The following is a 120,905-nucleotide window of genomic DNA, read 5'->3' on the forward strand; positions in this document are numbered from 1 at the left end:
ATTTCAGGGGCGGCAGGTAGCCTAGTGGTTAGAGCGTTCGACTAGTAACTGAAAGGTTGCAAGATCGAATCCCCGAGTTGACAAGGTTAAAATCTGTCGCTCTGCCCCTGAACAAGGCAGTTAACCCACTGTTCCTAGGCTGTCATTGTAAATAAGAATTTGTTCTTAACTGACTTGCCTAGTTAAATAAAGGTAAAATAAATACAAATATCTAATGCAAAAAAAATGGGTAAAATTATTTTATACTAATACAATTGCTCAGAGAAAGATTTTGTTTAACAAGTAATACTTTTTCTCAAAGGTAGCTGTCAATTTTTTACACCCCTAAACATACTTATAAATAAAGTATTGAAAAGTTTTGTATTTGGCCCCATATTCCTAGCACACAATGACTACATCAAAGCTTGTGACTACAAACTTGTAGGATAGATTTGCAGTTCTTTTTTATTTTTATTTAACCTTTTATTTAACTTGGCAAGTCAGTTAACACATTCTTATTTACAATGACGGCCTACCAAAAGGCCTCCTGCGGGGATGGGGGCTGGGATAAAATAAATATAGGACAAAACACACATCATGACAAGAGACCACACTACATAAAGAAATACCTAAGACAACAACATAGCAAGGCAACAGCAACGTTTTAATTGTTTCAGATTATTTTGTTTCCAGTAGAATTGAATTGTCATTACATTATTTACCATCATGGATGACAAAGGGAAAACCAGCCACGTTGCGGACACAATCTTGCTTCCGGACTAGCTAAACACCACCTTCGACCGCTTTGAGGATAACACAGTGCCACCGATGCAGCCTGCTACCAAGGACTGTGGGCTCTCCTTCTCCGTGGCCGACATGAGTAAGACATTTAAGTGTGTTAACCCTCTCAAGGCTGCCGGCCCAGACAGCATCCTTAGCCGCGTCCTCGGAGCATGCGCAGACCAGCTGGCTGGAGTGTTTACGGACATATTCAATCTTCATATCCCAGTCTGCTGTCCCCCATTGTTCCTGTACCCAAGAAAGCAAAGGTAACTGAACTAAATGACTATCGCCCCGTAGCACTCACTTCTGTCATCATGAAGTGCTTTGAGAGGCTAGTTAAGGATCATATCACCGGTGCAACTGGGTCCTGTACTTCCTGACGGGCCGCCCCCAGGTGGTGAAGGTAGGAAACAACACCAACTTTGCTGATCCTCAACACAGGGGCCACACAAGGGTGCGTGCTCAGCCCCCTCCTGTACTCCCTGTTCCCCCATGACTGCGTAGCCACGCAAGCTTCCAACTCAATCATCAAGTTTGCAGACAACACAACAGTAGTAGGCCTGATTACTAACATTGACGAGACAGCCTACAGGGAGGAGGTGAGGGCCCTGGCGGAGTGGTGCCTCTCACTCAACGTCAACAAAACAAAGGAGCTGATCGTGGACTTCAGGAAACAACAGATGGAGCACGCCCCTATCCACATCGATAGGACCGCAGTGGAGAAGGTGGAAAGCTTCAAGTTCCTCTGCGTACACATCACAGACGATCTGAAATGGTCCACACAGACAGTGTGGTGAAGGCGCAGCAGCACCTCTTCAACCTCAGGAGGCTGAAGAAAGTTGGCTTGGCCCCTAAAACATTTACAGATGCACAATCGAGAGCATCCTGTCGGGTTGTATCACCGCCTGGTACGGCAACTGCACCGCACTCAACCGCAGGGCTCTCCAGAGGGTGGAGTCCGTCAGACATTTTAACAGTCCGTCAGACTGTTAAATAACCATCACTAGTCAGCTGCGACCTGGTTACGCAACCCTGCACCTTAGAGGCTGCTGCCCCATATACATAGACTTGGAATCACTGGCCACTTCAATAATGGAACACTAGTCACTTTAATAATGTTTAAAATACTGATTTACTCATCTCATATGTACACTACCATTCAAAAGTTTGGGGTCACTTAGAAATGTCCTTGTTTTTGAAAGAAAAGCACATTTTTCTGTCCATTTAAAATGACATAAAATTGATCAGAAATACAGTGTAGACATAGTTAATGTTGTAAATGACTATTGTAGCTGGAAACGGCAGATTTTTCTTTAAATGGAATATCTACATAGGCTTAGAGGCCCATTATCAGCAACCATCACTCCTGTGTTCCAATGGCACGTTTTGTTAGCTAATCCAAGTTTATAATTTTAAAAGGCTAATTGATCATTATAAAACCCTTTTGCAATTATGTTAGCACAGCTGAAAACTGTTGTGCTGATTTTAAAGAAGCAATAAAACTGGCCTTTTGACTAGTTGAGTATCTGGAGCATCATCATTTGTGGGTTTGATTACAGGCTCAAAATGGCTAGAAACAAAGAACTTTCTTCTGAAACTCGTCAGTCTATTCTTGTTCTGAAAAATGAAGGCTATTCCATGCGAGAAATTGCCAAGAAACTGAAGATCTCGTACAACGCTGTGTACAACGCTGTGTACAACGCTGTGTACAACGCTGTGTACAACGCTGTGTACAACGCTGTGTACAACGCTGTGTACAACGCTGTGTACAACGCTGTGTACAACGCTGTGTACAACGCTGTGTACAACGCTGTGTACTACTCCCTTCACAGAACAGCGCAAACTGGCTCTAACCAGAATAGAAAGAGGAGTGTGAGGCCCTGGTGCACAACTGAGCAAGAGGACAAGTACATTAGTGTCTAGTTTGAGAAACAGACGCCTCACAAGTCCTCAACTGGCAGCTTCATTAAATAGTACCCACAAAACACCAGTCTCAACGTGGACAGTGAAGAGGCGACTCCAGGATGCTGGAGTTGCAAAGAAAAAGCCATATCTCAGACTGGCCAATAAAAATACGATTTAAGATGGGCAAAAGATCACAGAAACTAGACTGAGGAACTCTGCCTAGAAGGCCAGCATCCCGGAGTCACCTCTTCACTTCACTGTAGCAACCTCATGATGGTTACAGGGAAACTTTCAAGTATCGTGTAGTAGCCTGAACCTACCAATATTACATTGAACTGAGTGAATAGAATAATGAATGACTGTCATCCAATATGTTGTAATAGAAATAAGGCCATGATCATAATTTTATCATCCTCTCATCTTAAATAGCACCGACCGCCACTGGCACAGACTTCAGTTCAATGTCTAGTTTTGATTTACATTTGATTGATTTGTCAACTAATGTGAAATCAACAAAACATTTCACCATGTCATTGATTTAGGTTAAAAGTTGGGTGAAAAATGACAATGCCCTTAAGTTGATTTACTTTTTTCAAATGTAGTTTGACTCACAGTGGAAATCTGTCATCACATGGGATGGCGTTGTTCAAGCAACACTTCTCAATCTTCCTTCTTTCCAAAGTGAGAAGGGTGTATTTCTACAAAAGAAACCAATATAAATTCTCTGCTTTTTTCAATGTGTGTTTTTAAAAGAGAGCTTATCTTCAATCAAAATCCCATGTACTTATAATGGGGAACTTGCTCAATTTGGACTCCCTTTAAATAAATCAGATTTGACCTTTCAGACACAAGTCACATGATTTGTATCTGATTTCAAATCACCTTTGTATGTGGCTTGAAATAGCCGATTCGAATTGGATATGCGAAAAAATAGGATTTGTGTCACTTCAAACTGCCAATGTGAACACGGCTTGAGTCGTTTGCGGAATGCCACCTGCATCCACATAAATTCAGTTGTAAAAGCCTAACGAATGATCAAATAAGCCTCACGTAATTCAACACTCTCTTAGACCGCCATACAAAAAAGGCTTATTTCGCGGACATATTTTGGAAGGAGTAAATCCTCTCGCTTTGCCTCTTCCTCTCTGTCCATACTCCGCATTCAGACGTAAAGTGAAAAGTATGCAAGCGTTTTATGATACTTCGATGTGCATGAGATTTGCATCCGGTCATGTAAAATTGTAATTATAGAGTGGCTATGACTGCAGAAAATAGTCAGCCAGATTCGTTCTCAATCAGTAGTTTAGCTAGCTAACCAGTTAAGCTTGTTTTATAAACCTCAACACACTGCGTCTGGTTTCGAATAGCGATTCATACAGTGTTATAGATGTGCAGTAGCAACAAGATCGTGTGAGATGGGCTTTAAAGAACATTATTTAACTTTGAATCAAATCTAAGTGAAAGACAAGCAGACAAAACGGATGTGTATACAATAGCACAGCAGACTTCGTTGGTTTTCAGCTTTTGGTTTTACCCGCACCCCTTTCGTTTGGTATACAAAACACAGAGAAAATGGCGGAATTTGAGGACGAAGCACTGCCCCAAACAATGCAGGAGAACCGAGATGAAGAGGAGCCCCAAGATACCGATGACTAAGCCAATCAAGATGCAATACAACCCAAGTTTCGAGGAAAAGCACATTGAAGAGGTAAGAAGGTACAAAAATAAGACTACTAATAGGAACGTCGAACGTTCAGGCTGCCCCATGCACACTGGTAGTAGTGGGGAGTCGACTCAAATAATCGATTATTCGGCTCCAATTTCTGCGTGTCAAGCATCGATTCCGCTAGGCATCACTCCTAAGATTCAGTATTTTTGCAACGCAGGAAGCGATTTTACTTATTCTACTATGAGAACAAACTCTCGCATCTTCCACAGCAAATAAATAAAGAGCAAGGCGGAGGGGCATAGGTCGACATGTTGGCCAGTCAACTGTGTATCGGCAATCAAAATATGTAGGCTATAGGCTATCGCAATGCTGTATTTCACCATTTCTTCGCTTGCAATGTCTCGCGCAAGTTCACCAACGTAGAGGCTATTATTGAGTATGCTGAGCTATTCTACACGCTACACGCTACAGACCGAAGACACAAACACACACTAGAGAGAGGATCCGGGCAGGCAGAGAGACAGTCAGAACCGTGCATATAGGCTATATCTTGGTAATATGTATCTAGCAATGCCTCGTAAATTCACCAAAAGTATATTAAAGTATACATTAGGCTATCAATGAGTACGGCTAAGCTATTCTTCATAGTGCCAGTTAATTGAAGTTGAACATTGCCAAATGCACCAGTTTAATTTGGTCTAAATGTGCAATAAAAAGTAGTGTATAAAGCTTATGAAATGAAACCTTGGCTGGTGGTTGATGCTCTAGGTCAGGGTTCTCCAACCCTGGAGAGTTACCTTCCTGTAGGATTTGTATTTATTTCACCTTTATTTAACCAGGTAGGCTAGTTGAGAACAAGTTCTCATTTGCAACTGTGACCTGGCCAAGATAAAGCAAAGCAATTCGACACATACAACAACAGAGTTACACATGGAATAAACAAAACATACAGTCAATAATACATTTAGAAAAAAGAAAACAAAAAGTTTATATACAGCATGTGCAAATCAGGTCAGGTAAGGGAGTTAAGGCAATAAATAGGCCATGGTGGCGAAGTAATTACAATATAGCAATTAAACACTGGAATGGTAGGTGTGCAGAAGATGAATGTGCAAGTAGAGATACTGGGGTGCAAAGGAGCAAGATAAATAAATAAATACAGTATGGGGATGAGGTAGATAGATGGGCTGTTTACAGATGAGCTATGTACAGGTGCAGTGATCTGTGAGCTGCTCTGACAGCTGGTGCTTAAAGCTAGTGAGGGAGATATGAGTCTCCAGCTTCAGTGATTTTTGCAGTTCGTTCCAGTCATTGGCAGCAGAGAACTGGAAGGAAAGGTGACCGAAGGAGGAATTGGCTTTGGGGGTGACCAGTGAGATATACCTGCTGGAGCGCGTGCTACGGGTGGGTGCTGCTATGGTGACCAGTGAGCTGAGATAAGGCGGGGCTTTACCTAGCAGAGACTTGTAGATAACCTGTAGCCAGTGTGTTTGGCGACGAGTATGAAGCGAGGGCCAACCAATGAGAGCGTACAGGTCGCAATAGTGGGTAGTGTATGGGGCTTTGGTGACAAAACGGATGACACTGTGATAGACTGCATCCAATTTGTTGAGTAGAGTGTTGGAGGCTATTTTATAGATGACATCACCGAAGTCGAGGATCGATAGGATGGTCAGTTTTACGAGGGTATGTTTGCCAGCATGAGTGAAGGATGCTTTGTTGCGATATAGGAAGCCGATTCTAGATTTAATTTTGGATTGATGATGCTTAATGTGAGTCTGGAAGGAGAGTTTACAGTCTAACCAGACACCTAGGTATTTGTAGTTGTCCACGTATTCTAAGTCAGAGCCGTCCAGAGTAGTGACCCCTTCAACCCCAGTTGTAATTAACCTGACTTCAGTTTATCAACCAGCTATACTGAACAAAAATACAAAAAGCAACATGCAACAATTTCAAAGATTTTGCTGAGTTAGTTCATATAAGGAAATCACTCAATTGAAATAAATAAATTAGACCCTAATCTATGGATTTTACCGGGGCACAGCCACGGGTGAGCCTGGGAGGGCATAGGCCCAATCACTTGGGAGCCAGGGCCAGCCAATGATAATTAGTTTTCCCCCACAAAAGGGCTTTATTACAGACAGAAATACTCCTCAACACCCTGCAACAACACTTATTGCAACAACACATCATCAGTAGGGTAAAACTAACCTGTCTCACGACGGTCTAAACACAGCTCACGTTCCCAATTAGTGGGTGAACACTACACTCAGACATTCCCGCAGGTGTCTGGCTAGACTGTAAACTCTCCTTCCAGACTCATATTAAACATTTCCAATCCAAAATGAAATCTAGAATTGGCTTCCTATTTCGCAACAAAGCCTCCTTCACGCTGCCAAACATACCCACGTAAAACTGACTATCCTACCGATCCTCGACTTCGGCGACGTCATTTACAAAATAGCCTCCAACACTCTACTCAGCAAACTGGATGCAGTCTATCACAGTGACATCCGTTTTGTCACCAAAGCCCATATACCACCCACCATCTATAAGTCTTTGCTAGGTAAAGCTCCGCCTTATCTCAGCTCACTGGTCACCATAGCAACACCCACCCGTAGCACGCGTTCCAGCAGGTATATCTCACTGGTCATCCCCAAAGCCAACACCTGCTTTGGCCGCCTTTCCTTCCAGTTGTCTGCTGCAAATGACTGGAACGAATTGCAAAAATTGCTGAAGTTGGAGACTTATATTTACCTCACAAACTTTAAGCATCAGCTATCTGAGCAGCTTACCGATCGCTGCAGCTGTATTCAGCCCATCTGTAAATAGCCCATCCAATCTACCTACCTCATCCCCATATTGTTTTTATTTACTTTTTTGCTCTTTTGCACACCGGTATTTCTACTTGCACATCTATCACTCCAGTGTTAATTTGATCAATTGTAATTACTTCTCCACTATTGGCCTATTTACTGCCTTACCTCCTTATGCCATTTGCACACTGTATATAGAAATTTTCTATTGTGTTATTGACTGTACGTTTGTTTATTCCATGTGTAACTCTGTTGTTGTTTGTGTCGCACTGCTTTGCTTTATCTTGGCACGGTCGCAGTTGTAAATGAGAACTTGTTCTCAACTGGCCTACCTGGTTAAATATAGGTGAAATAAAATAAAAGGTGAAGAAGCCGGATGTGGAGGTCCTGGGCTGGCGTGGTTCCACGTGGTCTGCGGTTGTTAGATTACTTGTTAGATATTACTGCACAGTTGGAACTAGAAGCACAAGCATTTTGCTACACTCGCGTTAACATCTGCTAACCATGTGTATGTGACCAATAAAATGTGATTTGATTTGATGCCGGTTGGACGGACTGCTACATTTTCTAAAATGAAGTTGGAGGTGGTTTATGGTCGAGAAATGAACATTGAATTCTCTAAACAGCTCTGGTGAACATTCCTGCAGTCATTTTCTCTCTCTGTGGGTCTAACCCTAAGAAGTTCTGGAAACCGGTTAAAGACCTGGAGAATAAACCCTCCTCCTCACAGCTGCCCATGTCCCTTAATGTTGATGATGTGGTTGTTACTGACAAGAAGCACATGGCTGAGCTCTTTAATCACCACTTCATTAAGTCATGATTCCTGTTTGACTCAGCCATGCCTCCTTGCCCGTCCAACATTCCTCATCTCCCATCCCTTCTAGTGTGACTATCCCCGATGCGTCTCCCTCTTTTTCCCCTGCTACAAAGTTTCTCCCTGCAGGCAGTCACTGAGTCTGAGGTGCTAAAAGAGCTCCTTAAACTTGACCACAAAAAAACATCTGGGTCAGACCCTTCTTTAAGGTTGCTGCCCCTATCATCACCAAGCCTATCTCTGACCTTTTTAACCTGTCTCTCCTTTCTGGAGAGGTTCCCATTGCTTGGAATACAGCCACGGTTCGTCCTTTATTTAAAGGGGGAGATCAAGCTGATCCTAACTGTTATAAGCCTATTCATATTTTGCCCTGTTTATCAAATGTGTTGGAAAAACCTGTCAATAATCAACTGACTGGTTTTCTTGACGTCTATAGTATTCTCTCTGGTATGTAATCTGGTTTCCGCTCAGGTTATGAATATGTCACTGCAACCTTAAAGGTCCTCAATGATGTCACCATTGCCCTTGATTCTAAGCAATGTTGTGGTGCTATTTTATTGACTTGGCCAAAGCTTTTAACATGGTAGACCATTCCATTCTTCTCGGTCGGCTAAGGAGTATTGGTGTCTCTGAGCGGTCTTTGGTCCTTTTTGTTAACTACCTATCTCAGAGTACAGTGTATAAAGACAGAACATCTGTTGTCTCAACCACTGCCAGTCACCAAGGGAGTACCCCAAAGCTCAATCCTAGGCCCCATGATCTTCTCAATTTACATCAACAACATAGCTCAGGCACTAAGAAGCTCTCTCATCCATTTATATGCAGATGATACAGTCTTATACTCAGCTGGCCCCTCTCTGGATTTTGTGTTAAATGCTCTACAACAAAGCTTTCTTAGTGTCCAACAAGCTTTCTCTACCCTTAACCTTGTTCTGAACACCTCCAAAACAAAGGTCATGTGGTTTGGTAAGAAGAATGCCCCTCTCCCCACAGGTGTGATTACTACCTCTGAGGGTTTAGGGCTTGAGGTAGTCACTGGAATGAGCTGCAACAAACACTCAAACTGGACAGTTTTATCTCAATCTCTTCATTCAAAGACTCAAACATGGACACTCTTACTGACAGTTGTGGCTGTTTTGCGTGATATATTGTTGTCTCTACCTTCTTGCCCTTTGTGCTGTTGTCTGTGCCCAATAATGTTTGTACCATGTTTTGTGCTGCTACCATGTTGTTGCTACCATGCTGTGTTGTCATGTGTAGCTGCCTTGCTATGTTTCCATATGTCTCTTTATATAGTGTTGTGTTGTCTCTTTTGTCATGTGTGTTTTGTCCTATATTTATATACACTGCTCAAAAAAATAAAGGGAACACTTAAACAACACAATGTAACTCCAAGTCAATCACACTTCTGTGAAATCAAACTGTCCACTTAGGAAGCAACACTGATTAATAATACATTTCACATGTTGTTGTGCAAATGGAATAGACAAAAGGTGGAAATTAGCAAGACACCCCCAATAAAGGAGTGATTCTGCAGGTGGTGACCACAGACCACTTCTCAGTTCCTATGCTTCCTGGCTGATGTTTTGGTCACTTTTGAATGCTGGCGGTGCTCTCACTCTAGTGGTAGCATGAGACGGAGTCTACAACCCACACAAGTGGCACAGGTAGTGCAGCTCATCCAGGATGGCACATCAATGCGAGCTGTGGCAAGAAGGTTTGCTGTGTCTGTGAGCGTAGTGTCCGGAGCATGGAGGCGCAAAAAAAAAATTGGCGGGATAATGCCACAAGGCTAGGATTGTCCAGGAATGGTTCCACGAACACAAGTGAATCAAGCTTACTGCAATGGCCTGCCCTGTCATCAGATCTCAATCCAATTGAGCATCTGTGGGATGAGATGGAACGAGCTATTCGGAGTAGAGATCCACAACCAGCCAACTTGACACAACTGTGGGAAGCATTGGAGTCAACACAGGCCAGCATCCCTGTAGAAAGCTTTTGACAACTTGTGGAGTCCATGCCCCAACGAATTGAGGCTGTTCTGAGGGCAAAAGTGCATGCAACTCAATATTAGGAAGGTGTTCCTAATGTTTTGTACCCAAAGTGTGTCTGTATACGATGGTGTAAAGACATAATGGAAAGTATATGAATAGATAAGGTGTTTACAGCAGTAGTTATAGAAGATGAGCCTTGGCTAGAATACGCATGCTATTGATTACAGTAGAACAAGCTAATCAATTCCAGTTTAGAGTGGCCGCTTGGTAAATGTTGTGTGCCGTTTTATAAGGTATTAATTTATCAAAATATTAGCAACCAAGAGGGTGCACAATGTCAAAACTCTTGGTTGCATCGAAGCCAGCAAAATATAAGTAATCTGAACACAAGTGTGACACGTATGTGGAGGGAGTTATTGTTATGTTTGGTCTTCAAAATATCACAACTTATTTCTGCATGTATTGATGATGATTTTGGACGTTTATAACCGGTGTTTTGACACTGGGCTATAAATCTAAAATTGATGTCAACCGTATCAATTTCAACTTGTGTTTTAGGAATATAAATGATCATTTTAACATTATTTTCAATATGATTCTACTTAATGATATAAAAACTACTGAATGAGCCCTACAACTTGCTTTGATTTATAGATTTCTATTATTTTTGTTGTGAAAATACGTTTGTCAACTTATACTGTCAATGAACCTTCTCTATCCTAGATCACTAGCCTATGGTGATCTCTAGGCCTAATGACAAAGAAATCATCATTATCATGTTGATACTGCTAGGTATTTCAAATGATTAGACCTAGCTACTACTGTAAAATAACCTAAGTTATTTGTTTAGCTATTTATTGTATATGCTATCTATTCTAATTTGGACTTTAACTGTATCAAAGTAGGCTATTTTATGTATTGCAAAATTAATGTTGTTTGAGAGAACAGAGATGATAGGCCTACTAGTAATTATGCAATTTTAAATGTTTTTCTAGGCAGAGGAGATGGACACCTCAGAAGACCTGCAAGATGACAACCTGATCAAGCAGGAACACTTCCACAGTTCTAATAATGAACAACAAGATGGACATTTGGCAGTTAGGAGGAATGTAATATTAGAACGAACAAAATTCAACCAAAGACAACAAGAAGCAGGAGAGACAGCTGATGATTTTATCACTGCACTTCATTGTTTGTCAGAACATTGTGGTTATGGAGCTCTGCTCAGTGAGATGATTAGAAATAGACTAGTCATGGGCTTACGTGACAGAAGACTGTCCGAGCAATTACAAATGGACCCAGAAATAACACTGGATAAAGCTGTCACACGCATTCGTCAAACTGAACTTGTGAAAAAGCTACAGGACCTGCCGGAGAATAACTTCAAAGTTGCCAGCAGTACAGCAAATGTAGACATTGTGCTTTCACATAGCAAACAGCAATGCCCAGCCAATACCCAGTGCCAATCAGAGAAGAAGCAAAACTCAGAAAGACCACAACCTCAAACAACGCAGGAGAATGGAGAGGAGCCCCTAGATACTGATGACTCTGATGAGTGGACCGAGGGTTTCAGTCCTGGAGGAGAGAAGCCACACTACTGCTCCGACTGCAGTAAGAGCTTTAGAAAAGTGAGGGATCTTATAAGACACCAGAGATCACATACTGGAGAGAAGCCTCACCACTGCCCTGTTTGCGACAGAAGTTTTGCTCGATTAGATAAGCTTAAATTACACAAAAAAATGCATATGAAAGAGAAACATGTCACACAGACAGAAGAAACTAAACTGAAGGTAGACCGTGTGCACACACAGCAAAGAACCGCCAGCAGAGGCAGGCAGAAGAGTAAAAGGCGTGCAGAAACGCCAGGAAAAATAGGCCAATCACAGCCAGGAAAAGAATTGTCTTGCAAAAGTTTAACTAGAAAGAATCAACACTCAGAAAAACTGCGACAACCCCAAACAATGCAGGAGAATGAAGAGGATCCTGAAGATACTTCTGATGACTGGACCGAGAGTTTCAGTACTGTAGAGAAGCCATACATCTGCTCCGACTGTGGTAAGAGCTTCAAACAAGAGAATCGTCTTATAAGACATCAACGAACACATACAGGAGAGAAGCCTTACGACTGCCCTGACTGTGACAAAAGTTTTGCTCGATTAGATAATCTTAAATTACACCAAAAAACACATATGAAGGAGGAATGTAATTTCCACTGCTCTGACTGTGTGAAAAGCTTTGTCCGACTGAAGCAGCTTGAAAAACATCAGCTAACACACAAGAAAAGTTTTGAAAGACACAGAATACATTTGAGCAAAAGAAAACAATTTCTCTGCACAATTTGCGGGAAGGAGTGTCGCAACATGAAAATACACATGCGAATACACACTGGAGAGACACCGTATCACTGCACTGAGTGTGGGAAGAGTTTTCCATATACAAAATCATACCAAAGACACATACTAACACATACCTCTGGAGAAAGAGCAACCTATCCTTGTTTGGAATGTGGAAAGTGTTTTACTCGCAGAGATGGCATGTTGAGACACGTGAGGAGGATTCATACTGGAGAGAGAAATCATCAGTGCAGAGACTGTGGAAAGAGATTCTTTCGAAAAGAGACACTGAAGAGACACATGCTAGTTCACACTGGAGAGAAACCATACCAATGCTCTATCTGTGGTCAACGCTTTTCCCAAGATGGAGACAGAAAACGCCACGAGAAGAGGCACTACTCTGGTGTCTCAAATTTCCTCGATTTATAATGCAGAAGTGGTGGAGGTACAGTAGCCTAGCGGTTAAGATCATTGGGTCAGTAACCGAAAGGTTGCTGGTTCAAATCCCCAAATTTACTAGGTGAAGAATCTGTCGGTGCCCTAGAGTTATGCACTTAATCCTAATTGCTCCTGTAAATCGCCTTGAATAAGAGTGCTAAATAAATGTCATGTAAAATGTGTTTGGCATTGCAGGAAGTGGGAACCTACCTAATCACTGTGACTTGATAATCTAATAATCTGTTAACTACAATGTTGGTGGCCTGGAATTGTCACCACAGATTGTTGAAGAGACTCACAAGACAGACTGTTGCTGATATATTACTGTCTTCATAGCAGTATTTATTGTTTTCAAAAGTTGGTTATTTTAAATCAAAGGTTGTAACCGGTTCAGGGAACCGGACTTAAAATATGGAAAATAACTACATTATTTGAGTAACACTAACCGAAATCTAAAGTGATCTATACTGTTCCGGAACAGAACCATTATTTTAAAAGCATGGGAACCGGTTAATAACATTATTTAAAGTTTTCCAGTCCCACATAAATCGTAAACCAAGCGCATATGCAAAGCCCTTACTCTGTCACTCAGAAACGTATTCCAGCATCTGCCTGCCAGTTGGAAGTCTTTGCCAGTAAGTGTGCGTGTGTTTTGGATACCTGCCCCTCCCCTCTGAAGCACAGGTTACTGTAGCCTACTGATGACAAAACAAGTGTAATTCAGAAAATAGGCAGAGCTGTTTAATAAAAATTATGGATTGACTTATTCAATTGGTCGGAACAGTGGAGAAAGAAAAAGTCATGTTCAGAACGAAATGATTGGAAAATAATTTCAGTTCCGACCCTTGTTTTTAAAAATATATATATATATTTTTTTTAAAGGTATTTGAATATTTTGTTTCAACAAAAGCATATTACAGTATACTACCAATAGCAGTCATTGTTGAACGTTGGTAATTCCCCATTGGTGGTTCAGTTAGTTCATATTGTATTAATGTTTATATTGTTTTGATTGTCAAGTGGGCCATAAGCTAGTTTAAAAACATGTCAATGAAAGGTTCACAGCTACAACCTTCAGTGAGTTTATACATTTGTCTGAAATTTGCTGAATTCAGGGTGTCGTCAGGCAGGCAACCCAATACCATCGTTAGACTTTTAAACGGACACTAGATGGGGTAGATGTTGTGGTGGAATTATTGTAATCAAAAGGAGGGACTTTTAGATTTCTTCAAAACAATCAAACTTTATTATTTAATTAGTGCAGTAATGGAGCTGGTCGGTAATTACCCCTGGAGGTTATCACTGAGAACTCAACGAGTTGGTTCGAGCCACAGCATTTTATAGCAAAGTCCATCCTCCTTCAGTTTACATGACACAACAGATGTATGGAATGGGTCACAAGGTTAAGATTTGTATGAAAAATACTTCGAGTTTTCAACAGTATCTGCTGTAACAGCATTGTGTAGAGACCAGTGTCTGGCCCCACAACTCCATACTGGAGCCATGTCTCCCTGGTACCGTATAGAACAGAAACATTAACTCATGCTCTGGAATGTGGTATCCCCAAAGACGACATAAATCTCCTGTCAGTGTTATCTCCCAGAGGCCCACTTTCAGTTCACACAGACACAATAGTTATAAGAACCCTCTATTCTGTTGCATAAAACAACCATTTGATGCAATAAAAGTATTATAACATAAGCTTGTAATTTCCACCATAATGTTCACATTTTGTATGTTTTTATTAAGGAGCCACTGAACACGCCGATTGGCACGTGTTTTTCTGTTGTGCATTAGAACATTTTGATTTTAGTCTTGGATGTGCGTTTCCTGACTGATTCCACGTTTGGATAATGTTTGTCTCCCATGATGCACTGTAGAAGCTTATTTCACTTCCTCAAAATCCCCAGAATGAATCGAAGTTAACTCCAGAAATCTGTAATTCATTTGAACATTTTTGCAGAGGATGTTTATTTGCTCAATTTTCCATCTAACTAAGGTGTTTGGTGCAGTATTTCTCAAGTTAAATGCGCGATGAGTTGTCTTATGAAAACTGTTTGGCAGGTCTGTCTCCCTGTCTATGCTATTGGTTAGAGAGCAATCACTGCAGCTATTTACACCATGTTAATGGGCAAATAGACATCCTCAAATCAAAACCCAACCTTCAGGTACCCGTTGTGATGCACGGAAGTTCCAAACTCCGTTTTAGACCAGACTGACTTCATGACCAAAACTATCTTAGTTACACTTTGTAGTCAATTTTGACAGTAGAATAACTTTCTGACTATGGATGCCACACAGACCGTTTTCAAAGGATTCATTGCTGTTTAAAGGCAGTCGCTCTTTAATGAACATCTACTGCATCTAGTGTCTGTTTTGAAAAGCCGAACTAACTATGGTATTGGGTATGCAATGAATTTTCTAAATTTGACATACTATAAAGCTTTTTTCTCGCATACACAAAATGCCTACTATTTAGAACGCAAGTACGGTTATTCGGACACTTCCAGTATTTTCAGTGGAAGGCCGACCAGGGTACTGCAGGCTGGTGGTAGCAACTAAATTATCCTCAATTTCTTTTGTGTGATTTTAAAAGAATCTGTTCAAGGACATAACGTTATGTCTGATATAATATAAGCCATTTTGGTACCATGATTACCATTTTCCCATTCACTATAATGGTGGATCCTGTTTTCTGGAAACAACAGCCTGCAGTAATGCCGTCGGCCTTGAACTTCGTGAGCAGGGTGCAATTGCGGCCTGCAATTCGGGGCGTTCGAACCCCTCTTTATACTTCTATTGGTACATTTTTAAGTTACGGGAGGCCGGGGCGCTCCAGTACAGTAGATGGCATTAATGCACAATAACGTTGGATGCCAGCCGCCGATAAACCCCACAGAAGAAGGGGAGGGGGCGACAAAGGTAGCCAGCTAACAATACACCGGTAGACAGTGTCCTTCGCCCCTTGCCAGTCGGGCACCTTTTTCTTCTAGTTCTGTTAACGACCGCGAGGGCAGATGTTCGGCAGGCTGGAGCAAAGGACACTGTGCTAGCTTAGCCAGCTTGTCATAAGGAGGACTTCAGTACACAGCAGGTGGGAGGCAGGGGCGATGCCGTGTGCTAGCTAACTATCAAGCTAGTTAGTACACGTGTCGCCCCAGCCACCCACTTGTTGTGCTAGCGGGAGGCGGGGATGACCGGTGGACAGTGTCCTTCGCCTCCACCTGTTCTGTTAACGACTGTACCAATCAGAGTTCTGTTAACGACGGTGAGGGCAGGCGGGAGCGAAGGACACCGTCTACCGGTGTCGCTAGCTAGCAAGCAGAACTCCGGTACACAGCAGGCCGCTAGCAAGCTAGCTGAGATGCATGGGCGACCGGTGCACTGTACTTCGCCCCAGCCTGTTGGGCACAGTTTTCCCGCAATTCTGTTAACGGCAATGAAGGCAGGCGGGAGCCAAGGACACTTTTGGACTTTCTATAGTCGGCATTCAGACAAAGTGAAAACGTCTGCCAGCACTTTATGACATTTCAACATGCATGTGATTTGCATATCCAATGTTTATTTTACCTTGGTCACCACCACACAGTTGCGCACACACACCATATAAGTATTTTTGTGCATAGGATGGACTTGTGGTTCTGAAAGGTATGAACAAATAATGTTGTAAGCTATGCAATAGGAATATCTACACAGGAAAGAATGGCATAGCATCTTTACAGGGATATTCACATAACAGCATACATGCATAAACATCTCGCAGAGAGCGAGATAACTAATTACTTAGACAGGCGAGATGTATGGCACTCTGGTGGAGCTCTGATCTGTGTCTGGTGCCACAGAGTAATACATTTTACTGTGCAGCGGGAGCGCTGAGGACAGTCTGAAAGTTCTAGAATCTCTGGCCATGACTTAACACTAGCGTGAACTATGAAAACGCAGTGGTAAAGTGCGCGTACAGGCTATAGGAATTGACCAACTCTAAACAATAACATCTAATGCAAAACACATGCAATCAATGAAATACAAGCACTTATAAACGACATGGAGTATCTGAAATGTACATAAGCTGCAGCAGTACTATACAGCTACAAATGTAACAATGTAATTACACAGGAGGTTGGTGGAACCTTAATTGGGGAGGACAGGCTTTTTGTAATGGCTGGAGTGGAATCAGTGGAATGGTATAAAATAAATCAAACACACGAGCTGTGTTCGAATACCCATACTAACATACTGCATACGTAATGAATATATACTACATACTATTAGTTTATTTTAGTATACTGTAAACAAACGGTATCGTTTTAGTTGAGTGTACTAGAACTTTGCCTGTATACCGGAAGTTGATGCAGTTGCTATGCAACCTCTTGCTTGCTTGTTAGCATAACAAATGACGAGCTAACATTTTAAGAATCCGAGTAGATAGCCAGAATGAACAATGTCCATCGACACGCATAACGACTATACTGCTTATCAAAGAATAATGGCAATAATCAAGTCAATAAACGTTGGGTAGTTAGTTAGTTAATATACTGCCTGGCAAGTTTGATGTATTAGTAGCCAACTAACGTTAGGTAGCTAGCTAACATACCGGTACATACTGCTGTAATCCTATGCGGTTCGTAAGGATAGCGTAGCTAACAAATTGTCATAATGTGTAATGTAACTTATTTGAAAAGTCATTACTTTATTACATTGCTCAACATTTTCTTAACATTTTTCATAATTAGATAAAGCAATGAATATGTATTTTGGCGTATTTAGTACCACATCCGGGAACTTTTGGCATACTAACTATGACCAATAAGCATACTATATACTCAATTCACGTCACAAATAGTATGGCTAGTGCAGTTAGTATGAGTATTCGAACACAGCTACGGTTTCCATGTGTTCGATGCCATTCCATTTTCTCCTTTGCAGACATTATTAAGAGTCGTCCTCCCCTCAGCAGCCTCCACCGAATTAGGCCTGAATTAATTGCTTTCAGTCAATCACCATAACATAGCATTAACCCTCTCTATACAATAAACCCCACAACTCACTTATTGGATGCACAAACAATCTTCCTCAAACACACTGATAACCCTACCGGCATCCAAACTTGCGTCTTCATCTGCCGACAATGATTCAGATGACCATCCTACCCATGCTAGATTATGGAGACGTAATTTATAGATCGGCAGGTAAGGGTGCTCTCGAGCGGCTAGATGTTCTTTACCATTCGGCCATCAGATTTGCTACTTATAGGACACATCACTGCACTCTATACTCTTCTGTAAACTGCTCATCTCTGTATACCCGTTGCAAGAGCCACTGGTGGTTGCTTATTTATAAAACCTTATCTGAGATATCTACTGCAGCTCCTCTACATACAACACCCGTTCTGCCAGTCACATTCTGTTCAAGGTCCCCAAAGCATACACATCCCTGGGTCGCTCCTCTTTTCAGTTTGCTGCAGCAAGCGATTGGAACGAGCTGCAACAAAGACTCAAACTGGACACTTTCATCTCAATCTCTTCATTCAAAGACTCAATCATGGACACTCTTACTGATAATTGTGGTTGCTTTGAGTGATGTATTGTTGTCTACCTTGCACTTTGTTGGGCACAGACAACAGCACAATGTTTGTACCCTGTTTTGTGCTGCTACCATGTTGTGTTGCTACCATGTTGTGTTGCTACCATGTTGTGTTCCTACCATGCTGTGTTGTCATGTGTTGCTGCATTGCTATGTTGTCGTCTTAGGTCTCTCATTATGTAGTGTTGTGTTGTCTCTTCTAGGGTTGCACATTTTGGGGAGTATTCAGAGGTGGAAACTTTCTGTGGGAATTAAGGGGAATATATGCAAAATAATATCATTTAAATGTAGATGTTTTTTTGCATTGGATATATTTACCATATCATATGGAGACAGAAACATAAACCTTTTACCTTATAAGTAGACACAATTGTAAATTATTAAATCCTTCCAATAGAAATTTTAAAAAACTATTTAGTTATGAACTTTAATTAAATGAGTTGACTCTTCACATGGGATGATTTCACTGAACAACAAAAGAAAGGGAATATTGAATGATCCCCAATGATCCATCGCATCTCCCAAAAACGTTTTCAACATATGTCTGTAAAATGATAGTCTAGAAACTAAAGCTTTGGTCGTCTTCCTCTCAGGCTTCCATGTCTTCTCCCTGGACCTCCTCAATGTCCACCTCTTGAACATCCGACTCTGAGGCCTCATCTTCACTGTCAATTTCCAACCTTTTTGAGGATGGCTCGTTGTCAGGCTCAAAAAGCCTCAAATTTGCCTGGATGGCCACCAATTTTTCAACCCTTGTATTGGTCAGCCTGTTGGGTGCTTTAATGTGTGTGTTGTGTCTCATTAGTGTGCAAGATCTTGAGAATCAGCTCTACATGTGATGGAGGAATGCACTGTGCATGCAGAGGGTTGCAATTCCATTGAATTGGGGATAGTTTAACCAAAATATGCCACAATACCCTTGAATTACCTTATGTATATCCCACAAAAAAGGTTCACTATTATAAGCTAACTTTTTTGATGAATTTAAGCAAAATTCCCCAAATTCCCGGGCTTAACTTCCCATTGGAAAATTACGGCAAAAGTTTCCGACCCTTTGCGACTCTACTCTCTTCTCATGATGTGTGTTTTGTCCTATATTTTAATTAATTTATATTTTGAATCCCAGCCCCCATCCCCACAGGAGGCCTTTTGCCTTTTTGGTAAACCGTCATTGTAAATAAGAATTTGTTCTTAACTGACTTGCCTAGTTAAAAAAAAAAAAAAGCCACTCCACAGACCGATATTTCACTGGATGTATAAATGTGAAGCATCTGCTTGGGTTTCCACTCACTACCAAATATGGTAGTGAGAGGAAGCCCAGTAGCCAGCAGTGGGAGAAGATGGAACGAGATGGATTTTGGCCGACATAATGTTAATTGTCGAATCGATTAAACATTTGATCTCAATACAATTTTATGTTCCCAAAACTAAAATATGTTACGAACAGAGTGTATTACGTTTTGTAGACTTTACCCTTTGCCAAAGTTTTAAAAAATAGCTTTGTTTAGGAGTGCAAAGGCAAATTGAATTATTGCACACGCACACTTCAGAGTAGGCGTTCCCTAACAGAAATATGCACATGAATGCTAGAACGCGCAAATAGGATTGTGCTTGGCTTTGCCCATCTCCATGCCTGTTCTGCCCACTATAACTAATTTGTTCTGTTTGAAACGACGGACTGTGATCCATCTTGGTTTAGTTATAAAAATCTTTGGCCACTCTGTCCTGGAGTGGGAGGGGTCAGAATCCAAATGTGCATTCGGGCACTCTGATTGGTGGAAACCAGGAAGCCAAGAGAAATCACCCTAACCGGACTGTGGGGAAAGTCACAGGCATGGGCTTTTTAAAAATGTTATTTCACTTCCAAGTACGGTAAGTACGGTATTCGGACACAACCAGTATTTCAAGATGATGGCCGACGGGATACTGCAAGCTGGTGGAGCAACTAAATTATCTTTATAACTTATTCTGTAATATGCGATGTTAAAATAATCGGTTCAAGGACATAACGTTGCATCTTGTGTAATAGAAGCAATTGTTGGTACCATGATTATCTTAAAAAAAAAAAACACGAATATTGACCATTTCCCCATTCACTATAATGGGATCCTGAGAGGATTCCTGTGAGTGGTCATAGACTAATAGAGAGTGACGGAAAGAATATGTGCTTCAGTAAGGTAGGTTTATTGTCATTCATACAGTAGCTATGCTTGTCAATTGTACTGCAGAAATGGATCGAAAGTCCCAGAAAATAGAGGTTGTGGTGGCAGCGGCAGATAAATACTTGGGATTGCGAGGTTTTACTGCAGACCAGTTGCAGGGGGTGTTGAGTGGTAGTGTTCTGTCCTCCCAGGCCGTTGGTAGGGTAATACAACAACAACAAAAAGAGTTGGCAGAGTAATTTTTACTCTCCCCAAATTGTATAGGACCAAATCACAAATTATTTAATGTAGGTAGGCCGTGAATGGCCTCAAACTCCAGTACAGTAGGTGGCGGTGTATGCATCTTAAATTGGATGCGATCCGCTAACACAATCCCGAAGAAGTGGCATTTTGACGTTTCAACATGCATGTGATTTGTATATCCGTTCTAGTCGTCTAGATTCGTTTTCAATCGGTAGTTTAGCTTTCTGTGTTTGTCTTGTTCTTTCTAAACGTCATCACGCTGCGTCTGGTGTGGAGAGAGGACTACCTAACCAGCCAGTGGGATAGATATGCAGTAGCAACAACAAGGATCGTGTGAGATGATGGGCTTTTTATTTTGTTTCACTACGAATCAAATCTAACCAAAAGCTTAAATTGTTACAAGAAAAAGTAGACAGCTGTTGTGTATAGAATAGCACAGCAGACTTCGTTTGCAGCTTGTGGTTTTACCCACACCCCTCTGATCAGATACAAAACGCACATCAAGGAAAATGGCGGACTTTGAGAAGCCCGAAGGACTGCCCCAAACAATGCAGGAGAACCAAGATGACGAGGAGCCTTACGCTAAGCCAAGCAAGACGCAAGACGACGCAAGTTTGGAGGAAAGGGTAATTGAGGAGGTCAGAAGGTACAACAATTTGTACAACACCTCATTGAAAGACTATAAAGACTTCACCATGACCAACAACAGCTGGAAGGAGATAGCCAAAACTCTCAGAGTAGAAGAACAGATTTGCAGGACGAAATGGAAGAACTTGAGAGACAGATATGTTCGACTGAGGAGGAAAATGAAGGGGAAGAGTGGGGATGCAGCATCAGAAATACAACCACAAATACTCACCACACTGTCCTGGCTGTCTGGCTATATAAAACACAAGGAGACGAAGGTAAAGACTACTACTGTCAATGAACCTTCTCTTGCCTAGATCACTAGCCTATGGTGATCTCTAGGCCTAATGACAAACAAATCATCATTATCATGTTGACACTGCTAGGTATTTCAAATGATTAGACCTAGCTACTACTGTACAAATGTAAGTTATTTGTTTAGGTATTTATTGTATGCTATCTATTCTAATTTGGACTTTAAATGTATTGAAAAGTAGACTATATTATGTATTACAAAACTAATGTTTTAGAGAACAGAGACGGAAGGCACACTAGTAATTATGCTATTTTAAATCTATTTCCAGGCAGAGGAGATGGACACGCCAGAAGACCTGCAAGATGACAACCTGATCAAGCAGGAACACTTCCACAGTTCTAATAATGAGCAGCAAGATGGACATTTTCTAGTTAGGAGTAAAATACGAGCTACAGCTCCAAGAAAGAGAACACCAACACATAGCAAAACAATGCAGGAGAAGGAAGAGGAGCCCCTAGATACTGATGACTCTGATGATTGGATCGAGGGTTTCAGTCCTGGAGGAGAGAAGCCACACTACTGCTCCGACTGCAGTAAGAGCTTTAGAAAAGTGAGGGATCTTATAAGACACCAGCGATCACATACTGGAGAGAAGCCTCACCACTACCCTGTTTGTGACAAAAGTTTTGCTCAATTAGATAAGCCTAAATTACACACAAAAAGACATATGAAAGAGGAACATGTCACACGGATCGAACAGGCTGAACTGAATGTAGACCGTGTGCACACACCGCAGAGAACAGCCAGCAGAGGTAGGCAGAAGAGTAAAATTCAAGCTAGTGCACCAGGGGGGAAAATGGTCCAGTCACAGGCAGGCGAAGACTCGCCTTGCAAAAGTTCTGTTAGGAAGAATCAACACTTAGTTAAAGGACAACAACCCCAAACAACACAGGATAATGAAGAGGATGCTGAAGATACTCCTGATGACTGGACTGAGAGTTTCAGAACTGTAGAGAAGCCCTACGTTTGCTCCGACTGTGGTAAGAGCTTCAAACAAGAGAATCGTCTTATAAGACATCAGCGAACACATACAGGAGAGAAGCCTTACGACTGCCCTGACTGTGACAAAAGTTTTGCTCGATTAGATAATCTTAAATTACACCAAAAAACACACATGAAGGAGGAACGTAATTTCCACTGCTCTGACTGTGTGAAAAGCTTTGTCCTATTGGAGCAGCTTGAAAAACATAAGCTAACACACAAGAAAAGTTACAGCTGTTCAAAGTGTGAGGAAAGGTTTTCAGACCTGGTTGACTGGAAAGCACACTTTTTAGTACACAGAGAGATCCTCCACTGTCCTGACTGCGATAAGCAGTTCTTGTACAAGGGACTTTTTGAAAGACACAGAAGAACACATTTGAGTAAAATAGAAACATTTCTCTGCACAATATGTGGGAAGGAGTATCGCAACATCAAAATACACATGCGAGTACACACTGGAGAGACACCGTATCACTGCACTGAGTGTGGGAAGAGTTTTCCATACATAAAATCGTACCAAAGACACATACTAACACATACCTCTGGAGAAAGAGCAACCTATCCTTGTTTGGAATGCGGAAAGACATTTACTCGCAAAGATGGCATGGTGATGCACGTGAGGAGGGTTCATACTGGAGAGAGAAATCATCAGTGCAGATACTGTGGGAAACGATTCTTTCGAAAAGAGAAACTTAAGGTACACAGTCTAGTTCACACTGGAGAGAAACCATACCAATGCTCTGTCTGTGGGCAACGCTTCTCCCAAGATGGCGACAGAAAACACCACGAGAAGAGGCACTACTCTGGTGTCTCAGATTTCCTCGATCTATAATGCATAAGTGGTGTTTGGCATTGCAGGAAGTGGGAACCTACCTAAACACTGACATAATCTGTTAACTAAAATGTTAACAGATTATTAGGATTTACAAAACCCTATTGTTGTACCTTCTGACCTCTTCAATTACCTTTTCCTCCAAACTTGTGTCGTCTTGCGTAAGATTTACAAAACCCTATTGTAATGGGAATTTTAATGTTTGTGCTTTTCTTATAACTAATTTCTGTGTTCTATTTATGTGCTGTTCTAGAAACCAATTTCTGTGTTCAACCAATTTCAAGTGGTTGACTGAACAAATCCTCTTATCAGTAACTGCAATTTGGCAGTACACCCAGACCTTGTTTTGAGAACAAACAAAAGATGTCTCCGTTTAGAGAGAAGCCTCGTGAGGTGTTAGTCTGTCACATGTTATGAACCACTATTGGTCGTCACATGAATGAAACAAAACAGCAATGATTAATTAATTATGCTAAATCATGCAAATATAACTTGTCTGTGTAGAGCCATATATAAGACAACTGCTGAGACTGCCCAGGGAGAGCTCCTGATTAACATATGTACTATGGTGCATTGAGTTAGTTGGAACCTCTCCAGTGTGCTGACAAATAAACAAGGATTCATTTAAGATTGACTTTGAGTCCCTGTGTAAGAATTTCCACAAATAATTAGTTGCACCTGAATTTGACCCTGAAAATAGTACTATTATATATTTTCCCCAAAAGCTTTTCAGCAATTAACAATGTGTGCAGTAATTTAGATTGGAGTCTTTGCCTCACTAGCAGTAATAGATATCTGCATGCAGGCAGCCTTCTTGCTGGAGTGCATCGTCAACATTCCATACAGCAGTTGGGACAGAGCGCAGGTAGTCTACACAACAAAACAGCTGGAAAACAAAGACTGTTTCTCAAAATGTACACAAAAAAAGCTAAGAAAAGATTTGACTGCTGTGGTAGTCCCTGTTCTCTTGCAATCTTGTTTTACATTTGTAAGTAAAGCAGCGGCATGTTTGGAGAAGAACATCAAGGAAAGATGTTCTAAACAGATATCAAAATTGATTATGGTCATTGTAGTTATTTACCACGTTTGAGTTAAACTAGGTTGAATATTTTCTTAATAAAAACTACAACTCTGCGTCCCACAGATCCTGACTTGATTTCTGACTTGAATGGTTAGAGAAACAGTGCGTTAGGCTCACATACACAAAACAAACGAAATGCAATTCAAGTAATTGAAGCGTCATCGGTTAATTAGTTGTTTAATAATAAAACAAAACGAAATTTCGGTTAATCGCCCAACACTAGTAGATTCTGACTTACATATTTTACTGTGAGTTACTGTTCTGTTGTGTCCGGCATGCCCACATTATGCCAATAGTTAATTTATTTTCTATGCTGACAGTAATTGTCATGAAAACTCAGGAGGTTGGTGTGTTGCGGGCCCTCTGGAAAGTCCTCAAATATGCCCCTGCCATAGTGGTGGAAAAGGATGCAAAGTATGAGCAAGTTGCTCTTTTTTGAAGACATCTCTATATGTGGTTACACGGTTTACGTGCGTGCATGTTCGTGGGTGGAGTCGTTTTGGGGGGCAGCGGACTCTTGCGTTACGCCCAGAGAGGAAGTCCGCCTTGTGTAGTGTATATCCATTAGGTGGCTTGAGGAGCCACATTAGTTTACCAAGCAAAACGGGACGGGGCACTATTTCTTTTACTCTAGCTAGCGACGAAATTCGAACTTCCGGATCCGGTGTTAGATGCCCTTTTTTATACAACGGGTGGTTCTAATCCTGAATGCTGATTGGTTAAAACCGCATTCCAGCCAGTGTCTATTCCACAAAATGATTCTCTTCACTGCAGATCTGACCCATCACATGACTCTACGCTCCAGTTCACCTTCTGTGCTCAGAGGTCCTTGATGACGATCTACCCCATCACACCACTCCTATTAATCAACTAAAACAATGGGCCGTTATATACTGTGTTCCAGTATTTCTATGCATGTAATGTCTGTGGGTGAATTATGAAACAATTACTGCAGATGTGCAAAAAACTGTGACATGGATTTGTTTTTGCCATTGCTTGATCTATTTTAAATGTAAGAATATGTTGCAGATTATGGTGGTTATGGAAACAAATATAAATTTAATGAACAATGTTTTCAATATCCAACTTTATCCTCTGCAATACTTTTTACAGTACACTCGTAGAAAAAAAGGTGTCATCTAGACCCTAAAGGGGTTATTCGGCTGTCCCCATAGGAGAAACCTTTGAAGAACCCTTTTTGGTCCCAGGTAGAACCCTTTCCACAGATGGTTCTACATGGAACACAAAAGGGTTGTATGTGGAACCAAAAAGGGTTCTCTAATGGGGACAGCCAAAGAACCCTTTTTTCTAAGAATGTTGATAATCAGCTGTAGTCAGGTGGTCATTACCAGGTTATGATGAGGTCTTAACTATGACCAGTAGGCTACATAATATAGCACATAATATAGTGGTCAGAATTATGACCAGCTGGTAAGATAGGTCACAATTATGGTGGTCGTAAAAAAAGAATAATAATAAAAATAATATACTTTTCAACCAGTTTGCGACCAGAATAAGACTTCATAAAAATACATCATACTGAGGTCTTTTCAACCAGGTTTATCAACTGGGGTCGGTCTCCCTAGTTTTCTCTTCTGCACACTTTTTGGGTTGCCACTAGTTACCACAGCCACAAAGTCAAAAGTGTCCAGAGTAAAAAATCAGATAAACAAAAAAACTTTTTGGTGCTAATTTAAGGTTAGACAAAAGGTTAAGAGTGTGGTTACGGTTAAGGTTAGGTTTAAAATCAGATTTTAAAAATATAAATGTTTTAAATAGGCGGGGTTTAGACATTTTTACTTTGTGGCTGTGGTAACTAGTGATGACCCCACTTATTGGCCCTTTGGACTTTCCATACTCTGCATTGAGAAGTAAAGTGAAACGTCTGCATGCATTTTACGACATTTCGCCGTGCATGTGATTTGCATATCGGATCATGTAAAATGCCAACTCTCAAGTGCCAATGATTGCAGAAAATAGTTAGCTAGATTCGTTATCAATCGGTAGTTTAGGTTGCTGTGTTTGTCTAGTTCTTTCTAAACCTGACCACACTGCGTCTGGTGTGGAGAGAGGAATAGCATACCGTAGACAGTAGGATAGATATGCAGTAGCAACAACAAGCCTTGGATCGTGTGAGATGATGATAGGATTTTTATTTTCTTTGAATCAAATCTAACCAAAGCTTCAATTGCTACCTGCAGAAGCAGACAAAAATGTTGTTTATAGAATAGCACACCAGACTTCGTTGGTTTGCAGCCTCTGGTTTTATTCGCACTCTTTCTGTTCGGATATATAACACATCAGAGAAAATGGCGGAACTTGAGAAGGAAGGACTGAACCAAACAATGCATGAGAACCAAGATGAAGATGAGCCCCATTATACTGATGACACTAAGACAAGCAAGATGCAAGACGACGCAAGTTTCGAGGAAAAGCTAATTGAAGAGGTCAGAAGGTACAACAATTTGTACAACACCTCATTGAAAGACTATAAAGACTTCACAATAACCAGTAACAGCTGGAAGGAGATAGCCCAAACTCTGAGAGTAGAAGAACAGATTTGCAGGACGAAATGGAAGAAATTGAGAGACAGATATGTCAGACTGAGGAGGAAAATTAAGGGGAAGAGTGGGGATGCAGCATCAGGAATACAAACACAAATACTCACCACACTGTCCTGGCTGTCTGGCTATATAAAACACAAGGAGACGAAGTCAGACTATCCACAGGTAAAGATACTTCTACTGTCAATTAACCTTCTCTAACCTAGATCACTACCCAGTGGGCAAAACCTGGTTGAAAAGACGTCACTGTTTGAATGTGTTTTTTTTGTTACGCCTTTTTACTGACCAGGGTATGACGTATTTTACTGACCACCATAGGACCATTTGGTCATAATTCTGTCCACTATATTATGTACTGGTCATATTTAAGACCATCATAACCTGGTGATGACCACTTGACTACAGTTTATTACATACTGTAAAAAGTATTTCATTGGAGAAAGTTGGATAGTGAAAGTTGGATTGTTCATTATATTTCTATTTGTTTCCATAGGCACCAGTTAGTTTAATTCTGCAACATATTCTTACATTTAAAATAGATCAAGAAATGGAAAAAACAAATCAATTTTTTTGCATATCTGCGTACAGTAATTGTTTCATAATACAGACCAATATCTATCCTACCCTGCCTTTCTAAGGTCTTCGAAAGCCAAGTTAACAAACAGATTACCAACCATTTCGAATCCCACCGTACTTTCTCCACTATGCAATCTGGTTTCAGAGCTGGTCATGGGTGCACCTCAGCCACGCTCAAGGTCCTAAACGATATCATAAACGCCATCGATAAGAGACATTAATGTGCAGCCGTATTCATCGACCTGGCCAAGGCTTTCGACTCTGTCAATCACCACATTCTTATTGGCAGACTCAACAGCCTTGGTTTCTCAAATGATTGCCTCGCCTGGTACACCAACTACTTCTCAGACAGAGTTCAGTGTGTCAAATCGGAGGGCCTGTTGTCCGGACCTCTGGCAGTCTCTATGGGGGTGCCACAGTGTTCAATTCTCGGGCCGACTCTTCTCTGTATACATCAAGGATGTCGCTCTTGCTGCTGGTGATTCTCTGATCCATCTCTACGCAGACGACACCATTCTGCATACTTCTGGCCCTTCTTTGGACACTGTTAACTAACCTCCAGACGAGCTTCAATGCCATACAACTCTCCTTCCGTGGCCTCCAACTGCTCTTAAATGCAAGTAAAACTAAATGCATGCTCTTCAACCGATCACTGCCCGCACCTGACCGCCCGTCCAGCAGCACTACTCTGGACGGTTCTGACTTAGAATATGTGGACAACTACAAATACCTAGGTGTCTGGTTAGACTGTAAACTCTCCTTCCAGACTCACATTAAGCATCTCCAATCCAAAATTAACTCTAGAATTGGCTTCCTATTCTGCAAAAAAGCATCCTTCACTCATGCTGCCAAATATACCCTCGTAAATCTGACCATCCTACCGATCCTCGACTTCAGCGATGTCATTTATAAAATAACCTCCAACACTCTACTCAACAAATTGGATGCAGTCTATCACAGTGCCATCAGTTTTGTCACCAAAGCCCCATATACTACGCACCACTGCAACCTGTACGCTCTCGTTGGCTGGCCCTCGCTTCATACCCGTCGCCAAACCCACTGGCTCCAGGTCATCTACAACTCTTTGCTAGGTAAAGCCCTGCCTTATCTCAGCTCAATGGTCACCATAGCAGCACCCACCCGTAGCACGCGCTCCAGCAGGTATATCTCACTGGTCACCCCCAAAGCCTATTCCTCCTTCGCCCGCCTTTCCTTCCAGTTTTCTGCTGCTAATGACTGGAACGCACTGCAAAAATCACTGAAGCTGGAGACTCATATCTCCCTCGCTAGCTTTAAGCACCAGCTGTCACAGCAGATCTCAGATCACTGCACCTGTACATAGCCCATCTGTAAATAGCCCTTCCAACTACCTCATCCCCATACTGTATTTATTCATTTATCTTGCTCTTTGGCACCCCAGTATCTCTACTTGCACATTCATCTTCTGCACATCTACCATTACAGTGTTTAATTGCTATATTGTAATTACTTTGCCACCATGACCTATTTATTGCCTTACCTCCCTTATCTTACCTCATTTGCACTCACTGTATATAGACTTTTCTTTTGTTCTATTGTATTATTTACTGCATGTTTGTTTATTTCATGTGTAACTCTGTTGTTGTATGTGTCGAACTGCTGTGCTTTATCTTGGCTAGGTCGCAGTTGTAAATGAGAACTTGTTCTGAACTAGCCTACCTGGTTAAATAAAGGTTAAATAAAATTAAAATTATTCACCCACAGACATGCATAGAAAGACTGGGACACAGGGTATATAAAGGCCCATTGTTTTATTTTATTAATGATTAATAAGAGTTGTGTTAAGGGGTAGGATCCTCAAGAACCTCTGAGCACAGAAGGTGATCTGGAGCATAGTGGTGTGATGTCTCAGATCTGCAGTGAAGAGAATCAGCGCATTACAACTTTATCAATTTGAACTAGAAAAGTACCTTCCTGAATAAACTTTGTAGACTCAGCTGGCTAAAACTATTTCCATGGTACTAAACTCAGCAAAAAAAGAAACGTCCTCTCACTGCGTTTATTTTCAGCAAACTTAACGTGTAAAATTAGAGGTCGACCGATTTTATAATTTTTCAATGCCGATACGATACCGATTTTATTGGAGGACCAGAAAAAAGCCAATACCGATTAATCGGCTGATTTGTGTGTATGTATGTGTAATAATGACAATTACAACAATACTGAATGAACAATGAACACTATATTTGAATTTAATATAATACATAAATAAAATCCATTTAGTTTCAAATAAATAATGGAACCTGTTCAATTTGGTTTAAATAATGCAAAAACACAGTGTTGGAAAAAAGTGCAATATATGCCATGTAAAAAAGCTAACGTTTAAGTTCCTTGCTCAGAACATGAGAACATATGAAAGCTGGTGGTTCCTTTTAACACGAGTCTTCAATATTCCCAGGTAAGAAGTTTTAGGTTGTTATTATAGGACTATTTCTCTTTATACCATTTGTATTTCATAGACCTTTGACTATTGAATGTTCTTATAGGCACTATAGTATTGCCAGCCTAATCTCGGGAGTTGATAGGCTTGAAGTCATAAACAGCGCTGTGCTTCAAGCATTGCGAAGAGCTGCTGGCAAACGCAGGAAAGTGCTCTATGAATGAATGCTTACGAGCTTGCTGCCACCGCTCAGTCAGACTGCTCTATCAAATCATAATTATAATATAATAAACACACAGAAATACGAGCCTTAGTTCATTAATATGGTCAAATCCGGAAACTATCATTTCGAAAACAAAACGTTTATTCTTTCAGTGAAATACAGAACCGTTCCGTATTTTATCGAACGGGTGGCAACCCTAAGTCTAAATATTGCTGTTACATTGCACAACATTCAATGTTATGTCATAATTATGTAAAATTCCGGCAAATTAATTACGGTCTATCTTAGGAAGAAATGTTCTTCACACAGTTCGCAACAATCCAGGCGGCCCAAACTGCTGCATATACCCTGACTCTGCTTACACCGAACGCAAGAGAAGTGACCCAATTTCAGGCACCACATTGATTATATGCAATGCAGGACAAGCTAGATAAACTAGTAATATCATCAACCATGTGTAGTTAACTAGTGATTATGTTAAGATTGATTGTTTTTTATAAGATAAGTTTAATGCTAGCTAGCAACTTACCATGGCTCCTTGCTGCCTGCACTCACGTAACAGATGGTCAGCATGCCACGCAGTCTCCTCGTCGATTGCAATATAATCGGCGTTCAAAAATGCAAATTACCGATTGTTATGAAAACTTGAAATCAGCCCTAATTAGTCGGCCATTCCGATTTAATCGGTTGACCTCTAGTGTAAATATTTGTCTCGTTGTCTATGTCTAAATAAACCTGTCTCGTTGTCTATGTCATGTCTCAACTGCTCACATTTTCTTACCAACTACAGTCGTGGCCAAAAGTTTTGAGAATGACACGCATATTCATTTTCACAAAGTCTGCTGCCTCAGTTTGCATGATGGCAATTTGTATATACTCCGGAATGTTATGAAGAGTGATCAGATGACTCGCAATTAATTGCAAAGTCCCTCTTTGTCATGCAAATGAACTGAATCCCCCAAAAACATTTCCACTGCATTTCAGCCCTGCCACAAAAAGACCAGCTGACATCATGTCAGTGATTCTCTCGTTAACACAGGTGTGAGTGTTGACAAGGACAAGGCTGGAGATCACTCTGTCATGCTGATTGAGTTCGAATAACAGACTGGAAGCTTCAAAAGGAGGGTGGTGCTTGGAATCTTTGTTCTTCCTCTGTCAACCATGGTTACCTGCAAGGAAACACATGCCGTCACCATTGCTTTGCACAAAAAGGGCTTCACAGGCAAGGATATTGCTGCCAGTAAGATTGCACCTAAATCAACCATTTCTCGGATCATCAAGAACTTCAAGGAGAGCGGTTCAATTGTTGTGAAGAAGGCTTCAGGGCGCCCAAGGAAGTCCAGCAAGCGCCAGGACCGTCTCCTAAAGTTGATTCAGCTGCGGGATCGGGGCACCACCAGTACATAGCTTGCTCAGGAATGGCAGCAGGCAGGTGTGAGTGCATCTGCATGCACAGTGAGGCGAATAATTTTGGAGGATGGCCTGGTGTCAAGAAGGGCAGCAAAGAAGCCACTTCTCTCCAGGAAAAACATCAGGGACAGACTGATATTCTGCAAAAGGTACAGGGATTGGACTGCTGAGGACTGGGGTAAAGTCATTTTCTCTGATGAAGCCCCTTTCCGATTGTTTGAGGCATCTGGAAAAAAGCTTGTCCGGAGAAGACGATGTGAGCTCTACCATCAGTCCTGTGTCATGCCAACAGTAAAGCATCCTAAGACCATTCATGTGTGGGGTTGCTTCTCAGCCAAGGGAGTGGGCTCACTCACAATTTTGCCTAAGAACACAGCCATGAATAAAGAATGGTACCACCACATCCTCCGAGAGCAACTTCTCCCAACCATCCAGGAACAGTTTGGTGATGAACAATGCCGTTTCCAGCATGATGGAGCACCCTGCCATAAGGCAAAAGTGATAACTAAGTGGCTCGGGGAACAAAACATTGATATTTTGGGTCCATGGCCAGGAAACTCCCCAGACATTAATCCCATTGAATTTGTGGTCAATCCTCAAGAGGTAGGTGGACAAACAAAACCCCACAAATTCTGACAAACTCCAACCATTGATAATGGAAGAATGGGCTGCCATCAGTCAGGATGTGGCCCAGAAGTTAATTGACAGCATGCCAGGGCGGATTGCAGAGGTCTTGAAAAAAGAAGGGTCAACACTGCAAATATTGACTCTTTGCATTAACTTCATGTAATTGTCAATAAAGGCCTTTTGACACGTATGAAATGCTTGTAATTATACTTCAGTATTCCATAGTAACATCTGACAAAAATATCTATAGACACTGAGGCAGCAGACTTTGTGAAAATGAATATTTGTGTCAATCTCAACTTTTGGCCACGACTGTACAATCAAACACACACGAGTGGTAGCAAAGGCTTGTTTTCTCCTCTGTCCATTCATATTGAAGTGGGACATTCATTCATTGGTCATCAGTCTGGAACATTTTAAGAGAGGATATCAAAATTAGACAGTAGTTGGATAATGAAAATGTTTAACTCATCTCTAAAGGCTAAAGTTGTGCTTAAACCTCCTCATACATGTTGTAATATTAAAACAACTTTTTATAAACACACTGCTCCATAATCCTGAGGACATTGTCCCGGACAGAGGTTCCCCCAATCGAGGACAGCTTGGCAGTCTTAAAAAAAAAGAAGGGTAAATGCAAAACTAAGTATGTGTAAAGGGTCACAAACAAGTCACAAGGACCGAGTCCCAAATACATGCAATGACTTGTTCAACAACATCTTTGTCTATTTATTGAGGCTACCTGACAGCTACCTGACAGCTACCTGACATGACAATGTTTTCTAAAGTTATTGTGATCATCTCTCTCACACACACAGAGAACATACACATTTACTGTCACTAAATAAACAGGTGTCAATGTTAACTAGCTACAACCAATGGCTACAACAGGTAAAAATGTCATTAGTCAGTTAAGTTAGCTAACTCTAGCTAGCCAATATTTCCTTGATGTTCTTCTCCCCAACAAACCGCCACTTTACTTACAAAAGTAAAACAAGAATGCAGGAGAGCACGGGCTACCACTTAGCAGTCAAGTCTTTTCGAAGATTTTTGTGTGTAAATTTCTAAAACTGTTGTCTTCTAGCTCTGATGTTGTGTAGCCTACCAGGCGCTCTGTCCCAACAGCCATATGGAATGTTGACACTTGAACAAGGCAGGCTACCTGCGTGCAGTGATTCCAATCCAAGTTTTAGCTGGAACTGAAATGCCTAGCTCCTTACTTGTCTACTAAAATAAAATTACTGCATGTGTTATTATCTTCTTAAAAGCTTTAAGGGGAAATATAAAAGTCATATTTTCAGGGTAAAATTCAGGTGCAATAATTTATTTATTGATGGAAATAAATGCGCTAAAAATAGGGTTTTGTAAATCCTGGTGTATTGTAGTAGGATATTGAAATAAAAGACCTAGGCCTATTAAGTGGACTCGCCCCGAGTACCATTAGACGGAGCACTGAGTAATATGATTCTGCCGGACTCGGGAAGAGTCTGAGTCCATGCAAAGTCCCCCGAGTCTCAAACGAAATATGCCTGAGCCCAGCGTGTTGACTGGGTACAGTATGCCATGAGACCCTAATCCGCTTTGGTGCGCTCCTTCAGCTGTGGTTTGCCAACTGTGCTAAGCTGAATCATGTAAACCCTGCTGAAAAAGAACATTACTCCAATTGTATTAATTGTAATGGTTCTAGTGTCTTATATCCAATTGGTGCATGGCCCAGAAACACTATGCACTTGTTTATATATGCTGAACAAAAATATAAACGCAACATGCACCAATTTCAAATATTTTACTGAGTTAGTCAGTCAATTTAATTAAATTCATTGGGCCGTAATCTATGGATTTGGCATGACTGGTAATACAGATTTATACAAGTTTATTGAAATTCATTGTGGAGAGCTCATTTATATACACTGCTCAAAAAAATAAAGGGAACACTTAAACAACACAATGTAACTCCAAGTCAATCACACTTCTGTGAAATCAAACTGTCCACTTAGGAAGCAACACTGATTGACAATACATTTCACATGCTGTTGTGCAAATGGAATAGACAAAAGGTGGAAATTATAGGCAATTAGCAAGACACCCCCAATAAAGGAGTGATTCTGCAGGTGGTGACCACAGACCACTTCTCAGTTCCTATGCTTCCTGGTTGGTGTTTTGGTCACTTTTGAATGCTGGCGGTGCTCTCACTCTAGTGGTAGCATGAGACGGAGTCTACAACCCACACAAGTGGCTCAGGTTGTGCAGCTCATCCAGGATGGCACATCAATGCGAGCTGTGGCAAGAAGGTTTGCTGTGTCTGTCAGCGTAGTGTCCAGAGCATGGAGGCGCTACCAGGAGACAGGCCAGAACATCAGGAGACGTGGAGGAGGCCGTAGGAGGGCAACAACCCAGCAGCAGGACCGCTACCTCCGCTTTTGTGCTAGGAGTAGCACTGCCAGAGCCCTGCAAAATGACCTCCAGCAGGCCACAAATGTGCATGTCAGCATATGGTCTCACAAGGGCTCTGAGGATCTCATCTCGGTACCTAATGGCAGTCAGGCTACCTCTGGCGAGCACATGGAGGGCTGTGCGGCCCCACAAAGAAATGCCACCCCACACCATGACTGACCCACCGCCAAACTGGTCATGCTGGAGGATGTTGCAGGCAGCAGAACGTTCTCCACGGCGTCTCCAGACTCTGTCACGTCTGTCACATGTGCTCATGTGCTCAGTGTGAACCTGCTTTCATCTGTGAAGAGCACAGGGCGCCAGTGGCGAATTTGCCAATCTTGGTGTTCTCTGGCAAATGCCAAACGTCCTGCACAGTGTTGGGCTGTAAGCACAACCCCCACCTGTGGACGTCGGGCCCTCATACCACCCTCATGGAGTCTGTTTCTGACCGTTTGAGCAGACACATGCACATTTGTGGCCTGCTGGAGGTCATTTTGCAGGGCTCTGGCAGTGCACCTCCTTGCACAAAGGTGGAGGTAGCGGTCCTGCTGCTGGCTTGTTGCCCTCCTACGGCCTCCTCCACGTCTCCTGATGTACTGGCCTGTCTCCTGGTAGCGCCTCCATGCTCTGGACACTACGCTGACAGACACAGCAAACCTTCTTGCCACAGCTCGCATTGATGTGCCATCCTGGATGAACTGCACTACCTGAGCCACTTGTGTGGGTTGTAGACTCCGTCTCATGCTACCACTAGAGTGAAAGCACCGCCAGCATTCAAAAGTGACCAAAACATCAGCCAGGAAGCATAGGAACTGAGAAGTGGTCTGTGGTCACCACCTGCAGAATCAGTCCTTTATTGGGGGTGTCTTGCTAATTGCCTATAATTTCCACCTTTTGTCTATTCCATTTGCACAACAGCATGTGAAATGTATTGTCAATCAGTGTTGCTTCCTAAGTGGACAGTTTGATTTCACAGAAGTGTGATTGACTTGGAGTTACATTGTGTTTAAGTGTTCCCTTTATTTTTTTGAGCAGTGTATTTTGTGATATGAGTACGAGGTATGTCTACTTCACCGTCAGCCCATTTTATTGGTAAACTGCAGGGTAATGTAAAAGTTGTATTTTTTTAAAGATCCAATACGTAATATTGTACACTTATTATAATTAGGTTTTAGTCCAGAAAAGTTATCTAGATCTTCAATGACACATTGCAGGGATCTAGCTTGCGGACTTGAGTCATCGGCATACATGGACACCTTTTGTTTTTAAGCCTTGGATTTCTATTCCTCTAATGTTGTTATTGGATCTGATTTTAATAGTGTTAAAGGAATTGAATTCCTATATGTTCAATTAAAACACTCTGCCCATTCATAAGAATTTGTAAGATACTTATTAGCATAAAATGGACAGAAACCAGTCTCAAAATCAATCAATCAATAGCGTTTATTCTCGAGAGTACTGATCATAGTACAATTTACATCAGGTTATATAATAATAATGACGTCATTGTCACGATCGTCAATGGGTGAGAGAGAGGACCAAGGCGCAGCGTGTGCAAAATACATTCTCTTTTATTTTGAGAAGGGAAAAAACACGCAACGAACACTATAACAAAACGAAACAAAACAACAAACGATCGTGAAGCTATAAACGTAAGTGCACACACAAGCTACAAACGTACAACATAGACAATTACCCACATTAACCTAGTGCCTATGGCTGTCTTAAATATGGCTCCCAATCAGAGACAATTAATGACATCTGTCTCTGATTGAGAACCATTCAGGCAACCATAGACACCTACACTAAACACAAACCCATCTACTCTACTTAACCCCCTAAACCATACAACCACCCTAGACAATACAAAAACACATACCTTCCCCATGTCACACCCTGACCTAACTAAAAATAATAAAGAAAACAAAGAATACAAAGGCCAGGGCGTGACAGTACCCCCCCCCCCCAAAGGTGCGGACTCCGGCCACACAACCTGACATTGAAGGGGAGGGTCCGGGGTGGGCCTTATTATGGCGGCGGCTCGGGTGCGGGACGTGGCCCCCACTCCACCATTGTCAATACCCGCTTTGGTGGCGCCTCTGGAGCGGCGACCCTTGTAGCAAGTCCCGGACTGAAGACCATCCCAGAGGGCGCCACCGGACGGATGGGTAGCTCCGGACTGAGGGGTAGCTCCGGACTGAGGGGTAGCTCCGGACTGAGGGACGGCAGCTCCGGACTGAGGGACGGCAGCTCCGGACTGAGGGACTGCAGCTCATGGCTGGCTGACGGATCTGGCTGCTCATGGCTGGCTGACGGATCTGGCTGCTCATGGCTGGCTGACGGATCTGGCTGCTCATGGCTGGCTGACGGATCTGGCTGCTCATGGCTGGCTGACGGATCTGGCTGCTCATGGCTGGCTGACGGATCTGGCTGCTCAGATGGCGCTGGACAGACGGATGGCTCAGATGGCGCTGGGCAGACGGATGGCTCAGATGGGGCTGGGCAGACGGGCAGTTCAGGCGCTGCTGGGCAGACGGCAGACTCTGGCCGGCTGAGGCGCACTGTAGGCCTGGTGCGTGGTGCCGGAACAGGTGGTCCCGGGCTGGGGACACGCACCTGAAGGCTAGTGCGGGGAGAAGGAACAGGGCATACTGGACCCTGGAGACGCACATTTGGCCTAGTGCGTGGTGCCGGCACTGGTGGTACCGGGCTGGGGACACGCATCTCAGGGCTAGTGCGGGGAGAAGCAACAGGATGCACAGGACTCTGGAGAAGCACAGGAGGCTTGGTGCGTGGTGCCGGAACTGGTGGTACCGGGCTGGAGACACGCACCATAGGGCGAGTGCGTGGAGGAGGAACAGGGCTCTGGAGACACACTGGAAGCCTGGTGCGTGGTGTAGGCACTGGTGGTACTGGGCTGGGGCGGGGAGGTGGCGCCGGAAATACCGGACCGTGCAGGCGTACTGGCTCCCTTGAGCACTGAGCCTGCCCAACCTTACCTGGTTGTATGCTCCCCGTCGCCCGACCAGTGCGGGGAGGTGGAATAACCCGCACCGGGCTATGTAGGCGAACCGGGGACACCATGCGTAAGGCTGGTGCCATGTAAGCCGGCCCGAGGAAACGCACTGGTGGCCAGATGCGTTGGGCCGGCTTCATGACATCCGGCTCAATCCTCAATCTAGCCCTGCCAGTGCGGGGAGGTGGAATAACCCGCACCGGGCTATGAACACGTACAGGAGACACCATGCGCTCTACTGCGTAACACGGTGTCTGCCCGTACTCTCGCTCTCCACGGTAAGTACAGGGAGTATGCGCAGGTCTCCTACCTGACTTCGCCACACTCCCTTTTAGCCCCCCCCCCCCCCCCCCAAGAAATTTTTGGGTTGTACTCGCGGGCTTCCAGCCTTGCTTCCGTGCTGCCTCCTCATATCGCCTCCTCTCGGCTTTAGCTGCCTCCAGCTCTTCACGAGGGAGGCGATATTCTCCCGGTTGTGCCCAAGGACCCTTTCCATCCAGTATCTCCTCCCATGTCCATGAATCCTTTGTGTATTGCTCCTGTTGCTGCTTTACACGCCGCTTGGTCCGATTCTGGTGGGTAATTCTGTCACGATCGTCAATGGGTGAGAGAGAGGACCAAGGCGCAGCGTGTGCAAAATACATTCTCTTTTATTTCGAGAAGGGAAAAAACACGCAACGAACACTATAACAAAACGAAACAAAACAACAAACGATCGTGAAGCTATAAACGTAAGTGCACACACAAGCTACAAACGTACAACATAGACAATTACCCACATTAACCTAGTGCCTATGGCTGTCTTAAATATGGCTCCCAATCAGAGACAATTAATGACATCTGTCTCTGATTGAGAACCATTCAGGCAACCATAGACACAGCTAGACACCTACACTAAACACAAACCCATCTACTCTACTTAACCCCCTAAACCATACAACCACCCTAGACAATACAAAAACACATACCTTCCCCATGTCACACCCTGACCTAACTAAAAATAATAAAGAAAACAAAGAATACTAAGGCCAGGGCGTGACAGTCATAGGTTTTAAAATGTCCTTCCTCCTCTCGGATACAATGGCAATACAGTTCACAGCCTCCTCACATTGTCTGCCACCTGTTAAACAATCTATAACCAGCCCAAGGTCTCTCCCCTCCCTGGGTAGAGACAGAATTTCCTGTAAGGAACACGTCATTCCAGCCTGTCTGATGATAACTCCATTCTTTCTAACAAGGAACAGACATTCCTTGTTCCAGTTCTTGATTACAATTTCACACATTATATTCAGCATTATGATTATAATAAGATTCATACATCCATACAGTAACATAGTAGTATTCTGTTTAGTTATAATTCTAAGTCAAATGTACACATAATTTAGTCATTATTCATAAAAATCCCATAACAAATAGCTAGCAGTTCGATGGCCATAACGAATAGATATGGTGACAGCGGACACCCTTATTTAACTCCTCTTGACAATTCAAAACTCTCTGAGAAGTAGCTGCTATTTACTATTTTACACCTGGGGTTGCTATACGTTACTTTTACCAATTTTATAAGAGAATCGCCGAAATTTAAAAAGTCCAGGAATTTATAAATAAGATCCAGTCTTACTTTATCAAAGGCCTTTTCAAAATCTGCTATAAATACCAGGCCTGGCTTTTTAGATGTTTCATTATGTTCTATTATTTCCAGTAGTTGTCGTATATTATCTCCAATGTATCGTCCATGTAAAAAACCTGTCTGACCAGGATGAACAATACCTGGTAAAACCTTTTTAATTCTGAGTGCTATACATTTCACTAGTATTTTTGCATCACAACATTGAAATGTAAGAGGCCTCCAGTGTTTTAGTTAGACTGGATCTTTATATTTGCCTGGGTCTTGTTTTAATAATAGGGAAATTAGACCTTCCTGCTGAGTACCTGACAGATTACCATTTCTATAGGAGTAGTTATACTCAAAGCTCCATTGTTAGCTTGTTTTATCAAAAAAGGCTTGATATATGTCTACCGGTAGGCCATCAAGCCCTGGGATTTTTCCAGACTGAAAGGATTTAATAGCCTCAAAGTTATTCCTCTGTAATTTGGCCTTCGCACTGATCTTTATGTACATTTTGTTAATTTTCCCAAAAAATTTAAAATATTTGGAAAGAATTCCTTACCATAATCATCATTCAGTGGGTGAGGATGAGACGGAAAAGAGAACATCTGCTTAAAATATTTAGCTTCCTCTTTTAAAATATAATTTGGCGAGTCATAGATGACTCCGTCTTCAGTAACGAGCTTCTGCAAATTGTTTTTGTTAGCGTTCCTGTGTTGGAGATTCAGGAAGAATTTGGTGCATCTTTCTCCATATTCCATCCAGTTTGGTTTATTTTTGGAATAGATTACATTAGATTGTTCTTGAATAAGTTCGTTCTTTTTGTTTTTCTCTGTAGTATCATTTTTATTGCTATCTACCTGTACTATTAGATCATGTATTTCCCTTGTTAGTGTTGTCTCTTCAGCCAGAAACTGCTTTTTATTATTGATGAATATTGAATAGATTTTAAAAATTTTAATTTTATTATTCATGAATAACCTCTGAAGGTACATTTATAAAGGTATCCCAAACAATAAGGGGATTTGCTGAACCTATCTTATACTGGAAAAATTCAGTTATACATTATTTTAGTTAAAAATACATTGTCCTCCAGTTAACTTTGATAAAATGTCCAATATCCCCATCCGCGTGGAAATTCTATAAGAGTTATGTGAAGGCCAATTAGATGATGATCCAATCGCATTCTGTCTCCTATTAAAACCTTTTTAACCTTTTGATGAAAGAGACAAGAAAGTAGTCAAGATGACTAGCTTGGTTAAGTCTCCATGTACACTACCATTCAAAAGTTTGGGGTCACTTAGAAATGTCATTGTTTTGTCCATTAAAATAACATCAAATTGATCAGAAATACAGTGTAGACATAGTTCATGTTGTAAATGACTATTGTAGCTGGAAATGGCAGATTTTTTCAAATGGAATATCTACATAGGTGTACAGAGGCCCATTTATCAGCAACCATCACTCCTGTGTTCCAATGGCACGTTTTGTTAGCTAATCCAAGTTTATAATTTTAAAAGGCTAATTGATCATTAGAAAATCCTTTTGCAATTATGTTAGCACAGCTGAAAACTGTTGTCCTGATTTAAAGAAGCAATAAAACTGTCCGCCTTTAGACTAGTTGAGTATCTGGAGCATCAGCATTTGTGGGTTCGATTACAGGCTCAAAATGGCCAGAAACAAAGAACTTTCTTCTGAAACTCGTCAGTCTATTCTTGTTCTGAGAAATGAAGGCTAATTCCATGCGAGGAAATTCCCAAGGAACTGAAGATCTCGTACAACGCTGTGTACTACTCCCTTCACAGAACAGCGCAAACTGGCTCTAACCAGAATAGAAAGAGGAGTGGGAGGCCACGGTGCACAACTGAGCAAGAGGACAAGTACATCAGTGTCTAGTTTGAGAAACAGACGCCTCACAAGTCCTCAACTGGCAGCTTCATTAAGTAGTACCCGCAAAACACCAGTCTCAAAGTCAACAGTGAAGAGGCGACTCCAGGATACTGACCTTCTAGCCAGAGTTCCTCTGTCCAGTGTTTGTGAGGTAGCCGGATCTTTCCACAATGGAGTATGTTGTTCCTCCATAGCATAAAGCTGTTGATACTCGTAGATTTCCTTCAGGATCTCCTTAATATCCAGGTTGGCTCTGAACTGCAAACAGTTGTTTACAAATGTTTTTAACGATGCGTCTTTCCCACGACGACCATGCTTTCGCTGTTTTGTTTGTAATTAACAGGCTGCTCTGTGAACTCTCGTGTCAATGAAGGCTTTGGTTTTCTATAGTATGTAAAGTTGGCTAGCTAGCTGATAAGCAGCTCATTCTACTCAGCACCTACTGGACCGCTGCATCAGAGAGTCAGACAACTCTATTCTTTCTAACACACTGTTCTTTCTAAACAAGTCTGCTCTGGGCTTGAAAGATACTGACCACGAATAGGAGATTTGATGTGTAATGTAATAAGCAGTAAGTATTCAATGGTGTCTGTGCACTTAGCTAGCTACCATCCCATAGCACACATTGCATTTGAAGTGTGACTGGCTCGTCTGTGGATGTACGGAGACAATTTCCTATTTTTCTTCCCTTTTTGTTGTCACTCCTGTTGGTTCCCCAAGTGGGGGTTCATGCTGTCTGATTGGGTTAAAGTCAAGTTGTTGGCCACTGACAAGTATTGCGATTCTATGAGTAGAAACGATAGGTTTGTCGGCACGCAGCAGGTACTGCTTTTGTTCTTGCAAGAGAAGGTCTCCCTCAGTGATAAATATCTATCGGCAGTGAGATTCTCAGTGTGTTTCATGCTTTAGATAACTGGTCAGTAGATCAATCAGATTTCAACCCAAATAGGAAGTATTTTTCATGACGTCGAAAAGATGTCATAGAAAATACGTCCTGAACAGATTTCAACCAGAAAAATAGGTCTTTATCATGTCATATGCCCGCTGGGTAGCCTATGCTATGGTGATCTCTAGACCTAATGAAAAACAATACATTATCATGTTGATACTGCTAGGTATTTCAAATGATTAGAACTAGCTACTACTGTAAAAATGTATAGACCTAAGTTATTTGTTTAGCTATTTATTGAATGCTATCTATTCTAATTTGGACTTTAACCATATCGAAAAGTAGACTATATTATCTATTACAAAATGAATGTTTTAGAGAACAGAGACGATACTAGGCCTACTAGTAATTATGCAATTTTAAATGTATTTCCAGGCAGAGGAGATGGACACCTCAGAAGACCTGCAAGATGACAACCTGATCGAGCAGGAACACTTCCACAGTTCTAATAATGAACAACAAGATGGACATTTGGCAGTTAGGAGGAATGTAATATTAGAACGAACTAAATTCAACCAAAGACAACAAGAAGCAGGAGAGACAGCTGATGATTTTATCACTGCACTTCATTGTTTGTCGGAACATTGTGGTTATGGAGCTCTGCTCAGTGAGATGATAAGAGACCGACTAGTCGCAGGCTTACTTGACAGAAGACTGTCCAAGCAATTACAAATGGACCCAGAACTAACACTGGATAAAGCTGTCGCACGCATTCGTCAAACTGAACTTGTGGAAAAGCAACAGGACCTGCCAGAGTATACCTTCAAAGCTGCCAGCAGCAGAGAAAATGAAAGCCGTGTGCTTTCATATAGAAAGCATCAATGCCCAGCCAATGTCCAGTGCCAATCAGAGAAGAAGAATCAAAACTCAGAAAGACCACAACAACCCCAAACAACACAGGAGAATGCAGAAGATCCCCTAGATACTGATGACACTGATGTCTTCAGTCCTGGAGGAGAAAAGCCTCACTACTGCGCTTACTGCGGTAGGAGCTTTCAAAAAGTGAGGGATCTTATAAGACACCAGCGAACACATACTGGAGAGAAGCCTCACCACTGCCCTGATTGCGACAGAAGTTTTGCTCGATTAGATAAGCTAAAGATCCACCAAGAAATGCATATAGGAGTGAAGTCTCACCACTGCCCTGATTGCAACAGAGGTTTTGCTCGTTTAGATAAGCTTAAGTCACACCAAAAAATACATGCAAAAGACAAACATATTTTTCACTCCTCTGACTGTGTGAAAAGCTTTGTCCTATTGGAGAAGCTTGAAAAACACCAGCTGGAGAATACCTTCAAAGCTACCAGCAGTGCATCCAATGTAGATCGTGTGCTCACACAGCAGAGAACATTCAGCAAAGTCAGAGAGAGTAAAAGGCAGCAGAGTAAAATACGAGCTAGAGCTCCCGGAAAGAGAACACCATCACATAGCAAAACAATGCATGAGAAGGAAGAGGAGCCCCTAGATACTGATGACTCTGATGATTGGATTGAGGGTTTCGGTCCTGGAGGAGAGAAGCCTCACTACTGCTTTGACTGCGGTAAGAGCTTTAGAAAAGTGAGGGATCTTATAAGACACCAGCAAACACATACAGGAGAGAAGCCTCACCACTGCCCTGTTTGTGACAGAACTTTCGCTAGATTAGATAAACTTAAATTACACCAAGAAATACATACAGGAGTGAAGCCTTACCACTGCCCTGATTGTGAGAGAAGTTTTGCTCGATTAGATAATCTTAAATTACACCAAAAAATACATATTAAAGAGGAACATGTCACGCTGAACCATCAAACTAAAATGAATGTTGACTGTTTGCACACACAGCAGAGAACAGCCAGCAGAGGCAGGCAGAAGAGTAAAATGCGAGCTAGTGCACCAGGGAGGAAAATGGTCCAGTCACAGCCAGGCAAAGACTCCACTTACAGAAGTTCAGTTCGAAAGAATCAACAGTCAGAAAAACTGCAACAACCCCAAACAACGCAGGAGAATGAAGAGGATCCTGAAGGTACTTCTGATAACTGGACCAAGAGTTTCAGAACTGTAGAGAAGCCATACATCTGCTCTGACTGTGGTAAGAGCTTCAGACTAGAGAATCGTCTTTTAAGACATCAGCGAACACATACAGGAGAGAAGCCTTACGACTGCCCTGACTGTGACAAAAGTTTTGCGCGATTAGATCATGTTAAGTCACACCAAAAAACACACATGAAGGAGGAACGTAATTTCCGCTGCTCTGACTGTGTGAAAAGCTTTGTCCGATTGGAACAGCTTGAAAAACATCAGCTAACACACAAGAAAAGTTACAGCTGTTCAAAGTGTGAGGAAAGGTTTTCAGACCTGGTTGACTGGAAAGCACACTTTTTAGTACACAGAGAGATCCTCCACTGTCCTGACTGTGACAAGCAGTTCTTATACAAGGGACTTTTTGAAAGACACAGGAGAACACATTTGAGAAAGAGAGAGAAATTTCTCTGCACAATATGTGGGAAGGAAATTCACAACTTTAAAATACACATGCGAGTACACACGGGAGAGAAACCATATCACTGCACTGAGTGTGGGAAGAGTTTTGCATATACAAAATCGTACAAAACACATATATTAACACATACCTCTGGAGAAAGAGCAACCTATCCTTGTTTGGAATGTGGAAAGACATTTACTCGCATAGATGGCATGGTGAGACACGTGAGGAGGGTTCATACTGGAGAGAGAAATCATCAGTGCGGAGACTGTGGGAAAAGATTCTTTCGAAAAGAGTCATTGAAGAGACACAGTCTAGTTCACACTGGAGAGAAACCATACCAATGCTCTGTCTGTGGGCAACGCTTCTCCCAAGATGGCGACAGAAAACGTCACGAGAAGAGGCACTACTCTGGTGTCTCAGATTTCCTCGATCTATAATGCAGAAGTGGTGTTTGGCATTGCAGGAATCCACCCAATGTGATTTCTAACCAGTTGTTCTTTCGCCTCCAGGTGGCCTGGAATTGCCACCACAGACTGTAGCTGATACACAACAAGTCTGAGTATTACTGTTAGCATAGCAGTATTTCTTTTTTTTCAAAAGTCTTATTTTAAATGTGTTTTTAATATTTTGTTTCAACAAAAGCATAGTAAACTATCAATAGGGGTCATTGTTCAATTATGGGCCTTCCCCATTGGTGATTTGCAGTCAGCTATATTGTATTAAAGATGCACAATGCAGATATCGCTCCACAATTTTCCTGGTTGCTAAAATTCTAATAGATCGCCTAATTTCAGTTTATGTGACATAACAAGCAAGGATAGTGTACAATTGTACCATCTATACCGGTTGTGAAATATATTTTCCAGAACCAAAAATAATGTATTTTCAGCTCGTGTCCAAAACCGAAAGTAAAAGAGGGCAACTTCCGAATGGGAAGCGTAGAAATCTATCGCTTCTTAGACTTGATTTCGATGAGAATTACAGATCTATAACACACATTTATGTGAATTTGGTCAGGTCGCCCAAGAAGTTACATATTGCAGCTTTAATGTTGATATTTTGATTATCAGGTGGGCCACACGCTACTTTGAAATAATGCCTATGAAAGGTTACCAACTACGACCTTCAGCGAGTGTATACGTTTGTGTCATGACGTTGGCCTGTGGGTAGGTTTATGACAGTCATAAATACCTCTTTCCCCCTTTTTCTCTCTCCCTACTATAACTGATGTGACATAAGGAAACCCATGGGTTAACATAGAGATTCTGGGTAACATCAGAAGTTGGGGGAAATTAACTATATTCTGGTAACCCGACCAACTGAACATATGCGGTGGTACTTAAGGTATATTATGTCAGTTCGGTTGCCCTCTGACACATTCTCATCAATGATAGAATGACATAAACTCTGCTGTGGAAAGTCTAAACGTCAGAGGTATCGGATTCACATGGAATTGTTGTTTAATTCAAATGTTTGAATATGAAATTATTTGTGAAGAGATGAAATTTAATTTTAGCTTCCAAATGAGAGATCTGGACTTTCATAAGTGTTCCTCTGCTCACAGTGGCCCGCCCCTGTGAAGAGGCATGGGTTATAAACTTTTCAGACACACCCCTCTCCCTCCACTATAAAAGCCATTGACAAGAATATAACTTCCTGTTCCGGGTACACTAGGATGACGGTCCGGTGTCAGAATGGTTCAGATAATAACTACAGAACTAAGCCAACAGCAGCATGGACTTTGATTGTGAATGGTATGAACTTTGAACTCGTATTCACTACAGAAGTGATATCTCCTAGCCGTTGAGTTAGCAACAGCTAAACGCAGGTTAGGAAGGACGTTCCTGCACCCAACCCACACAACGTTCCTCCAACGTATCCAGTAAGGCACCAGAGACATTCTTCAATGACAGAGGACTCGGGTTGGCGACACGGTCCATCTACCACCAACCTACTGAAGCGCAGCTCAGAGTAAATATTTATTGCATTTTCCTCTTCAAATGGGCGGTAATTTAGAATGCATAAGATACTGTATTTATGATAGCACAGCTTCGCCTCTGTTCCAGTCTCCCGCTCTTTCACTAAAAGCCCCCCCCTTTCCTTTGTGTAACAAGCTGTCATATCTATTCCGCCCGCTAGGGACGTTTTTCTGTATGACGTAATTTGTGATCAAGTTATGATTTAATTGTATATGTGTGATTAGTTAGGTATTTAGTAAATAAATAAACCCAATTTTGTATTGCTGATTCAACTTGTTAGCCAGGATTCTTGCAGATAATCAAGGATTTACAACTTTCAGATGAGACTGAATAAAATGACGATTAATGTGACTGTTATGGATGTAAAATCTTACTAAATCTTTAAGAGTTTATTCGAAAGATAACAGCTCTATAAATATTCTTTCGTGGTGTCCCTCTCTAGTTAATTAACATTTACATGATTAGTTCAATCAGGTAATATTAATTACGGAGAAATTATTTTATAGAATAGCATGTCATAGCAATTAATCTGGCATAGTCAAAGACACTACATTTGTCTGGAATGTGCTCTTAAGCTGCAGAGGTCAAACAAATTCTCCAGCTGGCTGCCACCAATGAGGTATCAGTGACCCGGAGTTAGGGCAGGGCGGGCATCTACAGATCAGATGCACCACTGAACACTACAGACAAAACCCAATACCTTAATACCTTGCCTGGCTTCCCATTTACATCGATCCAGCCAACTGACGTTTCTTCTCCACGATGAGTCTGGATTTGCCTTAGATTTCTAGAATACGAAAACATTCTGACCGTTCTGATTGATACCAGAAATCGATGGGTTGGCCCAGCGCCAGCCTCCATGATGATGTTATCAACTTTGCATGGTTAAGATTTGTTAGACTATCCAATCGCTGATTAATTTGTTTTGTACAATGCTCCTCATTTTGAAGTCGCACAAACGACTTCTAGGTTGGCAATGCCTTCAGAAAGTATTCATACCCCTTGACTTATGCCACAGTCTGTTGTGTTACAGCCTGAATTCTAAATAGATTTTTTCCCTCCACACACACATTACCCCATAATGACAATGTGAAAACATGTTTCTTGAAATGTTAGCAAATTTATAGAAAATGAAATACAGAATTTACACCCCTTTCATATGGCACTCCAAATTTGAGTTCATGTGGATCCAATTTCCTTCGATCATCCTTGAGATGTCACTACAACTTAATTGGAGTCCACCTGTGGCTTTATATAGACAGGTGTGTTTCTTTCTAAAGGTCCCACAGTTGACCGTGCATCTCAGAGCAGAAACTATACCATGAAGTCCAAGTAACTGTCCATAGATCTCAGAGAGAATTGTGATGAGGCATATATCCTGGAAAGGGTATCGTATAAAACAATTTCTAGAGTGTTGAAAGTTTCCAAAAGCACAGTGGTCTCCATCATTGGAAAATTGAAAAAATGCAGAACTACCCAGACTGCCTAGAGCTGGCCTTCCGACTAAACTGAGCAACCGGGTAAAAAGGACCTTGGTCAGGGAGGTGACCAAGAATCCAATGACCACTCTGAAAGAACTAGAGTTCCTTGACTGAGATGAAAAACCTGTCAGAAGGACGACGGTCTCTACAGCACTTCACCAATCTGGGATTTACGGGAGCGTGGCCAGACAGAAGCCACTCCTGAGAAAAAGGCACATGACAGCACCCCTGGAGTTTGCAGAAAAGTATGAACGACTGAAAGAATAAGGCAAAATATTCTGTGGTATGATAAGATCATTTTTACTCTTTGGCCTGAATGCAAAGCGCTATGTCTGGAGAAAACCAGGCACAACTCATCACCCGTCTAACACCATCCCTTTTGTGAAGCATGATAATGGCAGCATCCTGCTATGTGGATGCTTTTCAGCGGCATGGACTAGGAGACTTGTAAGGATGGAAGGAACAATGAATGGAGCCAGATACAGGCAAATCCTTGATGAGAACCTGCTTCAGAGTGCAAACAACCTTAGACTGGGGCAAAGATTTACGTTCCAACAGAACAATGACCCCAAGCATACAGCCAAAGCAATGCTGGAATGGCTTCAGAACAAGAATGTGAGTCCTTGAGTGGCCCAGACTTGAATCCAATTGAAAATCTGTGGAAAAACTTTAAGATTGCTGTTCACTGCCACTCCCCATCTAACTTGAGGTTGAGAAAATCCAGATGTGCCATGCTGATACAGATATACCCAACATGACTCAAAGATGTAATTGCCGCCAAAGGTGCTTCTACAAAGTATTGCCTCAGGGGTGTGAATTATGTAAATTAGAGATTTCATTTTCAATACATTTTTAAAAACATGTTATCACTTTTTTCATTTTCGGTAGATGGGTGTGATTTTTTTTAAGTTAAAAAAAAAGTTGAATTCAGGCTAACTCAATGTGGTCAAGTGGTATCAATACTTTATGAAGCCAATGTATGTAGCGATAGATAGAGCAGCAGAATTAGGTTCAGGGTGTCGTCAGGCAACCCAATACCGTCATTAGTTAGGCTTTTAAATGTCACTAGATGGGGAAGCTGTTCACATTAAGATGTTTTTGTTTTTAATCATGTTCTTATTTGTATATTGTTGTTCCCCCTGTGTTATACAATCTGCATTGCAAACTAGAATTTTGAATAAAAGATAAGTAGGGCATAGTTCAAATGTTGGGGAGACTCTTTGGATGTGTTTACACAGGCAGCCCAATTCTGGGGTCCATTCAGTTATTTCAAAAGTTGCTACGTTGTGTGACGGTTTGTACTGAATGACACGTTTTCCCAAAATGGTACACACCGTTCTTCAACAGCCATTCAGTACAGTACTGTTTGTTTAATTAAACCACAGATTATCAGTTATATTGACAAGATACTCAAGTGGCCGCTCTAACAATGAAAAAAAATGGCTTCAAAAGTAGAAGGTAAGATCAGGTGGGGGACCATTCTAGCCAATGAGAGGACAGATTGGGTGGCAGCGTAGCCTAGTGGTTAGAGTGTTGGACTAGTAACCAAAAGGTTGCAAGATCGAATCTCCAAGCTGACAAGGTACAAATCTGTCGTTCTGCCCGATCAAGGCAGTTAACCCACTGTTCCTAGGCCGTCGTTGTAAATAAGAATTTGTTCTTAACTGACTTGCCTAGTTAGATAAAGGTTAAAAAAAATATATAATAATCATGTGAACAACAGGCACAGCCGATATAAAGTGTTTCTAAAAGTTGCCGCCAGGATGTCACGTGTCCTACTTATATCAGTACACTCGTAACAACCAAGGACCTAAGCATTTCAAAACTGTTATTAGATCAAATAAGCCATTACATTTTGTGTTAATGAAATTTGACACTCATTGACCTCCATACAAAAACTCACCTGCTGGAGAACACAGATTTTGGGCCCAGTTATCCCTCTCGCTTTGCCTCTTCCTCTTTGTACTGAACACACACCAGAATTGATCTGCCTGTGTAAGTCCAGCCTTTTAATAGTAAATCTGTAGTCATTCTCCAGCCATTACTGTATTCTTATAGATGGTACGGTATATAAGAGTATAATCCAAATGTCTTACCAGTAAAACAAACAGAGAAAGGAAACACCAACACACAGAAGAGGGATCGGGGTCACTAAACAACCAGTGTTGGGCTCCTTGATTTTTATTACAAAATATTGATTTCCCACAATTAACAGAACATATTTAGCCAAAACAAAGAACGGAAACAGCCAGCGGTTGGTAATGGATGACTAAGTGTTTACTCCAGAACAGACCACAGCGGCGAAAACAGGAGTTAACTACAGCAGGGGTGGCCAATCTGACCCAGGCTTTTGTTCCAGTCAAGCAGTCTGATTCAACAAGCCCATTAATCATCATCTTCATTAGACTGACTAGATGAAATGGGTGTGTTGCGAGAACAAAACCCTGCACCCACAGACCTTTTGTGGATAAGATTGGCCACCCTGAACTACAGCATTCTAGTCAAAAGCCTGCTGCCTTTCAAGTCGCTGTTACAATCAATTTGAGTGATCACGGAACTCCCAGTGCCGTCTGTCGCTGATATGTCCTCATCCACACATCCCTTAACTCCACATCATGCTCACAAGGATGCAACGTTCTGAATGTTGCAGGTAAATTGAATTGTAGAGGTATGAATCCCTATTTTACTACATGACAGAACTAATGTCTGTTTTAAATAAAATAAAATGACACTCCAGTCCTCTTTGTATTGTCATTAAGAGTTTGAATCGGGTCGATTGGCCAAAACCATCTTTCCCTGAGTTTGACACAGGCCATGGACAACTGAAGTCTAAAGCACAGAAACAGAAGGCATAGAACAGGACAAAACTCTCATCTCATAACTTAAGCTGCTATTTATCAGTGTGATTTAACTCCTAAGCTCAAACCTCTACCCACAGACAGTTGTTTAAGAAGGTGTCCTAATCAGTGCAAACACGGATGGATAAAAAATATTGGGGCGGGGAACTGTTGAAAATGTTTGATTTTTCACAGACCCACCCACACACATCTCTATCATCCACTAACAGTCACCCCATATCATCCCCACCCAGCACCCCTTCCCTATCCCGTATCCTCACCACTCGCACAACAGAGAAAATACAAATAAATGGAAAATGAATGATTGAATGGTTATTGGTTTGCAGTCCCTCTGTCAATGCTGTTCCAAAGGAGAACAGCATTGTCGAACATGGTTCCATCTTTTGTTGCTGCTACAGCCACATCTTCCATCCACTGGTCTCACAACTCTATATGTGTATCATCTGGGAGAGAGACGGAAGGAGAGGGATTAGTCAACTGTATATGTTTGCCAATCATTGTTATGTATGTATGTATGTATGTATGTATACCTGGCTTGTCCTTCTGTGTGGTGTGGTTCTCTGCTCCTCTCTCCTGGACTCTGTTCTGCAGGCGTTTGATCTCCTGGTCGTAGTCGCTCCACTCTGCTACGATACGAACAGCTGCCTGCAACTTGGGCTCCTTGGTCTGGGGGTTGTTACACTGGAGGAAGGGTTAAACATTTTAGCTTCACTGTCCAAATAAACACAGAGTGGAGTGTAAAAACACAGACATGACTAGAATCTGCACACACACTTCATACCAGATCTATAGTCTTGGCCTTTTTCTTAGAGTTGTCGTCACACCAAGTCTCACACCAGAGCCACTCCTGAGGTAGAGACTTGATAGGCACCTGGTGGATCATATTATTAGGCAGATCCTGGAGAGAGAGAGGAAATAGGACAATATTATAAATATAGAGTTGGAGCATATTTAACTTCACAAAAGGTTCTTTGGGAATATAAAATGTTAGGAAAATCTGAATGTTATACACCCATATTCACTTTTAATACACACACACACCCACCTGGTCGAGGTTGGACAGGCTGTTGGGGTCTTGACTCAGGCCTTGGTATTGTCCTCTCAGTCTGTCTCCTGCTGCTATCTTACGGAACTTCTTCAGATCTACCACATACAGAGCACTGGAGAGACAAAGGGTTACACACACGTCAGTATGTACACACACACACACCCTTCTACCACACACACACACACTCAGTTACCTGATGTGATATTTGCGTCCAGCGAGGTGACTCGCCCAGTAGCCGGACTTCCAGAAGCGGAAGCCGTCCATCTCTCTCCGGCTCTCACAGAACGGTGTGTATCCATACGGCGCTCCTTCAAGGTCAAAGTCTCGGAGCTCCTTCAGGTCGGTACGCACTATCTGTAGGAGGAGAGAGAGTTCTTCTCAGCTTTACGCAAATCAGAGACATGGACATTCAGAGTGTGTGTGCGTGTGTGTGTGTACCTGATCTGCGTCCACGAATAAGAACTTGTCGACGGACAGAGGGAACAGGACATCCAGGAAGAGGATCTTGTAACCCCAGATGATCCTCTGTTTCTCGGTCTGCTGGTGTAACCACCGCGGCCACTTGTACTGGACTAGTTCATACTGGAAACCATACTGCTCTGCCATGTACGGGATAAACTCCTGTGGGAATAACATTTATTCTGGAGTAAACTCAATGAAAACTCGATATTGGAAACCCTATTCATACCGCCACATTCAAAGTAAACTCCTAGAGGAGAGAATATTTATATTTTATACTTAACTACCTTAAATGCCGGGGACAGGTAGTTTTTGAGGAACCAAAACTTGACCGGTGTTTTGGTGTTCTTTAGAACAGACAACATCATGATCCTAAAAGAGAGAAAAAAATGGTGGGATTACAACAGACAAACACTTGGGAAAACCACACACACACACACACACACACACACACACACACACACACACACACACACACACACACACACACACACACACACAGGTGCGTACCTGAGGAAACGTTCATAGAGGTGTCCAGAGGCCACAGAGAAGATGTTGATAACATCATCCTTCTCCTGTTTACTCTCCTCCGTCTTCACACCTCCTGTAAACCCTCTGGAGAGAGAAAGAGAACGACACCATCAAATCCAGCAGAGATCAAATAGGTATGAAACAGTAGACAGTGATGTAAACGGTGGAGCTGGATGCTTAGTGAGAGATACCTGGTGAGTGACTCCCAGAAGCCTGAGTCGTTCTCCTGGGTTCCATCACTCAACAGCTCCTCACTGAACTTCTCTGGCCTCTTCTGGACCTGATCAACACACGACCAATACATTACTTAGCAATGGACTTAATGATCAATTTGAATTCAACCTAAGCTTTATTGGGACCTGACAGCAACCAACAATATGAAAGCTGTACTCTACAGCTGGGATCAGAGCAGTACCTTGACTTTGATGATCCGGCTCTTGAAGTTGTTGAGCACCACGATGAGGTCATCAGCGTCTGCTGGAGAGTCTGTTCCATCGTGACTGGAAGAGAGGATGTGAGGTCAGAGAGAGGAACAAGAGGGTGTGCAGGCTTTCGTTCCAGCCCAGCACTAACACGCCTGGTTCCACTAGTCATGTGCTAAAGTGAAGACGGTGTGATATGTCGAGATGTGATCTTCAGTACCTGTAGATCTTGTAGATTTCGTCAGACCGTCCTTTCCTCAGCTTCAGGATCCAGGCTCCTGGGTTAGCCTTCAACTGGAAATAACCCTGAGGACGACGACAACACAACGCCCTCGTTCAACCACAACAACGGAGAATAGAAAGGTGTCTGACTATCAACAGAGGTTAGGGTTAGAGGTCAGGGGTGACTCACCAGGTTGGCCATGACGATGGTGTCGACGATGACAGGGTCGGAGGGGGTTCCCAGGGTGAACTGGAGTCCTCTGGGGGGCTGACCTGTACTCACGTCAAAACAGTGACCCTCCAGCAGCAGATGTTCCAACTCGTATTCTGCTGCTACTATACTGTCCACCTAGACAGGGAGAATAGAGAACCATTATTAACCCTTTAAAAAACTACTTTAACACAACAATTAAACAAATACCAGAATACTCAGTCCACAGTCACTACACTCTCCAACTGAAGAGGTGAAGGAAAACATTAGCCAAGGCAACCGTGTTATAAATAACACAATCCTAAAACAAAACAGCACAGAAAACACACCTCTTCCAGGTAGATATTGTCCAGGTCATATCGAGTGCGTATAGACTCCACCATCCAGCTCTCAGGGGTGTTGAGGTTGAGTGTGAAGAGGGGAGTTTGGGGCATGTCCAGGAACTTAGCCAGGGGACCAGGGGAGAAACTACCGTCAGTCTGGAACAACACCTCAGGCTCCAACACATACCGGTAGAAACTGGGAGAAGAGAGGATGGTTTAGAGACACACACAGGAAAAACCCTCAAATACTACCAGGGACTTCTAAGGGTAAGGAAACTAAGACAACAGAAATGAGGTCTCAACAGTTAAAAAAGGATGACCTGCATGGAGTGAAACAGTGTAGCTGGGGTCTGCTCACCTTTTGAGAGGCAGGTCTGAGAGTTTGGACTGGCAGTTCATAAACACACGCAGGTTCACATTGACCAGCTTCTTCAACACCTGGTGGAGAAAGAGAAGCATGGAGAGACAGATGGCCGTGAGACAGAGTACTTGGAGTGAGACAGAACTCCTAAGTGACAGTTATTTGAAGCGGTACGAACCAATAGGAGCGGAGCTAGTTTCTGGGCGTCCCTGGTTACGGGGTCTATCACGGCAACCATGTCAAAGTAGACGTCTCCCTCTGCGGGCCGGATCTTTACAGCACTGTGGACCAATCATAGACCAGACAGAGGTAAACAGAAAGTATATAGGCAATGAATAAAAACATGAAGTAAAATGTTTTATTAGTTTCAGTACCTGTATCGGTCATCAGCAAAGGCATGTTCTATCCTGGCCTCTCCTTTGGGCTGAGAGGAGAGCAGAGAGTCGATCTTCATCACCAGGTCACTGGCCCTGTCCTCCTCCACCCCAAACTGCTGGACCTTGCTTTTGATTCGCTCTCCCGAGGTCTTCAAAATGATACTCTCCAATAGGAGGAAGTCATCTTGGTTAAAGACCTCCCCATCCTCTAGCGGACCAATGAGCTGTCGGCAGAGAGAGAAACACCATTGTGAGACTTCGATCACAGTAGGAAGCGTGCTAGTGTGTGTGTGTGTATGTGTGTGTTGCCCACTCACCCGTCCGTTGCTGATGACTGCTCTCTGTCCTTTCCCCAGCTTGAGAACGTCTCGGCAGTAGACAGCGTGAGACAGCAGGAAGTCAAACTTAGGACCTTCAAACGCACTCTTAAACAAGGCAACGTCCATACCCTGGAGAGATGGAGAAAAATAGGATTGTTTTTAGAGTATAGGACAGTATAGTAAAGGGTGAGACAGAACGGTGTATAACGTGTGTGTATGCGAGTGTGTGTAAACTCTTTACCCCGACAGTGAACTGTGTGACGTCGGCCCCAGTCTCCAGTGCCTTAGCGGTCTCTTCTTTAGCCAGCTTGGTGATGTAGTTTTTTGCGTTGTTAGCTGTCTGGGTCTGTATGGCGGCCCATATCGCCCTGGCAACACGACTGTTCTCCTCGGATGGGCTGTCGCTAGGGTTGTTGATCAGGCCCAATCGCACGTTGTTACTGGTTTTCTGTTGAAGGCAGATTTAGGAGAATCCGTCAGATGGTAGGTTTTTTTGTGTGTGGATTTTTTGGGTCGTGTTATAGTGACATCATGTGTGCTCGTATCAGTGTGACATCATCATACCATGTGTCTGATGGCATCGTATAGTAGCTGCCGTCCGGAAGGTTGGTCAAAATCTCCCACAACCCAGAACGTGACAGGACGGATGTAGCCATCATCTAGAGGAGAGAAGGGAGAGGGAGTTGAAGAGGAGGAGAGGAGATGGGGAGAGTAAAGGGTCACAGACCTCCTTAATCCTGAAATGTATGCGGTTTGATGTTGCAGTGCCATCTCAATTCTTAGTCTTTGAGCAAGACTCTCTCGAGCAAAGGCAGTTGGCAGAAACAAACACAAACACATCCAAGCATGTCATCTCACAGAGATGCAAGATGGTGTGATAATGTTGATGAGGAGTGAGATATTGTGGATTCACAGAACTATGGCTCGTAATACTGTCTGTTGAGAGAGAAAGAGAGGAAGTGCAGGAAAGGAAATAAGGGTTACCATGGTGGTCCTTGGGGGCCATCCCTGACAGAACAAAAACAAACATACAGAGGAGAAAGAAGAGAATAGATAGACAAGAGATTTAGGGCTGAAACGTTTAGATCAATAAGATGAAGCTCTGCATGTGTAGCTGTGTGTGTGTGTGTGTGTGTGTGTGTGTGTGTGTGTGTGTGTGTGTATATATATCTTACCCTTCTTGGTCATGTAGTTCATGCTGTTAGCCACAGCAGTGCTCTTCTCTCTGGTGTTCAGGAACAGAAAGCGAGCGTACTGGTCTATGAAATGGTTATCTGTCAGGAAAGAGAGAGGTGGTTAAGATGGTTCCGCCTGTGTGTGTGTGTGTGTGTGTGTGTGTGTGTGTGTGTGTGTGTGTGTAACTCACTAGTATTAGAGAGGTCCAGGTACGTCCTGGCAGTCGACAGGATTCGAGGGTTGATACGAGGGACAACGTTGGGTTGGGTCATGATGAAATCCACCACATCTTGATCAGTGGCCAGCTCACCCTAGGAAGACACAACAAGAGGTCAGTGTGTGTGTGTGTGTTTCTGTGTGTGTGTTTCTGTGTGTGTGTTTCTGTGTGTGTGTGTGTGTTTCTGTGTGTGTAACTCACCATGTAGACAGCCCGTTGGTAGAAGCTGGTAGTCTCCAGTATTTTGTGCATGGTGACAGTTTCTAGCTCCTCTGGGTCTAGCTGTTCTCGCTGGTACGGCATTCCGTTGTACATCACCACTGGCAACGGACCTACACCCGTCTGCAAGTAGTAACCACGCCCTTCCTGGAGGTGGAGGTAGATAGGGAGACGGTACATGAAAATCATACCGCTCTGTCAAGAAACATAACGGTACATAAAAGCAGAACCATACCTTCCTGTTGTCATCGTAAGTGGACTCTGGTCCAAGAATGCTGCCAACCTCCACGTAGGGAAACTTCTTCTCCAACACCTTGACTACATCACCTACACTTAGCTTACCACCGCTAGGCACACGGTTAAACATCTAGAGAGGGAGAGAGGCGATTAAAATATAGCATTTCCATCTGATTGGTCAGGCTGATGTTCCAGATTACTGGGATTGGTCAAAAGACTCATCAATTATTCTCATTGGTCAGACCGACTCACCGAGATGATGGTGTCGAAGGCGGCGGGAGCGTCCAGCTCTTCTGTGATGTAGTTAAAGGCTCGGAGCAGAGCCACACCTGCATCCTCCATTCCATCTATCTCATCAACATCAGACACCACAAACACCAGCCCAATCCTACAACACACACAGCAGGGTTATTAGGGATGGGAATTACCAGGGACCTCACCATACTTAGGTGCCGATACGATATGTATTGCGATTCTCACGATTCTGTATGTATTGCGATTCTCACGATTCTATATGTATAGAGATTCGATACTGTGATTTTATTGCGATTCGATGTTCCAGACATATTGCTCACCATATGTCTGCTGCAGGGAGACGAGAGACAGAGCCATGAGAAAAACAAATAAAAGTCATGGAAATAAAAGTGCCGAAAACAAATTGGCTCCCAATGTAAAAAGATTGAGAACGAGCTATGAAGGAAAAATACAGGAGTTATAATATTGTGATATTGTCAAAAAGATGCAATACATCCAAGCTTATATCCCGATATGTAACTGTATCGATCCCCCCCCAGTAAGGGTTATACAGTTACTTACATCCACAGACTATACAGCAGAGTTAGAACCAACATGGCCTTCGGGGGTGGCAGGTAGCCTAGTGTTGGGCCAGTAACCGAAAGGTTGCTAGATCGAATCCCCGAGCTGACAAGGTACAAATCTGTCGTTCTGCCCCTGAACAAGGCAGTTAGCCCACTGTTCCTAGGCCGTCATTGTAAATAAGAACTTGTTCTTAATTGACTTGCCTAGTTAAATAAAAGGTTAAATATAAAATAAATAAATGAAAAATTCACTAGAAACCCCCCCCTACCTGAGTGGGATGTTATTGCTGTAGAACATCTCAGCAACATTCAACAGCTCAGCAGAACTCTCATGGGTTGGGTCCAGAATCACCACCTAAAACACAAGACATCATTGCTCTTTGCTGTCAGTTCCAAAAATGTAGGCAATACGTTTGGTGTCGCTGTCTGACACACGTATCATGTACTCACGAGGTTGTGAAAGTTTTTCCGGATCTGTCGCACGACTCCGGGGAAGGTAGGTCTGAGGAGCTCCTGGACGCTGTAAGGCCATGAGCCGTACCTGCTGTCTGTCTCCAGGTTATTAATCCACTGAGGAGAGAGAGATTAGATTATCATCAACATTAACAATGAAAAAAAAGAGAGTTGGGTTATATACGTTTTTTAACGGCTTGATTGTATACTGAACAAAAATATAAAAACGCAACATGCAACAATTTTACTGAGTTACAGTTCATATAAGGAAATCAGTCAATTGAAATTAATTCATTAGGCTCTAATCTATGGATTTCACATGACTGGGCAGGAGACCAGCCATGGGTGGGCCTGGGAGTGCATAGGCCCACCCACTTGGCAGCCAGGCCCACCCACTGGGGAGCCAGGCCCAGCCAATCAGTATGAGTTTTTCCCCACAAAAGGGCTTTTTTTACAGACAGAAATACTTGTCAGTTTCACCAGCTGTCTGGGTGGCTGGTCTCAGACGATCACGCAAGTGAAGGCGGCGGATGTGAAGGTCCTGGGCTGGCGTGGTTACACGTGGTCTGCGGTTGTGAGGTAGGTTGGACGTACTGCCAAATTCTCTAAAACAACGTTGGAGGCGGCATATGGTAGAGAAACTAACATTCAATTTTCTGGCAGCAGCTCTGGTGAAATTCCTGCAGTCAGCATGCCAGTTGCGTGCTCGCCAGTTGCGTGCTCCCACCAACTTGAGACATCTGTGGCATTGTGTTGTGTGACAAAACTGCACATTTTAGAGTGGCCTATTGTCTCCAGCACAAGGTGCACCTGTGTAATGATCATGCTGCTTAATCAGCTTCTTGACATGCCACACCTGTCAAGGTGGATGGATTATCTTGGCAAAGGAAAAATGCTCACTAACAGGGATATAAACAGATTTGTGCACAACATTTGAGAGAAACAAACTTTTGGTGGGTATGGAACATTTCTGGGATCTTTTATTTCAGCTCATGAAACATGACACCAACACTTTACATGTTGCGTTTATATTTTTGTTCAGGATATATACGGATGACATAGTTGGATGGTTAGGGTTAAATAAAGGGGTAGGTGTGTCTTACGTTGATAGCAGGATTGCGGATGTCCACAGCGTAGTCCGAGTCAGAAGGCTGTACGTTGAGTTTGAGGATGTCGTGGATGAAGGGAGTCTCGATAAGGAGAGACCGCAGACCTTCCATCACCCTGGCCTCACTACGGAGAACCTCAAACACACTGGAAACACACACACAGTCAATGTGTGTACCTGAAGTTGCGTGTGTGTGTGTGTGTGTGTGTGTGTGTGTGTGTGTGTGTGTGTGTGTGTGTACCTGAAGATGTCCTGTGTGTCCAGGTCTATGTGTAGTCCGTTGATGAAGAGAGCAGAGTCTCCAGGCTGCAATCCCAGAGTTCCCTTAAAGAACTGGAGAGAGAGAAGAAGAGCGGTACGGTCATTACATGTTAACGGGTAGTAGAGTGAGACAGGGAAGGAGAGTTATGGACGACTGAGCTCTTACCTTCTGGTTCTCTTCCATCTCTTTACGTATCTCAGAGCTGACCACTGTTTTAGTGATGGACCTGAGGAGGGGAGTGAAACCACCAGAATCACACACTACACAGATATCAAAAAACATGTTTGTGTTCGTGTGTGTGTGTGTGTGTGTGTGTGTGTGTGTGTGTGTGTGTGTGTGTACCTAGCCTTGGTAGGGAAGTTCTGACTGAGGTCTCTCATGACGTTCAGGGCATCTGAAGATGGAGCAGCCAGGATCCGAGCTGCAGTCTGGAAACTCAGATCTGACACATGAAGAGAAAAAAAATGAAATATAGTGGGGGGAAAAAGGAGATGATTACTGTAGCTACAGTTGTCTTGATGCAGGAGAAGAGAGGCAAAGAAAAAAGAAAGTCCCGCCCACCTTGCATCTGCCAGACTTTAAGGGGAGCCATCTCATTGGTGCTCTCCACCAGGTGTTTCCTTAGCTCCTTCAGCTGCTCCTTCAACTCAGGGTACAGAGTCCTGGAGAGAGGGAGAGGAGAGGTACGGAGAGGAAAGTGAGGGGGAAGAAGAGAGGGAAAGAAGTTTCTCCACCCATAACGCTCCAAAGCAGAGTGGGTTTGTGGAATAGCATTTAGGTTGGTTACTTCAGTTTTCCAAAGAGGAATCCCTGGACCTCATCCACTGGGTCATTCTCCCCCATCAGTGTAGCATTCACTTCCGCTCCCTGGACCTGCGTATCGTCCTTAGCCTTGTATTCCTGGTTCTTGATGGCCAGCTCCACTCCATAACCAGACAAATATACTCTACGACTGCTGGGAGACTGGCAACGAGAGAAAGAGGAAAAGATGAACATGAAATGCTGTCGTAATTATGTTTCCATCATGTGTATTCCTGTGTTTTTCTTACAGCCAGGTAGTGACGAAGCACATAGGTGGCCAGTCCCTTGTTGGCTTTGGACAGCATCAGCTGATGGAACATTGTGAATTCCGAACTTCCAATCTCGGCATACAGGATAACAACCGGAATGTCGGGATTTGATCCCGGGAACCTGTGATCGCTTTTGAATAGGTAGGGCTTGGGCCTGGGATAAAGAAGGATGAGATAAGGACTATTTAATGAATTATTATCACTTCAACAGAGGTCTTTATCAATCAAAGTGGATATTCACAGTTTCTGTGTGGGTGTCTCCCAGCGTGTTTGAGTCTCCCAGCGTGTTTGAGTCTCCCAGCGTGTTTGAGTCTCCCAGCGTGTTTGAGTCTCCCAGCGTGTTTGAGTCTCCCAGCGTGTTTGAGTCTCCCAGCGTGTTTGAGTGTCCCAGTGTGTTTGTACCGTTCTGCTGCGGTCTCCATCAGTGCAGCCAGTTTCTCCGTGTCACATGACTTCTCTCCGTGGACATTGAAGAAGGCTGAGCAGCCGGAGGGAGGGGGCTCGTTGGACGCTATCTACAGGAGAGAGAGGCGAGAAACAGTGATTAGAAACCCATAGAGAGGGAGAGGGTAGTCATCTAGTAGTATTGTAGTAATATTACTTGTTGGAAGGAGTGTACAGTAGCAGAGTAGGCCCTGAGAGATAGGGCGAACTTGAGCATGTTGAGTTGGACTGTGCTGAGCAGAGCACTGGCTCGCTTCATGATCAGGTCGTAGTACGCTTGGTCTGTATCTGTAACAGAACAACACTTTAATATATCTTCCAGAGACCAAGTGCTACATAAATCAACATTATAAGTGAAATAAACATTAAGGCTACCATCATGGTCCCCTTTGATGTTCTGATTTGCTTCGACGAAATCCCAGAACATCTCCTGACTCTCTTCTGCCAGGAACTCACTGAGAAAGAGAGGGAGTGGGGGGCGGGGTATGAAGAGAAAGAGGGGGTGAAGAGAAAGAAAGGATGTGTTTTGTCTTGTGTATGTGTTGAGCATAATGTTACCTGGCCTCCAGCAGCAGAGGGGTAGAGGCCCACTTGGTGGTGAGACTGGTGGTGACACCCTTGGAGTCAGCTCCTCCAGATACCACTGGTAGCAGGGTCAGGGACAGGAGCAGGGCACAGTGCTGCCACATCCTGGGGCCTGGAGAGGAGAGGGAGAGTTTAGTTTGGGGAGAGGAGAAAAGGAGAGGAGGATGAGGGAGAGTAGTAGGAGGAAAGAGAACAGGGTCAATGGAGATCTGTATTGTATCAGTGCTGAGACTGAAAGACTGGTAACCATGCAAGTAATGCTGTTGCCTTCCCTGTTTTATGTGTTTGAGATAGTATAGCTGTATATTTTCTATTGTGAACTGGGTGGTTCAAGCCCTGACTGCTGATTGGCTGACAGTCGTGGTATATTTAAGCAATAAGGCCCGAGGAGGTGTGGTATATGGCCATATATCACAAACCCCCGAGGTGCCTTATTACTATTATAAACGGGTTACCAACGTAATTAGAGCAGTAAAGATAAATGTTTTGTCATACCCGTGGTATACGGTCTGATATACCATGGCTGTCAGCCAATCAGCATTCAGGGCTCGAACCACCCAGTTTATACATTTTTATTGAAAGCTGATTGGCTGACAGTCGTGGTATATTTAAGCAATAAGGCACAAGGGGGTGTGTTATATTGCCAATATGCCACAGCTAAGGGCTGTTCTTACACACGACACAGTCCTTAGCCGTGGTATATTGGTCATATATCACAAACCCTGAGGTGCCTTATTGGTATTATAAACTGGCTACCAACGTAATGAGAGCAGAAAAGATACATGTTGTCATACTAATGGTATACGGTCTGATATACCGTGGCTGTCAGCATTCAGGGCTTGAACCACCCAGTTTACAATGGCCACACAACCCCTCGGGCCACACAACCCCTCGGGCCCAATTGCATAATTGTGATCAGCCCAAAATTAGCTGTGCAGTTAGTACACTTGTCGTGATTGTAAACACTGCGCCACTAATTCTAACCAATTAGAGCGCTCAGCGTGGCTGTTCGAGGGAGAAATATCCAATGAGCATCTTGACAGGACTTCCGGATTGTTTCAATAAAATCCGATATGGTCAGCTAGCTGGCAATTTAAACCCGAATGATTAGCTATACTTTAGCTATTTAAATTACGTGTCAGAAGTTCACACCCTACGTGTTGGTCTTGCTCTGTTTGATGTTTAAGTTAACTTGCTGTCGCTTGCTACCTATTCGTTAGAATAACTGCAGACTTCATTGGTTAGCTTGCGAGCACACAGGATAACCTAGCTAGTTAGTTAGCGTCAGAATACGTGCAAACTTACAAACAATTTGTGGTGCAACCTCTGACAAATAGTAGCTAGCTGAGACATCTTACAGAATATTTTGCTAACAGTAAATGTACATACCGAAACCGGCTTGGTAACTTCCCGCATCTGCCATGATCAGAGGGGAGTGAGTATGGTCCTGGCAACTTCATTGTAGGTAGACTGCTGTTTTTGCCTGTTAAAAATCCAAGAAAAAGTATTGTCTGTAAGTTTACGTTTCATTTTATTGGATATATGACTACCCCTTGTTGTATGTAATGGAATTATGTTTTATCACTTAAATTAATCAAAGCAGTACAAAATAAAATATTTGCTACATTTACCCACTGCTTCAAGTTGGTAACTTAGGCGCCATGTTGGCTCAAAAGGGCCAAGATTTTCCGTAGTTTCATCAGCTTATAGAGGTTTTAATGCATTTTGTGGCACTGCAATACTGTTCAATGTATCAACAGAGATGTTGGAAATAGTTCCTTCTCCGCATCTAATGTACCAAAACTAAGTCAACACTCCACGTATTCAGATAACTTCCAATGAATTGCTAGACTTTCCACTTGTATTTTATCATCAGAATCATTGATTTGTACTTGAATGCCCTTATAGGGTAGGCCATCATTGTAAATAATAATTTGTTCTCTTAACTGACTTGCCTAGTTAAATAAATCAAACTAAAGCAATATTATTCCCATGTCCCTATACACCATCTTCTCTCTGGACCATAATTAATTGAATCAGGTGGGTTACTGCAGGGCTGGAATGAAACCCTGCACACCCAGTAGCTCTCCAGAACCAAAGTTGTAAGAGAACCCTGGCCTATAGAGGAAGTTTCCACCACGAGGGGAAGAGATTGAGCCAAGTGCACACCATATAGTTAAAGAGGACTCAACATTGTGTCTGTGAGAGAATGGGTAGCGCCATTGAAGCCATCTCCATTTAGAAGTAGTCAATTTTCTTCTACTACTGCTTATATGAGTTGGTTAACAAACTGAAAGGGTCTATACTGCCACCTGGAGTGTGTTGTTTGAACAGGCATAAAGCCAAGGCTGGTGATTTACTGCCACCTGCAGTTATGGAATGTTTGCTCACGAGTACAATTCATTGGCTGATCCTTCCTGATGACCTGGTTGGAATTATGTGGAATCATTCCTTAACCTATAGCAAGCCCCACGCAGTTGACTACTTCAAAATGGTGAAAGTAATCAAATTAAATACATTTTTATTTGTCACATGCGCTGAATACAACAGGTGTAGATTTTACCATGAAATTATTACTTTTCGAGTCATTTAGTTAAAAAGTTAAAAAGAAAGACAAATTATCAAAAAAGGAAATAGTAACACAATCAAATAACAATAATGAGACTATATACATGGAGTACCAGTACTGAGTCAATGTGCAGGGGTATGAGGTAGTTGAGGTAATTGATGTAATATGTACATGTAGGTTGGTAAAAGTGACTAGGCAATCAGGAAAGATAATAAACAGAGTAGCAGCAGCATATGTGAAGAGTGTGAACGATTGTTTGTGTGTGTGGCGTCAATATGCATGTGGGTGTGTATGTTTTGTGTGCGTGAGCATATGTAGTCGTATGTAGTCTTGTCTGTGTTTGAGTGTCAGTGTAGTATGTGTGAGTGTGTGGGTAGAGTCCAGTGAGTGTGCATAGAGTCAGTGCAAATAAAAAGGGGGTCAATGCAGATTGTCAGGGTAGCCATTTGATTAACTGGTTCAGCAGTCTTATGGCTTGGAGGTAGAAGTTGTTCAGGAGCCTTTTGGTCCCAGACTTTGCACTCCGGTACAGTCTATGACTTGGGTGGCTGGAGTCTTTAACAATTTTTAGGGGATTCCTCAGACACCGCTTGGTATAGAGGTCCTGGGTGGCAGAGAGCTATGCCCCAGTGATGTACTGGGCTGTACTCGCTACCCTCTCAATGGCACTGCCCTTAGCAAGGACTCACTCACTCACTCACTCACTCTCACACACACACTCTCACACACACACTCTCTCTCTCACACACACACACACACACACACACACACACACACACACACACACACACACACACACACACACACACACACACACACACACACACACACACACACACAAAAAACAGGCTTTTGGGCTCTACAGTGCCTCTATCTATCTCTATGGTGCACACATCAGAATCACCTTCATTTGCCAAGTCCATTTTCACATACCCAGAATTTTACTTAGTAAAGTGCTGCTGCTAGCAATAGAAAAAATATACAGACAGAATATAGACAAAGACATTTACATAATCTACAGGTTATTGTGACTGCACCAGGCCACCAGCTGTGGGAAGGGTAGGTAACCGGACTGCAGTCTGCAGCCCGTCTGCTTTAGAAATTACAGAGGAGAGAGGGTCAGTTCCTGAGGGACTGTACTAGCTCAATGGTTTGATTTAATATTAATACAAAAAAGAGCTGGTCCATTAATTATCCTGTCAGACCTGACCTTCACACACACCAATACACACACCACACATGCCCTCCTCCCCCACAAACACACGCCTGCACAAATGCACGCACACACACACTCCCCACAGGGGCCGTTTGTCTGTCAGGAAGGTGATGTCTCCAGATGAATTATGGGAGGTGGCTGTCATCTTTGGGGTCAAATACAAAATGGCGTCCCTGGGGTGGGAGGTCAACGTTCTCTCTGGCTGCTGTCGCACCTCGCACGACTGCCATTTTATAGGTTACACACAGGACCAGCCCTGTGCAAACAACCCCAATTAAACTCACTCACATTAATATTAACACACTCTACTGTGTGTGTGTGTGTGTGTGTCTTTGGTTTCATGTGAGTCCTTGCTAATTTAAGTCTCCATGTCAGTATAATGGGGTGAGGAGAGGTCCCCAACATGAAGCTAATTCACCACTAGTGAAGCGGGGAACACTATCATTAACATGAACCTGTAGAGAGGAGAAGGAGGCAGTTGTATTTGGTATTAATCTTGACTAGTCCCAGTTATTGATGATATATTGGCATATCATTTTAATATTATTCAACATATTAAATCACATATAAGAGAAACACGTTACGGCCCATCTCTAACTTGTAATCCATATAGCTTCCATTGACTCAGCCGAACCCACATCTGCTTTCCCGTTAGGTGTATGTGTGTGTCTATAAATGTCTGATGAATGGTAATTCAATCGAGGGTCCAAGAGGACAAGCTATGGGTCATGGCCAGATAGACTGGACAGTATAAATCTCTGGGTGTCAGTGGGGCTCTACTGTATATTTATTTGACATTAACGAGCAATACAGACACACAGACTCTGGGCTATGTTCTTTATAAGGACCCTCTATAAACTCAGTGTCACAGGGGTACGATTTAGCCTCGACCTCGTAGGATGGCTGGGGCCCTGATGAGATGGTAAGTCCCGGTATGGCCTGTTTTTCATTGTCCTACAGAAGAATCCACACGTGATAGATAGGAGAGTTGCTCCTAAGCCGTTATCTCTTGTATTCCAGTCCGCTGCATCTCACCCATTACTGCTAGTTTTACTTGTCTGCTCTTGGAATGACAGAAACCCAGGGTTTGTGTGTATTGACACAAAGGGCCAATCAGAGATCATAGACATGGAGTTTAGTATAGTCCACCATGTACTCTCTATCCAGGGAAATATTGTTCAGCCCTGTGGTGTTAGAGGTCCGTGCACTTTTGGGACTACAACGGAAATAAGTCTCTTACTTCCCCGTTATTGTTTTTAAAATGTACGTATTCTTGTGTTTTTTAAACTGGCAAATAAAATCAATCAATCAAAGATCACTAGGTTGTTATATTGGGCTACTGAGTGGCACAGTGGTCAAAGGCACTGCATCTCAGTGCAAGAGGCGTTACTATAGTACCTGGTTCGAATCCAGGCTTTATCACATCTGGCTGTGATTGGTAGTCCCATAGGGCAGTGCACAATTGGCCCAGTGTTGTCTGTGTTAGGCAGTCATTGTAAATAAGAATTTGTTCTTAACTGACTTGCCTAGTTAAATTAAAAATGGTTTAAAAAAATGTATAATGAGGCTGCTTAGAACTGCTCTTCCCTGGCTCCCTGTCCTGTCCTTGCTCCATGAAGGGCATCAAGTGTTGTTATTTACATCTCACCTCTAATGACCTGACTCTACTTGATCCCTTACCCTCTCTGCCTCATCCTGGCTCCTTCTACCCCACCCACTCTTCCTCCTCCTCTCCTCAATCCACCAAGGACATGAAGTGTAATTTACTCCCCTCCACTCAAGCCACAGGCTGTTCCGGCTGGCCTTGGATGGAGGTGTGTGTTCACATGTGTGTAGATTGAATTAGACAGTAGATCAGTGTTGACAGGACCAAGGCTGTTATTAAGAGGGAACAGGCTCTTTTATGAGGTCAAGGTTCTGCAGTTTTACACTGTGTGTGTGTGTGTGTGTGAGAATGAGAAAAAGAACTAGAGAGAGAAAGTATAACATATACAGTATATGAGTGCACCAATGTTGGAAATAACACAGAAACAAGGGACAGTTTTAAAAAATTGAATATTTTAATGAGTGGTTTGATGATCCGTTATTGCAATCATAAGATAATTTCCTGAATGACACTGATAGTGGGAACGGGACACCATCGGCAGAACATTCAAAGAACAAGTTGAGACACACAGGAAGTAAACGTTTGTGATGGAAAATATTCAATTTCATTCAACAGAAATATTTAAGACACTAGTGTAAGCGATAAGATTGTAAAGAAAGTTTATAGCAGTATGACCTGGTATAATTTCAGTTTGAGGGACTCCAAAAGCGTTACCATCGCTGAGTAGTGCTGTAGTTGACATAATAATGTGTGTGTGTTATTTTGGACATGGGAGTGGGAGTGATACAGAGTCAGATATCAAGGTGACCTACGGTTAAAGGAAACGTCTACCTCAAGCATTTGTCTCTGTGTGCGTGTGTCTCTCCCTCCATGTTAAGAATAAATGAAAAGGGTTCCCATTCAGCCCTCTAACACTATGGCAAGAGATCGGTCATATAGCAAGTCAATCACACAGCAATGCTACTGCAATTCTCTCTATCTCACACACAATCACACAGGATATTTACAAATGCATACACACTATTTACACTATTTACATGTGTATGTGCACACAGACAGACACACACAGAAACACAGTGGAAAAGTAGTCAGAAAAGTTGTGTGAGCCTGAAATATCAGGTCTAATAGTCATCATGCCTGTCCTGAGAGGCACCAACTACCAATCAGAAGTAGGGTTTGGCTCAGTTCCATTTACACTGCATCAGATCAGCTCTAACATTCATCACGTCCATGGCCACGTCTCAAACCACTCCCTATTCCTTATAGGGCCACATAGGGCTCTGATAACATGTAGTGCACTGTATAGGGAATAGGGTGTCAGAAGTAGCGCACTACACACGGAATAATAGGGTGTTGGAATGGAAGTAGTGCCCCACAAAGGGAATAGGATGTCATTTGGATGGATTGTTACCCAGTTGTCTACACACATATATGCATAATGTCCCCATAATGTTGAAATAATGGCTATGGTCCACGGTACGTCCATCTATCGGTTACATTTCCTTTAAAAAACATACTAATAAAAGAATCACTTGTTTCTTTAGGCAGTAACATTGGTCTCAGTGTCATTACAATGCTGCTTTTTAAAAAACACATAAAAACGATATAATAATAAACATAGTAGTTCTAAAATGAAAATTGCGTCATTAAGACACATGTTCATTTATTTATCCTTGATTTAACTAGGCAAGTCAGTTAAGAACAAATTCTTATTTTCAATGACGGCCTAGGAACAGTGGGTTAACTGCCTTGTTCAGGGGCAGAACGACAGATTTTTACCTTGTCAGCTCGGGGGTTCGATCTAGAAACCAATTGGTTACTAGTCCAACACTCTAACCATTAGGCTACCTGCCGCCCATGTCTGAAATGGTGGCTGATTTCCAAGCAAAAAGCTTTTTATACATTGTCCAACTCTTGCTTTACGTATTCTTTTTTTCTGTAAATATTACATTTTCATTTTCTTGGTTCAGCTCAGCCAATGGAAAACTTTCTGTCCAATGGTTCAAAGCTCTGCTCTCGGATTGGAGCTATACATCCAGGAAGTAAAGAGGTCCTTTGCAAGGGATTTCTGGGAGTTTCCCCACTATAGTTTTTTTCACCGTGCACTTTACGTGGGGTACCAGAGAGACAAAGAGGGAGAGAGGAGGCAAGGGAGAGCGAGAGAGAGGGAACGATGAAAGTCGGTTGTCAGCGACATTCAATCCATTCCTCTACTTCAGTCTCCATAACTACCCTATACACTTTCACTCCTGACCTCTAACCTCCGATGAGTGTGTGTGCTGTTACCAACGATTAATTATCTGGTTCATATAGTCTTCCGTCGATATCCTCCCTCCCACCTCCTCTGTTCTCCCCCCTTCTTCTGGGTCCACTTCTCCCTCCCCTGGTTCAGGGGTTAGTTTGGATCTAGAAGGCCACAGGCCCACTCCCAGGCCTTGACCCTCGACCCCTAACCCCTGACCGTTGTGGTTCTGGTTGTGGGTCCTGAGTCGTTGTAGCCGTCGTTCCTGCTGCCTGGTGTACTGGTATCTCTGCTGGAACAGGTCTCTGGCATAATCATACAGCGCCATGTCCAGCTCATTCAGCTCCTCGATGCGCTGCACCTGGAGTACAGAGAGGGAGGGAGGGAGCATGTCAGCTTACAGTCCACTCCTGATGCAAACATCTGTGGATGGTGTGGAATTGTCTGTTCAACTTTGTTCAACAATTTACCAACCAAGTACAGCCAATATGGTGGAAAACTCTGAAAACAGCACAGTATCCTGGTGTGATAACATATTCCAAATGGCAACACACACAGCGTTGACTCAAGACCCATGTTCCTTTGAATAAGAAGTCTTCATAAAGGTTAGCCTGGAGCGACACACACACACACACACACACACACACACACACACACACACACACACACACACACACACACACACACACACACACACACACACACACACACACACACACACACACACACACACACACACACACACACACACCGTAGTGTTGTCCAAATCCACTCCGGCCGCTCTGGTGCTGTTGTACTGCATAAAGGGGCGTATGAACCTCAGTCTGAAGGTGCGCTCAAACAGGAACTGGGTTTTCCTCTGGTACTCTGTCAGGCCAAAGAAGGCCATGTCCCTCAGGTTCTTCTTAGCAGAGTCTAATAACAGCTGAGAACGCCTCTGCTCTGGGACTGTAGACATGTTGTAGCAGCCTACCAGGCTCAGGTCCGCTAGCATACGAACCTATAGAAAAAGGTAAGGGTAGGTTAGTACATTTCAACATTGTGTGGACCATAAAATGAGTCTATTCTATCCAAATGTGTATGTGTGTGTGTGTGTGTGTGTGTGTATGTGCGTGTGTGTGTGTCCATTCATTAGTCTCTCACCTGTCTGTTATTGGCCAGGTTATAAGGACAGTCCATGAACTGCTGCAAGGTACATCCTGACCAATCAGAACCCTCGTAGCAGGCTGGTAGTTCCTCCGGCGTAGGGGTTCGTCCGTCACACATGTGTAATGAGGTCTTCCACGTCGCGCCCCTCTGGACGTGTCTCCATTCGCTGAGGTACCGAGACACTGGGTCCCTTAAGAGGGTTATGTAGTAGAATTTCCTAAAAGAGGAGCGAGAAGAGGGATGAGGGAGAGAGAGAGGTTAGACATACTGGATGTACTGACAGAACTTACTGTGTAGTTCCACAAATAGCCAAAGGGTGGCAGTGTTTGCAATGGTTTGTTACTATTTCCCTGGGAAATAAAACTAATTAGAACCAGGGGGAAGAGAGAGGAGGGAAGAGAGAGAGAGGAGGGGAGAGAGAGCGGGGAGAGAGAGAGAGAGAGGGGAGAGAGAGAGTGAGGGGGGAGAGAGAGGAAGGAGAGAGAAGGGGTGAGAGAGACGGGGGAGAGAGAGATGGGGAGAGAGACGGGGGAGAGAGAGAGAGAGGGGGGAGAGAGATGGGGAAGAGAGAGAGCGGGGGAAGAGAGAGAGCGGGGGAGAGAGAGGGGGCAAGAGAGAGAGAGGGAAGAGAGAGAGAGGGGGAGAGGGGGAAAGAGAGAGAGAGGGGGAGAGAGAGGGGGGGAGAGGGGGAAGAGAGAGAGAGAGGGGGGAGAGGGGGAAGAGAGAGAGGGGGAAGAGAGAGAGAGAGGCGGGGGATAGAAACAGACAGATTGGCTAGGGTCAGTGTTCAGGCTACGGTGCAGGAATCTGCTGGCACAGGCACATCACAGTACAAACACCCTCACTCACACACACAATCTCTCATGCGCACACACACACACACACACACACACACACACACACACACACACACACACACACACACACACACACACACACACACACACACACACACACACACACACACACACACACACACACACACACACACACAATCCCCAGATGCAGTATGAGTCATCTCTCAACAGCAGGGTTGATACTCTAGAGGAAGACGAACCCCACTGAGCCACCTGACAGACCTGTGTGTGTGTGTGTGTGTGTGTGTGTGTGTGTGTGTGTGTGTGTGTGTGTGTGTGTGTGTGTGTGTGTGTGTGTGTGTGTGTGTGTGTGTGTGTGTGTGTGTGTGTGTGTGTGTGTGTGCCCATGAGAGAGAGGATGTTTTTCCTGTGATGTGTTATTGTGTTGACTCCATCGTGGTGTAGAGACACTCCTCATCCTGTCCTACTGGTTGTACCACATCATCAATGTCTACACATAACTCAGAGCTCCCGACAGGAATTTATGGAATGGGCTACGCACACGTACACACACACACACACACACACACACACACACACACACACACACACACACACACACACACACACACACACGCACACGCACACGCACACGCACACACGTACACACACGCGCACGGGCAGGGAGAGGGCATCACAACAAGGGGAATGGAGTCTGATCTTTGAAGAATCTCACAGACACACATGCACACCAACTCCCCATCCCCTCATTAGAAGAAGCCAGTATTACTCACAGAAAAGTCCCCTTTACAGTACAGTCCTTGATTACCGCACATGTTTCTCTCACACACACACACACACACACACACACACACACACACACACACACACACACACACACACACACACACACACACACACACACACACACACACACACACAGTATATTGACTGAGAAAGTGAGAGAACGTGAGCTAGAGTAAGTAACAAAGAAAGAGAAGGAGAAAGAGGGAGAAATATGAGGAGAGAAAGAGTGGGCGAAGAAGAAGAATGTTCAATTAGTTTTGTAATCCAGTGAGAGCAGCGGAGGCCAGGAGCCAGAGTGATTTATCAAAGTTATGGCTTCTGTTCTAATGAGAAAAGCCATCAGAAGGCTCAGCCATATCACCAGCTACAAAAAAAACACAACGAAATAAAGAAATGCATCTATGCAACGTTGTTGTCTTTGTTGTATAATAATATAAAGGAAAAAATATCCGGCAAGGAATTCAATCTGCTTTCAACCCTGGCTTGAAGCCGCCTGCAGTGGGATCAGCTACTGGTGTGTGTGTGTGTGTGTGTGTGTGTGTGTGTGTGTGTGTGTGTGTGTGTGTGTGTGTGTGTGTGTGTGTGTGTGTGTGTGTGTGTGTGTGTGTGTGTGTGTGTGTGTGTGTGTGTGTGTGTGTGTGTGTGTGTGTGTGTGTGTGTGTGTTCTACCAGTGCAGGTCTCCATGTTATCTTAAGGAAACACACAGCGCTTGTCTACTGAGGAAATCTCAGCTTCCTGCTCCAGAACACAAACCTCTGGCTTCTCTCTTGCTCTCCTCCCTCCTCTCCCTGTCTCCCTTTCTTTCTCTCTCACTTTATTCTCCGTCCCTCTTTATCCTTCTCCTCACCCTCCATCCCCACTCTCTTATCTCTCCATCCCCCTTCCTTTCCCTTTCTCTCTATCCTCCCTCCTTCTTTATCCTTCTCTCCCTCCATCCTCTCATCTCGCTCTCTATCCTACCTCCCTGTCTTCCTCCTGTTTCTCTCTCTATCCTACCTCCCTTTCTTCTTCCTGTTTCTCTCTCTATCCTACCTCCCTGTCTTCTTCCTGTTTCTCTCTCTATCCTACCTCCTTTTCTTCTTTCTGTTTCTCTCTCTATCCTACCTCCCATTCTTCTTCCTGTTTCTCTCTCTATCCTACCTCCCATTCTTCTTCCTGTTTCTCTCTCTATCCTACCTCCCTTTCTTCTTCCTGTTTCTCTCTCTATCCTACCTCCCTTTCTTCTTTCTGTTTCTCTCTCTATCCTACCTCCCATTCTTCTTCCTGTTTCTCTCTCTATCCTACCTCCCTTTCTTCTTCCTGTTTCTCTCTCTATCCTACCTCCCTGTCTTCTTTCTGTTTCTCTCTCTATCCTCTCTCTCTTGTCATCTTACTCAAATCACTGCAACATTCTGCATGAAAAAAAAAAGAAATATGCGGAGAAAACATTTCTCCCAAACGTTTTTGTCCTCACCTACCGTCAAAAGACATTTCCCCTCTAAGCAAGGAAAGGGAAACATCCGCACACTGTCTGTCTGGCTGGAGCTGTATTAAGCTGCTTATTTCTTTGGCGGCAGAGATAAGTCAATCCAAACTCATATTTACACATGAAGAGAGAGAGGCGGAGAGCAAGAGTGAACTGCCAACATTTATTCCTGTAACCATAACCAAATATGTGTGTATGTGAAAAGTATCAATGTGTGTGTGTGTGTGTGTGTGTAGTTCTTTCTAGGGAAAGCCCTTGGCCTGTCGCCTCTCCTCAGGCCTCTCAGACTGTGGGAGTCGGAGCCAATGGAATGTACTAGCTGTTCATTCTGATGATATCAGCCCATGTCATCAGGGTGTGTGTAAACTGATTCCCTTGACCTCAGTATCTGGGGCAGGCAAGCAGCAAGAAACAGCTTGTTTTAGGTATTTTCCCCAGCAAACACACACACACACACACACACACACACACACACACACACACACACACACACACACACACACACACACACACACACACACACACACACACACACACACACACACACAGCGTTAGGGTAGGGATGAAGAGGGAGTTAAAGGCAGTAGGGGAGAGGTGAGTGACTGACTGGCTTTAAGGTAGGTTGGGGTAATCAAGGACTGCTTAATGAGGTTAACAGAGTGACAGATGGCGTTAGTGACACACGCACACCCCTTCCCCTCAGGCCAGGATTAGTGTGTGTCATATCGTGGCTGGAGACGGGAGTGTGAAATTGGAGTGATAAGGTATTTAACATTTAAACACTATAGACCTCCCCTCATCTTCCTTCCTTCCTTCCTTCCTTCCTTCCTTCCTTCCTTCCTTCCTTCCTTCCTTCCTTCCTTCCTTCCTTCCTTCCTTCCTTCCTTCCTTCCTTCCTTCCTTCCTTCCTTCCTTCCTTCCTTCCTTCCGTAGTATTACCACTAGTCTGTCCGTGGCATGGAAAAGGTAGGCATGGTGAGTGTGTTTAAACACTGTTCTATAAGATACTACATACTTACTTAACAAGGGGATGATCCCCTAAACCAATCCGATAAGACAGTCTGTCTGCCCCCTCGCCAGCACCCACCTAACCTTATTACCGAAATAACCTCAAGAGGTAATAGTCAAGTCTAGGCCAAACAAAGAAGAGACAAAGAGAGTGGCAGAAAGAGAGAAGAGCCCTACAGGCATAAATACCATCTAGACACTATGCATATCTGCTTGTTACAGACAGACAGACGAGTCAACAGCCATCCGGCCTAGTGCTTCCTGGGCCCGGAGAGAAGCCTGGGGCTGGATAAGAGATTCGGTCAGGGGTCTGAGGGTTTTCCCTGGGGAGAGGGAGAGGGAGGGGAAGGATGAGTGATGTGAGCGTGTTTGTGTCGGGGGTCTCTGCCAAACATGGCCCACCTGTTTAAAGAAGGGGCTAATGAGCCACGCCTGGGGGAGTGTGAGAGTCTGTGTAGAGGGAGGGGGAAACCACAGATTCCTAGGGAAAAGGGAAAGACAGGAGAGGAAAGGGGGGTATAATGAAATATTGCGCAACAGGGGCAACAGTCTTGTACAGGGCGGTGTGTGTGTTTCCTCACATAAAGGGCAGGGTGAAAGAGGCCTTTTGTCTGGGAGTGTAACCTGAGCTCCAGGCGTCACACAGACGTGCATACGCATAAGAACACGTACACACACACAAAGGTGACCAACATAATCACTGAATTGGTCAGATTTGTCAGATTTGTCCCAACACATATGTATGCCCACATGCGCACGCACGCACGCACGCACGCACGCACGCACGCACGCACGCACGCACGCACACACACACACACCCGCCGATGGCAGCTGCGAACTCAGAGATTAAGGCCAGTGTGACGGACATGCTTATGGCTACAGCTCAGAAAGAGAGAGAGAGGAAATGGAGAGAGAGAAAACTAAAAGATAATATGAAGTGAAAATGTGCATCTGCTCATTAAAGCCACACTCTGTAAGCAGGCCAGCATCAAATCGAAGGATAAACTTTATTGAAATAACTGGTAAACTCAGACTGTGGCTTTACATTGTAAAGGAAGACAGTTGCATGCTCAGGCTTTCTGTCGGTGTTTAAACCCCGACTTTACTTTATAGATCTGAACACTGCTAGAGGTAATTTCAGTTCCCCTGAGCTAATGTCTTCCCCCCCCCCCCCCCCCGTCTATCGCTTTCTATTCCTCCTCTCCCTATGATGCTATCAAAAAAGAAAAGGAATGAGAAAAAGGGAGGGAAGAGGAGAGAGAAAGAGATTGGCTGAGTGTCTTTGTGTTATCGTTCATTGATGACATGTTGATTCTCTCTGCTCAGACTAGAGGCTGCATCTCTCCATCCCCCCCTCTTTAATCCCTGTGACATCTCACCCCCCTAATCAACCCTTCACCTCTCCTCTCATCCCTCCCCTGATCCAAACAGATGCTCCCCTGTGATGCCCTCCTCTGTGTGTGTGTGTGTGTGTGTGTGTGTGTGTGTGTGTGTGTGTGTGTGTGTGTGTGTGTGTGTGTGTGTGTGTGTGTGTGTGTGTGTGTGTGTGTGTGTGTGTGTGTGTGTGTGTATATCCTAGGCAGACGCTCCCCTGCGATCCCAATCCCAGATCAGATGCACCGGAATTCCGAGCCAGCCCAGCTGTCGTCTTGGCAATGCTCCGTGATTGTCTGATCACCATGGCCAATCGACACACACACACACACACACACACACACACACACACACACACACACACACACACACACACACACACACACACACACACACACACACACACACACACACACACACACACACACACACACACACACACACACACACCGTTTATTTTCCCTAACCCTGACTTTTCAAAACAGTTCTTGTTTCCCTACCTTGTCAGGACATTCAGGTGAATTATTAGGACACTGGTGTCATGATAAGAAACACAAACACACAGATCTGCCAACCAGACAAACAAGTCCTCAGAGCAGAAATACAGACTGCTGAGGGAAAAGAGTAAGAGATCCCCAACTCCCTCATTTTATGTACCTCTGGTCCTAAGACCCAGACTTACCCATCTTACTGCACTCAACCATGGTGTGTGTGTGTGTGTGTGTGTGTGTGTGTGTGTGTGTGTGTGTGTGTGTGTGTGTGTGTGTGAGTGTGTGCGTGTGCGTGTGCGTGTGTGTGTGTGTGTGTGAAGCTCTCCAGACCCAACCAGCCCCAGAGAACAGAATTCCACTAATGAGGGAGGAATCAGAGAGAATCCAAGGAATCTTAAACAAATCCCAGATAAGACCCTGCATGTGTGTGTGGCTGTAAACCTCCCACACTGAGTCAAGGCCTGCAGTCTCAACTAGCCTTCTACTATACTGTGTGTGTGTGTGTGTGTGTGTGTGTGTGTGTGTGTGTGTGTGTGTGTGTGTGTGTGTGTGTGTGTGTGTGTGTGTGTGTGTGTGTGTGTGTGTGTGTGTGTGTGTGTGTGTATGTATATGTGTGTGTGCCGAGACGTTAAACATTAACGCAGCAGAATAATCAAGACTTCAGACCCGCCAGCAGATCCTCATCTCACCTACACTGTCTGTCTGTCTGTCTGTCTGTCTGTCTGTCTGTCTGTCTGTCTGTCTGTCTGTCTGTCTGTCTGTCTGTCTGTCTGTCTGTCTGTCTGTCTGTCTGTCTGTCTGTCTGTCTGTCTGTCTGTCTGTCTGTCTGTCTGTCTGTCTGTCTGTGAGAGACTTGTTGGGCATGGATTCTATAATGATAGATCTCACACTCACTGTCATTGACTGCAGACAACTAGATCCGGGTTGCCAGTGGATACCAACGTTGTCCCAGAGCAGCAGAAGGATGATGTCACACAAACCCAGTCCTTATTGTTGACGTGGTCCAGCTGTCATCAAGCTCTCATATCCTCCCTCCCTCAGCAAGTTATTGTATGTGCACACACATTCTACAGCTCATTTCTGTCCAGGCATGAGGCATCAAGGTTAAAACAACGTTGCATGTTTAATTAACAAGCAGTGCTGCAAAATAAACCTCAGTCAACAGAACACACACACACACACACACACACACACACACACACACACACACACACACACACACAGTCTTGCATTTCTAACCAATTTAGGACTCCTCACATTTACATACCTTTTTAGGACCCTGCTTTCCAGACATCATAGAAGCACAGAAATTACACTCATGAGCTAGAAAAAAAATCTAATATGAGGAAATCACCGAAAGTTGCTGACTTCTTGAAAAAAGATCACTTGTAATTTTACCACCTACTTGAGACCGCACATTGCAAATCAAATCAAATCAAATTGGTCAAATACACATGGTTAGCAGACGTTAATGCGAGTGTAGCGCATTGCTTGTGCTTCTAGTTCCGACCGTGCAGTAATATCTAACAAGTAATGTAACAATTTCACAACAACTACCTTTTACACACAAGTGTAAAGGAATGAATACGAATATGTGCATATAAATATATGAATGAGCGATGGCCGAACGGCATAGGCAAGATGCAGTAGATGGTATAGAGTACAGTATATACATATGAGATGAGTAATGCAGGGTATGTAAACATTATATAAAGTGGCATTGTTTAAAGTGACTAGTGATACATTTATTACATCGATATTTGATGCATTCATTCTATTTTATGACTGAAAATATTGCATGTAGAATGCCACAATGATGCAACACGGATGGCAACTCAACGGCTGTAGTGTAGTTCTACTGTAGTGTAGTTCTACTGTAGTGTAGTTCTACTGTAAAGTATTTAAACTGGAACAACCATTTCAGTAATGGAGTCATTATATCCAAGTAACAGATTAATAGTTTAGAAAAATGTATTTTATTTTTCTGTAACATTCAAAGTCAGCAGGCTTTGTATTCTTGAGACCTTAGTCACTCCAAAAGTGAACAACCCACCTGGGAAAACTTCCCCCAAACAGAGTGAGATGGAGGACATTCATCAACTGCCTATGAGCTTAAGTCAAGTAAGTCCCATTAAATCCTCAGAGGTACACCAAGATAGAAGCATCTTATACACTTATTATCTCTGATCTGCAACTATTTTGTTGTGTACATAGAACTTTACTGCTCTCCAGTCCCTGTTTACTAGCGCTTGGGGAGAAGCAGCAATGCATTTCTCACAGTCTTGTTTTCCAGGCCTTTTTCCCATTCGGATAAAATTCATCAAGGAATCTTCAACTGCATCCACCTCTATTGTCGACCAAAACCTTTTTGTTCCTTTGGCACCTTTGGAAAGAGATGACATTATGAATGACTACATTAAATAAAGGTTGAGTACAATACAGTATGTGTTCATCTCTGTATTAACTCTACCAGGTTGCAGCTGTATCTGCAGAGAGTGTTGAGGTTAAACTAACAATCCCAACTAAATAACTACATAGAGAAGGATGTGAGAGAAGAATGTGCAATGCTGACATCAAGGCAGAGTCAATCTGTATGAAATCTAAGCCCATCAAAAGGTTTGCAATGTAATCCTTCTAATAAAAGCAATACTTATTAAATTAAGTTCCCTCACCCAGGAAAAACAATGTAAAGTGTGGTAATCCTTCTGTGTTATCATCTATCCTGACACACTAGTTCAGATCTAACGTCTTGACTTGTGTCCAATCCAAACTGAACCGTTCTGTGCTGGCATGGTTGGAAATACACTAACTGATGAAAACAGGATTGATCTGGACCAGCACAGTACCATAAGCTGACACTACAGAGTGAAAACGCACTGACTGAAGGCAGCAGGAAACATGCTTACTGTGTGAGCCTCTCCTTTGTCCCAGCTTTCCCTTGGTCATTGGCTGTTTGGCCCGAATCGCTGACATCTCTCCTGGAAAACATCAGTGGAAATCATGTCAGTTTCACCCAATCCAACCTATCAACCAATCCATAAGCGATAACTGTTGGAAAAACTCAAAATGCAGGTTTATAACAGCTGTGCCATTCAAGCCTATTGAATATGGTATGAGAGGGACGGCTACAGCCACCCAAACCCTACAGATACAGCCATGTATTGAGAGGGGAAAGCACAATACCATGCTGAAATGAAGGCAGACTCCATCCTAACCTTTTTCACACCACTGTACAATCCAAACTGAACCGTTCTGTGCTGGCATGGTTGGAAATACACTAACTGATGAAGACAAAACAGATCTGGACCAGCACAGTACGGCCAGAATACTTATGGCACCGACAGAGATGGTCGCCTCGCTTCGCGTTCTTAGGAAACTATGCAGTATTTTGTTTTTTAATGTGTTATTTCTTACATTGATACCCCAGGAAATCTTAAGTTTTATTACATACAGCCGGGAAGAACTACTGGATATAAGAGCAACGTCAACTACCAACATTAAGTCCAGGAATATGACTTTCCCAAAGCGGATCCTCTGTTTCGACTATCACCCAGGGCAATGCATCAGATCCCAGTAGGTGACCCAAAACAACGGCGCCACAGATGGCAGATGGCGCGGTCTTCTGGTCAGGCTCTGTAGACGGGCACATCGCCCACATCTCACGAGTATACTACTCGCCAATGTCCAATCTCTTGACATCAAGGTAGACGAAATTCGAGCAAGGGTTGCCTTCCAGAGAGACATCAGAGATAGTAACATTCTCTGTTTCACGGAAACATGGCTCACTCGGGATACGTTATCAGAGTACGTAGAGTCACCCGGTTTCTTCACGCATCTCAGAAACAAACATCTCTCTGGTAAGAAGAAGGGCGGGGGTGTATGCCTTATGATTAACAATTCGGGGTGTGATCATAACAACATACAGGAAACTCAAGTCCTTTTACTCACCTGACCTAGAATTCCTCACAATCAAATGCCGGCCGCATTATCTACCTAGAGAAATCTCTTCGATTATAATCACAGCCGTGTATATCCCCCCCAAGAAGATACCTCAACGGCCCTGAAAGAACTTCATTGGACTCTATGTAAACTGGAAACCACATATCCTGAGGCTGCTTTTATTGTAGATGGGGATTTTAGCGAGGCTAATCTGAAAACAAGCTCCCTAAATTTTATCAGCATATGGAATGCGTGACCCGGGCTGGCATGATTCTGGTTCATTGCTACTCTAACTTCTGCGACGTATACAAAGCCCTCCCTCGCCCTCCTTTCGCAAATCTGACCACGACTCCATTTTGTTGCTCCCAGCCTATAGACAGAAACTAAAACAGGAAACGCCTGTGCTCAGGTCTGTTCAACGCTGGTCCGACCAATCTGATTCCACGTTTCAAGATTGCTTCGGTCACGTGGACTGGGATCGAGTTTATTTGAAAGTGCATCAGTGATGTTGTACCCACGGTGACTATTAAAACCTTCCCCAACCAGAAACCGTGGATTGATGGCAGCATTCGCGCAAAACTTGAAAGCGCGAACCACTGCTTTTAATCATGGCAAGGCGACCGGAAACATGACCGAACACAAACAGTGTAGCTATTCCCTAGGCAAGGCAATCAAACAAGCTAAGCGTCAGTATAGAGACAGAGTAGAGTCGCAATTCAACGGCTCAGACACAAGACGTATGTGGCAGGGTCTACAGTCAATCACGGATTACAAAAAGAAAACCAGCCCCGTTGCGGACACCGATGTCTTGCTCCCAGACAAACTAAACAACTTCTTTGCTTGCTTTGAGGACAATACAGTGCCACTGACACGGCCCGCTACCAAAACCTGCGGGCTCTCCTTCACTGCAGCCAACGTGAGTAAAACATTTAAACGTGTTAACCCTCACAAGGCTGCTGGCCCAGACGGCATTCCTAGCCGCGTCCTCAGAGCATGCGCAGACCAGCTGGCTGGTGTGTTTACAGACATATTCAATCAATCCTTATCCCAGCCTGCTGTGCCCACATGCTTCAAGAAGGCCACCATTGTTCATGTTCCCAAGAAAGCTAAGGTAACTGAGCTAAATGACTAGCACCCCGTAGCACTCACCTCCGTCATCATGAAGTGCTTTGAGAGACTAGTCAAGGACCATATCACCTCCACCCTACCTGACACCTAGACCCACTCGAATTTGCTTACCGCACCAATAGGTCCACAGACAACGCAATCGCAATCACACTGCCCTAACCCATCTGGACAAGAGGAATACCTATGTAAGAATGTTGTTCATCGATTACAGCTCAGCATTTAACACCATAGTACCCTCCAAACTCGTCATTAAGCTCGAGACCCACCGCCCTGTGCAACTGGGACCTCGACTTCCTGACGGGCCACCCCCAGGCGGTGAGGGTAGGAAACATCTCCACCCCGCTGATCCTCAACACTGGGTCCCCACAAGGGTGCGTTCTCAGCTCTCTCCTGTACTCCCTGTTCACCCATGACTGCGTGGCCATGCACTCCTCCAACTCAATCATCAAGTTTGCAGACGACACTACAGTGGTAGGCTTGATTACCAACAACGATGAGACGGCCTACAGGGAGGAGGTGAGGGCCCTCGGAGTGTGGTGTCAGGAAAATAACCTCACACTCAACATCAACAAAACAACCTCAGGAGGCTGAAGAAATTTGGCTTGTCACCAAAAACACTCACAAACTTTTACAGATGCACAATCGAGAGCATCCTGTCGGGCTGTATCACCGCCTGGTACGGCAACTGCTCCGCCCACAACCGTAAGGCTCTCCAGAGGGTAGTGAGGTCTGCACAACGCATCACCGGGGGCAAACTACCTGCCCTCATGGACAACTACACCACCCGATGTCACAGAAAGGCCAAAAAGACCATCAAGGACAACAACCACCCGAGCCACTGCCTGTTCACCCCACTATCATCCAGAAGGCGAGGTCAGTACAGGTGCATCAAAGCTGGGACTGAAAAACAGCTTCTATCTCAAGGCCATCAGACTTACACTGACTGAAGGCAGCAGGAAACATGCTTACCGTGTGAGTCTCTCTTTTGCCCCAGCTTTCCCTTGGTCATTGGCTTTTTGGCCCGAATCACTGACATCTCTCCTGGAAAACATCAGTGGAAAACATGTAATTTTCAAACAGGACATTGTAATTAAGAATAGGTCCATGTGTATGTAAAGTATAGACATACCTGTCAGATTTTCTTCATAAAAATTGCCTTCCTCTGATGATCCTGGGACATAACCATCTACACTGTTGCCAATGCTGGTTATTGAGTCATCAGTCTTGTATCCAAGCATAGCTTTGGTCAACTGTATTGAAGAAAAAAATTATATTGGATAACTAGACAGATGACAAAGTATTTGGACACCGGCACATTTTGATTAGTTACGACTGTGCTCCTCTACTTGTTTATGTTATAATACTATGAATATGGGATGAAAGTGCACACTTGCCCATCTTTGATTTACAAAGCTGATTCACAAGAACTTACAGTATGTGCTGGTGTTGAATGACACTTTAACTTACGTATATACTGTCTGTTCTGATCAACGGTGGTGCATCATCCAACACATTGACTATCGACCCAGAAGTACTGGCAGCCTCAGAGGTACTGGCAGCCTCAGAGGTACTGGCAGCCTCAGAGGTACTGGCAGCCTCAGAGGTACTGGCAGCCTCGGTGTCTGACATCTAAGGATACAATAAAATGATATTAGTCATGTGCAAATTAGGCAATAGGATATGATAACGATTCAACCATCCCCAGTATCCTCATTCTAAACAACTGACAAACCTGCGCTTCGGGATTTATCTTTTCCTTTTCAAATCTGGCCTCACAAGTTGAACTATGCTTCTTTAGATTTTACATGCGCCTTCTTAGCCTCTGCAGTGCCTTTGTAAAGGAAGACAAAAAGAATAGTTGAGACTTAATAGAATGACAAGATTGCTCGGCACACAACAGGGGATGGGCTGGGGGACACCAATGACTGTTATCATTGACTAATAGAGGTCCAACAAACATCTATTACAATTTCTGTTTTTTTAAACTACTTTCAAGGTAAAAAAGCAAGTATAAGCATAACATAAGCACATTATGCAAGTTCCTGCATGCAACTAAAGCTGAATCTGTTTTTATGGATGGACTAAAAGAGAATCAGTATGAGTGGTTTGGCTAAAGCAAGGCAAGCGTACTCTAAATACTAGGCAAATCAGAAAACATACCGCATTGGTTACTTTGTAGGTTCCTGGACTCTTATCTTCCATTATGTTTTAGATCTTAAAAAATCTGTGTAAGAAATAGGGATTTGGTTAAAGAATCTGCCAATATATGTATGTATTGTATGTATGTATTTTTCAAGACAGTGAATTGTCACAGTCCTACCAAAATTGACACTTTCCACAACCCTTATTCTTGTTGTGGTGTTTCACTCTTTTATGTGCAAAAAAAAAAAGAACTAGGAACCGCACCACGCCCCTCCCCCCACCCAAACTAATGTCCATGGTTTTCAATAAAAAAAATCTGGTCACTTATTTCTTAATTAGTTTAACATATTTCTTATTTTCATCTGAATTATTTCAATGTAAAAAACGGTATTTGGGTAAGAAAGGGCTATAAAAAACGGGCGCAACTTCAATACATGAATTTAATGAGGGGGTTTAAATATTTTAACACACATACAGGCTTATAACTTGACAAAATAGATGAAAAGGAACTGGCTTTTCTTGCTAGCTTGTTACACTATAGCAATATTATTTTCCAATGCATGTAACATTGTTAACCACAATCATGTATTCTGAATCAAAGACACGTTTACCAATTATGCTAAACTTATTAGCTAGCTTGCAACCATAGCTAGCATATTATTATTTTTTAACTAGCATGGGTAGCATGCTAACCGTTAGCTAGCACGCTAACCGTTAGCTAGCACGCTAACAGTTAGCTAGCACACTAACCGTTAGCAAGCCACAAATAACTATAAGGTAGAAACATGCAAAGTAACAATTGCGCATTAATGAATTGTTTGGATAAACCTGCCAATTTCAATCTGTCATGACGCAGTATATCTGACACAATGCGGCTTTCAGACATGTCAATGCATGTTGGATTCCACCGAAAGACATACATGACTGACATTAATTCATTAAAAATAAAGACAACGAGAACATGCATTGCTTGTCAATACACCAAATACAATTTTAGCTAAAATATTGGTTAACAGTTTAGTTAATAGCTTACCTTCTTGCATGAATGCAAACATCTGCAACCATCCTCCTCTTCCTTAAAACACGTGCTGCACAGCTACTTCAGTGGTGATCACGCTCAGGCAGGGACAGGCTTGCCAGGTCAATTTCAAATTTCTAGGAGTCTGCTCAAAACCAGACTTCAAAACCCACCTTCACTAGCACAATTTTAGCAGAATACAGGGAAATTAATGATTTTTTAAAAATGCCATGTTGGTAACGTTGCAATATAGAAGTAGTATAACAACTTCCACCTAGCGACCAAAACCTTTCACCTGCCGCAAAGTTTTAAAAGTACATCAATAAACCACAAAATAGTGTACATGGCAACCTTGGGCAGAGATTTATGCTGCAACATGGGGGAGGGGGAACTGTGTATCTTTTATTATTATTATATTTTTATTAACAACAAATCAATACAGGAAGTACATATGGGAACACAAGTATATATAAATAATATACAAAGGACAGGGGAGGGGGGGGACTGTGTTGACCTATAAAACCTTTGATAGTTTGGTACTTTTGTGCACTTTGCAGTGGGGGAGGGGCAGGACCTCAAGCGGAAATTATGGCCAGTAGATATGCATAACAATGATTCCATCAGCCCAGATTTCTGAATATGTCTGCAATGTTATTACTGTTAGCCACATTTCCTTAGACAATTTGGGTTTGTAGCTTACACAATCAGTATCAGTGAGGTGTTAAGTGCAGCTACTTGAATGGTCTGTACATGAGAGATGGAGTGGTGGATATGTACATTTTTCACTGGGGAGACTTGCTGACACAAAAGTAGCTTATGGCAGGTTAATATTCGATCTAGCAACCTAACCCATCAGCAATCAGATGAATTACCTGCCCACAGACCACTCAAACAGCCTACTGATATTAACAACAGAGAGTTATGGGGAGGGAGGTATAATCAAAATGTCTGCTTAATGCTTTTGAGGGAGCAGCAGAAAAGTGTACCCAACCTGGGGTACAACTTGCTAGAATTGGTAGTTGAAGCAGTAGTAGTAGCCATGCAATGGCAGTAGTGTTGTAGTTGAGTCACAAAAGTCAGAGTCAATTCACAAGACCCTATGGCTACTCTGAGTTGAGTCAAAGTCACCAATGTTGGAGTCAGGAGTCGAGTCACAAGTCCCTATGGCTGAAATCAGAGTCCCACTGTTTGGTCCAAGAGTTCAAGTCTAAGACAATGGGTCCATATTAACTTAATATTAAGTTATTAACCCAGTCAGATAGTGGCAGGAGGAATTTGATCAATCATTTTTCATATCCCCTTTCTTTCTGTGCCAACAAATGTTTATATGCTACAGGTCAACCAGATTGTCAGCTAGCTAGCTAATTAGGTAACATGTTGAACATGGTGTGGCTGCACAGCTTCTTCATATTTGATGTAGTCTAAATAGAAACTGAAAGACACAGACAGACAGATACACCTCTATAAACTATACTGATGTCAGATATTAGTGGCTAATGTGCACATTCTGTGGAGGTCAACTAGATCTGTTAAAAGGTCTACAGCAACAACAACACATTTTATGTTTGTGTTAGAGAGCACATAACATGCCTATCTGAATTTAACTTAATCATTTGAAATCACATATTTCAATGTTAAGCTTTGATTTGTAACATTAACTGTTTTTCAGTGCATAGTAGTCTACAAGAGTCTGTAGAACAGGTTCATATTAGTGGTACAGTTGAGTGAAAATTCCAGCCAGCAGTTGAAATTTTGATACATTGTATGACACACCCTACACTACAGCCAATCATTGAGCAGCCTCCCATCCCCCTCTCCTTTACCAGGTCATATGCTGTATATTAAGGCCACATATAAGTATTAATGAACAAACAGCTATAGACTGTACTGAAGTCAGATATTAGTGGCTAATGTTAACATTCTGTGGAGGTCAACTGCTCCTAGATCTGTTAAAAGGTCTACAGCAATAACAACACATTTTATGTTTGTGTTAGAGAGCACATAACATGCCTATCTGAATTTAACTTAATCATTTGAAATCACAAATTTCAATGTTAAGCTTTGATTTGTAACATATTAACTGTTTTTCAGTGCATAGTAGTCTACAAGAGTCTGTAGAACAGGTTCATATTAGTGGTACAGTTGAGTGAGAATTCCAGCCAGCAGTTGAAATCCACCCACAACCACAAAGTCATATACACTGCTCAAAAAAATAAAGGGAACACTAAAATAACACATCCTAGATCTGAATGAATTAAATATTCTTATTAAATACTGTTTTCTTTACATAGTTAAATGTGCTGACAACAAAATCACACAAAAATGGTCAATGGAAATCAAATTTATCAACCCATGGAGGTCTGGATTTGGAGTCACACTCAAAATTAAAGTGGAAAACCACACTACAGGCTGATCCAACTTTGATGTAATGTCCTTAAAACAAGTCAAAATGAGGCTCAGCAGTGTGTGTGGCCTCCACGTGCCTGTATGACCTTCCTACAACGCCTGGGCATGCTCCTGATGAGGTGGCGGATGGTCTCCTGAGGGATCTCCTCCCAGACCTGGACTAAAGCATCCGCCAACTCCTGGACAGTCTGTGGTGCAACGTGGTGTTGGTAGATGGAGCGAGACATGATGTCCCAGATGTGCTCAATTGGATTCAGGTCTGGGGAACGGGTGGGCCAGTCCATAGCATCAATGCCTTCCTCTTGCAGGAACTGCTGACACACTCCAGCCACATGAGGTCTAGCATTGTCTTGCATTAGGAGGAACCCAGGGCCAACCGCACCAGCATATGGTCTCACAAGGGGTCTGAGGATCTCATCTCGGTACCTAATGGCAGTCAGGCTACCTCTGGCGAGCACATGGAGGGCTGTGCAGCCCCCCAAAGAAATGCCACCCCACACCATGACTGACCCACCGCCAAACCGGTCATGCTGGAGGATGTTGCAGGCAGCAGAACGTTCTCCACGGCGTCTCCAGACTCTGTCACGTCTGTCACATGTGCTCAGTGTGAACCTGCTTTCATCTGTGAAGAGCACTGGGCGCCAGTGGCAAATTTGCCAATCTTGGTGTTCTCTGGCAAATGCCAAACGTCCTGCACGGTGTTGGGCTGTAAGCACAACCCCCACCTGTGGACGTCGGGCCCTCATACCACCCTCATGGAGTCTGTTTCTGACCGTTTGAGCAGACACATGCACATTTGTGGCCTGCTGGAGGTCATTTTGCAGGGCTCTGGCAGTGCTCCTCCTACTCCTCCTTGCACAAAGGCGGAGGTAGCGGTCCTGCTGCTGGGTTGTTGCCCTCCTACGGCCTCCTCCACGTCTCCTGATGTACTGGCCTGTCTCCTGGTAGCGCCTCCATGCTCTGGACACTACGCTGACAGACACAGCAAACCTCCTTGCCACAGCTCGCATTGATGTGCCATCCTGGATGAGCTGCACTACCTGAGCCACTTGTGTGGGTTGTAGACTCCGTCTCATGCTACCACTAGAGTGAAAGCACCGCCAGCATTCAAAAGTGAACAAAACATCACCCAGGAAGCATAGGAACTGAGAAGTGGTCTGTGGTCACCACCAGCAGAACCACTCCTTTATTGGGGGTGTCTTGCTAATTGCCTATAATTTCCACCTGTTGTCTATTCCATTTGCACAACAGCATGTGAAATTTATTGTCAATCAGTGTTGCTTCCTAAGTGGACAGTTTGATTTCACAGAAGTGTGATTGACTTGGAGTTACATTGTGTTGTTTAAGTGTTCCCTTTATTTTTTTGAGCAGTGTATATTAAGGCCAAATATAAGTCTTAATGAAGAAACTGCTATAGACAATACTGAAGTAAGATATTAGTGGCTCATGTTAACATTATGTGGAGGTCAACTGATCCTAGATCTGTGACTTTAAGTGCCTAAAGCCAACTCTAATATACAGTACCAGTCAAAAGTTTGGACACACAAACTCATTTAAGGGTTTTTCTTTATTTTTACTATTTTCTACATTGTAGAATAATAGTGAAAACATCAAAACTGAGAATAATACATATGGAATCATGTTGTAACCAAAAAAGTGTTAAACAACTCAAAATATATTTTATATTTGAGATTCTTCAAACCCTTTGCCTTGATGACAGCTTTGCACACTCTTGGCATTCTCTCACCCAGCTTCACCTGGAATGCTTTTCCAGCAGTCTTGAAGGAGTTCTCACATATGCTGAGTACTTGTTGGTTGCTTTTCCTTCACTCTACGGTCCAACTCATCCCAAACCATCTCAATTGGGTTGAGGTCGGCTGATTGTGTAGGCCAGGTCATCTGATGCAGCACTCCATCACTCTCCTTGGTCAAATAGCCCTTACACAGCCTGGAGGTGAGTTTTGGGTCATTGTCCTTTTGAAAAATAAATGATATCCCCACTAAGCGCAGACAAGATGGGATGGTGTATCGCTGCAGAATGCTGTGGTAGCCATGCTGGTTAAGTGTGCCTTAAATTCTAAATAAATCTCTGACAGTGTCACCAGCAAAGCACCACCACACCTCCTTCTCCATGCTTCACGGTGGGAACCACACATGCATAGATAATCCGTTCACCTGCTCTGCGTCTCACAAAGACACAGTTGGACCCAAACATTTCAAATTTGGACTCATCAGACCAAAGGACAGATTTCCACCGGTCTAATGTCCATTGCTAGAGTTTCTTGGGCCAAACAAGTCTCTTCTTATTTTTGGTGTCCTTTAGTAGTGGTTTCTTTGCAGCAATTCGGCCATGAAGGCCTGATTCACGCATTCTCCTCTGAACAGTTGATGTTACTTGAACTCTGGGAAGCATTTATTTGGGCTGCAATCTGAGGCTGGTAACTCTAATGAACTCATCCTCTGCAGCAGAGGTAACTCTGGTTCTTCCTTTCCTGTGGCGGTCCTCATGAGAGCCAGTTTAATTATAGCGCTTGATGGTTTTTGTGACTGCACTTGAAGAAACTTTTAAAAAGTTATTGACATTTTCCTCATTGACTGACCTTCATGCCTTAAAGTAATGATGGACTGTTGTCTCTGTTTCCTTACTTGCGCTGTTCTTGCCATAATAGGGACTTGGTATTTTACCAAATAGAGCTATCTTCTGTATACCACCCCTACCTTGTCACAACACAACTGATTGGCTCAAACGCATTAAGAAAGAAAGAAATTCCACAAATGTACTTTTAACAAGGCACACCTGTTAATTGAAATGCATTCCAGGTGACTACCTTATGAAGCTGTCAAGAGTGTGCGAAGAGAGTGCCAAGAGTGTGCGAAGCTGTCATCAAGGCAAAGGGTGTTTACTTAAAATAATGTCAAATCTCAAATATATTTTTATTTGTTTAACACTTTTTTGGTTACTATGTGATTCCATATGTGTTATTTCATAGTTTTGATGTCTACAATATTATTCTACAATGTAGAAAATAGTAAAAATATAGAATCCCTTGAATGAGTATGTGTGTCCAAACATTTGACTGGTACTGTATATCTATTTTGCGGTTGGCTAAAGCCTCAAGTATGAAGGTAGGGTGGCCACGCCCATCTCGTTTATGAACTTTATGGGGCCTAAGGCCATTTCTAATATATAGATGCTGCTATTGGCTCAGTATTCAAGTATGATGTCGGGGGTGCCACGTTGTGCCACCCAGTTAAGTTACAAGTGTCCAGGGGCAAGCCTTCTTATATCAATGGTCTGATTAGCTCGAGACTCACATACGCATCTCCCCTCATTGCCATAGACATGTTTAAGCTATGACCCCCTAGACAAATCCCCTCAATAGCTTTGAAGACTAGAAATGTACGAATACCCTTAGTTAGATAGAATTTGTAAACGTTCCAAAAAGGGCCAAAAAAAACGGATAAAAATCTGTTTTTATAATATGTACCAGTTCATGAGGGTTGCCTAATCGCACACATGACATTTTAGAAAGATGTGACCTTTTTAACCCTTTGAAACAGCCCCTATGACCCCAATTCAAGGCACTTCCGGTTGTCACAGGAAGCTGAAAATAAACACATATCCTCATTGGGGTAGGCTTTTACAGAATCCTGAGTTTCAAGTCTTTACGTTAAGAACTGACTGATTTACAGAGGGTTGAACTCAGTGTTTATACAAACTGCAGGTTGGGTATATCAAAACCACTTTTAGGGTAATTTAACCACTTCCGGTTGCTCTAGGAAGCTTAAACTCAACACAGGTAATCCTCATAGTGGCCTGATGGATTGTCATTGAAGACAGCTTGAGATGGCAATCATAACCCACATAGGCATCAGGTTGAATTTAGGGCAGCAGGCAATGTATTCCTATGGGGAGAGATGTCAATGTAAACTGTTAGAAGAAAACACCCTGTTTTCACTGTTAAGGGTTAATTCCACACTGTCAAGGTTAGGCTTGCACAGATCGGGAGGACCTTGGGAAGGTTCCTGTGATTGAATTGTGCTTCTAGCCTCAACGGTTCTGCCGCTGTCACCCAAAAGCACCTCACATTTAGGTCAGGCTTCGTTTTGGGCCTTGTGCTAAGACCTTTCTGGATGTCAATATCGTTCCCCAAAAACGTCAGAGACAGCTGCTCTTCACATATGTGGCTCTGTATATGGCCCCCAACCATAATCTGGAAATATATTAAATTCAGACTATACATGGATACATAGCACTACCTAGGTGGAACTTGTAAGTCCTCCAAAAAGAGCCAAAAAAAACGGATAAAAATCTGTTTTTATAATATGTACCGGTTCATGAGGGTTGCCTAATCACACACATGACATTTTAGAAAGATGTGACCTTTTTAACCCTTTGAAACAGCCCCTATGACCCCAATTCAAGGCACTTCCGGTTGTCACAGGAAGCTGAAAATAAACACATATCCTCATTGGGGTAGGCTTTTACAGAATCCTGAGTTTCAAGTCTTTACGTTAAGAACTGACTGATTTACAGAGGGTTGAACTCAGTGTTTATACAAACTGCAGGTTGGGTATATCAAAACCACTTTTAGGGTAATTTAACCACTTCCGGTTGCTCTAGGAAGCTTAAACTCAACACAGGTAATCCTCATAGTGGCCTGATGGATTGTCATTGAAGACAGCTTGAGATGGCAATCATAACCCACATAGGCATCAGGTTGAATTTAGGGCAGCAGGCAATGTATTCCTATGGGGAGAGATGTCAATGTAAACTGTTAGAAGAAAACACCCTGTTTTCACTGTTAAGGGTTAATTCCACACTGTCAAGGTTAGGCTTGCACAGATCGGGAGGACCTTGGGAAGGTTCCTGTGATTGAATTGTGCTTCTAGCCTCAACGGTTCTGCCGCTGTCACCCAAAAGCACCTCACATTTAGGTCAGGCTTCGTTTTGGGCCTTGTGCTAAGACCTTTCTGGATGTCAATATCGTTCCCCAAAAACGTCAGAGACAGCTGCTCTTCACATATGTGGCTCTGTATATGGCCCCCAACCATAATCTGGAAATATATTAAATTCAGACTATACATGGATACATAGCACTACCTAGGTGGAACTTGTAAGTCCTCCAAAAAGAGCCAAAAAAAAACGGATAAAAATCTGTTTTTATAATATGTACCGGTTCATGAGGGTTGCCTAATCACACACATGACATTTTAGAAAGATGTGACCTTTTTAACCCTTTGAAACAGCCCCTATGACCCCAATTCAAGGCACTTCCGGTTGTCACAGGAAGCTGAAAATAAACACATATCCTCATTGGGGTAGGCTTTTACAGAATCCTGAGTTTCAAGTCTTTACGTTAAGAACTGACTGATTTACAGAGGGTTGAACTCAGTGTTTATACAAACTGCAGGTTGGGTATATCAAAACCACTTTTAGGGTAATTTAACCACTTCCGGTTGCTCTAGGAAGCTTAAACTCAACACAGGTAATCCTCATAGTGGCCTGATGGATTGTCATTGAAGACAGCTTGAGATGGCAATCATAACCCACATAGGCATCAGGTTGAATTTAGGGCAGCAGGCAATGTATTCCTATGGGGAGAGATGTCAATGTAAACTGTTAGAAGAAAACACCCTGTTTTCACTGTTAAGGGTTAATTCCACACTGTCAAGGTTAGGCTTGCACAGATCGGGAGGACCTTGGGAAGGTTCCTGTGATTGAATTGTGCTTCTAGCCTCAACGGTTCTGCCGCTGTCACCCAAAAGCACCTCACATTTAGGTCAGGCTTCGTTTTGGGCCTTGTGCTAAGACCTTTCTGGATGTCAATATCGTTCCCCAAAAACGTCAGAGACAGCTGCTCTTCACATATGTGGCTCTGTATATGGCCCCCAACCATAATCTGGAAATATATTAAATTCAGACTATACATGGATACATAGCACTACCTAGGTGGAACTTGTAAGTCCTCCAAAAAGAGCCAAAAAAAACGGATAAAAATCTGTTTTTATAATATGTACCGGTTCATGAGGGTTGCCTAATCACACACATGACATTTTAGAAAGATGTGACCTTTTTAACCCTTTGAAACAGCCCCTATGACCCCAATTCAAGGCACTTCCGGTTGTCACAGGAAGCTGAAAATAAACACATATCCTCATTGGGGTAGGCTTTTACAGAATCCTGAGTTTCAAGTCTTTACGTTAAGAACTGACTGATTTACAGAGGGTTGAACTCAGTGTTTATACAAACTGCAGGTTGGGTATATCAAAACCACTTTTAGGGTAATTTAACCACTTCCGGTTGCTCTAGGAAGCTTAAACTCAACACAGGTAATCCTCATAGTGGCCTGATGGATTGTCATTGAAGACAGCTTGAGATGGCAATCATAACCCACATAGGCATCAGGTTGAATTTAGGGCAGCAGGCAATGTATTCCTATGGGGAGAGATGTCAATGTAAACTGTTAGAAGAAAACACCCTGTTTTCACTGTTAAGGGTTAATTCCACACTGTCAAGGTTAGGCTTGCACAGATCGGGAGGACCTTGGGAAGGTTCCTGTGATTGAATTGTGCTTCTAGCCTCAACGGTTCTGCCGCTGTCACCCAAAAGCACCTCACATTTAGGTCAGGCTTCGTTTTGGGCCTTGTGCTAAGACCTTTCTGGATGTCAATATCGTTCCCCAAAAACGTCAGAGACAGCTGCTCTTCACATATGTGGCTCTGTATATGGCCCCCAACCATAATCTGGAAATATATTAAATTCAGACTATACATGGATACATAGCACTACCTAGGTGGAACTTGTAAGTCCTCCAAAAAGAGCCAAAAAAAACGGATAAAAATCTGTTTTTATAATATGTACCGGTTCATGAGGGTTGCCTAATCACACACATGACATTTTAGAAAGATGTGACCTTTTTAACCCTTTGAAACAGCCCCTATGACCCCAATTCAAGGCACTTCCGGTTGTCACAGGAAGCTGAAAATAAACACATATCCTCATTGGGGTAGGCTTTTACAGAATCCTGAGTTTCAAGTCTTTACGTTAAGAACTGACTGATTTACAGAGGGTTGAACTCAGTGTTTATACAAACTGCAGGTTGGGTATATCAAAACCACTTTTAGGGTAATTTAACCACTTCCGGTTGCTCTAGGAAGCTTAAACTCAACACAGGTAATCCTCATAGTGGCCTGATGGATTGTCATTGAAGACAGCTTGAGATGGCAATCATAACCCACATAGGCATCAGGTTGAATTTAGGGCAGCAGGCAATGTATTCCTATGGGGAGAGATGTCAATGTAAACTGTTAGAAGAAAACACCCTGTTTTCACTGTTAAGGGTTAATTCCACACTGTCAAGGTTAGGCTTGCACAGATCGGGAGGACCTTGGGAAGGTTCCTGTGATTGAATTGTGCTTCTAGCCTCAACGGTTCTGCCGCTGTCACCCAAAAGCACCTCACATTTAGGTCAGGCTTCGTTTTGGGCCTTGTGCTAAGACCTTTCTGGATGTCAATATCGTTCCCCAAAAACGTCAGAGACAGCTGCTCTTCACATATGTGGCTCTGTATATGGCCCCCAACCATAATCTGGAAATATATTAAATTCAGACTATACATGGATACATAGCACTACCTAGGTGGAACTTGTAAGTCCTCCAAAAAGAGCCAAAAAAAACGGATAAAAATCTGTTTTTATAATATGTACCGGTTCATGAGGGTTGCCTAATCACACACATGACATTTTAGAAAGATGTGACCTTTTTAACCCTTTGAAACAGCCCCTATGACCCCAATTCAAGGCACTTCCGGTTGTCACAGGAAGCTGAAAATAAACACATATCCTCATTGGGGTAGGCTTTTACAGAATCCTGAGTTTCAAGTCTTTACGTTAAGAACTGACTGATTTACAGAGGGTTGAACTCAGTGTTTATACAAACTGCAGGTTGGGTATATCAAAACCACTTTTAGGGTAATTTAACCACTTCCGGTTGCTCTAGGAAGCTTAAACTCAACACAGGTAATCCTCATAGTGGCCTGATGGATTGTCATTGAAGACAGCTTGAGATGGCAATCATAACCCACATAGGCATCAGGTTGAATTTAGGGCAGCAGGCAATGTATTCCTATGGGGAGGGATGTCAATGTAAACTGTTAGAAGAAAACACCCTGTTTTCACTGTTAAGGGTTAATTCCACACTGTCAAGGTTAGGCTTGCACAGATCGGGAGGACCTTGGGAAGGTTCCTGTGATTGAATTGTGCTTCTAGCCTCAACGGTTCTGCCGCTGTCACCCAAAAGCACCTCACATTTAGGTCAGGCTTCGTTTTGGGCCTTGTGCTAAGACCTTTCTGGATGTCAATATCGTTCCCCAAAAACGTCAGAGACAGCTGCTCTTCACATATGTGGCTCTGTATATGGCCCCCAACCATAATCTGGAAATATATTAAATTCAGACTATACATGGATACATAGCACTACCTAGGTGGAACTTGTAAGTCCTCCAAAAAGAGCCAAAAAAAACGGATAAAAATCTGTTTTTATAATATGTACCGGTTCATGAGGGTTGCCTAATCACACACATGACATTTTAGAAAGATGTGACCTTTTTAACCCTTTGAAACAGCCCCTATGACCCCAATTCAAGGCACTTCCGGTTGTCACAGGAAGCTGAAAATAAACACATATCCTCATTGGGGTAGGCTTTTACAGAATCCTGAGTTTCAAGTCTTTACGTTAAGAACTGACTGATTTACAGAGGGTTGAACTCAGTGTTTATACAAACTGCAGGTTGGGTATATCAAAACCACTTTTAGGGTAATTTAACCACTTCCGGTTGCTCTAGGAAGCTTAAACTCAACACAGGTAATCCTCATAGTGGCCTGATGGATTGTCATTGAAGACAGCTTGAGATGGCAATCATAACCCACATAGGCATCAGGTTGAATTTAGGGCAGCAGGCAATGTATTCCTATGGGGAGAGATGTCAATGTAAACTGTTAGAAGAAAACACCCTGTTTTCACTGTTAAGGGTTAATTCCACACTGTCAAGGTTAGGCTTGCACAGATCGGGAGGACCTTGGGAAGGTTCCTGTGATTGAATTGTGCTTCTAGCCTCAACGGTTCTGCCGCTGTCACCCAAAAGCACCTCACATTTAGGTCAGGCTTCGTTTTGGGCCTTGTGCTAAGACCTTTCTGGATGTCAATATCGTTCCCCAAAAACGTCAGAGACAGCTGCTCTTCACATATGTGGCTCTGTATATGGCCCCAAACCATAATCTGGAAATATATTAAATTCAGACTATACATGGATACATAGCACTACCTAGGTGGAACTTGTAAGTCCTCCAAAAAGAGCCAAAAAAACCAGATAAAAATCTGTTTTTATAATATGTACCGGTTCATGAGGGTTGCCTAATCACACACATGACATTTTAGAAAGATGTGACCTTTTTAACCCTTTGAAACAGCCCCTATGACCCCAATTCAAGGCACTTCCGGTTGTCACAGGAAGCTGAAAATAAACACATATCCTCATTGGGGTAGGCTTTTACAGAATCCTGAGTTTCAAGTCTTTACGTTAAGAACTGACTGATTTACAGCGTTCGCCACAATAACATCTGCTAACCATGTGTCTTTATATACGGTATGTTATACCATATATGGCATCTTGCCTATGCCGCTCGGTCATTACTCATCCATATATTTATATGTATATATTCTATTCCATCCCTTTACTTGATTTGTGTGTATTAGGTAGTTGTTCTGGAACGGTTGTTGTTGAATTGCTAGATTACTTGTTAGATATTACTACAATGTGTCCTAAAATGGTTACAAATACAAGACTGTGTGTGTGTGTGTGTGTGACAAGAACATTTGATTTGATTTGTTTTGATACGCTGCAGTATGGTATGTTACCACCAGGTGGCTTACAAAAATACCCCCTTCTTAGGACCCTGACAGTTTTGTGTGATTTTCAAACCAGGCATATTAGCATGCTATTTGCAGGCTATTCCAATGGTTTCCCTAGTTGAGACCATGGTTTTGGACCTAACTTGGTCAAAGGTCCTAATATGGAAGGTGTTTATATAAGTTGAGGTCCTAATACGATCTCAAAAACGAGAACACACACACACACACACACACACACACACACACACACACACACACACACACACACACACACACACACACACCTGATATGGAGGTCAACAAATGACCAACAGGATGCCAGAGAGAGAGAAGTTAGACAAACATATTGATGCAATGGTTTCAAAACTCTGTCCAACAGCTTGTTCCTACACTTGTAATATGAAGCCAGCATAGTAGGCTGCAGAATAACCATTTGAGTGTGTGTACGTTTAAATTGAAGGGCAACATTTTTTTATCGTCAATTGCACACAAGGTCCAACCGAAACGTAGACATCCGCTTGTGACCCAACCCCTCTAAAACGGGAGGTGTGAGGGGCTGCCACAGTGGATGTCCGGGGAGCTGCTGTTGTCCGGGTTAAAGGAAGAACGTCAGATTTTTCACTTCGTCGGTTTGAACTGGTAACCTTTCGGTTACTGGCCCAACTCTGTAACCAATAGGCCAGCTGCTGTGTTAAATTCTAGATGTGTGTCTATGAGCCTTTCTGTGATCATCAGTCACACACAAAAGGGTTACCCTCGTTGTGGCGATTAACATTCCACACTGGGGGAGGTGATGAAACATTCCTTTTCCTAGTGACTTTCTCTCTCTTTCTCGCCCACCCTCTCCCTCCCCATCTCTTCTTCTCCCTCCTTCCCCATCTCTCTCCTTCCCTCCCTCCCTCTCTCTCTCCCTCCCAGAGGTCTGATGAGTGCAGTATTGGGGACTGTAGTTGTGTCTGTAGTACGGCTTGTCATTCTGGTTAGCTGTGTCTAGGCATGATGAGGCTGGCCCTGGGCTTATATCAACATCACTGACTGACTCCTCAAACAAATCTGGAGACACACACACACACACACACACACACACACACACACACACACACACACACACACACACACACACACACACACACACACACACACACACACACACACACACACACACACACACACACACACACACACACACGCGGCATTTAACATGCACCAGTCAGGACACAGGCTTATTAATGAGAAGAGGTCCAATCAAACCCACACAGCCATAACAGACAAACACAAAAGAAACAATTATTTATAAAAACACACACACACTCTAAACTGAACTATAGGCAAAAGGCATTGTGGGTGACTGAGTTCAGAAAGCTCTCTTCAGGCACTGTTGACTGACATTTACATGAAACTAATAGTGTGAAGGAGAAAAACAAAGGAATGAAGGAGATACCAAAGAGCTCATGACAGGGAGGAGACAACGGGCCATGTGAAAGACCAAACGCAACACAGTGACATCACCACTTCAATCACACACACATTTTCGTATGACTCGCGCACACAAAAACATCATACTAGTCAAAAACTGCCAGCCTTTTTAATTATAGAGTCTCTGTGTGTGTATGTGTGTGTGTGTGGGTCTCAGACAGTGCGGGTTGTTAAAAGACTCAGATGTTATGGAGAAGAGAGGAGAGACTGATTCTAATGTAGCATCTCTCTCTCTCTGTCTTTCTCCTCTTCCTTGCTCTCTCTGCCTTCTTCTCTCCATCTTTCCCCCCCACCCCCCCTGTCTGTGATGGCTGGGAAGCTGCTATTTTTCAGGTCACTGGGTATTGCTACTCAGCAGGAGTCCACACACACACACACACACCCTCCAGGTGGGGCGAGGGATTATCGAGACAGCACTTTGTGTCATCTGATGAGGAGAAAAGAAAGAGAGAGTAGATAAAGAAGGAGAGAAGAGGAGGAGGAACAGACGGGGGTGGGTGTGGAGGAGATCATTAGTTAGTGGGTGTGAGTGTTTGACAAGCACAAACATTATGACCATGTGCCAAATCATCAGGTACGGGCACATGTGTGTGTGAGTGAGTGTACACGCACGGGGATAGGTTCAGACTACATTGTGTGTGGCTGAGTGTGTGTGTGTGTGTGTGTGTTTATCAGCTCTGCTTTGTGACTCAGAGGTCCCCTGCGGTAAAGAAGCGGATCTTCTCTCTTGTGCACTCACTTTTCTTCTTCTCCTCGCTCTCTTTTCACACACTCCCCCTCTCTCTTTTCATACACTCCCCCTGTCTTCCCCCTCTCTCTTTTCATACACTCCCCCTCTCTCTTTTCATAAACTCCCCCCATCTTCCCCCTCTCTCTTTTTATACACTCCTCCGTCTTCCCCCTCTCTCTTTTATACACTCCTCCGTCTTCCCCCTCTCTCTTTTTATACACTCCTCCGTCTTCCCCCCTCTCTCTTTTTATACACACCTCTGTCTTCCCCCCTCTCTCTTTTTATACACTCCTCCGTCTTCCCCCTCTCTCTTTTTATACACTCCTCCGTCTTCCCCCTCTCTCTTTTTATACACACCTCTGTCTTCCCCCCTCTCTCTTTTTATACACTCCTCTGTCTTCCCCCCTCTCTCTTTTTATACACTCCTCCGTCTTCCCCCTCTCTCTTTTTATACACTCCTCCGTCTTCCCCCTCTCTCTTTTTATACACACCTCTGTCTTCCCCCCTCTCTCTTTTTATACACTCCTCCGTCTTCCCCCCTCTCTCTTTTTATACACTCCTCTGTCTTCCCCCCTCTCTTTTTATACACTCCTCCGTCTTCCCCCTCTCTCTTTTTATACACTCCTCTGTCTTCCCCCCTCTCTCTTTTATACACTCCTCCGTCTTCCCCCTCTCTCTTTTTATACACTCCTCTGTCTTCCCCCCTCTCTCTTTTATACACTCCTCCGTCTTCCCCCTCTCTCTTTTTATACACTCCTCCGTCTTCCCCCCTCTCTCTTTTATACACTCCTCCGTCTTCCCCCCTCTCTTTTTATACACTCCTCCGTCTTCCCCCTCTCTCTTTTTATACACTCCTCTGTCTTCCCCCCTCTCTCTTTTATACACTCCTCCGTCTTTCCCCTCTCTCTTTTATACACACCTCTGTCTTCCCCCCTCTCTCTTTTTATACACACCTCTGTCTTCCCCCCCTCTCTTTTTATACACTCCTCCGTCTTCCCCCCTCTCTCTTTTTATACACTCCTCCGTCTTCCCCCTCTCTCTTTTTATACACTTCTCTGTCTTCCCCCCTCTCTCTTTTATACACTCCTCCGTCTTCCCCCTCTCTCTTTTTATACACTCCTCTGTCTTCCCCCCTCTCTCTTTTATACACTCCTCCGTCTTCCCCCCTCTCTCTTTTTATACACTCCTCCGTCTTCCCCCCTCTCTCTTTTATACACTCCTCCGTCTTCCCCCCTCTCTCTTTTATACACTCCTCCGTCTTCCCCCTCTCTCTTTTATACACATCTCTGTCTTCCCCCCTCTCTCTTTTAATACACTCCTCCGTCTTCCCCCTCTCTCTTTTTATACACTCCTCTGTCTTCCCCCCTCTCTCTTTTATACACTCCTCCGTCTTCCCCCCTCTCTCTTTTATACACACCTCTGTCTTCCCCCCTCTCTCTTTTTATACACTCCTCTGTCTTCCCCCCTCTCTCTTTTTATACACTCCTCTGTCTTCCCCCCTCTCTCTTTTATACACTCCTGTCTTCCCCCCTCTCTCTTTTATACACTCCTCCGTCTTCCCCCTCTCTCTTTTTATACACTCCTCTGTCTTCCCCCCTCTCTCTTTTATACACTCCTCCGTCTTCCCCCTCTCTCTTTTTATACACTCCTCCGTCTTCCCCCCTCTCTCTTTTATACACTCCTCCGTCTTCCCCCCTCTCTTTTTATACACTCCTCCGTCTTCCCCCTCTCTTTTTATACACTCCTCTGTCTTCCCCTCTCTCTCTTTTATACACTCCTCCATCTTCCCCCTCTCTCTTTTATACACACCTCTGTCTTCCCCCCTCTCTCTTTTTATACACACCTCTGTCTTCCCCCCTCTCTCTTTTTATACACTCCTCCGTCTTCCCCCCCTCTCTTTTTATACACTCCTCCGTCTTCCCCCTCTCTCTCTTTATACACTCCTCTGTCTTCCCCCCTCTCTCTTTTCATACACTCCCCCATCTTCCCCCCTCTCTCTTTTCATACACTCCTCCTCTCTTCCCCCCCCTCTCTCTTTTCATACACCTCTCCATCTCCCCCCCTCTCTTTTCATACACTCCCCCCGTCTTCCCCCTCTCTCTTTTCATACACTCAACCCTGTCTTCCCCCTCTCTCTTTTCATACACTCCCCCTCTCTTCCCCCCTCTCTCTTTTCATACACCTCTCCGTCTCCCCCCTCTCTTTTCATACACTCCCCGTCTTCCCCCCCTCTCTTTTCATACACTCCCCTACTCTCCCCCCCCTCCCTCTTTTAGCCTAGTCTGAATAGGCTGTGTCAGTGATGAGTAACTGGTGAATGGAGCTTGTGTGTGTATGTGTGTCTTTGAAGTCAAGAGTCAGAATAGAAGCAGTGAAGCGAGAGAGAGAGGAGTGGTGGGGGAAACACACAGACATGCATGCATGCACACACACGTACCCACATTCAGTGTCCTTCCTTGCTTCTCTACCCATGATGAAAATCTCCAGTGCTCTGTGATGCAGAGCTAGGTGTGTGTGTGTATATACACTACATGACCAAAAGTATGTGTACATCTGCTCATCGAACATCTCATTCCAAAATCATGGGCATTAATATGGAGTTGGTCCCCCCTTTGCTGCTATAACAGCCTCCACTCTTCTGGGAAGGCTTTCCACTAGATGTTGGAACATTGCTGCGGGGACCCACGATTTTTACGCGCTACACGCTTCAGCGGTCCCGTTCTGTGAGATTGTGTGGCCTACCACTTTGCGGCTGAGCCATTGTTGCTCCTAGACATTTCCACTTCACAATACCAACACTTACAGTTGACCGGCGCAGTTCTAGTAGGGCAGGAATTTGATGAACTGACTTGTTGGAAAGGTGGCATCCTATGCCTGTGCCACATTTAAAGTCATTGAGGTCTTCAGTAAGGCTCCCGAGTGGCGCAGTGGTCTAAGACACTGCATCTCAGTGCAAGAGGCGTCACTGCAGCACCTGGTTTGAATCCAGGCTGCATCATATCCGGCCTTGATTGGGAATCCCATAGGGTGGCGCACAATTGGCCCAGCGTTGTCTGGGTTTGGCTGTTATTGTCAATAAGAATTTGTTCTTAACTGACTTGCCTAGTTAAAAGGTAAAAACAAAGGCCATTCTACTGCCAATGTTTGTCTATGGAGATTGCATGGGGGTGTGCTTGATTTTATACACCTGTCAGCAATGGGTGTGGCTGTAATAGCCAAATCTACTCATTTGAAGGGGTGTCCAATACTTTTGTGCATATAGTGTATCTATCTCAAAATCATTTGGAGATAACTTCACTAGGGTAGGGGGCAGCATTCGGAATTTTGGATGAAAAGCGTGCCCAAATTAAACTGCCTGCTACTTAGGCCCAGAAGCTAGGATATGCATATAATTAGTAGATTTGAATAGAAAACACTATACAGTTTCCAAAACTGTTAAAATAATGTCTGTGAGTATAACAGAACTGATATGGCAGGTGAAAACCTGAGGAAAATCCAACCAGGAAGTACTATTATTTTGAAGTACTATCTGTTTTTCCATTGAAAGCCTATCCACCATACAAAGCCTTGGGACCCAGTTCACAATATCTATGGCTTCCTCTACATGTGGCCAGTCTTTAGGCATTGTTTCAGGCTTTTACTCTGAAAAATTAGGGAGATACAGCACTTTCAATGAGAGGCCATGAGTCCTGCGCATGATCGGGAGCACGCATTTCTTGTTTCTCCTTTCCTATTGACGAAGCTTTTGTCTGGTTGAAATATTAGTGATTATTTATGACAAAAACAACCTGAGGATTGATTTTAAACATCGTTTGACATGTTTCTACTTACTTTTATTGTAATTTTTTGACTTTTCGTCTTGATGTTGAGAGCGCACATTGTGCCTTTGGATTTCTGAACTAAACGCACCAACAAAATTGAGTTTTCTTTACATAAAGAGGGACATTATCGAACAAAACGAACATTTATTGTCTAACATGGAGACCTGGGAGTGCCACCAGATGAAGATCATCAAAGGTAAGTGATTCATTTTAATGCTATTTCTGACTTTTGTGAGCCCTCTCCTTGGCTGGAAAATGGCTGTATGATTTTTGTGGCTAGGCGCAGACATAACATAATCGCGTCGAGTGCTTTCGCTGTAAAGCCTTTTTGAAATCTGACACAGCGGTTGCATTAAGGAGAAGTTTATCTTTAAATGTATGTTAAACACTTGTATCTTAGATCAATGTTTATGATGAGTATTTCTGTAATTTGATGTGGCTCTGCACTTTCACCGGATGTTTGTTTGAGACAATGCATTTTTGAACATAACGTGCCAATGTAAACAGATTTTTGGATATAAATATGAACTTTATCGAACAAAACATACATGTATTGTGTAACATGAAGTCCTATGAGTGCCATCTGATGAAGATCATCAAAGGTTAGTGATTAATTTAATCGCTATTTCTGACTTTTGTGAGCCCTCTCCTTGGCTGGAAAATGGCTGTATGGTTTTCTGTGACTAGGCGCTGACCTAACATAATCGCATGGTGTGCTTTCTCCGTAAAGCCTTTTTGAAATCGGACACTGTGGTTGGATTTACAAGAAGTTTATCTTTAAAATGGTGTATAATACTTGTATGTTTGAGGAATTTTAATTATGGGATTTCTGTTGTTTTGAATTTGGCACCCTGCAATTTCACTGGCTGTTGTCGAGGTGGGACGCTAGTGTCCCACTTGTACCAGAGAGGTTAAGCACTTCCTGAGCCTGAAGCATCATTTCCCCTCTGTGAAGGAAACTGGCACACAGGGAACAGATAACAACAGGATGACAAAATAAACAACACCCTTCACAGAGAGACAGAGAGAGATGTGAAAGAGAGTGGATAGGAAATGTAGGGAAGGAGAGAGAGCGGGAAGGAGGGAGAGAGAGAGATGGGCGAGACTACATTGTCTTAATAATGAATCCTTTTTGAGGAGTTCAGTAGGTCCGTCTGTGGGTGTCACAGTCTGGAATTTGCATCTTCCCACAATTCAATTAGCATGGCTGTCAGATCATGGGCTCTGTTCACATTCTTCCCCTAACCGCCACACGCACACACCAAATAAATGCCTTCTTCTTGCTAATCAGTCACTGGCCAGCAGCGGCGGTCGGTGCCAATTATGATGAGGGAGGATGATTATTTTTATCATGAACATGGCCTTATTTCTATTACAGCATGTTGGATGACTGTCATTCATATTCCTTTCACCCAGTTCAATGTAACATCGATAGGTTTAGCCTACTACATGACTCCCAAATTTTCCCTGTACCCATCATGAGGTTGCTACAACCTAGCCTATGAAAGACAGTTCACAATGTAGGTGCACAGCTCGAGAGAATCTTGAGTAATTAAGGTGACAGACAGTGACACATTCAATAACTCCTTGCACACACTTGCCTGCATCTAGCTGATCTAGAGTGTAATCATTAGTCCAACAGTTGCAAAACGAGAACTTCTATTGGACAAATTCAAGTATGTTTATCCCCATTTCATTCCATTTGCTTCCATTTAAGAAACGTTTTTCAACAGAATCGGCGCAATGAATACACCCCTGATCACACGCAAACACAGTTCACTTTCATAGCAGCCACATACAAACAGCTCGTTGTATATACAGTACCAGTCAAAAGTATGGACACACCTACTCATTTATTAGTTTTACTATTTTCTACATTGTAGAATAAAAGTGAAGACATCAAAACGATGAAATAACACATATGGAATCATGTAGAAAACAAAAAAAGTGTTAACCAAATGAAAATATATTTTATATTTGAGATTCTTCAAAGTAGCCACCCTTTGCCTTGATTACAGCTTTACACACTATTGGCATTGTCTCAACCAGCTTCACGAGGAATGCTTTTCCAACAGTCTTGAAGGAGTTCCCACATATGCTGAGCACTTGTTGGCTGCTTTTCCTTCACTCTGCGTTCCAACTCATCCCAAACCATCTCAAATTGGGTTGTGGTCAGGTGATGGTGGAGGCCAGGTCATCTGATGCAGCGCTACATCACTGTCCTTCTTGGTCAAATAGCCCTTACACAGCCTGGAGGTGTGTTTTGGGTCATTGACCTGTTGAAAAACAAATGATAGTCCCACTAAGCGCATACCAGATCAGATGGCCTATTGCTGCAGAATGCTGTGGTAGCCATGCTGGTTAAGTGTGCCTTGAATTCTAAATAAATCACTAACAGTGTCAACAGCAAAGCACCCCCACACCATCACACCCACTCCTCCATGCTTCACGGTGGGAACCACACATGCGGAGATCATCCGTTCACCTACTCTGCGTCTCACAAAGACACAGCGGTCAGAACCAAAAATCTCAAATTTGGATTTATCAGACCAAAGGACAGATTTTCACCGGTCTAATGTCCATTGCTCGTGTTTCTTAGCCCAAACAAGTCTCTTCTTCTTCTTATTGGTGTCCTTTAGTGGTTTCTTTGCAGCAATTCGACCATGAAGGCCTGATTCACGCATCCTCCTCTGAACAGATGATGTTGAGAAGTGTTGTCTGTTACTTGAACTCTGTGAAGCATTTCTTTGGGCTGCAATCTGAGGTGCAGTTAACTCTAATGAACTTATCCTCTGCAGCAGAGGTAACTCTGGGTCTTCCTTTCCTGTGGCGGTTCTCATGAGAGCCAGTTTCATAATTTCTCTTTGCTTATTTGAGCTGTTCTTGACATAATATGGACTTGGTCTTTGACCAAATTGGGCTATCTTCTGTATACCACCCCTACCTTGTCACAACACAACTGATTGGCTTAAACACATGAAGAAGGAATTAAATTCTACAAATTAACAAGGCACACCTGTTACCTGAAATGCATTCCAGGTGACTCATGAAGCTGGTTGAGAGAATGCCAAAGAGTGTGCAAAGCAACAAAATATATATATATATATTTTTAAATATGTTTTTTCCATTGCAAAGCTGACATCAAGGCAAACGGTAACTACTTTGAATAATGTAAAATGCATTTTTATTTGGTTAACACTTTTTTGGTTAGTACGTGATTCCATTGGTGTGATTTCATAGTTTTGATGTCTTCACTATTATTCTACAATATAGAAAATAGTAAAAATAAAGAAAAACCCTTGAATGAGTAGGTGTCCAAACTTTTGACTGTCACTGTATATAATTCCTTTTCGCATCTATTTACACGCTCTCCTCCTCTCACCTTTTCCCTTCGCTTGTGGACTTCAGTGCACAACACATCAGGTGTCTGTGACCAGGCGAAAAAAACCTTTCCAAGCCAAACCTTCATATCATGACCGCTAACCGCATACAAAATACATCACTGTCATGTCATAGTCAACATAGTTACTAGGACTAACGTGCTAGTAAACCCACTATAATCATGCAGTACAGTGTACAGTCAGTAGCAAGCAGTTTCATCGGCGGGCACCGGTGGCAATAAATGAATAATTGACTTGAAAGAGTTCGTGTTGGATAGCCATAGCCAGCTAGCTAACATAGCATCACTCTCTGTTTGAGCCGGGTGTTTGAGTAGGCTAAACTAGTTACCTGCATTCAATGCTAGCTTAGTAAGTGAAACAAAAAAAATATTAAGAAATATAGCTCTCTCGCTCTTGCTTTTCTGTTCAACTCTTTTCTTTCTCTTTGAGTCAACTACTCACCACATTTTATGCACTGCAGTGCTAGCTAGCTGTAGCTTATGCTTTCAGTAGTAGATGAATTATCTGATCCTTTGATTGGGTGGACAGCTGGGTCAGTTATTGCTGAAAGAGCTCTGATACTGTAGGTTGGAGGACGTCCTCTGGAAGTTGTCATAATTACTGTGTAAGTCTATAGAAGGGGGTGATAACCATTAATGTACCCAGAGGAGGACCGAAGCTAGCTGTCCTCCGGCTACACCATGATGCTACCCAACAGAGTGCTGCTGAGGCTACTGTAGACCTTCATTGCAAAACAGTGAGTTTTAATCAATTATTTGCTGACGTGAATATATTTAGCATAATTAACTAAAAAGGATAACTTTTGTAAGCTTTCACTATTTTTTATGAAATTCACTGAGGAGGATGGTCCTCCCCTTCCTCCTCTGAGGAGCCTCCACTGCTGCCCAGCTAACGCTATGCTAAATGCTAGGCTAATTAATAGGCTGTAATCATGTTCCCACTGCAAGCATAGCTTAGAGTAGCGGCCCTTATTAACAACCATAGAAATGTTGGCTAATTGCTAATCAGTCAGTGCACGACTAAGTGTTCTGTGGGCTGAGAAATCCCTTAGGAGAGAAAGAGCAGGGTTGCGTTCAGTATGGCAGAACATTGTGGAATGTTCAGATCGAAATATGTTGAGTAGAACAAGCCTAGATGGAGCCCAGTGGCGCAGTATTTCAATCCCTTTGGTGGGTTGTGAACTAGAGCTCAACTCTAGTAGTAGTCCTGTCATCACTATCGTCAACTTGTTGTGTGAGATAACACCACAGAGAAAACCTCTCACCTCACAGTGTTTGTGTGTGTTTAACCAGAAGTCCCCACAAGAATAGCAAACGAACAAACAGTTTGTCCCCACAAGGTCAAATGGTATTTCTAGGGGGTTTAGGGTTAAGGTTCAAATTATTGTTAGAATTAGCTTAAGGAGCTAGGGTTAGGTTTAGGGTTAGGAGCTAGGGTTAGGTTTAAGGTTAGGAGCTAGGGTTAGGTTTAAGGTTAGGAGCTAGGGTTAGGTTTAAGGTTATATTTTGGGGTTAAGGTTAGGGAAAATAGGATTTTGAATGGGACTGAACTATGTATCCCCACAAGGTTAGTTATACAAGACTGTTTGTTTGTGTTTTCGTGTGTGTGTTACACACACACACACACACACACACACACACACACACACACACACACACACACACACACACACACACACACACACACACACACACACACACACACACACACACACACACTTAGTGCCATGACACTGACAGTGAGAATGAAGCAAACTGTGACAATTTCCACAGTGCAGGCTCTCCCTCTCTAACCATCTCTCTCCTGCTCCCCATCCTCTCGCCCCTGCCATATCTCCCTCTCCCCCGCCATCTCTCTCCCTCTACCCCGCCATCTCTCTCCCTCTACCCCACCATCTCTCTCCCTCTACCCCACCATCTCTCTCCCTCTGTTTCAGCAGAAGTGACAGAAGCACATTCCCAGCCATACAGTCTCTTCACAATGTTTGCACTATTCTGAACATACACTGTATACACAAAACATTAGGAACATATTCCTAATATTGAGTTGCACCCTCTTTTGCCCTCAGAACAGCCTCAATTTGTCAGGCCATGGACTCTTCAAGGTGTGGAAAGCGTTCCACAGGGATGCTGGCCCATGTTGACTCCAATGCGTCCCACAGTTGTGTCAAGTTGGCTGGATGTCCTCTGGGTGGTGAACCATTCTTGATACACACGGGAAACTGTTGTGTGAAAAACCCAGTAGCGTTACAGTTCTTGACACAAACCGGTGCGCTTGGCACCTACTACCGTACCCCGTTCAAAGGCACTTAAATATTTTGTCTTGCCCATTCACCCTCTGAATGGCACACATACACAATCCATGTCTCAATTGTCTCAAGGCTTAGAAATCCTTCTTTAACCCGTCTCCTCCCCTTCATCTACACTGATTGAAGTGGATTTAACAAGTGACGTCAATAAGGGCTCATAGCTTGTCTATGTCATGGAAAGAGCATGTGTTTTTATGTTTTGTACACTCAGTGTAGATTTTGTGTGTGTGAGTATGCATGCGTGCGTGTTTGTCACCTGTTTGCAAACATCTAATAACTGCCTAAAAGCTTGCCTTGTATTCTACATAGAGAGAGATAGAGAGAGAGAGAGAGAGAGAGAGAGAGAGAGAAAGAAATAAAGAGTGAAAGAGAGAAAGAAAACTGTAGAATGCTTAATTTTTTAAAAGATTATTCATCTGGGAAAATGTGCACACAAACACGCAGACACACTGGTATAGGAAAACTGAGATTCCCGGTGTGGGAATGTGGTGTTGGGATTGTAGGGATGAAGGAGTAACCATCTTTGGAATGTTGAGCAGCCCAAGATTAATCCCTGATAATCTGATTGGATTAAAACACGACGACCTGTCTGGTCAGTCACGCACCCGCACACAGTTCACCCTGCAGTGATCTACGTTGTGACGCTTAAACAGAGAGTGATCCAGGCAGATTGACAGGCATGCTAATTGAATCCTCCCCCTCCACAGCAACGAAACAAAACACTCTCCGCCTTCACTCGCACCATCCTCTTCTCCATCGTTTCCCTCAAAAGCCCTACCCATTTTCCCATGCCTCCGCTCATCCTCTTCTGTCCCTCGTTCCCATCTTCCTATGCCCTCCCCTTCTCTTACACTACCATCCTCTTCTACTCTCTTTCTCCTCTACCCTTTCCATCCCCTCATCACCCCCCCCCCCCCCCCCCCCAATCCGCTCCACTCCTCTTTACCCTCCTCCCATTTGTAGCCATTCATTAGGACAGACAGTTGTCCATTAGGTAAAACAGACATTTTGGAAATTGCAGTAAATCTTCCATGAAAAAAGACATTTAGCCTAATGTAGAAATCACACTGACAAATAGAGAGAGAAATAGGGGGAAGAGAGAGAGATGGAGAGGGGGAAAGAGAGAAAGATGGAGAGGGGGAAAGAGAGAGAGAGAGCGCGCGAGAGGACCAACAGCTATAAAGCCACCAAGCGGAAAGCATGCCTGCTGTTTGATTAGAAAATGACACCATCACAGAGGGAGATAGAGGGAGGAGGGAAAGAGAGAGAGACGGAGAGGGGGAGAGAGAGAGGAGGGAAAGAGAGAGAGATGGTGAGGGGGAGAGAGAGAGGAGGGAAAGAGAGAGAGACGGAGAGGGGGAGAGAGAGAGGAGGGAAAGAGAGAGAGATGGTGAAAGAAAGAGGGTGAGAGAGAGAAAAATAGTGTTGAGGACACAAAGACACACACACAAAGTAAACTGTGTAGAAACTGATGAGAGCAGATAAACATCCTCCCTCCAGCCTCCGGAGTAGCTTGACGCATCATCACCTCTGACCATCACAGAGCCTTGTGCCAGGAATACCAGCAGTACAGTGCATGTGTGTAGCCAGCGGAAGTAATCACCCGGATTAGAGTGGAGTCAACCCCGCAGGGGTCCACTTACATCAACAAAAGTCCACACAGACAGACAGACGAAACACAGACAGAAGGGCAGGAGCCAAATCTTCTCTGAATTAAAGTGATGGTAGTTTTCTCTGCCAATCTGTCTAACAGTCTGCCTGCATAGTGATCCCCGAAGATAAAGGAGTAAGCTATGTAGCAATGCATGTCTGCATGCTAAGATCTGCTTTTCCAAAATAAACGTTTTCTTTCAGTAGAATCATCAACTTAGGCCTAACTGTAGTTGCAACATTTCTGATCCAATGTTGATTCAATGGTTTACAGTAATCAATATTCAACATGTTTCATGCGTTTTACAAAACCACTAAAACTATACATCAGTGTTCGATATGCTACAATTTTGAAGAAGGATCAAGACCTACTATTTTAATACTGCTTAGTTCGACAGCATGATTCTCTTATAGCTAATTGGAGTTGACAGCTAGGTTACCCTATAAATCTATCCCTTCGGATATGGTAAAAACTCATATGACAGCCTGTCATTAAAACACTGTCAAACAAACTGCGCCGGATCTGCTGCTACAGTAAGTCCACACACAGAGTGAGAGAGAATCGTCCAGGCATGCTCCCAAATGACATGCTCATACCACCCGATTATTAATGATCTTCAACAATTGTCAAGTGTTGGAGACACACAGGCTGTGCACGCTTTTGATCCAGCCCAACACGCCTGATACAACCAGTCAACTAGCCTATTTTATCTCACCTTTCATTTTTCATCTTGGTCTCCTTTTTATCTAGAACTCCAGGAACACAATTCTTTAGCTCGGTCCAGTCCGCGTGTAAGCCACAACTCCAACCGGTGGAGAACCGGGAGAATAACCAGGTCTCTTTTCGGTTGGGTCGATAACAGGTACACTTCTTCTGACCCGGTCTACAGTCACACGGAACCTCCAACCTCACATTCTGAACCAGGTGTCTCCCGAACGTTGTCCCTCCTGTCTTCTGAATGTGTAAAAAAACTATCACGTCTTCTCCTTTGATTTCAAATTCCACCGTTCGCTCCAAATCCCGGACTGGGAAGTAGTATTTCTTGACGTAGTGCGGGTCAGGGGAAGGGAAAATGTCCCCACCATCGTCCTCCTCAGTGAAATATCCGTGTGGTGAGCCGAAATTGATAACCCCGGGCGCGACGTATTGATATAAGATCAGCATAAAACAGACGGAGCCGACTACAATTAGGAGAAATTTGCTGCTCGCCTCAACCATGGTCCTTCCAATGCGGTGCAAACGTTACCATTTCCCGGTAAACCGACTCGAGGGGATCAGAACAGCGTAACTAGAATTCATTCCTGTTGTTGTACTCTCTCTCCCCAAGCAAGCGAAACAGGACGGGGTCATATCAATGGGGTAGGTTACAGAAGCGATTATGTGAATACAATGTAACTAAACTAAGCGTATTTACAGTGTACAGAGAGACCCGTAAAATCCAGCGCAACAATGTGTGTTCTCCGTTTTCTCTCGTCCCTGTGTTGTTGCGATGCATGTGTGTTTAAAGTCCTCTTCGCTGCATTACTATTGAGCTATGTACCCAGGATCCTCAGCGAAATAACCCACCTTCTTTCAGCACAACACACACATTCCCAGTCTCTCTCTCTCTCTCTCTCTCTCTCTCTCTCTCTCTCTCTCTCTCTCTCTCTCTCTCTCTCTCTCACACACACACACACACACACACACACACACACACACACACACACACACACACACACACACACACACACACACACACACACACACACACACACACACACACACACACGCAACAGGACGAATTACTTGCATTCTACAAGTAGTCTAGTTCTACTATAGTTTATTAACTTGTAGTTTATATACAATTAAATGAAATCTATTTAAGGGTCTAAAGAACGGTGGTGCTTTATTTAATAAACTAAATTATAATAGGAACTAATTATGTAATTACCATATTACAATGCAATTTCTTTGTAGTCTATCAAGTTGAAAAGAGACTGTAAAATAAAGTTTTACCTAATCCACTAGAGATTGTTTTATGGTAAAACCAGCCATTAACCACTTAGCCAATAGCAATGTACGGTTAGAGTATTCAATTGTCCACATCCAGTAGAAATGAGAAGTCAACAAAATGATCAAACGAACACAGAAGTGTCAGAGAGCAAACACAGAACATTTTCTTTTAAAATATGTTTTAATTCATTAACATAAACTCAGCAAAAAAAGAAATGTCCCTTTTTCAGGACCCTGTCTTTCAAAGATAATTCGTAAAAATCCAAATAACTTCACAGATCTTCATTGTAAAGGGTTTAAACACTGTTTCCCATGCTTGTTCAATGAACCATAAACAATTAATGAACATGCACCTGTGAAACGGTCGTTAAGACACGAACAGCTTACAGATGGTAGGCAATTAAGGTCACAGTTATGAAAACTTAGGACACTAAAGAGGCCTTTCTACTGACTCTGAAAAACACCAAAAGAAAGATTCCCAGGATCCCTGCTCATCTGTGTGAACATGCCTTAGGCATGCTGCAAGGAGGCATGAGGACTACAGATGTGGCCAGGGCAATAAATTGCAATGCTCAATACTGTGAGACGCCTAAGACACCGATACAGGGAGACAGGACAGACAGCTGATCATCCTCGCAGTGGCAGACCATGTGTAACAACACCTGCACAGGATCGGTACATCCGGACATCACATCAGCGGGACAGATGCAGGATGGCAACAACAACTGGCCAAGTTACACCAGGAATGCACAATCCCTCCATCAGTGCTCAGACTGTCCGCAATAGGCTGAGAGAGGCTGGACTGAGGGCTTGTAGGCCTGTTGTAAGGCAGGTCTTGACCAGACATCACCGGCAACAACGTCGCCTATGGGCACAAACCCACCGTCGCTGGACCAGACAGGACTGGCAAAAAGTGCTCTTCACCGACAAGTCGCGGTTTTGTCTCACCAGGGGTGATGGTTGGATTCACGTTTATTGTCGAAGAAATGAGCGTTACACCGAGGCCTGTACTCTGGAGCGGGATCGATTTGGAGGTGGAGGGTCTGTCATGGTCTGGGGCGGTGTGTCACAGCATCATCGGACTGAGCTTGTTGTCATTGCAGGCAATCTCAACGCTGTGCGTTACAAGGAAGACATCCTCCTCCCTCATGTGGTACCCTTCCTGCAGGCTCATCTTGACATGACCCTCCAGCATGACAATGCCACCAGCCATACTGCTCATTCTGAGAGTGATTTCCTGCAAGACAGGAATGTCAGTGTTTCTGCCAAGGCCAGCAAAGAGCCCGGATCTCAATCCCATTGAGAACGCCTGGGACCTGTTGGATCCGAGGGTGAGGGCCATTCCCCCCAGAAATGTCCAGGAACTTGCAGGTGCCTTGGTGGAAGAGTGGGGTAACATCTCACAGCAAGAACTGGCTAATCTGGTGCAGTCCATGAGGAGGAGATGCACTCCAGTACTTAATGCAGCTGGTGGCCACACCAGATACTGACTGTTACTTTTGATTTTGACCCCCCCTTTGTTCAGGGACACATTATTCAATTTCTGTTAGTCACATGTCTGTGGAACTTGTTCAGTTTATGTCTCAGTTGTTGAATCTTGTTATGTTCATACAAATATTTACACATGTTAAGTTTGCTGAAAATATATGCAGTTGACAGTGAGAGGACATGTATTTTTTGCTGAGTTTAGATTAGGCCTATTAGAATTAGGTTGAACACTTACCAAATAGGTAATGTTAGGCTACCTATTGATTAATTTAACTATGTGCTATTGTATTTTATAAAGCCTAACACTGAGGAAGGCTGGGGTGTATCCTGTTGTTTCCTGGATTGCCATTATTAATAGCAAATATATTTTTTAATGAGCCTTACATGATCACAAAAGGACTAACGAAATTTCCCAGAAACATAGAACCAACCTCTCTGTGTAATATTTGGTATACGTACGGCGCTGTTCGCGTTTCTACTGCTAGAGGGAAGCACTGAGCAGCGCTGGTCTTTTCTCCCCAGACCGAACAAGTTGTCAGACGCGTAGTTAGGCCAAAATACTCCCCCCAGGCTATTTTTGTCGAACAAGTTTTGACTTATCAGATGTTAGATTGGGAAGAAGACATGTTTCAAGCTCTAGATGTGGAGATAAATATTTGTGTTACAGCTGAGCTGACACTAGTTTTCTTTAGGCCCATCTTTCCCTTTCTGTCTGTGTGGTTGGAGGTTAGAAACAATTAACCTAACCTTGATTAATTAAGCTTAATTAATGTCTGGCTTTAAAGGCACAATTGTATGATTTTGATTGTCATTATAATGTGCAGATCACAGCACACCACAACTAGATATGGGCTACACACTACACAGGCATACAGTGCATTCAGAAAGTATTCAAACCCCTTGACTTTTTTCACATTTTGATACGTTACAGCCTTATTCTAAAATGGATTTAAAAAATAAATGTCTCATCAATCTACACACAACACCCCATAATGACAAAGCAAAAATATTTTTTTAGAAATTTTAGCAAACGTCTAAAAAAAATATGAAATATGACATTTACATAAGTATCCAAACCCTTTACTCAGTACTTTGTTGAAGGATTTTTGGCAGCGATTACAGCCTAGAGTCTTGAGTATGACCCTACAAGCTTGGCGCACCTATGTTTAGGGAATTTCTCCCATTCTTCTCTGCAGATCCTCTCAAGCACTCTGAGGTCCTGAGCGCTCTGGAGCAGGTTTTCATCAAGGATCTCTCCGTACTTTGCTCCATTCATCTTTCCCTTGATCCTGATTAGTCTCCTCGTCCCTGCCGCTGAAAAACATCCCCAGTCACCTGGAATGCCTTTCAATTAACAGGTGTGCCTTGGTAAAAGTTAAATAGTGTAATATCTTTCCTTCTTTGAGCAAATCAGTTGTGATGTGACAAGGTAGGGGTGGTATACAGAAGATAGCCCTATTTGTTAAAAAGCCAAGTCCATATTATGGCAAGAACAGCTCAAATAAGCAAAGAGAAATGACAGTCCATCATTATTTTAAGACATGAAGGTCAGTCAAGCCGGAGAATTTTAAGAACTTTGAAAGTTGCAAAAACCATCAAGCTCTATGATGAAACTGGCTCACATGAGGACCATCACAGGAATGGAAGACCCAGAGTTACCTCTGCTGCAGAGGATAAGTTCATTAGAGTTACCAGCCTCAGAAATTGCATTCCAAATAAATGCTTCCCAGAGCTCAAGTAACAGACACATCTCAACATAAACTGTCCCAGAGGAGACTGTGTGAATCAGGCCTTCATGGTTGAATTGCTGCAAAGAAACCACTACTAAAGGACACCAATAATAAGAAGAGACTTGCTTTGGCCAAGAAACACAAGGGATGGACATTAGACTGGTGGAAATCTGTCCTTTGGTCTGATGAGTCCAAATTTGAGATTTTTGGTTCCGACCGCTGTGTGTTTGTGAGACGCAGAGTAGTTGAACAGATGATCTCCGCATGTGTGGTTCTCACCGTGAAGCATGGAGGAGGAGGTGTGATGGTGTGGGGGTGCTTTGCTGGTGACACTGTCAGTGATTTATTTAGAATTGTCCGTATGTGTGGTTCCCACCTTGAAGCATGGAGGAGGAGGTGTGATGGTGTGGGGGTGCTTTGCTGGTGACACTGTCAGTGATTTTTTTTTAAAGAATTCAAGACACACTTAACCAGTATGGCTACCCCAGCATTCTGCAGCGATACCCCATCTCATCTGGTTTGTGCTTAGTGGCACTATAATTTGTTTTTCAACAGGACAATGACCCAAAACACACCTCCAGGCTGTGTAAGGGCTATTTGACCAAAAAGGAGAGTGATGGAGTGCTGCATCAGATGACCTGGCCTCCACAATCACCCGACCAAACCCAATTGAGATGGTTTGGGATGAGTTGAACCGCAGAGTGAAGGTAAAGCAGCCATGTGGGAACTCCTTCAAGACTGTTGGAAAAGCATTCCAGGTGAAGCTGGTTGAGAGAATGCCAAGAGTGTGCAAAGCTGTCATCAAGGCAAAGGGTGGCTACTTTGAAGAATCTCAAATATAAAATATATTTCGATTTTTTTAACACTTTTTTCGTGAATGCATGATTCCTTATGTGTTATTTCATCGTTTTGATGTCTTCACTATTCTTCTACAATGTAGAAAATAGTAAAAGTAAAGAAAAAACCCTGAATGAGTAGATGTGTCCAAACATTTGACTGGTACTGTATGTAAAGAAGGTATTTCTGTTTTTTATATGTAATACGTTTACAAAAACCAGTTTTTGCTTTGTCATTATGGGCTATTGTGTTTAGATTGATGAGGACATATTTTTATTTAATCCATTTTAGAATAAGGCTGTAAGGCAACAAAATGTGGATAATGTCAAGGGGTCTGAATACTTTCTGAATGCACTGTATGCTAACAATGTGTGAGTGTGTGTTGAATAATTCAAAGTGCGTATTTAAATGTATTCTTTATTTTCCAGTGGAACAGCCCCCCTCTGTCATAGTGCTGTTATTGTATTTCATCTCCTCTCAGCATTACTGTACTGTCATTATGAACAGAGTCACTTATGGTTGCCGTGCTGTGTTGTGCCCCCTGGCTTAGTAATACATTCATGACAGTCTCTTTATCCCCACAACGACTTTATTGTGTGTGTGTGTGTGTGTGTGTGTGTGTGTGTGTGTGTGTGTGTGTGTGTGTGTGTGTGTGTGTGTGTGTGTGTGTGTGTGTGTGTGTGTGTGTGTGTGTGTGTGTGTGTGTGTGTGTGTGTGTGTGTGTAAGTAGGCCTATGCATACCCAGTAATTACGTTGTATACAGATCATGTTTTTTTCTGAAGGGAGTGACCCATGATAACATTTTTTTTTAAAGTGCTTAGATATAATTTTCCTTCGTCAACACTAACCATGGAAACCTGGTCTGTTTAATGGTAGGAGACTCATATGGGAAACCTGGTCTGTTTAATGGTAGGAGACTCATATGGGAAACCTGGTCTGTTTAATGGTAGGAGACTCATATGGGAAACCTGGTCTGTTTAATGGTAGGAGACTCATATGGGAAACCTGGTCTGTTTAATGGTAGGAGACTCATATGGGAAACCTGGTCTGTTTAATGGTAGGAGACTCATATGGGAAACCTGGTCTGTTTAATGGTAGGAGACTCATATGGGAAACCTGGTCTGTTTAATGGTAGGAGACTCATATGGGAAACCTGGTCTGTTTAATGGTAGGAGACTCATATGGGAAACCTGGTCTGTTTAATGGTAGGAGACTCGTATGGGAAACCTGGTCTGTATAATGGTAGGAGACTCATTTGGGAAACCTGGTCTGTTTAATGGTAGGAGACTCATATGGGAAACCTGGTCTGTATAATGGTTGGAGACTCGTATGGGAAACCTGGTTTGTTTAATGGTAGGAGACTCGTATGGGAAACCTGGTCTGTTTAATGGTAGGAGACTCATATGGAAAACCTGGCCTGTATCACAAACACATGCTCCGTTCCAGCTATTATTATGAGCCGTCCTCCCCTCAGCAGCCTCCACTGGTCTGTGTAATGGTAGGAGACTCATATGGGAAACCTGGTCTGTTTAATGGTTGAAGACTCATATGGGAAACCTGGTCTGTTTAATGGTAGGAGACTCTTATGACCACAGCTCTTTGTTTGAGTGGAGCGACATCTGATATCATTGCTGCCCTGTTTTAAAGGGAGAGAGAGAGATGGAGAGAGAGAGAGAACGTACATACAGAAAGGCTAATGGCACTCACTCACGTTTCCTTCCATTCTCTTTTTGTAACGCCACACCCCATCTGATACACACATGGGACTCAAATCCGAGTTCAGCATTCAACCCATGTGCAATCACTCTCTCTCTCTTCCCTTGTTCCTTTCTCCTTTACATGACCTTCTCTCCCTCTCACCCAAATGTCAGTGAGGTGACTGCACGCTTCTCTCTGCACTTCCCTTGTTTTCCTCCTCTTTCTCTCTCTCTCTCTCTCTCTCTCTCTCTCTCTCTCTCTCTCTCTCTCTCTCTCTCTCTCTCTCTCTCTCTCTCTCTCTCTCTCTCTCTCTCTCTCTCTCTCTCTCTCTCTCTCTCTCTCTCTCTCTCTCTCTCTCTCTCTCTCTTCCTTTGTTCCTTTCTCCTTTACATGACCTTCTCTCCCTCTCCTGGTGGGGGGTTGATGCAACCTCTCCTTCCATCATCATCATCATCACCTCCATCCCTCTCTCCATTCATCTCTCTCTCCCTTCCTCCATCTCTCCATGGGGCATGCTGCTGTCTAATGTGTTCACTCTGACTCTGTCAGACTTCACTGTAAATAAGATTTCCTAAGGTTTTATGTTTACACAGAGAGAAGGGGAGATGGGCAGAGAGGGAAATCGGGATTAAGAGAGAGGGAGCTGGTGTTTGGTAACAGTAAAGCCCTGTTGGTATAGATACATTACTATAAAGGACCCTATGCTGGGCCTTGTGACTATGGAGCAGCACTGCATACACACATATAATAGAACCGCAGTCATTGCTCAGAACTCCTGTGAACACACACACACACACACAGACACACACACACACACACACACACACACACACACACACACACACACACACACACACACACACACACACACACACACACACACACACACACACACACAGACACACACACACACACACACACACACACAGACAGACAGAGACACACACACACACACACACAGACTGACAGAGACACACACACACACACAACCCCCCACAGGTACATCTGCCGTATTTGTATAATATGACATTATCCAGCCGGCAGGATACACAGAGGACAGATAACAGACAATAAAAAGAAAGGTTGTTTAGGAGCAAACTAGTCAAGATAAATACAATATTTTACGGGGAAAAGAATTTGTATGAAAGTCAAACTTTTTATCAAGTTCCTTTTCTTTCCATCACTCCTTCTTCCACTCGTTATATTTCTCTTGTTCTATCTGTCTTTCACTCTCTCTCTCTCTCTCTCTTTCTCTCTCCTTCTTTAACCTTCTCTTCCCGTGGGATCAGCGTTTTCATTCCGTCCCCACCTTTTTTAAAAAATTTTATTATCCCCGTTTCCATCTTTCAATAAATAATTACAGTTAAGGTGATCAATCAAAATGGAGACATTGATAACAGAGAGAAAATACCAATAGTCCCCTGGCACACTGCTCTAATGTCATAAATACAAGTAGGGGGAGTGTGTGTGTACATCCGTCTGTGTGTGTGTGTGAGGTGTAAATATGGGCTGTTTTTGGTGTGACAGCAGTTTTCAGTGATTGTGAAAGGCATGTGAAAGGAACCAGAAAACTGTTGCGTGACATTGAGTATTATATTACCATCGATATATGGTCTGTTGGGGGCAAAGTGTCCTCTATTACACTGCTATTTGTAAGCATTTTACACTCTATGTGCCTTCAGTAAGTATTCATACCCCTTTGACTTATTCCACATTTTGTTGTATTACAGCCTGGATTCGAACCCGTTACTGTAGTGACGCCTCTTGCACTGAGATGCAGTGCCTTAGATTGCTGCGCCACTCTGGAGCCACTCGGGATTTGCCCCAAAGATAACACTTTGTATTCAGGTCAAAAAGTGAATTTCTTTACTACATTCTTTGCAGAATTACTTCAGTGACGTTTTGGGATATTTGTATACTGTACAGACATCCTTCTTTTCCCTCTGTCATTTAGGTTAGTACTGTGGAGTAACTAAAATGTTGTTGATCCATCCTCAGTTGTACCCTATCACAGCCATTAAACTCTGTAACTGTTTTAAAGTCACCATTGGCCTCATTGTGAAATCCCTTAGAGGTTTCCATTCAAAGTGTAATTAATAACTTCACCATCCTCAAAGGCATATTCAATGTCTGTTTAGTTTTTTCACCCATCTACCAATAGGTGCCCTTCTTTTTGAGACATTGAAAAACTTCCCTGGTCTTTGTGGTTGAATTTGTGTTTGAAATTCACTGCTCTACTGAGGGACCTTACAGATAATTGAATGTGTGTGATACAGAGATGAGAGAGTTATTCAAAAATCATGTTAAACACTATATTTGCACGGAGAGTGAGTCCATGCAACTTATTACGCAACTTGTTAAGCACATTTCTACTCCTGAACTTATTTAGGCCTGGCATAACAAAGGGGTTGAATACTCAAGACATTTCAGCCTTTAATTTTTAATGAATTTGGGGGCATGAATACTTTCTGAAGGCACTGTATGTGTATGTGTGTGTGTATAACAGTATATATTAGTATACTGTATATCATTTATATTCTCATTTGTTTACTTAAAGCATTATCTGTCCCCACAACATTGCA

At 43.2% G+C, this 120,905-nt stretch overlaps 6 protein-coding genes across 8 annotated transcripts; 3 read left to right on the forward strand and 3 right to left on the reverse strand.

Annotated features, from left to right (window-relative positions):
* The first annotated feature begins 3,841 nt into the window (after window positions 1–3,841).
* On the forward strand, window positions 3,842–14,266 carry LOC120033531 (zinc finger protein 345-like). Its single transcript, XM_038979915.1, has 2 exons — window positions 3,842–4,375; window positions 10,956–14,266. Exons 1-2 carry the CDS (start codon window positions 4,292–4,294, stop codon window positions 12,720–12,722), a joined length of 1,851 nt encoding a protein of 616 aa, XP_038835843.1. The 5' UTR covers window positions 3,842–4,291; the 3' UTR covers window positions 12,723–14,266.
* A 6,648-nt stretch (window positions 14,267–20,914) lies between these two features.
* LOC120033529 (zinc finger protein 2-like) lies at window positions 20,915–24,611 on the forward strand. The gene is made up of 2 exons (XM_038979912.1): window positions 20,915–21,624; window positions 21,931–24,611. Exons 1-2 carry the CDS (start codon window positions 21,229–21,231, stop codon window positions 23,473–23,475), a joined length of 1,941 nt encoding a protein of 646 aa, XP_038835840.1. The 5' UTR covers window positions 20,915–21,228; the 3' UTR covers window positions 23,476–24,611.
* A 1,866-nt stretch (window positions 24,612–26,477) lies between these two features.
* LOC120033525 (zinc finger protein 585B-like) lies at window positions 26,478–45,979 on the forward strand. 2 transcript variants are annotated; one of them, XM_038979905.1, is made up of 3 exons: window positions 26,478–27,285; window positions 42,648–43,812; window positions 44,097–45,979. In XM_038979905.1, exons 1-3 carry the CDS (start codon window positions 26,866–26,868, stop codon window positions 44,129–44,131), a joined length of 1,620 nt encoding a protein of 539 aa, XP_038835833.1. In that variant the 5' UTR covers window positions 26,478–26,865; the 3' UTR covers window positions 44,132–45,979. The 2 variants fall into 2 exon arrangements, with proteins under 2 accessions (XP_038835833.1, XP_038835832.1); XM_038979904.1 differs by having other exon boundaries at window positions 42,648–45,979.
* A 4,362-nt stretch (window positions 45,980–50,341) lies between these two features.
* Window positions 50,342–63,374, reverse strand: LOC120033520 (UDP-glucose:glycoprotein glucosyltransferase 1-like). The gene is made up of 38 exons (XM_038979897.1): window positions 63,310–63,374; window positions 61,894–62,032; window positions 61,711–61,790; window positions 61,493–61,623; window positions 61,294–61,406; window positions 60,871–61,045; window positions 60,609–60,784; window positions 60,383–60,483; window positions 60,164–60,263; window positions 59,987–60,047; window positions 59,801–59,892; window positions 59,555–59,705; window positions 58,449–58,568; window positions 58,268–58,353; window positions 57,433–57,568; window positions 57,179–57,310; window positions 56,926–57,090; window positions 56,698–56,818; window positions 56,507–56,605; window positions 55,896–55,990; window positions 55,573–55,779; window positions 55,329–55,460; window positions 55,009–55,235; window positions 54,813–54,915; window positions 54,632–54,711; window positions 54,280–54,469; window positions 53,930–54,088; window positions 53,738–53,823; window positions 53,511–53,595; window positions 53,287–53,375; window positions 53,075–53,179; window positions 52,852–52,936; window positions 52,544–52,726; window positions 52,299–52,459; window positions 52,103–52,217; window positions 51,839–51,955; window positions 51,588–51,738; window positions 50,342–51,500 (listed from the first exon to the last, which is right to left on the reverse strand). Exons 1-38 carry the CDS (start codon window positions 63,341–63,343, stop codon window positions 51,478–51,480), a joined length of 4,605 nt encoding a protein of 1,534 aa, XP_038835825.1. The 5' UTR covers window positions 63,344–63,374; the 3' UTR covers window positions 50,342–51,477.
* A 4,368-nt stretch (window positions 63,375–67,742) lies between these two features.
* On the reverse strand, window positions 67,743–112,093 carry LOC120033544 (heparan-sulfate 6-O-sulfotransferase 1-A-like). The gene is made up of 4 exons (XM_038979935.1): window positions 111,293–112,093; window positions 70,697–70,919; window positions 70,305–70,553; window positions 67,743–69,914 (listed from the first exon to the last, which is right to left on the reverse strand). Exons 1-4 carry the CDS (start codon window positions 111,793–111,795, stop codon window positions 69,594–69,596), a joined length of 1,296 nt encoding a protein of 431 aa, XP_038835863.1. The 5' UTR covers window positions 111,796–112,093; the 3' UTR covers window positions 67,743–69,593.
* On the reverse strand, window positions 78,603–86,933 carry LOC120033561. 2 transcript variants are annotated; one of them, XM_038979962.1, is made up of 8 exons: window positions 84,888–86,933; window positions 83,873–83,936; window positions 83,445–83,543; window positions 83,180–83,341; window positions 82,842–82,962; window positions 82,682–82,753; window positions 79,552–79,623; window positions 78,603–79,028 (listed from the first exon to the last, which is right to left on the reverse strand). In XM_038979962.1, exons 4-8 carry the CDS (start codon window positions 83,339–83,341, stop codon window positions 78,823–78,825), a joined length of 633 nt encoding a protein of 210 aa, XP_038835890.1. In that variant the 5' UTR covers window positions 83,445–83,543; window positions 83,873–83,936; window positions 84,888–86,933; the 3' UTR covers window positions 78,603–78,822. The 2 variants fall into 2 exon arrangements, with proteins under 2 accessions (XP_038835890.1, XP_038835888.1); XM_038979960.1 differs by having other exon boundaries at window positions 83,873–86,933.
* Window positions 112,094–120,905: the final 8,812 nt, after the last annotated feature.

This window comes from Salvelinus namaycush, chromosome 40, assembly GCF_016432855.1.
Source record: "Salvelinus namaycush isolate Seneca chromosome 40, SaNama_1.0, whole genome shotgun sequence".
Taxonomy (NCBI): Eukaryota; Metazoa; Chordata; class Actinopteri; order Salmoniformes; family Salmonidae; genus Salvelinus; species Salvelinus namaycush.

Coding starts and splice junctions, on each gene's coding strand:
- LOC120033531 (XM_038979915.1), top strand. CDS start 4,292: ATGAAGAGGAGCCCCAAGATACCGATGACTAAGCCAATCAAGATGCAA. Junction 4,376..10,955: donor AGGAAAAGCACATTGAAGAG/GTAAGAAGGTAC, acceptor ATGTTTTTCTAG/GCAGAGGAGATGGACACCTC.
- LOC120033529 (XM_038979912.1), top strand. CDS start 21,229: ATGGCGGACTTTGAGAAGCCCGAAGGACTGCCCCAAACAATGCAGGAG. Junction 21,625..21,930: donor TAAAACACAAGGAGACGAAG/GTAAAGACTACT, acceptor ATCTATTTCCAG/GCAGAGGAGATGGACACGCC.
- LOC120033525 (XM_038979904.1), top strand. CDS start 26,866: ATGGCGGAACTTGAGAAGGAAGGACTGAACCAAACAATGCATGAGAAC. Junction 27,286..42,647: donor CGAAGTCAGACTATCCACAG/GTAAAGATACTT, acceptor ATGTATTTCCAG/GCAGAGGAGATGGACACCTC.
- LOC120033520 (XM_038979897.1), bottom strand. CDS start 63,343: ATGGCAGATGCGGGAAGTTACCAAGCCGGTTTCG. Junction 57,311..57,432: donor CCTTCGACACCATCATCTCG/GTGAGTCGGTCT, acceptor CTCCCTCTCTAG/ATGTTTAACCGTGTGCCTAG. Junction 54,470..54,631: donor TCAGACCTGCCTCTCAAAAG/GTGAGCAGACCC, acceptor CTCTTCTCCCAG/TTTCTACCGGTATGTGTTGG.
- LOC120033561 (XM_038979962.1), bottom strand. CDS start 83,341: ATGTCAGACACCGAGGCTGCCAGTACCTCTGAGGCTGCCAGTACCTCT. Junction 79,624..82,681: donor GCAAAAGAGAGACTCACACG/GTAAGCATGTTT, acceptor GATGTTTTCCAG/GAGAGATGTCAGCGATTCGG. Junction 79,029..79,551: donor ACAAAGGAGAGGCTCACACA/GTAAGCATGTTT, acceptor CTCTTTCCAAAG/GTGCCAAAGGAACAAAAAGG.
- LOC120033544 (XM_038979935.1), bottom strand. CDS start 111,795: ATGGTTGAGGCGAGCAGCAAATTTCTCCTAATTGTAGTCGGCTCCGTC. Junction 70,920..111,292: donor ACCAAGATGAAAAATGAAAG/GTGAGATAAAAT, acceptor CTCCTCTTTTAG/GAAATTCTACTACATAACCC. Junction 70,554..70,696: donor ACCTGGCCAATAACAGACAG/GTGAGAGACTAA, acceptor CTTTTTCTATAG/GTTCGTATGCTAGCGGACCT.